The sequence below is a fragment of the Ananas comosus genome, linkage group 20, assembly GCF_001540865.1.
Source record: "Ananas comosus cultivar F153 linkage group 20, ASM154086v1, whole genome shotgun sequence".
Taxonomy (NCBI): Eukaryota; Viridiplantae; Streptophyta; class Magnoliopsida; order Poales; family Bromeliaceae; genus Ananas; species Ananas comosus.
In genome coordinates this window covers 6,982,281-7,126,459 of record NC_033640.1, presented here as the reverse complement: position 1 = coordinate 7,126,459, position 144,179 = coordinate 6,982,281, and the positions used below count along the sequence as shown (strand labels likewise).

General features: G+C 37.1%; 9 protein-coding genes and 1 long non-coding RNA gene across 23 annotated transcripts in view; 6 read left to right on the top strand and 4 right to left on the bottom strand.

The window, feature by feature from the left end:
- On the top strand, window positions 747-3,942 carry LOC109725971 (uncharacterized protein At4g06744-like). Its single transcript, XM_020255383.1, has 2 exons — window positions 747-1,916; window positions 2,943-3,942. The coding sequence occupies exons 1-2, from the start codon at window positions 1,200-1,202 to the stop codon at window positions 3,654-3,656; spliced, it is 1,431 nt and encodes a 476-aa protein (XP_020110972.1). The 5' UTR covers window positions 747-1,199; the 3' UTR covers window positions 3,657-3,942.
- Window positions 8,107-10,239, top strand: LOC109725378 (UPF0481 protein At3g47200-like). The gene has a single exon (XM_020254537.1). The coding sequence runs from the start codon at window positions 8,456-8,458 to the stop codon at window positions 10,052-10,054; it is 1,599 nt and encodes a 532-aa protein (XP_020110126.1). The 5' UTR covers window positions 8,107-8,455; the 3' UTR covers window positions 10,055-10,239.
- On the bottom strand, window positions 51,186-51,953 carry LOC109725383. The gene has a single exon (XM_020254543.1). The coding sequence runs from the start codon at window positions 51,691-51,693 to the stop codon at window positions 51,235-51,237; it is 459 nt and encodes a 152-aa protein (XP_020110132.1). The 5' UTR covers window positions 51,694-51,953; the 3' UTR covers window positions 51,186-51,234.
- LOC109725315 (nudix hydrolase 3-like) lies at window positions 64,136-70,315 on the top strand. 4 transcript variants are annotated; one of them, XR_002220234.1, is made up of 9 exons: window positions 64,146-64,829; window positions 66,195-66,276; window positions 67,088-67,174; window positions 67,341-67,447; window positions 67,578-67,749; window positions 69,006-69,083; window positions 69,159-69,254; window positions 69,631-69,714; window positions 70,167-70,260. XR_002220234.1 is itself a non-coding variant. In XM_020254455.1 (8 exons), the coding sequence occupies exons 2-8, from the start codon at window positions 66,208-66,210 to the stop codon at window positions 70,188-70,190; spliced, it is 633 nt and encodes a 210-aa protein (XP_020110044.1). In that variant the 5' UTR covers window positions 64,148-64,829; window positions 66,195-66,207; the 3' UTR covers window positions 70,191-70,315. The 4 variants fall into 4 exon arrangements, 3 of the variants coding, with proteins under 3 accessions (XP_020110046.1, XP_020110044.1, XP_020110045.1); XM_020254455.1 differs by lacking the exon at window positions 69,631-69,714 and having other exon boundaries at window positions 64,148-64,829; window positions 70,167-70,315; XM_020254456.1 differs by lacking the exons at window positions 64,146-64,829; window positions 69,631-69,714 and having other exon boundaries at window positions 64,843-66,276; window positions 70,167-70,315.
- Window positions 80,118-90,927, bottom strand: LOC109725834. Of its 5 annotated transcripts, none has more exons than XR_002220348.1 (5): window positions 90,163-90,901; window positions 88,199-89,316; window positions 87,993-88,052; window positions 87,856-87,916; window positions 80,118-80,354 (listed from the first exon to the last, which is right to left on the bottom strand). It is a non-coding gene; the product is annotated as an uncharacterized LOC109725834 (long non-coding RNA). The 5 variants fall into 5 exon arrangements; XR_002220347.1 differs by lacking the exon at window positions 80,118-80,354 and having other exon boundaries at window positions 84,497-87,916; window positions 90,163-90,395; window positions 90,793-90,927; XR_002220350.1 differs by lacking the exon at window positions 80,118-80,354 and having other exon boundaries at window positions 84,497-87,916; window positions 88,199-88,281; window positions 88,400-89,316.
- Window positions 93,877-96,547, top strand: LOC109725345 (probable carbohydrate esterase At4g34215). Its single transcript, XM_020254502.1, has 2 exons — window positions 93,877-94,611; window positions 96,247-96,547. Exons 1-2 carry the CDS (start codon window positions 93,988-93,990, stop codon window positions 96,451-96,453), a joined length of 831 nt encoding a protein of 276 aa, XP_020110091.1. The 5' UTR covers window positions 93,877-93,987; the 3' UTR covers window positions 96,454-96,547.
- LOC109725441 (xyloglucan endotransglucosylase/hydrolase protein 22-like) lies at window positions 99,967-102,233 on the bottom strand. The gene is made up of 3 exons (XM_020254629.1): window positions 101,768-102,233; window positions 100,941-101,134; window positions 99,967-100,539 (listed from the first exon to the last, which is right to left on the bottom strand). The coding sequence occupies exons 1-3, from the start codon at window positions 102,032-102,034 to the stop codon at window positions 100,155-100,157; spliced, it is 846 nt and encodes a 281-aa protein (XP_020110218.1). The 5' UTR covers window positions 102,035-102,233; the 3' UTR covers window positions 99,967-100,154.
- On the top strand, window positions 114,144-129,452 carry LOC109725787 (tRNA-dihydrouridine(20/20a) synthase-like). Of its 7 annotated transcripts, none has more exons than XM_020255141.1 (14): window positions 114,144-114,351; window positions 115,193-115,441; window positions 115,537-115,663; window positions 116,560-116,687; window positions 116,776-116,845; window positions 116,932-117,034; window positions 117,945-118,062; window positions 120,478-120,559; window positions 122,129-122,190; window positions 122,598-122,670; window positions 122,745-122,828; window positions 123,132-123,212; window positions 129,039-129,213; window positions 129,312-129,452. In XM_020255141.1, the coding sequence occupies exons 1-14, from the start codon at window positions 114,167-114,169 to the stop codon at window positions 129,317-129,319; spliced, it is 1,545 nt and encodes a 514-aa protein (XP_020110730.1). In that variant the 5' UTR covers window positions 114,144-114,166; the 3' UTR covers window positions 129,320-129,452. The 7 variants fall into 7 exon arrangements, with proteins under 7 accessions (XP_020110730.1, XP_020110729.1, XP_020110732.1 ...); XM_020255140.1 differs by having other exon boundaries at window positions 129,039-129,223; XM_020255145.1 differs by having other exon boundaries at window positions 114,205-114,341; window positions 129,039-129,223.
- On the top strand, window positions 136,639-138,048 carry LOC109725486. The gene has a single exon (XM_020254691.1). The coding sequence runs from the start codon at window positions 137,001-137,003 to the stop codon at window positions 137,592-137,594; it is 594 nt and encodes a 197-aa protein (XP_020110280.1). The 5' UTR covers window positions 136,639-137,000; the 3' UTR covers window positions 137,595-138,048.
- The window catches only part of LOC109725499 (benzyl alcohol O-benzoyltransferase-like), a 3,174-nt gene continuing 1,300 nt past the window's right edge, over window positions 142,306-144,179 (bottom strand). Inside the window, exon 2 of the mRNA XM_020254709.1 lies at window positions 142,306-143,508. Coding sequence (XP_020110298.1) covers window positions 142,582-143,508 — 927 coding nt within the window. The 3' untranslated portion in view covers window positions 142,306-142,581. The remainder of the gene's footprint in view (window positions 143,509-144,179) is intronic.

Here is a 144,179-nt window from a genome sequence, read left to right as displayed (position 1 = left end):
ACAACTAATAGCACTAATAGATTGGTGCTGTTGATAGTATTCCAGTCGTATTATATATATATATAATATATATATTATATAATATTATATATATATTAATATATATATATAATATTATAGTCCAGCTATGGTGCTTGTAAAAGCACAAAGTACTTGGTGCGTTGTAAATTTTTACCTTAGATTTACTCATCTGGATCATTTTCAACATTAGATTATACTATTCAACCAATCGCTCACTCAACCCTAGGAGGTCATATCATCCTAACCGCATGTCTCTTAATCTAATGGCTAAAAATTATAAATCAATAACTTAGTACTTTTAAAAACATAGAAACTCAATTATATATATATATATATATATATATATATATATATATATAGTATATATATATAATATATAACTATTTATATTTATAAAATGATTAATTAAAATCTACAAAATTATGCCCAGTGTCGGTAGCACTACTCCTCGTACTCTTCTGATTTCGCAGAGCGTAATTGCAGACGCTGGGGCCTACGCGCCGAGGAATTCTACACTGTCACACTTGCACCACGTCATCAATAACAAGCCAATCACATTCCTTCTTTTTAAACAAAAATACAATAAAAATATTTTTTTACAATCATGATGGGACATATATTTTTAAAAGGATTAATTTGATTGGTTTGTTACACCACGTCACTAATATACCCGTTGCATTCTAGAATTTTTCCTACGCGCCTTCCCCTTTAAAAAAAAAAAAAAAAACATACAAACACTCACACAGACACACTGAGCTTCCAAACGAGTAAAACGCGGCACGTGGTCTATGTACAGTACAAAGTGGCGAGTCAAGCCATCGGCCTAACTGAGATGGCTCAGCTTCATCCTCCGCCCTCCGATACAGCACATCAACGGCTAAAAACTAATCTTTAAAACTTATAATTCTTTTTCTCGTTTGCATCTCTCGTCAGATCAATAAGAACACGTACGGCGACGAAGAAAGCAAAAGTGGCGATCGATAATGCCATCGCAACCACCAGTGTGAACGGCGTCTTCTTCCATTTTTTTGTCCCTGGGGGGCATTTTACAGCTACTTTGCTACTTATATCTCAGTCCGAATCAGTGGCTCAACGCCTCACGGATCCTCCCCCAATTGTTTTCTATACATCATCATAAGCAGTTGCTCAATCGACGCTTCAATCGTTTTCCCACGCCGATGGCTTTCCATCTCGTTTGTTTCTTCCTGCAACTGCTTCTTCTGACGACATTTCTGAATTTCAGCTTTGGACGTCATTTCAACGTCACGAGTAGCCGCAAGGCGATCGAAATCGGAATAGGAATCGGAATTGGCGGGGGCGGGGGCGGCGGCGGGGGAGGCAGCCCGTCCCCTCCCGGATCGGGCTGTCCCTGTACCCCTCCCCCGCCTCCCCCCTGCACTCCCAACGGGCCGATAACACAGGCCTGCTTTCCGAACGTTCTGCTGTACAACGCCTACCTCGTAATCCAGCGATTCAGGGGAACCATCACCTCCGACCCACAGGGCATCACCAATACGTGGGCGGGCACCGACATCTGCAGTAAGACTTCCTATCTCGGATTCTTCTGCGAGACGCCGCCGAACCGCGTAAACACGCCGACGGTCGCCTCCGTCGACTTCAACGGATACCGGCTCGGCGCCCCCACCGTCTGCGGATTCGTCGACCAGTTGCCCGACCTCGCGCTCTTCCACGCCAACTCCAACAACTTCGGGGGCACGGTGCCCGACCTCAGCGGCCTGCGATTCTTCTACGAGCTCGACGTCAGCAACAACAAGCTCACTGGCGCCTTCCCCGCCGACGTCCTCTGCCTCAACAACGCCACCTTCCTCGACCTCCGCTTCAACGGTTACGTCGGCGCCGTCCCCCCGCAGGTCTTCGTGCTCAGCATGTTACAGGTGCGGTAACATTCCATTTCTCTTAAAAGCTTAAACATATATGCAAAGAGTAAAATGACTTTGCATCTGTATACTTAAAATATATTTCATATTAACTTTATTAATTTCTTTAATAATAGTTATTTAAATCTTTAAATAGACATGCGTAACAACTATGCTTTACTTTTCGATATAAAGCAAAGCATTTTGTTACTTTATGTAAAGGTTAAAAATGTATGATGGCCCACTCAACTGTAGGACATTCTATTCCGCAGAATCCGGTGCCAATTCCAAAAGGAAAAAATAAAAGAAAAAAAATCAGTTCGCTATTTCGATCCAAAACAAAGAAAACAGAAAAAAATTAGGTGGCGCCAATCCAAAACAAGGAAAAGAGGAAAAGATTCGACAGGCAATTCCGGAATGAACTGTATTGACTGGTCTCCATACAGTTTTATCTTATAGAATAATTGCCTATGCTTTTCTATAAAAATATTAAATAATAAATATATATTCTTACAAAATTTTTGTTTTCAGATTTATTCCTTCAAAATTCTTTACGTTTGTAAACATATCTTTATGTTAATAAAATCTAGATAACTATAAGTTAACTAATTTTCTTATTCTTTATATATATAATATGTATTTTAATATTGAGTCCCGTTATCGATTGTCCCTAGTATAAGTAGCAAAAGATTTAGTAGTTGGTACCCGAGGTTTCAAATTCGAATTTTAGTTGATTCATATTTCTAGCTAAATTTACTTTCCGTCATCTTTTTTATCCTCTCCTCTTTTTTCATGGCGATGACGTGTTGCGGTGAATACTATAAGAACAAAATAGTCACTATTTATGCTATCCGTTTTATTTATTTTTTAAAAAATAAATTTAGTTAAAAATATAGATTAATTAAGATTTAAATTTAAAATCTCAAATATTAATTATTAAATTTTTTATCACTTGCGTGGCCGGTTGTGAAGGAATTGTTTGTTTTCCAAATGTTAAACTAACGGACGAGAAAGTTTAAATATTTTCTAATCAACAATGCGCAGGTCCTTTTCCTGAACAACAACAACTTCACGGGGCAGCTCCCCGCGGACCTCGGCCTCACCCCGGCGCAGTACCTCACTCTCGCCAACAACAAGTTCACTGGGCCGATTCCCAGTTCGATCGGCCAGGCGGCCAACACGCTCCTTGAAGTGCTCTTCCTAAACAACCTGCTCTCTGGCTGCCTCCCCTACGAGATCGGCCTCCTGAAGAAGGCGACGGTGTTCGACGCGGGGACGAACCTGCTGACCGGCCCGATCCCGCTCTCCTTCGGGTGCCTAAAGAAGATCGAGCAGCTCAACCTGGCGGACAACAAGCTCTACGGCGAGGTGCCTGACGTGCTGTGCAGACTGGGGAGCCCCGGGGTTGGCAACCTGATGAACTTATCGCTGTCTGACAACTACTTTACGTCGTTGGGGCCCAGCTGCTGGGCTTTGTTAAAGAAAGGGATGCTGGACGTGCGCAAGAATTGTATTCCGGGAGTTCCGGACCAGAGGTTGCCGGAGGAGTGCAAGTTGTTCCTATGGCAGAAAAAGTACTGTCCGCTGAACACGTACGTACCCTGTCAGTCCCCGTGGCCGGAGGGTGCGGATCAGCTCAATTCCAAGGGGACGGCGGCGGCGCCGGAGACAATGCCGGTGGCGGACGGGGGCCGCGATCGGAGCCGGGCGTCGGGGTACACTACTTACTCTGCGCTGCACCAGAATCCAAAGCCATGAGAAAGAAGAGGATTGGTTCGATGTGGCTATGCGTGTCAAGTTTAATTCCAAGTGCATATGCATTTGTGTGTCCATTTGGCCGTGGTCTGAGTTTCATTGCTCGTACGTTTCTCACTTCCACTACAATTATCCTCTGCTTTATCTGCCTTGTCACTGTTTTTGCATCATTGTCTTGGTCTTCTTTCTTTCTTTTATTGTCTCTGTTGTCTAATTTGTCTGTCGAAATTAATGTGACAAATGAATAAATCTTAGTGTTCCCAAGATACTGAAATATCTTTGGAAGAAATTGTTTGTGTGTGGCTGTTCAGATGGAAGGATACTGAAGAAGCATTCTGAGTGCTTGTACTCCTAGTTAAGTTTGAAATTAATTGGCGAATTTTTAAATTCGGCAGTTAAGAATCTGAACTTTCGGAGCTGTTTAATTTTATCGAAAATAAATAATTGCCTGCACTTGGTTCTGTTAAAGAAATAAAAAAAAACTTCAAATACCTCCCACCGTGGTTTCGCACTTTCTTACTTTAGTTCCTTGTGGTTTAAAGTATCAAGTTAGTAACATGTGGTTTCGCACTTTCTCACTTTAGCACCTTGTGGTTTAAAGTGTATCAAGTTAGTACTTTGTGGTTGCATTTTCGTATCAAGTTAGTATCCTGTGGTTTTATTTTTCTCTTTTTATTATTCATTTTGGGATATTTTTTTCGTTAAATCAGTAATAAAGTTAAAACTAAAGGATATTAAAATAAATATTCGATAAAACTAGATAGGGTATCTGAAGTTTTTTATATATAATTTAAAGAAATATTAAACCATAGGATACTAAAGTGAGAAAGTACAAAATCACATGGTACTAATTCAATACACTTTAAATCAAAGGGTACTAAAAGTGAGAAAGTACGAAACCATAGTGTACTAACTTGATACACTTTAAATCATAGGGTACTAAAGTGAGAAAGTGCGAAACTACAAAGAAGGTATTTTGAAGTTTTCTCAAGAAATAAATCAATTTATGATCAAATCAAATGATGTTAATTCTATCTGATGCTATCTCAATATTTACTTTATATAATTGAATGTATTACTTGTTGAAAAAATTCTCTCAATTTTTTTAGTAAAATTTTTATATCTTTTAAAAAATATTTTGAAACGTAGAGATTAAATAAGTATTTTAAAACACATACAAAAATTAAGAACTAAATATTATAAGGAAGTAAAGAACATACGAGGCCTGTGAGTCGAGATGTGCTATGCATTATTTTAGAAGTAAGATTGCCCCTCCACATACGAGGCTCCGACAATCATTTCTAAAAATACAATGACCACTGTCCATTCTATCAGCACGTCTTCAGGGTGGTACAATACGAACCCAATAAATTTTCAGAGATCCAACGAAGTATAAAAAAAAGGGTAAAGCTCAATGTAACAAAGAGAAAGAAGAAGCATTTTGCAAATTTCAGGTAACCCCTTAATACTCCAAGCGTATGCATCCTCTCCTCTTCTATATACAAATAGGAGCCCAACGGTAGGGTCCAACAGCTCTCTCTTGGGTAAGCAATTGGACCGTACCAAGTTGCAAGATACGGAACCTTATCGATGTAGGGTAAGATTTGGCAAAGAGACCTTACTGAGGTAAGGAGCATCTAAGTAGTTGACTTGTTTCAATGAGTATGGGGTGGACAATATTCTCCCCATAATATATTTTAAAGATACTTAGGAAACTAATATACTTGGGTACGAAGGCACTTCATTTCAAAGATGAGTATGTCCCCTTCTCTTTTTAGCAGCCCTAAGAATATCAACATTCTTAGCTATTCTTTCTTTTGACAATTGGAAAGAAAATGTGCCATAAGTAACATACATAAAGATAAGTTCAATGTTAATATCTTTGTAAATTAAACCAGTGGGGTAATCTCAAAATGAAGCCGAAGTTTCGATGGCGAGAGGCACGTGGCTCCACGGGGGCTTTCGATCATGAGCGGCTGAAGTGCTGATCGAGCGTAAAAGGGTGCGAGAGACCGCCGTACGAGCATCCCAAAAATTACCATCCCCTTTTTTTTTTTTGGGTGAATAATACGGGGCTTGGTGGTAAAGAGCTTGGTGGGTGAAACCTGAGACCCAAGTTCGAATCCTAGTTGATTCACATTTTCAGGTTGCGTGCTATTTATCTCTCTCAAAAAAAAAAAGAAAGAATAATATGGGGGTCGCTGATTATTCATTTACTTCGAATTTTTGGGAAAAAAAAAGGTATATAGGCCGTTTAATTCGGTTATCCAATAGTTCGCGAATTAACTAACTAAGATTCACATGGTCATTGAAGAAACATGATATTATAGCTCTCTTGATAGCAGAAGTATATGGTGGCATCAACAAATGCTACACAAGTAATTTGACTTAAAAGAGTTTTTGAAGAATTTGGTGAAGAACAAGAGGCACCTACAAAAATATTTTATGATAATAGCTTGGCTATAGCAATCGTAAAAAATTTAGTTTTTCGTAAAACATATAATTACTTTGAAGTCCGTTATCATTATGTTCAAGAATTTGTGAGGAAGAATGAGATTGAGCTACTCTTTTGCAGAAGCGAGAATCAAGTTGCTGATATACTTAGGAAGTCGTTGACATCAGAAAATTTTATAAAACTACGAAAGCTACTCGGAATGCAAGAAAGAATCAAGTTGCTGATATACTTATGAAGCCGTTGACATCGGATAATTTTATGAAACTACGAAAGCTACTCGGAATGCAAGAAATTGGGTTAAGGGAGGATGATGATAAATAACCCAATATTTTTGATAAGTTTAGATTTATTTTCATTATATTTATCTTTTAATATTTAGTTGGTTAGATATAACAGATAATTAAATCTTGTTCAATATATTGCTATTAGAATTTTTGCTTTATCTCTCTCTCTCTCTCTCTCTCTCTCTCTCTCTCTCTATATATATATATATATATATAACTAGGCTACTATGCTATTAATAGCACCAAGTCATTGGTGCTATCAAGTTTTTGGCCATTGGATTAAGAGATGTGCGGTTAGGATGATGTGGGCCCCTTAGGGTTGAGTGAGTGGTTGGTTGAATAATATGATCTAACGGGTGAAAATGATCAAAAGGATAGATCTAACGGCGGAAAACTTGGTAGCACCAAGTGCTTCGTGCTATTAATAGCATAGCAGCCGGACTCTATATATATATATATATATGTTATTGTAGATGAGTGAAAAATGATCCACCATCCAAATTTAGTAAGTATAATTAATAAAGTTTTTAGTTTAGTTCGGTGCAATACTCCTCTCCAATCAACACGGCATCCTCCAGCCCAGTCCAGGCCGTGGGTCGTGCTCGGCCACAGCCCCAAGAAACATGGCCCGAATTCGAATCCCAGCCGGGTCGGGCTGGGCCATTCGTTGCAAGAATTAGTCTAAAAATTCTTGAACGTGTTGGTCCAACACAGCCCAAAGTGCATCCTTAGACACGGCTTGAGAACAAGTTATAAAAATAATAAAATAAAAAATAATTATTTTTAGTTATTCACATTTTTAGCTAATATATGAATAACTAAAATTCTCGTAAATGAAAATTATACATCCAAATTATGAAAGGGCTTGATATTAGAAAATCGAGGATGTCAAATATTTTGAAGACACAAAATCAAATTTATTATTTCTAATTATAGAAGAAAATTTTATATTCAATAAGCTATTGTTGGATATCATATTCGAGCATCTAAGCATACTTTGGGCCTAAGGTTTCTGTTTAGATACATGAACATCTTATTCGACATACTTTTTGGTTTACTAAAAAAATTTATACTATTTAGTAGACGAGATGTATTATCAAATATTTAAAATTGATTAAAATAAAATAAATTATTTTATATGTGCAATATATCATCCAATTACATCATGCGTGTCAGAATCTTTTAATGGAAAATTTTTATACCGAGGCTTAGTAGTTGGTATCTGAGTTCACAAGTCCGAATCTTTATTCATATTTCTAGCTATTTAGCTGGTAGTATGCTACCTTTCTCTCTCGAAAAATAAAAGTTCAAATTTTACATATTACAAAATTTTCATATCGGATAAGATGTTTGAGTGGAAATAGGATTTACTCTATATCAACAATTCTTGCTAGGAAATCGGCGGTAATTCTCGGTGTTAAGTTTCTCAGGGTGATTGATTCGAATAAATTTTATTTTTTATTTGTTTTTAAGCTGTTACTAAGTGAGGACTTAGCGTTTTGAGTGGGCGAGTCGAACTCTCCCGGCATCTGGGAATCTCAAAAAGTGAAGAAGAAGAAGGCCCGAGGCCTACAATTCTATTATTCAATTTGTGCTGTACCCATCATGGAGTGGACAACCCGGCCATCATCAAAGCACGAAGAGCCACCATCAGTAGACTCGCACATATTCTCTCCTCTTTTAATTTTCGATTGAGAAAGCCTTCTAAATATAATAATACTCTTCTTCAGTTATCATCATCATTATCGCCTGCAGCACCACCTGTTTAATTTATACTGTAGCAGCCAGAATGAGGCGATCATCAACCCGGCCGGTCCCAGGCATGAAACGAAATACCATCACATGATTGAGTCGCACAGTTCGCACCTTCCCTCTCCCGATCCAAACCCCGTCGAGCCTTCCCCTCAAAGCAGCTGCTGCTGACGACTTTCCGATGTCCATCATCCGCATTAAACTCGCCAACTAATTATTATTATTATTATTATTAGCGGCAGCAGCACGCAATAGTATAGCAATCGGAGACGAAAAAGGAGAGCGAGAGCCCCAAAATTAACAAGCGCCAAATGGTGGCCGTGTTCAACAAGGAGCTCCTGAGCTGGTACCTCATCACCCTCAAGCTCAAGGAGACCGTCGAGGCCAATTTGTCCAAATCCAGCGCTCCCGCCACCCCGACCTCGGATCTCGGCGCTCGCCCCCAACCCCTCCTGCTCACGCAGGGGGAGGAGGGCGGCGAAGAGCGATCCCCGTCGGCCCGGATCGCCCGATCCCCAACTCCTGGCCCCGACGCGGAATGGGTGATCTCGATCCGGGAGAAGCTGGAGCAGGCGCGGCAGGTGGACTCGGCCTGCCCCTGGGCGAAGCTGTCCATCTACCGCGTCCCCAAGTCGCTCCGCGAGGGCGACGAGAGGTCCTACGTCCCCCAGGTCGTCTCCCTCGGCCCCTTCCACCACGGCCGCCGCCGCCTCCGCGACATGGAGCCGCACAAGTGGCGCGCCCTCCACTGCGTCCTCGGGCGCACCGGCCACGACGTCCGCGCCTACCTCGACGCCGTCCGCCCCCTCGAGGACCGCGTCCGCGCCTGCTACGAGGGCGGCGCCCGCGGCCTCCCCTCCAACGAGCTCGTGCTGTCGCTGGTGCTCGACGGGACCTTCGCCCTCGAGCTCTTCCGCGGCGCCGCCGCGGGCGAGGAGGGCGGGTTCGCCGCGCTCGGCTACTCGCGGCGCGACCCCGTGTTCGCGATGCGCGGGGCCATGCACTCCGTGCAGCGCGACATGATCATGCTGGAGAACCAGATCCCGCTCTTCGTCCTCGACCGCCTGCTCGGCGTCCAGGCCGGCCGCCCCGACCAGACCGGCCACGTCGCCCCGCTCGCCGTCCGCTTCCTCGACCCCCTCATGCCGACCGACGAGCCCCTCCTACGGACCGACCGCACCCGGATGGCCGCCGCCGCCGAATTCGACCCGCTGTCCGGGTCGGGCCTCCACTGCCTGGACGTGTTCCGGCAGAGCCTCCTCCGCGCGGGGCCGCAGCCGGCCCCGCCGCGCCCCTGGCACAAGCGCTGGTCGCAGACGCGCCGCGTCGCCGACCGGCGCCGGCAGCAGCTGATCCACTGCGTGTCGGAGCTCCGCGAGGCCGGCATCCGGTGCCGCCGGCGCAAGACGGACCGGTTCTGGGACATCGCCTTCGAGGACGGCGTGCTCCGCATCCCGCGCATCCTGATCCACGACGGCACCAAGTCCCTCTTCCTCAACCTGATCGCCTTCGAGCAGTGCCACATGGACACCACCAACAACATCACCTCCTACGTGATCTTCATGGACAACCTCATCAACTCCGAGGACGACGTGCGCTACCTCCACGACCGCGGCATCATCGAGCACTGGCTGGGCAACGAGCGCGAGGTCGCCGACCTCTTCAACCGCCTCTGCCAGGAGGTGGTGTTCGACATCAACGACAGCTACCTCTCGGGCCTCTCCGAGCAGGTCAACCGCTACTACAACCACAAGTGGAGCACCTGGACCGCCACCTTGAAGCACAACTACTTCGGCAACCCCTGGGCCATCATCTCCCTCGTCGCCGCCGTCGTCCTCCTGCTCCTCACCTTCACGCAGACCTTCTACAGCGTCTACGGCTACTACGAGCCTCTGCAGCAACAACATTAATTAATTAATTAAAACTCGCCAGCCTAGTTCCATCGATTTGCATAAAAATAGAACCGATTGATTTATTCGATTTTTCCCTTCCTCTTTTATTTCATTTTAATTTTGTCGTGTGCGTGTGGATTGCTTACTGTTGTCGGATGTTCTGTTGAAGAGTTCACTGAAGAGAAAAATGGAAATTTTGTGTATAGAGAACATGTATAGATACCGATCGACGAGAGTGCAACAAATAATTTTACCTCCTCCCATGGTGATAGTGGTCCCCTGTTCATCTTTCTCAGTTCTCCGAGCGGACGAGAGACAGGCTCATGACCGATCTGACAATCTCTCGTATAAAATGACAATTATAACCTTCACAGATGTGAATGGTATGGTTGGGTTTTAGACACGGACCGTTTCTAGAGCAGTTGGTTGGTACCCGAGATCCAAATTCGAATCCTAGTTGATTCATATTTCTAGCTAAGTTTATTTCTAAATAAAATAAACGAAACGGGTAGCGTGTTACCTATCTCTCTCAAAAAAAAAAAAAATGATTGGATTTTAGACCAAGTAACCTTGTAAACAAGTTTCACCATTTGTCCTAGCACAAGTAGAAAATGGTTTGATGATTGGTATCGAAGTTTCAAGCTAGAATTCTAATTAATTCATATTTTTGGTTAAATTTATTTTTAAAAAATAAACGAAATGGGTAGTATATTATATTTCTCTTTAAAAAAAAAAACCCTTCTACACAAGTTATCGACTTAGATTAGCCAACAGAAAATAATAATAATAATAATAGTAATAATAATAACATATACCAAATTTATTAGTTCCACATAAATTTCAAATTTTTTATTTAATTTATTATTTACTAAATTAAATAACGCCCCATCTATTAACTGTCTAACTAAAAAAGAATATTAAATTTAAATCTGATTTTTGAATTCGGTATTGTAATGCATGTAGAATTTTGATCTTAAAACTTAAAATCAACTTTTACATTTGAATCTAAATTATACTTTTAATATTAAAATCAAATTTTAATTTTTGATTTAAATTGAATTTTGATTTTGAACTGAAAGTTTTATTTTGAATTTATATTTTATATTTAAGAAAAAAATGAATTTAATTCAAAACTGAGATTCATATTTTGTTTTGAAGCTAAATTGGCAGTTTGAATGTAATATGAATTTCAATTATAGTTGTAGGTATTTCGAGAGTCCATAAAACCTTTAGTTGGATACGATCAGCTATGGTTNTTTTTTTTTTTTTTTTTTTTTTTCTAGAGTCATATTACATCTTAATTACCTCTTTTTTTTTTCTTTTTTTTTTTTAAATAAGCCGCCAGAATTTACATGGTATATCAAAGTATGATTCTTAATTGTAAGGATAAACTTCAGATATCATCCCTGTGGTTTCGTACTTTCTCACTTTAATACCATGTGGTTTAGAGTGTTTCAAGTTAGTGTCATGTGGTGTCATTTTTATCTTTTTGTCAGCTTCTCCATTAAAATTTTATTAAATTATATACAAAAAACATCAAATACTCCACCTAGCTTTATCGAATATTCACTTTAATATCCTTTAGTTTTAACTTTGTCACTGATTAACGAAAAAATTTAGTGGAATCAATAATAAAAAGATAAAAATGAAACCACATGATACTAAATTGATACATTTTAAATCATAGGGTAGTAAAGTGAGAACGTGTGAAACCATAAGGGTGGTTTTTGAAGTTTTCCCTAATTTTAATATAGATGTTAATTTTTAGTTTAATTGCAAGTAAGCTCAACAATAAAGGACTTTCTTATTTTTCAAAAATTGTTGGACCGTGAGCGCTAATCCCAAAGCTCGATCGGTTAGAAAGGGAGCAATAAATTCACTTAAAGTGAATAGGTACACGGCGTGAGTAAGTTTCGATCATGACTCAATCCAATCCAATCTCTGCCGTGAAACAAGATGCTAAAGGATGCTAGCCTTGTTAAGTCAACAATCCCCTACCTTCCAAGCTATTTGTATAAATTTATAGCATATAAGAATCAAACCTATGCTCTTACTTTGATACTACCATTGGATTGTCAATGCTAACCACAATTTCAAAAACTCGAACTATTAATAACTAGACAACTAATCCACTTAAAGTTGGCAGACATATAAGCCTATAGGTTACGAGTGTAACTCAGCTAAATCCGTCCTCCACTACGAGAGAGGATGCTAATCCTTTTAAGCCAACAAAACCAACAAAATTGTATTGATATTCAAAATTTGTGGGCATTTCATTTTTTTTTCCAAAACCTAATTATATTCTTTTGAGATTTGTCTCGTCAATCACATTGTATAGTTATAATTTATCAATATTTAACAAAATTTATCATTTTATTGAAAATCGCAACATTATATTTTAGAATCTTACTTAGAAAGGCATTGAGATAATATTGGCAACTAATATCAACAAGACAATATATAGGAACATCCAAGTTAAGAAATTCATAAGTGCTCACACAATACCTCGAAATAACTTTGTTCATAGCATCACAATACTAAAGCTCAAGTTTTTGCCTAACGACAATAACACCAGCAATATTATTGGGACTTAACAACCTCTAGGGGGTAAGATTTAATAGGCTAAAGTTTAGATATTTAGGATAAATAATATATCCTTAATTAATATTGCCACGATAAGTAAAATAAGTCTAAAATTTGAACTAAAATAAAATATTAGCAGAGTTGTCTTATCCCCTCAAGGTTGTACTAAAAGCTTTCAATCACTTTTCTGCTCTCCCTTGGTTGACTTTCCTGTCGACGATTTTCTGTAAAACAAAGCATATTTTATGTCAGCAACCAAATAAAAATATATGCATAGTTTTTATTACTATAACATTTTAAAATAAATAGGCCGTAATTCCTTTCTGAATGCACTCGTTTGATTATATTAGTTGACAATGCTAATATATAAAATAATTTTTGGTTAAGAGTTGTTCATTTCATATTATACTTAGCTAATTCCATATCAAAATTTACAGTGCGATCACTTTATTTGTGCGGCACATTTGAGAACAAGATTAACTTTAAAACTTATTTTTTTAATAGTAAAAATATCTTATTTTTTATTGCAAAGCAAATTAATTAATATTTGTGACATAACTCTGAATCTATGTACATGCATTTATACGTACATATGTACTTGCACACAAACAAGCATGGACAGCTATTTTTGTACATTTAAATTATTAAATTAACCATTGTAACTATTGTAGTTTAAGATAAGAGTATATATAACAATCCCTCTTGGTTCTCTCTTTCACATACATCCACTTGTGTGATAACACATTCTCTCTTTCTTATACGCACGGTTGCACAAATATATAGACATGCATGCATACCAAAAATATATATATAAGTAAGAGAATAAATTATGGTATAATGAATGAGAATTTACAATTTTGGAATAATATACAAGATATAATAAACTAGTAGAAATTTATAGATCAATATTAATATTACAATTAAATTAAAATACAAAGGCATGCTATTCAGAAGATTATCAACAAATTCACATTGAGATATCATGAACCTTTAATCTTTCTTTTATCTTATCAAATAATGGATTATATATTATGCGAGGAGACTAACAACAACCAATACTTTTCATGCTAGCTAGTTGAGAAAATTATCATGAGATTATAATAAAAGGCCTATATAATTTTAATACCACAAGTTAGCGATATAATTTTGTACAGTGATAACTACATTAAGTACTAGACAAGCATTGAAACAAGAAGATGTTATTCTTACTTTCTTTTTGGGTTCTTTTCCTCTGACTAGCCCTGTATTAAGAAATACTTCAACTTCTGGTCGAGATCTAAATGTATAGCCAAATTCAGGATCAATGTAAAACTGTAAAAAAAAAGGTATTCCATGTTAGTAAAATATTTGTAAACTCAATCAAACTTTAGTAAAAGTGAAAAAGATTTCAAATAATCTATACTTACAAAATAGTATAGCCTAAAAAAGAAAATTTTTAAAGAAATCTTTCATCTATTTCTATGATTGAATATATAGTGTTACATCATATTAGTCAAAATGTCAACAATATATTGATCTATATATAGAAATATTTTTATTTAGTAGAGCTTTATAGAAAGGCATGTCGATCATTGAAAATATCATTGTATATATTATATCATAATTTTTCAAACTCGATTCAGTTTCAAGCAGTGTCAAATTTTGGAACTTGATAAACAGGTTCCGAACTTGACTATGAGAAATAGAGGCCAGGAGCTCCTGGTTTTGCGAAATCTCTGCTGAGAATCTACATCCCAAGGGTGTTTTGCAAATTGAAGGCTAGGTTTTAGAACCCTAACACTAGCCTAATGCATGGGTTTGGGGAAAGGAGATCAAAATATGGACTATGGAGATGTTCGGTTGCAACCCTACTGTTAGAAATGTCTCGAATTATGGAATCACAACATTTTCTAATCCTATTCTATTTTGATTATCTTATTAAGTTAAGTTTAGATTATATCTAATCTAATTAAGATATCCATAGTCTTAGTGGATTTGTATTCCTAATCGTGTTAGGATTTAACTGCTATTATAAATATACCCTTTATTCTATTAATTTTGATGCGGTAGATGAGAGAAAGTATGATATATTCTTAGGAATAGAGTTTTGCAAGAGAGGCATATTTTGTACACCACTTTGATTATAACACTACAACAAAAACAGTGTATAGCGACACTTTTAAATGTCGGTACAGGTAAAAAAAATGCTGCTGGCTAAATTACCGACACTTTTAAAAGTGTTGCTATATGTGGGGTCGCTATAGGTAGGGCCGCCTTGATATTTGGCACCCACTCCTTCAGCGACCTGTGGCGGAGGAATATGTGGCGATCTTAGCCCTCTACGTTCCTTGTGAGATCCTCGTGGCCGAACTCTAATTGCTGGAATCCTACCTCGTTGGCTACGGCGACAGAGGAGGAGAAAGAAAGATGGTGATCAATTTTTCTTTTTTTTTTCTTTTTTATTTGTAATCGGGTTGAGGAGGCTCAGTGTGGTTAGTTAAATAGAGAAGCTTTTTATTTTTGATTAGATTGAGCTTTATATTTAGTCCTTAATAGATTGTTTTAAAAAAATTTGGCATAAATGGGACACTTATATAAAAGTATCCCAAAAATGTGTCCCTATAACATAATTCTGTTGTAGTGTAATAAAAATCTTGGCTCCATCTTTGCTCATGGATGTAGGCCAGTGGCCAAACTACATAAATATTGTGTGTTTTATTTTTCTTTTTTCTTTCTCTGATCTCTTTTTGGTATTTTGTATCCGACAAACTAGATCTTCTCCACTTTTGTTCTAACAAACTGGTATCAAAGCCGGATTGTTTGTTTGGGTGTTTAAGACATCGATGAAATTTGAGATCGAGAAGTTGATCACTCTAGCAGTTTCGTTCTATGACACGTTGTCGTTCTAATGCAATAGAGGTTGCGAAAGGCGTTATTGGAGATGAAAAGATTGGCAGTTTAGATAACTCCATGGATTTGCTCATTATGTTTTTCGGTGATCAAGTTCAAGTATTCCATAAACTTTGTTCGCATGTGCAACAACACTTCAGGAGCTTTTGGGGGTTTTGGTGAAGAATACAGAGAATTCAAGTCAAGGTGAAGATTGTTAGATTTGTCTTGAATTCTGGAATTACAACGTTTTCTAAATCTATTTTGTTTTGATTATCCTATTAAGTTAAGTTTAGATTATGCATAATCTAATTAAGATATTCCTAGTCGTAATAGATTTGTATTTTTAGTCGTATTAGAATTTAGCCATTATTCTAGATATACCCTTTATTCTATTAATTTTGGTACGGTTGATAGGAATGAGTATGGGTGTATTTTTGGGATTAGGGGTTTTGCGAGAGAGACATATTTTGTACATCACTTTGATTATACTAGAAGTCTCGGCTCCATCTTCGCCTGTGGATATAGGCTAGTGGTCAAACCATGCAAATATTGTGTGTTTTATTTTTTCTCTCTTTTTCGGATCTCTTTTTGGTATTTTTGCACTCGACGTTGAACTAGATCTTTTTCGCTTTAGTTCTAACACCTACCTCTCTCTCTCTCTCTTTACTTTCTTTCTCCCCAAGAACTAGAAGAACTCTCTTTTGCTCCCTCTTTCTTACTCTCACACTCCCATTCAGCCTCTCCTTCATTTCTTTAAAGTATATCGAGACTCTTCCTCAAGGTCCACAATAGGAAGGTAGAACCTCGGGTAAATGTCACTAAATCCATACTTGTTTTTGTTGCTTCTAAATATTTCTTGGATTTTGATCCTTTTGTGGATATTTTATGGAGTTTTGGGAAGTTTAGGATGGATTCTAGCCGAAACAGTGTTGCAACTTCGCGAATGCTACGTAGGGCTTTCAACTCCTAATATCTCAAAAAAAAGTATTATCCATTCCTAAATTTGTTCAAGATAACTCATGTTTCTTTGAACTGCATCTGCATCATTTTTTCATTAAGGATCTTCACACACGATAGGAGCTGTTGTGCAGCACACTTAAGGATGGACTCTACTGCTTAAAACCTAGGGATGGATACCTCTCCGTACCTCAAGCCTTCCTGACCATGTCTCAATCAAGTGTTCTTTGGCATCAATGATTAGGTCACCCTACTTTTCCTATTATTTAGCACATTTTAGAGTGTTCCTTCAATAAAAATCATGCTCCTTATGTTTGTGCTTCTTGTCAGTTGGGTAAAATTGTTCAATTTTCTTTTCCACTTACTCACAGTAAAATATCTGTTCCTTTGGCTCTTATTCATACTGATGTTTGGGGACCTGCGCTAGTTACATCTCATATAGGGCATCACTACTACATCATTTTCTTGATGATTATAACAAATATTCATGGTTTTTTGTCTTAAAGTCTCGCTAGGATATTCCTCGCATTTTTCATGCTTACAAGTAGAAAATATGTTTGGACATAAAATTAAAGCTATTCAATATGATGGTGCCAAAGAATTCATGTCCAATGCCTTTCAAAATGAGTTGCAACAAATTGGAATCTCACACCGTATATTCTGCCTACATACACCTCAACAGAATTGTTCTGCTGAACGAAAACATAGGCACATTGTTGTTATGGGTCCTAGTCTTCTCGCTCACTCATATTTGCCCTCCAAATTTTGGGACAATGCCTTTGAAACTGCATTATTTCCAATTAATTGTTTCCTACTAAGTCACTAAACTACAAAACTCCTTTTCCAGTTTTACACGATCAACCCTCTAATTACAAAATTTTGTGCACTTTTTGGTGTTTATGTTTCCCATATCTACAACCTTACACTCACAATAAACTTGATTTGCACTCTTGACCATGTGTTTTTCTTGGCTATCCATCTAATTATCATGGCTATCGTCGTTAAGATCTAAGTACTGGTTGCATTTTCATTTCTTGCACAATTGTGTTTGACTAGGAGTTATTTTCTTTTAATTTTTCTAAGGTGTCTACCCTGGCTGAGCATAAGATGTTCCCTGTGGGGCCCTTACTTCCTCTAATCTTTACCCCAGTTATAACCACAACTTCATCCATACCTTCTTCTTCCAATGCCTTGAACTTACCTATTACTAACCCAACCGTTGAATGTAACACACTGGACCTCTGCAAATTGCGAGGTTCGAGTGCTTGGATGTATTTCGAGCTTTACCACACTGGGTGGAGGGTTGTAGAATGTTTTTCGACCTAAAAAGTTCGAAAACTGGAATTCTGGACAAGTCCTGAGAGTTTTTACTCTCGGGGACCGGTCCTTGGAAGGAGAGACCGGTGCCCCAGTGAGCAGTGTTGCGGCAGCCTTGAGGCAACCGGTCCCTGGCAGGCGAGACCGGTCCCCGAGCGCGTCTACGCAGTGAGAGACCGGTCCTGCGTGGAGAGAGACCGGTTCCCGAACGTTGATTTTTCGGGTTCGCAGCGAGAGACCGGTCTCTGCTGGGGAGAGACCGGTCCCTCTGGGCGAAAACTGCCCAGTTCGGGCTGATGCAATTTTGGATTTTTGGAGGACCTAGCTGGATTTTGTTACAATAAATGGTCTATATGACCCATCCACCCTCTCTTCTCCTCATTTTTCCTCCTCACACTCTCCCCACATCCTTGCTAGAGAGAGAAGAAGGAGAAGAAGAGGAAGGAGAAGAAGAGGAGAAGGATCTAGCTTGGGTTTGGAGCATCCCTTTGCCTTTCTTCCTCTTCCCACCTTGTTGGTGCTTGAAGGCTTGGACTTGGAGCTTGCAAAGGAGAAGATCTTCACCCTTTGAGCTTGGATTGGAGCTTCTTAGAGGTTGGTAGCCCTTTCTATCCATCTAGACTTTGGATTTAAGGTTTTATTGTATTGGAACCCTAGAATGAGGTTTTAGGGTTGATTTTGGGGCCTTTTGATCTAGGGCTTTTGAGGCTAGATTGATTGAATTAGAACCTTCCTTGAGCTTGGATTGGAAGGGTTCTAGCTCTCTTTTAGAGCTTTGGAAGAGATTTCTTCTCTTGAGGTGAGTTTTAGCCCTTTTGTTAGGTTGTTAAAGTTTGACCTTATAGATTGATCGTAATGCCCGTGTATCTCTTCGCTCAATACTTCTAGGGTATTTCGAGACTCGGGGACAACTTTGTTCGGCGAAACGGGGCACTACGCGACGGTTCGGTGGGTTTGACCTAGCCTACCTATGAGAAATTCTCATATATGGTTATATATGTTCCGTAAATTGAAAAAGCATGCATATTCATACTAAATGTATTTATTATGATTTTTAGAATGCTTAAAATGCATATGTTATATATGATGAAATTTTGGACTTCTATGTAGTAGAGAGTTGCTTGGGAGATCTATAGTTGCATTTAGCATTCTTTATGAAACTTGATTTCATGCTTCTATAGTGTAAATGAGTTCGGGTTCATGCATTTAAACTTAAGTTTACTTGTGACATGAAAGATGACAAGATTGCCATTTAGAAGGTATGTGAACTAAAGAGCTAATGTCATCAAGCGGCATTGAGCTCGGGACATGTGTGAACCTAGTGGATAGGGCCATTGAGGAATGTGGAACATGCTTAAACATTAAATGTCTATGTGTCATAAAGGGGCACTTGACCTAGAGAATGTTGGAACTTCATTTGGGACTTAGAACTAGATCTTCGAGATGCTAGTGACTATACTATGTTAGAGACATGAGGGTTGGATACTTGAGCCATTAACTACGCTTGTTTGCCATTTGTGCTCATTCGCACATGCTTGTGAGGGTCACTCCCTACAAGCCGGCACTCCGGAGTTAGCCTACGCGACTTATGTTCGCTCGTGCGGTATTGAGAAGCCTACGGGATCGAGTGGGACAGACATATTCCAAGAGTAGGGATGTCGGGCTACCACAGGCACTTAGGCGGCACAAGCGGGACTACCCTTGGTAGGTCCTTAATTAGAAATGGAAATCGACACGGGGTGAGTTTGCTATAATCACTACTAAATGGAGAGTGGTAGTTGGATTACTCGGACTTGCTTCTTGCATAGATTTGGATTTTGGGTATACATACATACATGTAGTATGCTAGGAGACATTGCTTAATTGCATTCATATAAACAATGTTGCTATGATAAGGGATAATCCTCATAATTTCATTTAAGCAAACCATGACATTATTTATGGCTAAGTAGAGACATACTCTTCATGATAGGATAATTGTGCATTACATAAATGCCATGTTTAATCGCAAGTAATATTTTAGCATTTCATTATGCTTTCATAGATGCAAATTACTCGTTATTGCTATCGCTTTTGACTTACCCTTTTCTTTTGGGCCTAGTGGTGCAATGAGCTGAGGTCAGTAATTGTCCACTGGGAACTATAAATTATAGTTTTCACGCCCTCTGTTTTATGTTTTCTTTCAGAGCCTTCCACGCCGGGAGAGGCTAGGGACCGTGGGAAGGGCGTCGCTTCGAGTTAGCCCTTCAGCAAGAGACGAGTTTAGGTGGTCTACCTCTCGATATTTTATTTTGTGAGAGGTTGAGAGTTGTACCCGTATATGTATAGAGACCACCTTTCTTTTGGATCTTGGTATTTCTTTTGAGGAGTTAGTTTTGTATCACCTTATATTTTTCTTTCTTCGTCTTGGTATATTCCCTTTACTCTGGTTTATATGATAGAATTTTGCTCGCTCTGATATCGTTAGTTGTTACTATTCTATTTGTTTTATTTCTTGCTTTTACTTCCGTTTTTATTGTAGACGCCTTATATGTGTAGACATATGGCGGGTCTGGCCACGCTACTGGGAGGGCCTCCGCCGGTCCCGGGGCGTGACATTGAAACAACACCTACCTTGCCTCCCAGTTTAGTCAATGATTCGACGTCATAGGTTGGTCCTGTTAGTGACCCGTCGCATGCGCTCGACGTCGTACATCAACTTGTCGATCCATCGACAATAGCATCTTATTTTATGTCTACACCACCGAGTGTCATCTCAAATTCCCTTACAAATGATAGTCGGCTACAGTGCACTAACAAGATCACAAGATGGCTCACTTTGACCATCGTGGTTTACTATTGCTAAAAAACATCTAGTTGCATTCATTGTTTTTGCTAATTTACAAACGCCATCGTCATTTTCTAAGGCACAGAAGGATCCGCTATGGTGTGCTACTACGCAAGATGAATATTTGGTCTTATCAATAATTGTACTTGGGATCTCGTCCTACCTCCTTCTTCGCATCATGTCATTGGATGCAAATGGGTGTACAAGATCAAATAGAAAGCCGATTGATCTATTGATCATTACAAAGCTCGCTTCGTTGCCAAAGGATTCAACCAGCATGAAGGAATTGATTACAACGAAATATAAGTCCAATTATCAAACCAGTCACCATTCGAACCATCTTGGCTATTGCTACCTCCTTTCAGTGTTCTATCTGACAACTTGACGTGAAAAATGCCTTTTTACATTGCTATCTTGATGAGGAAGTTTACATATAACAACCTCCTAGTTTTGTTGATCCCACATGGGCTCACTACGTTTGCCGCCTGTGACGTTCTCTCTATGGGTTTAAACAAGCTCCTCAGGCGTGGTTTCTACATTTAAGTGCATTTATTTAGTGACTTGGCTTTTGTAGATCCTATGTTGATCCTTCTTTGTTCATTCTTAACAGCTCTTCATATTCAGTATTTCTTTTGATCTATGTTGATGACATTATTCTTATTGGAACACCAAATGTACCTTTCAACTACTCTCTACTCTCCTCGCTTCATCGGGAGTTTGCTATGAAAGATTTAGGACGACTGCATTTCTTTCTTGGCACCGAAGCCCGCTTCGACCCGGACAGACTATATTTACTCCCTCTAAATATATTCATGACATTCTCAGTCGAAACTCAATGCTAGATTGAAAACCAATTGCTTCTCTGGTAACATCGAGCTCTCGCCTTTCTCTCAATGATAGTGATCCACATGATAATCCCTCTCTATATTGTAGTGTGGTTGGTTGTCTTCAGTATCTAACTTTGGCTCGACCAGACATTGCTTATTCTACGAATCAGGTGTGTCAGTTTATGCATTGACCTAGCACAATCCACTGGATGGCAGTTAAACGGATTCTCTGATATTTGAAGGGTACTATTACTTATTGTCTTCTTCTTCGGCTAGGTGCCCCTTACACTCTTCATGGTTTCTTGGATGCTAATTGGGCAGGCAATCCTAATGATCGACTCTTTGTTAGTGGGTTTTGCCATCTTTCTTAGTCCTAAATTAATCTCGTGGAGTTCCAAAAGCAACGCATTGTGGCACGCTCAAGCACGGAGTCTGAATACAAGAGCTTAGCTTATATTAATTACCACCGAGTTGATCTGGATACAGTCTCTTTTAGGTGAGTTAGGACTCCGACTTCGACAGCCTCCGATCTTATAGTGTGATAATATCTCGGGAATACACCTTATTGCCCATCCGGTCTTTTATGCCCAGACAAAGCACATAGAAATTGATTATGACTTTGTTTGGGAGAGTCTTTAGTAACTAGCTGCTTGTTCGCTTCCTTAGCTCCTTAGATCAAATTGCGGGTGCTCTCACCAAAGCATTGTCCTCTCTACGCTTTTCTACCAATCGTGTCAAGCTCAACGTTGGTTCTCTCCCATTGCACTTAAGGGGGAGTAATACCCAAGGATAACCATTACACCTAGAATAAAATATTTGAACTGCTATCCAGCTGCAATTAGTTGTATTACCTATAATTAGTTGTAACTGATTGTATCGTATATTACATATAGAAATGAACTCCTCTCTAATCAAGGTGGCTACAATTAATTCTTCTTCACCTACTCTCTCTCGTTCTATTACTTTGCATCACAAATTTGACTATTTTGCCACAACTATCAAAGAATCAAAATATCTAGAAGCTAGATGAACTATGGGGTCGTTGCTATCACATGAGTAGCAAATCAATAAGAGAACGAATGAGCTGACAGATTAAGCACTTCAAAACAAACATTAAAGAAAGGCCCAAAAGTGCTGCAACTATCGAGGACGAGGCTATGGTCGAGATCGTGGCAAAGGCTTCGAATGTCGACAAGGATGCAGAAGAGAAGGACATTGAAATATGATATCCATGTCCACTATGACCCTAACAGTCCTTATGAAAGAGGAGCTTAATTAGAGGAACAAATCAATACAATTGGAAAAAAAAAGGGGGTCATTTTGCCACTGAATGTTATTACAACAAAGATAATCAAGTAGAGAAAATTGCTAACTATGTTAAAAGGAAAAAAGAAGATTTGTTGTTATTAACCTCTAAAGGAGGTGAGGTGAAACTGCAAAGAATGAGAGTTTGCATTTGGATAGTAGACCAAGCAACTACATTAGCGGAAATAAGAAAATGTTCATAGACCTAAATGAATTGGTTGAAGGTTGTGTTCGCTTTGGTGATTCTTCAAAAGTTTCCTTAAAAGGAAAAGGCAAATTCTAATCCGTCTAAAAGATGATAGCCATCAATTTATTTTTGAAGTATATTATGCACTGGATATGAAGACCGGCATTTTAAGTTTGCGACAATTACTTGAGAAAAGCTATGACATTCATGTGAAAAATAAAAAGTTCTCTATAAAAAATAATTTTAATGATTTAATTGTTCAAGTTGAGATGTCGAAAACAAGGATGTTTGTTCTTGACATTAAGAATTGTTAGATATGTTTAGGATTCTGGAACAGCAAGGTTTTGTAACCTTATTCAGTTTTATTTATCCATTAAGTTAAGTTTAGATTATGCTTAATCTAAGTGAGATTATTCATAGTTTTAGTGGACTTTTATTTCTAATTATATTAGAATTTAGTTACTATTATAAATATATCCTTTATTCCATTAATTTGGTGCGGATGAGGAGTATCGATATAATTTTTGGGACCAGAGTTTTGTAAGAGAGGCAAATTTTGTACAACACTTTGATTATAATGAAAATCTTCACTGCATCTTCGTCCGTGAATGTAGGTCAGTGGCCGAACCATATAAATATTTGGATTAAACGCATATAGGTCCCTACAAACATAGTGAATTGCAAATATATCCCTTCAAAGTTCAACTTTTATATGTTATCCTTACAAAAGTTCTAATATTTTCAAATTTATCCCTTTGATTTGTTACCATAGAACTGTTTATATTTTAAATGAAATGTCAATTTTGCCATCACAAATATGTCCCTCCAAAAGTTGTAACAATATAATATAAGAGAGGCATAAATGTCAAGTTATCTCATAAACTAACCAGGATTAAGTATTTAACCTATGGTTAACTAAAGTTTTCTAATGGATTCTAACGACAGGGACATATTGGAAAATATTAGGACTTTTGCAGCGACAATATATAAAAGTTGAACTTTGTAGAGATATATTTATAATTTACTATATTTACAGGGACCTGTATGAAATTAACCCTAAATATTTATTTGTTTTATTTTTCTTCTCTCTTCCTCATTACTCTTTTGGTATTTTTGCGCCTGACGAACTAGATTTTTTTTGCTTTTGTTATAAGAAATTGGTATCAGAGAAAATATGGTATCAATATAAGTGGTGGATTTCTAACAAATTGGTATTAGAGCCAGATTGTTTGTTTGGGTGTTTAAGACGTCAACGAAGTTTGAGGTCGAGAAGTTTGATTGCCTTAGAAGTTTCTCTCTATGACAAGTTGTCGTTTTGATGCAATAGAGTTGCGAAAGGCATATCTAGAGAAAAAGAAGATTCACACTTTAGAGAATTTTGTGGATTTGTTTATTAAGGTTTTTTCGGTGATCAAGTTCAAGTATTCCATAAACTTGGTTCGCACATGCACAACACTTCAGGAGCTTTTGGGGTTTTGGTGGAGAAGACATAGAATTAATTCAAGTTAAAGAGGAGATTATTAGATATGTCTCAAATTCTGAAGCTACAAAGTTTTCTAACTCTTCAATTTTGGTTATCCTATTAAGTTAAGTTTAGATTATGCCTAATCTAATTGAGATTATTTCTAGTTTTAATAGGTTTGTATTCCTAATTATGTTAGGATTTAGCCACTATTGTAAATATATATATCCTTTATTCCATTAATTTGGTGTGGTAGGTAAGGAGAAATATGAGTATATTATTTAATATTAGGGTTTCGTGAGAGAGACATATTGTGTACATTATTTTGATAATAATGAAAATCTTCACAGCGTCTTCCATCGTGGATATAGGCTAGTGGCGGAACCACGTAGATATTTGTGTGCTTTATTTTTCTTCTCTCTTTCTCGATTCTCATTTGGTATTTTTACACCCATCGAACTAGATCTTTTTTGCTTTTGTTATAACAAATTGGTGTTGGAGAAAATATGGTATAAGTGTAATTTCTAACAAGAATGATGTGACAAGATGCTTAAAGGCATGTGTGAAAGATCCTTTATGGGTTTGGCATCTAAGATAGGGACATGTCAATTTTGGTGATCTCAATGCTCTGTCAACCCAAAATATAGTTTATGGCTTCCCTTCAATTAATCATTCTAATGAACCTGGTAAGGGATGCATTTTCGGCAATCAACCTAGGAGAACTTTCCCTCATGAAGCAACTTATTGAGCTAAGAAACTGATGTGACTCATTCAAACAAATGTTTGCAGGCCCAGAGTCCCTACATTCTTTGGTAAGCACTCGTATTTTCTTTCATTTTCTGACAATTTCTCTTGAAAGACTTGACTATATATTTTTAAAGAGTAGTCAAAAGTGTTTGACAAATTCAAGAAATTTAAAGCTATGGTGGATAATAAGAACGACTACCTTATTAAAGTCGTTCGATCTGACTGGGGTGGTGAATTCACATCAAAATAATTTGAAGACCTTTTATGCAAAGAGAACAAGATCCAGCATTAGTTAACTACTCCGTACTCTCGTTAACAAAATAAAGTAGCAAAAGGAAAGAACCACACCATCATCAACATGCATGCTACGAAGCATGTTGAAGACAAAGAACCTGCAAGAGGAATTCTAGGCCGAGGCAGCAGTTTGCACCGTCAACATTCTAAATTGTTGTTTGACTGCTAGTTTGAAGATGAAGAATTCACAAAAGTCATGGACCAGGTGGAAGCGTAATATCTCTCACATGAAGGTCTTCTCATGCATTGGACACGTGCATATTTCGGAGCAACGAAGAATGAAACAGGATGACAAAGGCATAATGTTTATTTTTATCGAGTATTCTTCTAAATCAAAATACTATAAACTTTATGATCCTAACAATTCCAAAATTATTATCAGTAGAGAAGTGGAGTTTGATAAAGAAGGTACATAGATCTGGCACAAAGTTGGAAAATTTGAAGAAAAAGTACAAGCAAATATAGAAGTCTGAAAGACTACACCAACTTCAACACCATCACCTTCAGTACCATCTTCACCATCATCATTTACATCCTCAGAGCTATCTTCGGAAGGACTCCAAAAGACAAATAGCCTACATGAACTCTATGAGGTAACAAACGAACTGCATCTTGTTTGTTTACTGACTAATTATGAACCTCTCGAGTTTCAAGACGCGGTTGAAGAGAAAAGGTGGAGAGATGCGATGAAAGAAGAGAAGAAAGCAATACCAAAGAATGATACTTGGGAGTTGACAACATTCCCTAAAGGATAGAAGATCATTGGAGTAAAGTGAATCTATGGAGCATAGAAGAATACACAAAGGGTAGTGGAGGAGTACAAAGCCATATTGATTGCTAAAGGATACAAACAAAAGGCCTTGAATGACTATGATGAGGCATTTGTCCCTGTTATTCGTTAGATTGATTATTTCTATTGCTGTACAAAATAGATAGCCTATGTTTCAAGTGGGTGTAAACTTTGCTTTCTTAAATGGTTTTATCGATAAGGAAATATGTGTTGAGAAACCTATGGGATTTGTCGTAAGGATGCATGGAGAGAACATATAAAAATTAAAGAAAGCACGTTATGTTAAACAAGCACCGTGGGGTTGGAATGCAAGGATCGACAATACTTCAAATAATAGAATGTCTATATTCAGTGTCCGTACACTACAACAAAATTAGGTTATAGCGACACATATTTGGAACACTTTTGTGTAAGTGTTCCATTTATGCCAACACTTTTAAAGAAATCTATTAAGATCTAAATATAAAGCCTAATCCAACCAAAAATAAAAGGTTATTCTACTTAACCCACCACACCCAACCCATTCGGCCTAATTACAAACAGAAAAGAAAAAAAAAAAGAAAAATCAATCACCATCTCCCCTTCTCCTCTCACTCAATCCACTGAAATCCTAGACGAAGAGCTCCTCGCTCTCCTCCTGCTTCGCCGCCACGGCCGATGAGGTAGGGTTCCAACGGTTGTTAAATACTTAAATAACTGTTGGTAAATTAGCAGCATTTTTTTTAGGTTATACCGACACTCTTAAAATTTCACTATATACCTAGCGACCCCACATATAGCAACACTTTTTAAAAGTGCCGGTAATTTAGCCAATAGCACCTTTTGACTTATACCGATATTTAAAGTGTCGCTATACACCGTTTTTGTTGTAGTGGTATGAGAGTGCCTTGTATATGAAAATAAATAATGGTTACATCTTATGTATTTGCTTGCACATAGATGATCTTATTTCTACAAGCAACAATCCAGCTTTGTTTGAAGACTTTAAAAGAACGATGGTCTATGAATTCGAGATGACGGACACTGGTCTTGTGTCCTATTTCCTTGGGATCAAAGTGAAAGCAAGCCCATGAAGGGATTTTCATCTCACAGGAAGCTTATGCAACTTAAATCCTCAAGAAATTAAAGATGGAAGATTGCAAGCCTATTAGCACACCAATGGCATGTGGCACCAAATTATCTAGGTACAAAAATAGAGAATTGGTCGATGCAAAATTTTTCAAAAGCCTAATTATGAGTCCAATATATTTGACATGCGTGAGGCTGGATATCCTATAAGAAGTTGGGTTCGTAGGCTGATAGGTGGAGGAGCTTAAATCTACAATCTCAAAGTTGCTAAATGAATTCTCCGTTACATCAAAAGTGCTATATTTTATGGTTTGTTTTACTCTTCTAATGAGTTTTGGCTATTTGGCTATTGTGATGTTGATTGGGGTGGAATCTTGGAGATAGAAAGAGCACTATCGGCTTCACTTTGTTCATCGACAACACAACCTTCACATAGTTCTCAAAGAATCAATCGATTGTGGTGCTCTCTTCATATGAAGCAGTATATGTTGCGACATCATCATGTGAAGGCCATACAATATGGCCTAGAAACTTGCTAAAAGGAGCTAGTTTCCTAAGATGCTAATTATGTTATCCTTAGCCTTCTACTGATGTTTGTATTTCTCATCCCTTTGTTCACTTTGACTTTGTAAATGACTTTCTTTTAATACAGCAGTGTCTAGGTCAACCTTCTCGATTGATCGACACTTTTTCAAACAAAAAAGTTTATCTTTTTCTAACACCCCCTTTTAAAATTAATTTTCCTTCCCTGAATCATGCCGAGTAATGTCTTCAATTTGTTGAAAGTATCGAAGCTGAGAGGCCTCGTTAAAATGTCCACAACTTGATTTCTAGTCTTCACATACTCCAATTGGACCTCCTTTTTTCTGTACTTGATCTCGAATAAAATGGAACCACATGTCGACATGTTTGCTCGTCTCATAGAAAACTAGGTTCTCCACAAATGCAATTGTCGATCTATTACCTACTAGTATCTTTATCACTTCATGTTGAGGATGATGCACCTCCATTGGAGTGTGATATTTAGATTTCGAAAAGCAAGCTAAGAATACAGTGACTTGTAGCAATACAATCGTAGCAAGTGTCGTAAAAAATACAGCTATTGCACTCCAATTAGGTGCACCATGCAAAGCAACTAAAAATGGTGTTCCACTTTTTTCAACATTGTTTCATTAGTTTTATCTACTAATCTATCCATGAGTCGGCAATTCTGAGAGTTGATTTTTGCGATAGGGGAGAGAAAGGTTAAGACTGGACCACACCAGCTTGGAATACAAGCATTAAAGGAAGAGGCGAGTGACATCTTCGCAAGCACTGAGATTTTGATCTTTGAAGATCAGCCATGTAAAGAATTTGATTCGAGGTGGGGCGAGTTAATGCCAGACTGTGTCTATTGATCTGTCGCGCAAAGAACCTTCAAAGAAAAAGGTATATACTGAGGCAATGGAGAAGATCCCATTGGATTTCCACTTCCAGATGTATAAATCAGGTATCGAGGTAAGTTGAACAGTTGATGTTCTATAGCAAAGGAGTATTTGCCTTAATGGGGGGATAGGCTATAATTGGTAAAATGATAGGACTTCCGCGCAACATATCAGACACAAAAACAAAATTACTAGCAGCAAAAGAGGATAGAGTTGAAAATTGAACCTTGAGAGGCACTCCAAGCCAGGTGGATAACCAAAAACGAGATATAAAGTCTCAGTTAATCTTAACTGAGTATGATATGTAGAAGATAAGCTTAAGTTAATTAGTTTACTGGAAGTAAATTTGTAAAGTTTATCTATTGATGAATCTAAAAAGATACACTTGCACCATTTTCGGTTAGTTTGATTTTTAATAGATAAACTCGAAACAATATCTTTCGTTAGCCGGTTGTGCAAAGGGTCTATAAATAAAGGCTTTCTCGCTTTGGGTTGAGTACCCACTGAGAAATTCCTCTTAACTATTTACGTACATTACATTATAGTATACAAATACTATATACCATGTTGTATTTGTTGATTGATATAATGTATTATATCTATCCTTTTTTCAAATTTTAATTTTTTTATAATGCAGTAGTTACTCTTATTGAAATTTCATTGTGTTAAAGAAAAAAGGCTTATAAATGTAATAATGTCTCTATGATGAACCAAATGTTATTCCCTTCAACGTAAAGCAACCAATGCATTGGCTTCTAAAAATATTCAAGCAACCAAATAGCTTTAGTCAAAGATTTAATTTTCATGCACATGCATTGGTAAATAATGCAAGCCTATACTAGAGAGTTGGTTGATCTCTCTGACCTATGTGAGATCTCAGGATTTGGAATTAGTTCTATATATAAGGTATGATATATTAAACCTCCTAAATCCACTATAGCATTTTGAGTGGTGGTTAGGCTCAAGAAGTTAAGAGAGTTAAGCATGCTAGGCTAAAGTAGTTCTAGGATAAGTGAACCCCAGTGAAGTTAGGCTTCACAGTTGGTATCAAAGTCAATCACCAGTTAGAAATGTAAGATGAGTCTCAGCTGAGTCAGATTATACAGTGGGCAGAGCGAGGCTCTCTAGCTTATGATTGTTGCAGGTGAAGTGCCGTTCTCCACAAAGTCGGTGAAGGATGGCGGTACGAGTCTCACATCGCCTGAAACTTGTGAGTGTGCTTGAGCCTAACGAGGACATCGAGGCTTAAAAGGGAAGAGAATGTGAAACCTCACAATTTAGAATAATTTTATATATATGGTATAATAGGACTAAATCTTTCAATCTGGTTATAGCATTTTGGATGGTAGTTAGGCCCAAGAGATTAAGAGAGTTAAGCATACTAGGGCTAGAGTAGTCCTAGAATGGATGACCACCTGGGAAGCGGGGTGTCACAAGCTCCCTAGCATTGAGATGGTAGACAGGTCGACTATAAAAGCTATGTAATCTAGTTGATAGATTTTAACACTTTGGTGTTTAATTATTAGTTGTGAAAAAAATTATTGACAATTAGATAGTTATTAAATTATTTTTTGCAAATAAAATATTAGCCTTCAAGGAGTGTCTCTATAAGGAAAAAAATTTGCCTCTATTGAACCCCCATATGAGGAAGATATGCCTTAAAAGCAATGCTGATATCTCTGCCCAAACCAAACCTGACTATTTAGATCCTCCTTAATCAAAACAAAGGGAGAATTTGCATGACTTAGATTGCATCATAGATTATTAAGATACCATTTGTCGATTCTGTTTAATTTGGAGGTGTAATTTGATCACTTTTAACGGTTCTAGATGAAGTGCTCTATCAAACATGCCTAAACATTTTAGGATAGATGAAAATTGCTTGCTATATAGAAATCCTTATTATGTTTCTACCTCAGACACTCTATCCCTAGTGGACTCAATTTTGTGATTGCCTGCTCTAGAAGTTATTTTTGCAACCTTTTCTTCTATTTGGAATGTTCTTGACCTTTAAGTTATGTGTAGACTTGTTATCGTGTTTGCACTATTTGCCACTTTTAGCTTATTGTACCACTTAATAGTTCAATAAAGTGGAGCTCATTAAACCCAAGATCTCAATATATGTTGTACACTAGACTTTAACCTTATTGGCAAAGTGGAAATATAACACTACACGACATGGTTAGGATGGTTTTGGAGACATATAAGGTGTGTTAGAAGTGATTTGGGGATAAACCGAAACAAAAAATGGAAGTTTTGAAAATATTTCAAAAGATCCCAAAAATGTCAGGCTCTAGAGCCCCATGACTGTGTTCCAAAACCTGGACAGCCCAACAATAACTGAATTTCTCTCTTTATGTGGAAGCCAATTGGAGATTTTGGAAACTCGTAGGTTTTGAAACCGAGGGGGCACATTTCTGCACCTACAGTTCTGAACAATGCGATTGTAGTGTGGGTGAAAATTAAATTGTGTATACTGGGGGAATTAAGGGCACACGTTAACATCTATAAAAAAAAGGACCCCTTAGCAAGCTGTATCCAATCCTTATTTTTCTTCTTCCTTAGAGCATATTTTCCACTCCCTTACACTCCACATTGTTGGCTTAAAAGAGTCAGCATCGTATTATGTGACGGGAGGCCATGTTGTACTAAGTCACGTTCGAAACAGTAGTAGGCTAGATTAGGCCGAGTCATGTTCAAACTGGCGTGAGGCTGGTTGGGCCGAGTCACAATCGAGACCCGTTGGCACTGTGTCTATACGTTTTAAGTGAATTAGTTGCTTATTTCTAACAATTTGAGGTTTTGGGATTAGTGGTTAGCACCAATGATCCAACAAGTGGTATAGAAACCAGAGGTTACAGGTTTGATTCCCATATGCTGCGAATTTGTGCAGGTGCTTAAGGGAGTATTGTCGGCTTAAAGGGGCCAGCATCCTGCCATGGTGAGAGGCCAGGTTGGGCTGAGGCAAGTTCAAAATGATGGGAGGTATGGTTGGCCAAGTCATATTTGAAGTGGCGTGAGGCTGGTTGGACCGAGTCAAAATCAAAACCTATGAGCGCTATGTTTGTATGCTTCAAGTGAATTGGTTACGTATTTCTAATAGCTCGAGCTTTTGAGATTAATAGTTAGCCAACGATCCGACACACCTCCCAACTCTACTTCATGCGCTCTTTTGTTGTTGTTTAACACTGATTTCGTTCTGAGGAGGTTCCCTCAGCTGAGGATCGTTCCCTTCTTGGTGGTTTTTTGGGGTCATCTACGACGCTCCCTAACTTCTATGGGCTTCTTACCATTGATCATTGGGATCTAGCTATCCACCTTTTCCTACAATAGATTTAGGGGTATTATACTATGACTTTCTTGGAGATTTAGTGATTTTGAACTTTGGGAAGCCAAAATAGGATTTTCTAAGTTGGTTTCATAAAGAGTAATTGGAGATTTTTGGAGATCTAGTCTTGGGAAGTGAAATCTTTGGAATTTTATTAAAGTTTTTTGTGAACTCCCTGGATTCTTGGAAAATCTTAAGCTTTATAGGCAATTTATTGGAGTTTTAAAGTCAATTTTGCAAGATTCAGCTTCAGTTGAGACTTAGCAAATTGAGAGTCATGTTCTGAAACCTAAGAATCACGTTTTGGAGCTTGACAATGAAAATAGTGTGAAAGTAGTTCTACTTCTGTAGAACCTAGATTCACACTCCAGAACCTACGAGGAGTATCGTGAGGTACTGACTTTATATTTGCCTTCTGAAGTGTCGAGGAGGATTGAGGTGACAAAAAGATATCGTAGATCTCGGAAACATGTTCTAATGTGTGTTAAACCTTCCGGTAGTAGTTGGATTGCTCCCTTTTTTAAAGTTACTTTCTTTCTATCATTCTAATTCTTGATTTGTCATAGTTGTTCCTCCATACTTATAATATTGATTCTTTGGAATTGTTTGAGATGTGTGAGTAATACTTGTTGATACTATTACAGATTCTTGGAAATGCTTGTGATAGCATGCTATAGTGTCGATCTACGATCACTTTCTTATCTTGAGACAAGTATGCTTGAAAGTAATTAATGACATGCATGAGTACCGGTTGTTGATGGAACCATGCATACTTGGTAACCCTTGCAATAGCAAGCTATGTCGTTATTGTACGTAATTCCTTGTTCATTGAGGTAAGCATGCGAAGAGATAGCGAACTTACTTTCTGACGATCTTGGCTATCAAAATGCTAACATTTCTTGCATGTAGAGAACATGGAATGAATTAAATGATTCTTAAGACAATTTTATGGCTGGATTCTATATATTTGAGCATAGACATGTGACCAATCTTGTGGAAAACCACGTAAGAGCTCAACAAGCGTTACTCGTGGAAGTCATGACTTCACGGTATGGCTTTTTGGATGTGTAGTTGGGTAAGGGGCCAATCATTTGACTTACTTATGCTACGTTATATCAATGTAGGTAAGGGTCCCATCATTCGACTCGCTCATCCAACGGCAATGTCGGTTCTGATCATTTGACTCACATGTAGTGGTTAGTGCTAAAATGGTGGAGGATTTGATCTTTCGACTCCCTATAAGGCTGCTGAACTGGTGGACCCCATGAGGTTAGGATTGATAATTTAGGACTAGCCCCAAGGTCGGTCATGTAAATTAGTTAAAAAGGTACTTAACGCATACGCTCATTGTGTTGGCTAGGTTGGTTGTGATATCTAGCACTTTCATGGAAAGTCGATGCATATGTTAGTTTTGTTGGAAACATTGTTAGTGTCATTCATTATGTCATGGATATTATGATGAGAACTTGATGCACGAGTTGGTTAGGTTGATCCGTATGCATAGTAGTTTATCGTTATTTGATCGTGCATCGTCATTTGTTATTTAGCCATTATTTATTATAGTTATCTGCTACTATTATGCCTCATTTAGACGTAGTGTGGGCAAATCACCTCTCTCGACAATTGTACCCACTAAAAACTTGTTCAATGTTCTCATTGTTTTTAGTATTATTCATATCCAACCTTACCAAGAAAGGTGCGTGATTGCAGGAAAGGCATCGTGAGCTTGATAGCTAGTCTCCAGCCATTGTTAGCAAGTTTTTGAGTAGTGAAGCAATGTATTAGATCATATTTTAGGAATACTATGTAATAGAAAATTGATAAAAATGATGAAAAACTTGAAAATGTTCAAAGTTAAATGACTAGCTTTCTTGCTTTTGATGCCCACCAAATTCATATGAAATCGTATATACGTTTCAATTGGAAATTGAATATAGGTTTGTGTGTTGACGCTTCGTACTCACGGAGGAAACCCTATCTATACGATAGGCCTATGCATATGTCAGGTGAGTTTCTGCATCAGGGCATGATAATGTATCTGAGTGCTACATATATCATCCTTTAGGCTCTTCAAACATGAGCATTTATGTGTTTGTGTGTGTGTGCATGCGAGAGAGAGAGAGAGAGAGAGAGAGAGAGAGAGAGAGAGAGAGAGTTCTTTTGAGGCTTTCTCTCAGGATGACACTTTTTTCTTTGTCATACGATAGTATTTCATTTAGCCATGAGGCATAAGATGGTACAGTTTGCATGTTACCATCTTTGTACTCTTCATTTTTTATACTAAATTTTGTTTGCATGTATGGACTCGTGGTTCTTCCTTTTATTGATTCTCTATGTATCTTAGTCTGTTGATTTACATTTTAATCTTGCACCTTTTTTTTATCCTTTCTCTCTCTGATTAAATTGTATCTCCTAAAAGACTACTTGGACTTAGAATTCTATGTGATTCGGCCAACTTTAGCAAAATCACAAATTAATTAGCTTCTCCCTACGTATATTAGTTGGTATATTATTTAAGGGTTTTTATGCCATATCAGACATGGTAAGAGTTATTTGATTTATTTTTTATCCAACTAGATACTTCCTGATTTTACTCAATGACTTAAAAAACGTACTACAACTTTATGTTGACATCTCATATCCCTGGCTTGATTGGATCTTTATTAACTAATGCATCTTATATAGCACAAATTAAGTGAAATAGCCATCCTTTGAACTAGGAAATATTTTGAAAAATAGGAAAGTTAAATTCATGTTTATCTTTTCTTGAGTTTAAGGTTTGAGTTTGTAAATTTAGACTTTTTCATAATTATGAATGTTATTTGTAATGAAAAATGCTATTCTAGAGAATTGTCAATTCACACTTTTCTTCTCTTCTAGCACAAGGGTAAAATGATGCTACTCATGTAGTTATTGTTGGGAATCCGATACTCGCCCTGATACCAGATGTTGAGAATCCGCAACCAGCTCTGATACTAGTTTTCAATGAATCTGTAACTTACTCTGATACCAAATTTAGTCAATAAATCTGTAACATACTCTGATACCAAATTTAGTCAATATGTTTGCTACGATACCGACTACTATAAATTTGGTATTCGCTCCGGTACCAGTAATTTGGATTCCACAATGAAAGTATCCAATTGGATTTTTACTGTAAACGCATCTCCTCAGCAAAAGTTGATACAACCACAAGAAAGAAACACATCAAATGGATAGGTAAAATAAGATTCACTACTAAAGAGAAGAATTATACTTGACTCTTCTTCTATGCCGTCTTTCCAAATCTCTCTTACTCCTCTCTCATTTTCTATAAGTTCAAAGAAGGCTTCTCTTTACATGCACCCGTGCACGAAGTGAATCCAAACATGGCCAAGACTCTTTTTCTTTCTTTCTTTCTCTCTTTCTCTCTCTCGCCTTGAAGCTTCACACACGAGAGTGCTCTATACAACATGGCCAGTATGATGCTTATAGAATGCATTCACTAGAATGTACCCAATTCTAGTTCAATTAGATTTTTACTCTAATTAATATTTAAATTCTAGTAAATTTATCTCCAATAGATTTAAATATTTATTCTAATCCAACTAGAATTCAACTACAAATCTAACCAAATTCTAACAATCTCCACCTTGGTGTGATTTATAGTCTTCAATCGCCGCATTGAGCTTATCATGCTAGCTCCATCATAAACTTGTCTTCTCCACTCAATGATGTTGTATTCACTGCTCCACCTTGAGCAGCTGCACCTTCGTGAATTTTTTGAACCCAAGTTGTCTTTGCTTATGTTTTGACTGTGCTTTCATTCAGAACACATAAAGTTTCCTCACTTGTTCGCTTCGCACACTATCCGATCTCACTTTCGGATCCTCATAGCTCTAACCTGAAGATGAAAATTTATAACCTTTTGAGTCCAACGCATTTAATGAGATCAAATTTTGCTTCAAACTAGGAATGTGACTCCAATGCACCTGACGAGATCAAATTCCGCTTCAAACTAGGAATGTGACTCCAATGCACCTAACGAGATCGATCAAATTCTGCTTCAAACAAGGAATGTTTCACATACCTGTCAGTGTCCTCACAACTCTATTGTGCATCCAGATTTTTACAGTGCTAACTCCTAAAACTTTGCATGCTGTTGCATTCCACCTTTAATCGTCTTATAGATAGCAAAAGACTCTTTCTCTGGGCAAACGTGAAAGGAACATGCTGAAACACATCATTCGAAATTTTAGCACTGTTGTTGCCATATACAACGCATTAGATTCGTCACCTCCGATTCTGCCACTAACACCATCGCTGATGTCTCCTTGTTCTAGTCTACAATAGTTTTCTCCTTCTGCTATTTCAACTTCTTCAGATCACCTTTAAACTTATGATAGTTACGCTTATAGTGACCTTTTCTGTGACAGTAGAAGTACTTCACCTTAGATAGTGACTTTTTCTACCTATTTCCGGTCGCTGATACTTTCACCATTGTCTTTGCTCTTACCATCAGAGCTATATCCTGGCTCTATATGCCAGACTCTTGAGCCATCTTTTCCATCCCGTTCGAGAAAAGCGCCACCGTGATCGCCTCCATGCTTATGGTCTCCTTGCCATAAACCAGCGTGGTCACCAGATACCCATATGCTGCTGGTAATGAAGATAACAAAATCAGCACCTTATCTTCATGATTGACTCTGATACCGGTCAACTGGGCCACCACTCTGTTGGACTCGTTCAGATGTTCATATAGGTTCGTTGCTTTTTGCATCCACAAGGTAAACAACTGCTGCTTCAAGTACATCCTGATTGTCAGGAATTTGGTCATGTACAGATCTTCCAATTTCGTCCACAATTTCACCGATGTCGCCTCTCCAGCTACGTTGTAAAGAACCTCATATGCTAATAATAGGTATGGCATACTCAAAGCTTTCCACTCTGTCTTTTCCCATGCCACATCCTTCACCTCTGCCTCTTTCACAAAAATAAAATCAAATATAAACTACATGTGAAATAAGATTCACTACATGAGAGACGAATTACACATGATTCCTTTCCCGTGCCCCTTTCTAAATCTCTCTCACTCCTCTCTCGTCTTCTATAAATTTGAAGAAGACTTCTTCTTGCATTAATTGCACCTATGCACTAGGTGCATCCAAACATGGCCAAGACTCTCTCTCTCTCCACTTGGTACAGACACCAAGGCACGGCCATACGCCACCTAGAAGCTGCATGCACCAAGAGCACTCTACAACTTGGCAATTATGATACTTATATAATGCATGAACTAGAACGTACCCAATTCTAATTCAATTAGATTTCTACTCTAATTAGTATTTAAATTTTAATAAATAGATTAAATATTTATTCAAATCTAACTAAAATTTAACTACAAATCTAACTAAATTCTAACAATTATGTGATGCAAATATCCATACTGTACTCTCAAGTGAGAAAAATGTGTGGTTTCTTTGTTTTTTCTTTAATGGTACATATAGAATTGTCCATCATGTATTATATTACGCTATACACCTAATCAGCACATAGCTGCATCATAAGCTGCACGTTGGCATTAATTAGTATCATTTAACCTGGGTTGTTATTGCCTTTTCCTTTAACCACGTTCAGTGCAGTATTTGGCTAATAAAAAAGTTTAAGCCTCTTTTGTCATGGAAAGCAGAATTTAAGGTCAAAAATCGGAAGCGCCAATTTGGGAAACTGTTGCTTCTATTGCAAAGTAAAATAATTGAGAGAAAAAAAAGGTAATTGGTGCCTCCTCTAGTAGAACTATCAAACAACACTTCATTTAATAGCATTCAACGTTATAGAATACACTGAAACGTCAGCAACTTGTTATAGATTTTAAATAATCATGTCTTAGTAAAATTTTGTTACAGCTTGTCTTTTTTTGTAAGATTTGTTTATATAGATAAGTAGGGAATACTTACCTTAATTGAATATATTATGATGAATGGGAAAAAAGATAGTCATATTTATCTTTCCATTCGAATTTAGATTTTGTGTTACTCATAGGATAGTTGTATTCTCATTGCGTGAAGGTATTTGATGTCGAAGTTGTTTATAAATCATATCAAAAAACCCTTTTATTGACTGCTAGTCTGAGCCTAAAGCTTTCCATATCAATGTGAGGATAAGAGTTCGTTGTCAATATCAGGTGAACCAACCGTGTGGTACTGTCGTAGCCTTTTGGTGTAATAAAACTATCGAAGGTCTTACTCGAGGCTAATTGCAAGTAACATGAAGATTTTCTTGAGTTCATCAACAACGAAAATTCGCAGCAGATGCCCAAAAAATCTTGTGATTTTATCAAAACCCTTTCCCCCCGTAGGAGTAACAATATAAAACATAAGAGAATAACAAACACAATGAATATATAAAAACATGTTGGCGCTTGACTTCTCTTCTTCCCAAACAGTTCCAACGCCAAGCCCTTTTTAAGCCTCTCTCAAACCTCTTCTTATTCTTTTCTCTCCTCTATAATAATTTCCAATTCCCTTTGTCCAAAGTCTATCTTACAGCAAGAATTAAAATTCTTTACTAATTCTATTAAAGACCACACCCTTATTTGAGCCATAATAAGAGGTAAATTAACTAGTGTAATATACTAATATACTAATTTTCAGTATAACGCACTGTAACAATCCGACCCGCTAGCAATAATAACTCATTAGACTAAAATCACCGGCCCAAAATACTTAAGTCTAGTTATTATTGTTAGGGTACATGGTCTTTTATATTCGCAATATAAGGTCACCTAGGGTTTTGCACCATGCAAACCCTAACCTTAGCCCCCAGCTGACCTAGCCACCCCTACTCCCCCTCACCTCGTGCACCGTGCGCTTCCCGGCCACTGCCAACTGAGCCCCTGCCGGCCAGCCGCAGCCGCAGCCGCAGCCGCAGCCGCAGCCACCTTTTCTCCCTCTCCCTCCATTTTTCCACCATCTTCTTCACCATCCTTCAACCCGAGTTAAGGGAGGACTCGAACCCTCCTCCCTCGGCCGCCCCGACCTCCCATCGGACGTTGGAGGTCACCCTCCGTTGAACCCGAGCTTCCTCGACCGCCGCCGCCACTATTATAGCCACTGCTGCCACCTCGGGAGGATCTTGGCCAAGCTGACTTGCAACCTCTCCCCTCGCGCCGCCGCCGACTGAGGCCACCCCTGCCGCCTCCCCCAGAACCCCGGCGACCCTTCCCACCGGTCGCCGCCGTCCCTGCAGGCCGCCGTCGCTGCCTCTGACAGCCAGCGACCGCCCCAGATCTGCTCGGGCCGAGGGTGAAGCCAAGCCTCCCCCTCGTGCCACCGCCACCTGGGATTGGCTGCGCCGCTTCCCTCTAGCCTTCGGCAGTCCACTGCCGTCGTCCATTGAGCTCCCTGCCGGCCGCCATGGCCGCAGCTGCTCCTGGACCCAAGCCTTAGCACGTACGGGCTCGGGTTGCTCCGCCGCCGCCGCCACCTCCCGCCGCTGGACGGCGCGAGCCCCGGCCTCCCTACGTCGTCGGCTGCCGGCGCGCTCGTCGACGAGCCATCGCCGGCTGTGCCCTAGCTCCCACTGCCCGGTAAGTCTTTGCAGTGCTGTTTTTGGCTGGTGTTCTGGGTTTGCGCTTGTTGTTTCGGCAATCCAAGGCTATCCCGATGCCTCCGACGGTAAGCATAGTGATCACTGATCAGTGCTGATCACAGTGCTCACCTCACTTTGGATCAACGGTTTCTGAATCGGCTGTTTTGGCGTGGTTTTCCCCGAGTGCGCGTTGTTCGCTGAATATTCGGGTGCTCTCGCGCCTCCCACAGTGAGCCGTTGTGCTTCGGATCATGAACACAGCCTCCGACACGTCGAGACCTATCAGTATGTGTCTCAGCAGACCTCGGAAGTCCTCGGTTTGCGTTAACGAGCCACAAAATCACCTTATTTATATAAAATAATAGGATTTTATGTAAATGTAGGGACTTTTAAGCAATTATGCATCTTGTGGCTACTGTGGGCAGTACGTTTGTGTATATGGTAACTTCTAGACTGATTGTCCAAGATCCGTTAGCCTTTACGAAAATCGATTGTCGATTTCGGTATGTTTTTCGGCGAAATTCGCCGGCAGAATGCTGTTTCGGTTCGGATTTCATCCGATGGTGTTTGTTTGCCTTGAGAGTTGTCGCTGAGCCTTGTCGGCTAGTCATCATCATCATATCGTGGGTTCGGAGATGACGGGTGAGCGACGGTGGGTTCCGGTGTCGAAATTGACACTTTCGGGAACCCGAATCCGAACAATTATCCGGCGATAATTGTTTAGTTGTGTAATCTTGTGTTTGCTGCCAAGATGTCAAAATCATTGTGTTTTGTTGCAGTGGGTGACTCGTGCCACAAGTCGGTGAGTTTCGGGACACTTAGTGGGTCCCGACAGCGTCTCGGTGTGATTTTCGGGACTTCTGGTGAGTTACGGTGAACGGTTTTAGGAAACTGATTTTGGGTAATTGTGTGGGGTTTGTGAGTTGGGTATTTTGGATTGGTGGGTTGGTTACTGACCTGGTGGATCTTCGTAGGTCGGGTTAACTTGTTGCGCACCCAGATTCCGACGCGGTTGTGACAGGTGGGTGCTTCGAGCTGGTAGTCGGTAAGATCGTTTTACTTTTCTCTGTTCTTCTATATCGGTATCGTAGTCTCTACATATCGGTTGCTTTGGTTTATCATTCGTTCATCTATATCTTGTTGCTTGCATGATAATAGTTGTTGATAGACATGTAGAGCAGGCTTGCATATATTGTATATCTGTGGACTTTGGATCCAGGCAACACATCGACTCCTTTGTCGTGTCTTTTGACCTAGTTGATCGTGGTTCGGCGTTGTATGCCCTTATATCTGGCTTCGGCCAAGGCACCGGCTTCCTGTCGGTTTTTGCATTGAGCATATCAGCATGATCTAGTCACAGCACTTGGGTGTATTCATTGACACCAGGTCGGTTTGGCCACCAACCGGAGGTGTACTTATCTGGATGGGTCGTTCAGTGGACGGATGAACCAAGTCGATGCAAGCAATGTGACAGGCAACGCTTAAGGTCTGCGGACCAATATAGCAAGCACCAGATTGGGTACAATTTTGGTTTGATTACCTTGAGGCATACTCAGTATTGTATTCCTTACAGTAGTAGTTTTATTACTCGCTCCCTATTATACCTGTTGTTATAGCTACTGTAGTCGTTCTTCATATCTTTACACATATATCTGTTGTTCTATCTCCTTTATTTTTCAGTGAATACGATATGCCTTCGTGGCTCTATCATACCCACTGGGAAACCTTGATTGTAGTTTCTCACTCCCCATTTTTCCAGGTGGCTCGGGTAAGGAGTTTGTTCTTGGTGCGACAGGAGAACGTACTAGCTAGACTGCAGTTGCGACCGTCACCCTGGTTATATTTTATTTCCGCATTTAGTAATTTAAATAATTAAATGGTTCAGTTAGATGATCACTACGAATGTTTGAGTATTTGTGAACTGGTTTGACTTGATGCTTTCCTATGATGCTTGCAGTTGGAGATTTATGAAAAATTGATTCTTCGATATATGCATTTACGCATTGTGGTTTTCTACTCCTCGAGGTAGTCGGTTTTTAAAATGAAGTTTCTGAATGGGAAACAGTTTTAAAAAGGTTTCGAACGGTTTTATGGATGATTATATAGAGTTTAAAAACAAAGCTTCCGGGTGTGGAGCACTATTAAATAGGATGACTGTTGTACTGTGCATCGCATTATCCAGCTCCTAAGAAGTGTTTAGAGACATGCATCATCCCTAAGGATCGCTAGCTGTATGGAAATGCATCACATGAATTGTTTGTGGATTGGTGAATGATATTATAGTTGTGATCCAGATGTAGCTGTTGGTACGTCGTGCAAATACAAAGGAGACTCTGTCCGAGTGGACAGAAAAATTTTGTATTTGTGGCGAGTCTGTACGTCATGTGGGCCAGGTTAAAAAAAAAAGGGCACCTTTTCCGTAACTCTGATTTCAAAAACGGTATTCATTATAAAAAAGCTTTTAAAATCGGCCCCGGGACGTGACACGCAATCACAATCTCGTTCTCATCCGAAATGGGGCTATTGGGGTATTACAGACTCCCCTGTTTAGACCATGACGTCATTGTCAGCCCTATCATATGTACAACTCAAGATCACTAAGCGATATGAGGCTCACCTCACACTTCCGACTGGTGAACTAGTTTTCATACCAAATGTAACGACCCAACCTTTGGGCATAAACCGCCGGCCTAAAATGCTTAAGCCCAATTAATATTACTCAGGTATATGGTCTCATATATATTTTTCAATCACTATTCCTTTCCTATCCAATATAGGACTATTAGGGTGCCACATCTGAACTTTAGCCAAATTGGACAAAGTGCAAATAAAATAGTACATGACACTATTTGAGAGGATTTGAAGACGTTTTGAGCAAGTTGGAATTGAGTTAGGATCAAAGCGACATAAAAATATAGTTTTGAGATCAAAATCTGTTAGACTCCCAGAACATCAGGATTCAGGCTCTTGTGAGGAAGTCTGGAACTTGAAATCTACTCCGTGGCCCTAAATGTCAAAGTATAAATCTAGATGTGGTAGTCCAGACTTTTAGCTTTGCTGAATGAGCAAAAAAACCTTTGGGTTCCAAATTTTGTTTAGGAAGTGTCAACCCCAGTTGCACAGAAGTGAAGGTTTTGAGTTCTAGATCTCCCTCAAGGACTCTGGACCTCAGTCAGCAGAGCGTAGTGTCACAGACTTAAGCTAAATCGCTTGGCTAGCCCATGCGGCACTCGCTTTCCTTTCTGAAGTGAGCAAGCCTACTCTCTACTTGCTGAGTTAGGACCTACTTGCCATAGACTAAGTACAAGAGAGAGTATGAAGAAAGCTCTTCTATTACTTGAAGTGGAGGATTACAAGTAAGGATTCTGAGTTGGGGGGGGGGTGGAGGCCATATCTATTTAAAAGCCACTCGTCGGCCATAAGGCAAAGAAAAGGTGCCAAGTGGCGCAAAGTTACAAGGCAAAAAGGAGGCTACAAGCTTTCAAGAGTCCTAATAAATACATCTTCTAGAAACCTAAATACTTTAAGAGTCTCTTGACTCTTTGGCACCCACGCCATCAATTACGAGATCCGCAGAGATGCTTATAGAAGATTAGGGCAAAACCTCCGACAGATATCCACTTTGAAGTTTGAGCAATTTGCAAAGTGAATTCTTGGAGAAAATTTTTAAGTCTTAACAACCTCCCCCACCTAATGTGCAAACGTCCTCATCGCGCGCTAGTGTTGGAAGTCATCGATTAGCTTCTAATACTTCCAAAGAGTGTTAGCCTACTCCTAGCTTGCTTTGTCGTGCGGGAGGTTCTTCCACTTGACAAGGTTTTCGATGTTTGGTAGGACGCCAAAACAACGAATTGTGCCAGTGTCCAGTTAGGCTTCGACCTCATTGTCGATGGCATGGTGGTCATAGTGGCAGAAGCGAGCTGCGACGCACCCCAGCTCGGGTCCTCTATATTTTCATGGTAGGGCCGCAGGCAGCTAGCATAAAAAACATGATTGATTTTCAGGTTGGCGGGGAGTTGCAGTAGGTTGCCTCGCCTGCTGGCTTCACAATGGTGAAAGGCCCCTCGTACATCCACAGTAGTGAGTGTTGCACTTTGCAAAAGGCCTTGAATTATTGGGGTTCCAACTTGACCAAGACTCTGCCTTTTTCGGCAAACTCCAAGGGTCGTCGCTTTGCATCAACCTATTTTTTCATTCGGCGGACTGCCTTTTCAAGATAAGCCCTTGCGATGTCCCTTCTCCTAAAGATGTCAGGTAAGTTTGAGGGCCATACGACTACAGCCCTGCTCGTCCATAGCAGTAGAATATGGAATGAGAGGCTGCCTTCTTATCACCAGCTCATACGAGCTAAGGTTTGTTCACTTGCTTCGTCACAAATTGTAGAAAAATTGGCTATATCCAAGTGATGCACCCAGTCCTTCTGGTTGACACTGACATAGTGCTGCGAATACTCCTCAAGCAAGACATTCACCTGCTTCATCTGACCATCCGTCTGCGAGTGAAAGCTAGTGGAAAAGAGGAACTCCGACCCCAAAATCCGGAAGACCTAGGTCCAAAACTTGCCTGTGAATAGTGTCGCGGTCACTCACAATGCTTTCGGGGATCCCCCAAAGTTTCACCACATTGCTGACAAAGTGCAATGCCATTTTCTCTACTGTGCAATCCATTGGCACCACTATAAAGGTCTCATACATGAAGAATTGGTCCACCACCACGAGAATGGACCCCAACGCCCCCTCTTTAGGCAAAGTAGAGATGAAGTCCATAGAGACACTCTTCCATAGATGCGTCGGTGTCGGCAAGGGCTCGAGGAGGCCCCCGGGCTTCTGGGTCTCTACCTTGTCTTGTTGGCACACAAGGCAGGTCTGCACGTACGCCTTCACATTGTCGTGCATGCGAGGCCAATAGTAGGTAGCCTTGAGTAGCGCCATGGTCCGCTAGCTTCTGCCCCGAATGTCTGGTCCACTTGGAATTATGACACTCCTTCATGAGCTTGTGATGAAGATTGCACCACCTGGGAACATAGATGCGATGCCCCTTGGTGAGAAACAGCCTATCGCTAAGTCAAAACCGCTGCACTTTGCTTTCCTTGACGAGTTGCATGAGTCCTTGGGCCACAGGGTCCTCGCAGATCCTTCCGCGGATTTGCTCCCTGGTTGCGGCTTGTAGCTAGCATGCTACCGCCAACTTCGACTTCTGGCTGAGTGCGTCAACCACATGGTTCTTCTTCCCAAGTTTGTGTATGAGCTCTATTTCAAATTCTGCCAGGAAGTCCTGCCACTTCGCCTACTTGGGTGACAGCTTCTTTCAGGTAAAAAAGTAGCTCGTTGCGACATTGTCCATCTGCACAATGAACTGCTTCCAGGAAGAAAGTACCACCAAGTCCTGAGGTAGTGCACCACGACAGTCATCTCCTTCTCCTGCAACGTGTACCACCACTTAGTGTCGTTGAGTTTGTGGCTCTCATAAAAGATGGGGTGCCTGTCTTGCACGTGGACACTGCCAATAGCAAAGTCTGAGGCGTCAGTATACACTTCAAATAAGTGGCCGTAGTGAGAAAAACATAGCACTGGATTCTTCGTTACCACCTACTTCAAGTTCTTGAATGCCTCCGTGCACTAAGAGGTTTGGTCCTATGACTGGGTTTTCTTCAGCAAAGCCATCACGGGGGTGCTCAAGCGGAGTAGCCCTCGATGAAGCGGTGATAATAGTTGATGAGATCGAGAAAGGATCGCAACTCGAATATCATCGTGGGTGCCTCCTACTCATAGATCGCCCACACTTTGTGCTGGTCCATGCGGAGCTACCCTCATCCTATCCAGTGGTCAAGGAAGTGCACCTCCTCCTTTGCAAAGGAACACTTCTCCCGCTTGACATAGAGTTGGTTCTCCCGCAGCACTTGGTAGACCGTCTGCAAGTGCTCAGCGTGTTTCTCCAGAGTGTTGTTGTACACGACAATGTCGTCGAGGTATACTACCACGAAGTGATCGAGGTAGCAGTGGAATAGCTTGTTCATTATGGTACAGAAGGTCCCTGGTGCATTCGTCAGGCCGACTGGCATGACGAGGAACTCGTAAACTCCATACCTCGTCACACATGCTATCTTCTCCTCATCGCTTTCCGCGATCGTGATTTATTAGTACCCCGAGCAAAGGTCCAGTGGAATAAGGTACTTGTTCTTTACCATCACCTTATTGAGCGCCTTATAGTCAATACAAAGCCGCAGGCTTTTGTTGCTCTTCCTTTCTTTCTTTGGAATAAGACTGGTGTTCCATAGGTTGCTTTTGACGACCTGATGAAGCTCGCATCGAGGTGGCTCTTCAACTAGTGTTGTAACTCTATGAGCACTGGTGGGGCCATGCGGTATGGTGCCTTTGCTGGTGGCTTTGCTCCTAGCTCGAGCTCGTTCACATGGTCCACCTCTTGCCTGGGTGGAAGTCACTTAGGCAACTCTTGGGACATGACGTCCTTGAACTCCCCGAGGATTGCAACGATCGATCTCCGCTCCACTCACCTCGCAAATGGCTGCAAGGTAAGTGACTTCTTTGCGCTTCACCACCTTCCACAATTAGACAACGGAGAGGGTGTAGGTTACCACCGGCTCACTGCAGCTAGCCAAGATCATTTACTGGGCCTCCTTCTCCATAATGCTTAAGGCCTCAAGATGCGGCATCGGAACTTCCTTCGACGAAGCGAGGAAGTTGATGCCAAGGATGACTTTGAAGTTGTCGATGGCCACGGTGGTGAAGTTTGTTGTCCGTCTAGGGTCCTATAGCGATCGTCATCCTTTTCCCTACCTCCCCAACAGGCTGTGCCACCGACTTGATAGCCTTGATTTTTCTCATGTCCTTCTCGAGTTTGGGGCCAACTGCTTGGTCTCTGCTTCAGTGACAAAGTTTTGGGTCGCTTCAGTGACAAAGTTTTGTGTCACTCCAGTGTCCACGAGCGCCCAAGTGGCCCATGTGTTGAGGGTCACATCCATGAACAAGAGCTCTTTCTTGAGCGGCCTACTGCTACTCGCTTGCTCTAGGATCGCGCTGACGAGCCACAGCATACCTATTTTTGTCTCCGCTTCACCTGGCCCTCCTTGGCTTGCATGGTATTAACAGTCTTCTTCTTTGGGCAATCTCGTACCCAATGGTTAGCTCCACAGATATAGCAAGAGATCTTCTTCTGTGGAGGGCTCTTTCACTGTTGGCCCTTATGGTCTCCCCCACTTTTGGCCTTGCCCATCTTAGATGGCTTGCCATGAGTAAAGTTCGGCTTCTCGTATTTCGATAGCTTCTCCACCAAGGCAATAACGAAGCTCACATCCTTTATGTCCCTCACTGCGAGCTCCTTTTTAGCCTATGGTTGGAGATCGTCGAGGAAGAAGAATAGCCTGTCCTCCTAAACTATGCTAGTGATGGCAAGCATTAGCTTGGAGTACTCGTTGACGTACTTCTTGAGGACCTCGTATGCTTCAGTCGTTGAAGCTGCCTTCATGCCAGGTACTCGACATGCTCAGGATAGAACTGTTTCTTTAGCTCGCACACGAAGTCCTCCTAAGTTTTTAGGTCACATTGGCCCTTCGCGACCTCTGCGGAATACCGCCACTACCAGAGCATCGCGTCGTCAGTGAGATACATAGAAGCGGTTTGGACCTTATCATCCTCGCTCTCCAACCGTAGCGCCTTAAGGTAGCATTCTATGTACCATAAAAAGCTGTCTATCTCCTTCTCATCATGCGTGCCCTTGAAGCATTAGGGTTCAAGGACGCGAATCTTTGGGGTGTACCCTTTTACATATCAATACCACGAGCCACCGCTTTTCAAGGATTGCCACCCTCATCTTGAGTTCATCAACCTCGTCACTGCAGGCGACAATCTCCTTAATCACTGCCTTCTTGTCACCATCACGACGAGAAAAGTCGTGGCTCGAGCTGCTTATGAAACTTGTCATGGCAGCTGCAATGCTATCCTCCATGACATATAATTCATCCTCTATCGTTGCCACATAGCTTATGCAGTCTTTAAGCGAGGCGAATTCTCTCGCTAGAGTCTGCAGCTCCGTGCTCTTGCCGCGCTTGCCTCCTCTTGGTTCAATCACAAAGTCAACAGCAGCAGAGGCATCCGATGTAGACATGGCTTACCAGCTCCAAACTCGCTCTAATATCAACTGTTACAGACTTAAGCTAAATCACTTGTCTAGCCCGTGCGGCGCTCGCCTTTCCTTCATGAATTGAACAAGCCTACCACTCTACTTGCTAGGTTAGGACCTATTCGCCCTAGACTAAGTACAAGAGAGAGAGAGTTTGAAGAAAACTCTTCTATTACTTGAAGTAGACGATTACAAGTGAGGATTCTGAGTTGCGGGGGTAGAGGCCACATCTATTTAAAGGCCACTCCCGCCCATAAGGTAAATGAAAAGGCGCCAAGGAACCCAAAGCTACAAAACAAAAGGGGAGACTATGAGCTCCGGAGAGTCCTAACAAATACATATTCTAGAAACCTAGAAACTCTAAGAGTCTCTTGACTCTTCGGCACCCACGCCATTATTCTCAAGATTCACAGCGATGCTTCTAAAAAGTCAGGGCAAAACCTCCAACAGATATCTACTTTGGAGTTTGAGCGATTTGCAAAGAAAAATCTTGGAGAAAATTTCTAAGTCCTGACAGTAGGTACACTTTAGATTTCACTTCCATTGGGAAATTTAGATCTTTAGCAGGCGAGAAGCCTTGATATTGCAAGTTTTCTCTTATTGATGGCTATTGTGCAGTTATTTGGGTCTATAAATAGAACCCATTTACTCTATCTTTTTTCTTATTTACTCCTAACCAAAGAGAATTGCATTTCTCTCTTTCTTTCTTTTGAACTCTAACCTCCTCTCCCTCTCTCCTAGCAACACATCCATCAAGATTGAGGATCTTGGAGCAAAATCAAGTAGATCAGCTTATCTAGGAGGTAGAGCAAGATCAAGGCTTTGAGGAGCTACCTTAACAAGAAGTTTGAGGTGAGTTTCTTGTAATTTCTTGCTAGGGTTTAGGGTAAACATGAAAAAAAAAAAATACAATTTTGAAAATTCTAGGAGAATCTATAGTTGATGTTTGGGAGATTCACAATTTCTTGAGGATTTCTTGAGGATATAGAAACCTAGGTTAAAATTGGAGGTTTCATTCCTAGAGGGTTTTAAAACAATCTAACTTGTGTAAACTATAATTGAGGGTTGATTAACATGCCAAACAACAAAAATGATGAAACTACGATGTTTCAACCTCCGATTGCTAACCAAAGTGATTTTGGTGGCGTTTTGTAAGATTTGGAACGTAGACTTTGATGATTGTGCGTAGAATATAATTCTCTTAGTAGTGAGCATTGAGGTGGGTTGAGCTATCCAAGTGGTGGACTACTGTTCATGTCTAAAGAACCAAGTTCTTGGTTGAACTTCTCATGTGTAGTGTGATAACCTTTGGTGCAAACATGCTTATATTAGTATTCATGCGATTGCCACTTTTCTCATGGTCAAAGTAGCTACTATGACATGTAAGATTCTTACATTGTTATGACATAGATGATTGTATTTTTTTTAAAACCTATGCTATGTACTCTTCAGCTAGCATGACATTCTCTAAATTAGATTAAAGAACTTGACATGAAAACTGTTTGAAACGTAGAGCCATCTAACATAAGTTGGGAACAAAGATTTATTAGGTCAATACTTGGGCTGGTGTTACAAAACCTAATATGACTGAGACTATTGATTGATCGAATCAATCCTTGGACAAGAGTGTAGTTATCGAACCATAACACTTTGAACACGTGCATGTGACCGATAGTCATAGAAGCCATTAGCTCACTAAGCTTTGCTTGCTCAAGGTTGCGACCCTCAACGCTACTCACCGTCAATCACTAAGATATGGGAGAAGGAAATGACAAGCTCGGCCCAGGCGAGCTTTTCTTGGAAGAGAGGAAAAGCTTGTGATTGACAGTGAGTAGCCCTGGGGCTCTTAATCCTCACTGTTGGTCATTATCGATTTCATGATTTTGAGATTTTTGGAGTTGATTTGGAATTTTTTTTGTGTTGTAGGACATGATGTTGACATCATGTTGGAAAACCTAGGGTTTTCTTGAGAATGGTTGGAGAATGACCCAAATTGGTGGGATTTTTGTTGTGAAAAATCCAAGCCCAATATATGGTATAAATGTGTATTTTGAGGGTTCAAGTTTTGAAGCCTTGAGGCCTTATGGTTGGGTATTAAAAAGAATATATTGTGTATTTGGAATCCTAAAAAAGTTTTTGATGTTTTTGTATTTCTCCTTAGGACCAAGTGAAGGTCAAAAAGCCGATGACGCACGGTAGACGTTGAGCTTGTGATTTAAGGTAAGTACTTAGCCGGAATGGTCGATCCTGCTCCATTATTTGGTTTGCCCATTGCTATCCTTCTCTCTTATCTACCATTTATATAGAAGTGACACTTATTGTACATCCTTGCATGATGATAGTAGAGATGTTGCATCGCAGTGGTTTAACTAGCATGCCTAGTGCTGATTTGATACTTATTGTACTTGATCACCTTGTAAAGGCACTTGATATGCAAAATTTAAACTTAGCTTTCTAGGGGCAACCATACTCAAGATTCAAACTCGCCTTGTAGAAGCAAATATGATTGACATATATAGTTTTTCTTTATTTTCATTTGCTATAAATTAGGTTAATCCGGATTCCTCACTCGGCGCCTAGTGGTATTTGGTAGTAATTGCTTAATTAATCCCCAAAATTCCAAACTGGTGCTCTAATCAATAATTTGTTGCATTCCGAACTTATTCCAAGAGTCTTTCCAATTAAAGTAGTTGTGAAACAAATGAATGCCGGTTCAATTAACCCGACAATTCAAATTTTTATCATCCAAGATCCTTTCAACAGTAGATTCTTATTAATACTTAAAAATTTTCAATCCAACTTATACAGGCCGGATATCCTAGTTTAAGTTAATAGTTATTGAATTTCTTTTATTCTATTATCTTGTCATCAAAAGCCTAGAGATATAATAAGAACGAAGAAAATTTACTATCCATTTTAGTACTTCATGCTACTGAGTAATTGCGCATTAATCCTACTCTTTCTATGTACATATAGTATATCGGATGCATATTTCCTTTCACATAAATACGTATTAATTGGTCCTAAGCATGCATCTTTTTGTTATGTTCATGTATATCAATTGTTGACATCTATGATGCAGATTCATTTTCACGTAAATACAGATTTAATAGGTCCTGTGCATGCATCTATTTACTATGCCCATGCATGCAGATGATGATTATGTACAAATAACTTTTTGCCATATATGAAAACAGGCTCTTCAAATTAAACTCATGATTGTTGCCCTAACAAGTTTTGACAAGGCATGCATCTGCACCATTTATTTACTAAAAATAAAACCTAAAAAAGCAAACGATCATTTGGTCCTGATTCAGATCTTGGTAAATCCAACAATCTAAATATTGAAGAGTATCTTTTTGTGCCATGAGGTGGTGGTACTAAAACAAATAAAAACGAAGGCAGAAAAAAGAGAAGCTACATAGAGCATATTCTAAACATATATTGTCTTTTCTTGGAGAAACTCTAGAATGTGCAAAGAAAATGTCTAGTTTTTGTATAAACTAAATAAAAAGATATGAAATGCAAGAGATAGAAATTCCAGAAGAGCCACAAACCCGGTCTTTGTTTCCTCTCGAGCTTCCGCTCTGTCGCACTCGAACAACTGATTTCCACCCTTCTTTATATGATGGATGATCTACCAACCACTTTGGCAAAGGCACTTCCTTCTCTCCGAAGTCCACCATGTTTAATGGCACTGCTGCTAATGGCGGTGATGCAAATTCTTTTTCTCCACCAATCTTGATATCTTCAGATGTAGTAATCGGCACAGCCACGAGATCCTTCTCATCAGCATCAGCTTTTATGTTCGAAGTGGCCTCATCTTTGTCATCGAGCATGGAATCGATAAGACCCTTAATATCACTGATGGTGGCCTCTGAGTCTACCTCGGGGTCGGAAGGGACACCAGAAAGGTGACCCGACAAGGCCGCAAATTCGTCTTTCGGAATGGAGTTCGGCATAGTCCTATATTTTTTTTCTCTTGCAAAGAGGTGGGGGAGGTTGAAATAGCAAAATGGTGTGGAAGCAATTGGGGCTATAGATGGTTTCTTCTTTCTTTTCGTCTATTTATGTTGCGCGAGGTCGAATATCACGAGGAAGGAGCCGATAGCCAGCCAATAGAATGCAACGAAAAGTTGCGAAAAGCGGTAAGTGGTAAATGGTGAGAACCGTTACTGACAAATTTTGGCTGTACTCTCCCCCATGCAAGTAATTTGGCAGTGCACTTGCCTGTAAAATTGAGATGAGATAATCAGGTAAATTAAGACCTATGATAAGGTTACAAAATAAGCAAGTTTTCAAAATTTTTGTAGTACATTGCATAATACACATATATCCTCTTAGTTCCTTAATTACGAGACAATGTATTTGTCAAATATACTCACACGTATCTACTTTTCTTCTCCAAGTTCATCAAATAATATCAAAGATTTACTACAGATAAAGTTTAATTAAATACATCCCCTTGAACTTACTTGCCTTACGTCCATAAAATTTTCTTAAATACTAGCCTCAATACCTTCCTATTTTCCACTTGATATACCCATCCACAATCCTTGTAAAGATATAGTATTAGATACCTTCCATTATTTGTTTTTCTTCTGAAAAGTACTTTCGATACACCTTCTGGGTACCTCCTATTACAGTTAATTTGTTGACCTGCAGTGCACAACCAATCTAAGGGAAGTTTAACAACACTCTTATGCGTGTGTGCGTGTGTGTTGCAAAGCACAAAAAAATGGCTCTACAATGTAATAAAAAAAAATTATCTCAATAAAGAAAAATAAAATTGACAGGTGAAATGTTAGACTTTTATTTATATGAGCCTGCATTTAGCCCTATACAACATGCGATGAAAAGAAATCGTATTATAGCATTTATAAATCGACTAAAAGCATTTATAATAGCATTATAAACTATGAGCCTGCATTGAGCCTGCATTTGGTCGCTCCATAACATGCGTCGTGATTCTTCAAGGGATCACGCTGTTCCCAATGATAACATTAGCACTACTCTTGTAATTATTTTACCATTAATAAACTATTAGAAGTTTATTAATTCTCACAGCAATGTATAAAAGCCATCCATTTTAAGTCTACTCATTCACAAGGCAAATAAAGTAAAAAAATATATATGAAATTTGACTTTTAGATGTTTCCAACAATGTTAATTATGTGTAGCGGAGCTGATTGCTGAATCGAATATACAAAGCTAGGTTACTATACTTTCGAAAGTATAGAAACATCCATACTTTCAAGTTGTTTTCAATATGGGATATTCAATTCGACAATCGGCTCTATTAGACATGATCTACAGTTTTTGAACTATCTATAAAACCAAATTTCATAATTTTTTTAACTTCGTTTGCTTGGTGAACGAGTAGCCTCAAAATGAACAACTGAAAATAAAAATTTATAAAAAGTAGTAATAAAAGACTCAATTTTCAAATCGAAAATATTGATCTTCGTATTGATGGTAAGAAGAATTTTCTATTAAAGTTTTGCCTAGTTTGATGTGTTCTATATCGTTGAACTTGCAAATGAGCCACATCAACCATTACAACAGCCACTTTTTAGACTCTTTGATTATTTGGCAAATAATGTCAAAAAATTTTAAAATTTGGTTTTTAAATAATTCTAATAGCATAAATTATGTCAAATAGGACCAATTAATTATTGAATAGGATATCCCATTATCAAAAATAACTTAAAAGTACGGAGAGCTTCGTGCCTTTGAAAGTACAAGAGACGTACTCTCTCATAAACCCTAAACCCTAAACTTCTACTCCCTTATATTGCTACACAGAGCACATTTCGTTGAGTGAGGTTGTTCTTTCTCAAGCATCCAAAAAGTGATTGGAGCGACCTCATGTAGATTGCACATGAAGGATAAGCTTGTGAGCTATCAATCCAAAACCAAGAATCATTAGAGTGTTGACATAGAGATGCATTTTAGCTTAAGTTTTGATTATTCTAGTTATGAAAAAGTCCTAATTAATTCATTCCAGACAGTGACCTTCTGCTTGATGATATTGCAGTTTGTATTTCGAAAGAGATCCGCTAGCATGCAACTTTATCATTAATTTTTGGTTAACTGACTAAGTTAGAATAGGGAAAGTTGGATCGCTGAACCATAGCTCTTTTGCAAACAAAAGCCTTAATGACGCTGGTGTTAGATGTAAGCCCTAGAAGCCAACCAGGCCTACACATATATTCTTTTTAGGACATAAATTTGTATTTGACTTTTAAATATTATGAATAACTTTGGATTTTTATTTTCATTCATGTTGTGTATGTGTCCATGAATGTCACGCCCGGGTACCAGCGGAAGCATATCCGGTTGCGTGCACAGACCCGCTGTATATACCACAACTCAAGTATACACAAGGCGTCTACAAACCATAGTAAAAGCATATAATTCTAACCAGGTAATCAGAGCACGACTTTTAAGTTTAACTCATACAATCCAAACCTTAATACAGGAAATAAGAACAAAGTATACTTTTACAAAAACTTCTTATACATCTCTGTACTAAACTATATAAACTGCTGGAGGTGATCTAATTGTAACACCCCATACGTATGTTTCCTTTATTTTGACTCCTATTCTTTTGAAACTTGGACCTTTTTGTAAATATTAGAAGTTTAGGGGCTTGGCGGCATATTGTTTAATTAAATCCCTAATTCCTAATATCTTCTCTTGATCGTATCACCCAGCCACCTCATCTCTAATTCTCTCTTTCTCCCTTCACGACTCGTGCCCCCTCTAGCGCCGTACGGACTCTCCCGCTCCGCTTATGCGCACGACGCCACTCGATCAACGTCGTCGTCATCGTCATCCGTGGCTGCCGCCGCCGCACATCTTATCGACATTTTGTTGTTCGTCGTCGACGGCACTCCATCGTCGTCGTTATCGTCTTTGAGAAGGTTTTCCTTTTTTTAATTTTCGTCTCTATACCAAATCGTGAGATCATCCAACCTTTTTGTTCATTATTATATTACTATTTGAATACTTATCTCTTGATGATTGGAATTTGAAATCATTAAAATCTGATTTCGATTGACCTTAATTAATGTTGGTCGTATCCTTAATTTCTTGATCCTGCATTCTCCATATGATTTAGTTCTGTAAACTTCGCATATTCTACATACTTTGGAATGCCCGCTACATGTTCGATAAAATGCCTAAGAGAAGGCATATATTGTTTTTGTTCCCATCTTGATTCTATCTAATTATTGATTTGCATATTAATGTTTCAACATTTGAAAACCCTCTTTTTGAACCTTTGATCTTTCGTTTATTATCTAAAATTTCGTTCATGTTATTGTGTTTATTTAAATAGTTTAATTTTTGAAACGCTCAATTCTTTTGATTGTTAATTCAGTTTCTTCGAGTTTATTATTCAAAGTCTCTTTCGTGCTCCATCTTGCCCTTTTTGCATGCATTTGTAGCCGACTTCATCGACCCATGTGAGCCTATCCAAATTTAAATTTTGTGTATGCATGCCTTCTAAATGTAATTATATCCTCCTCGTAAGTTCATTTTGGTTAGCTTATAGAGAATTGCATGTCTCTATTTTAGGTTCCGACGATTGATTTTCTGCGCAGTTTCAACCGGATAATTCCTTATTTTTTTAAGGCTGCGTTAAAGGTAAGCGACCGAACACCCGTTAGTTTTTGTAAAATAATTTAGGAAAATATTTTGATTATATGAAAATCTTATTTTGTAGAATTTAAAATTAAGGGTTAAGCATATTATTAAATATTTCTGTAAATTGAGCTTCAACTGTGATTGACAAGTTCTTTTAGCAAAATAAATTTTTGAAACTTGATAATCTATTCTGTAAATTAGTGACTGGATAATTTTTAAAGTATGATGTCTCTTGGTATTCTGCTATGCTAATGTTGGCCATGTCGACATGTACTTTGTTATAGAAGCGAGCTTCGTCTTTGTATTGCGCCTTCGGGTGCCTGCGCCTATCCGCGCCTCTGTTTTGTTTGCGCCTTCGGGTGCCTCTGTTTTGTACATGCACTTTTGGGTGCCTCTGTTCTGTTTGCACCTTCGGGTGCTTCTGCTTTGTTTGCACCTTCGGGTGCCTCTGGATCTCACCAACGGATCATATGATATAGTTAGTTGCCGGAGACTTAATATTTATTTCGTTATTTGCTTAAAGAAAAATGCTTTGTAAAGTTATAGTTCCAATTTGATTGGAATTTTAAGTTTGATAAATTCTTGTTTTCTAAATTTTGCAAATTAAAGACCAGTCGCTTGAATTAATTTTTGTATTCATTTATTTATTTGTATTGTATGCTTAATCCGACTAATGTGGTGTATGGTTGCTTACCCAGGTACCGAGACTGATTTGCCGGGCGGGGCTGAGACTGAGTGAACGTTAGACGTAGCTAGTTTTGATTTTAGTCCCTTTTGTTTTTACATCTAGTATTTTCGAATTATCTATGATCGTTTGTTATTTATTTTGTTTCGTTATATCTTCGTACCCACTTTTGTCACTTATGGTATTTCCGAACCTCTCTTGTGATTCGTAGTAAGCTTTAGTTCTATAGATGTTAGAATTTCATTTGATTTTAGTTAAAATTCAATTTCTTAGTCTCATCCTATGATTCTTTGGATTTAGTGGAAAATTTGGTAATCATCTTTTTGCTAGCTTCCGTCTGATTCTGTAGCCTTGCATATTTGCTAGTTTAGCAAATATGCGGCGTCTGTTACACCTCGGGTTCGGGGCGTGACACTAATACACGTCCAAAAAGGCGCTAGCTAGCCGTTGACCCCTCGCCAGGAACCCTAGCCTTTCCCGCTGTGGAAGGCTCTGTAAAAACAACAACAAAGAGGGCGTGAGAACTATTAAACAATAGTTCCCAGTGGGTAAGCCGCCGAGAGTGGCGAAGTACACCACTAGGTCAACTGTGGCATGAATAGATAGGAATAAGTAAGCAAGTAAAAGCAATAAGCAAATGTAAAAGTAAACTACCCATGCTATTTGCTTAACAATCAATAAATATCGATAGACTGCAGGTATCAATTATCCCGATGAATTCTATCAATCATATTACTTGACGATTTAACCACACATATACCAAATTGCAAGCAAGATAATTCATTATTACCGGAATTACAGATAATATCATGTAATTGCTTTCTACATTAGTAAGAATGAAACATTCTTTATGTCGCTAACCAATCATGATGTCAACTTCTAGGTTATTCAGCATTAAGCTCACTTTAGATGTCAACTTCCTAATCTGCTCCTCAATAAGTTCGCTTAACCCAAGACATATAGTAACTTTACTACTATGTCCAGCTGAGGTTAAAGTACTTGACATAACCCAATTTCCAACGAACTTACACAAAGTAAGTTCAAGCCGCGCCGTGCCTAATGGCCCCGTGGTAGTCAACATCCCTATTCTAGGAATGAGCCTCCCCCACAGCATTCCATTTCGGCGCTCACTTCGTACATTGCGAGCATCTGTCGCTAAGCTGTTCGGGAGTGCTAGCTTGGGGGGGAGCGACCCCGCAAGCGTGTGCAAACGCGCACAATGGCATGCAAGCCGTAGTCCACAGTACCAGTCTCACAACAACATCATGTCTATGAGCATGATCTCAACTCAGCCACTTTTTTCCGAACAAGCGGGGGCTTGGGGTCGCAGCGGCCGCAAGCATTACGAAAGAGCATAAATGGCATGCTAGCTAATCATCCAGGTAAAATATCTCAACCAATCAGTCTTTCTGAACATGGAATCTCAACCGACCCAGGTCGGCACTGTGTATCAATCATAATCACTAATCTACAAACTTTGAAAACTACAGTGTTAATAAAACCTATGACTTGACAAGATTAAAGCTTTTACATCACATATGATCTATCACTATACCTGGTCATCACTAACAATCTCTCGCTACTTCCTTACACATAAGAAGTGTTACTAAGTTTGTTCATAACTCATGGCACACTACCTGCATCAATATAAACTTCTATTACTTAAGCAAACAAATATGAAAACAAATCACTCTACTTGACTATATCAATAAGTCATCATATTATTAATCTATATATCTACTAGATTAATTTATTTATATAAATCCATTCAATTATTCCTCATTAAAACTCTATTACTTACTATAATATGCAACTCCAACATAATCATCATGGAATAAAGCTAACAGTATACTACATATGCAAAATATAAATGATAAAAAGAATACTTTCACATACCTCCATGCCATTCATTCTACAATTAGAATCATATGCAAAACACATACATTACCTGATTACTTTCAGAGATTTAGCCATTATACTTGTATAATAACATTGCATATCCAATCTAAATCATCTGTCTCTTCTGTTGTATCAAGTAGAACTAATTGTTCCATTATCACACTTGAGCTTACCATTCATCCTCGTGATAAAATCAAGCCAATACATATAGTAAGCTACTATGTCTTGTATCATGATCCAAGATCTAACAGGTACCAATTGTAAAGGACGAATTATAACTATTCATACCATTTAAAGATCTATCATTTCCGAATACTATACTGAGTGATCAGTGCCATCTCAAATGCCTTAAACTATAACATTAATCCATAAAAAATAACTTCAACTCAATTCAAAGGAACAAGAGTGAATCACAAGTCCATTTCGAACGTCGATCCACATCCTATTCACAAGCTCATCCAGCAGAAGATAGTTCCGAACTGATCAGCGTTCTAACACGGATCCCAACCTGCGAAAACAACACGAAAACGCATCAAAACTAAACGGCCGAAAGTTCCAATCGCTACAATTGCACTTATACAAGGTAATAACTTAATCCCATTTTGGTCGTTTAGTACCCTCTATTTAAGCTAATTGCACAATACTCACCAGAGATAATTAAGTCAACCGAGCCTCGCTGCGAACATTCCGTTCAAAACGACATCAAAATAATGTATACTTGGTAATATTCGGGGAATCTTACTTAATCCAATTCCTTAACTGAAATTTCAATACCCCAAGTTTTGAACTATCCTTCTATAACCTCCAACAAGTCATCAATTCAGCTCAAATAATTGAAACTAACTGTTAGCAAACAATCAAAATCGCATCATTATCACATAATAATCTCTTTCATCATCGAAAAGAAGGAAAACTCATTAATCTAACTAGCTCGAAGCTTTAACCTGGACTTTGAATGGAAAATTACAGCAAAACCACTCCTCAAATTGTTGATAAATCACTTAAAACCACTGGACAAGAATCGAGAACCACATCAAACCCACATAAACACTACACTAATCTCAAACTATAATAGAAACCAGCTTGTTACCTCACTAACTTCAATTCACTCCTGAGAGTTGGAGCCCTGCAAAATACCTCCATGCCGAGTCCTTACCACCACTAGAGCTGCTCCAGAAGTCCACAAACCACTAACTGCAACGAACCGAGAAAATAGGCGCAAATCGGATCCGATTTCCTACTCGAAGAAGAGAAACCCTAGAGAAAAAAGTGGGTAATGCAAAACCCTTCCTCGAGCTCTACACAACTCACAAGCATTTCCCTGGTCGTGCTGGAACTGATAATTAATATAAGCAAAAAGGTGAAATGACCAAAGACTCTGCCTCTTCTGCAGTCTTTACCGAAAGTGATGGCTGTACCGAACATGGCAAGCAGAAAAAATCTGATTTCTCCATATCAAATGCATTTCTGCTTTTAACACCTCCAATCAGTCCTAACTTGTCCAAAAACTGTCTAAGGCCTTGAATGTAGGTATCCACTTACCATTTCCCGTGATCTAACTCGCATGACCAATCGACCAACGCCATGAATTGATAATCATTTACATCAATTTCCAATCATTACTATTCTTACTTCTAACGTGTCAAAAACGCTTCTAAGTCTATCAATACGCGTAGATCATTCCAAAACATCCAACCTTGAACTTAGTCCATACCCAAGATTCAATATACAATAAATCATTCCAACAAATAATATATGATACATATATCTCAAGTGGAGAATATGAACATGTGCATATGTTAATTTCAAATGCTGCTCCGGATCAATAATATCACGAGAGTGATTGATCCGTGAGATTGGTCATAGTCCTTCCTTTTGGGTAAACCGAGTCTCGAGTCGAAGTGTGGAGACAACTGAACGAATATCATGTTTGATAGAGAACAAGGGTAACCTGAGCGGCCAAACGCGAGATCATCAACTGGATTCTACTCACCATCGTCAGTGACTTACTCATTGTTGCAGTATGTACTATTCTTTACACGCGTGTTTCGCTATTCCAATGAGTACTTGTAATTTGACATGTACATACACTTGGGTCCCTAACCATTCGATCCTTGCGTGCATTGGCGCATAGTCATATGAGAATAGGTCGCACTTAAGATGGAATCCTATCTCCCATTGTAATTAGGGTGTTACTATATGATTTATGAGACCCGGTATAGAAAACCTTGGTCAGGTCAAATAAATATCGAAAGGGTTTTCCCGATATTAAACTCGAGTCGAATAAACTTAGTACAATGAACAGACGGATGGAGTTGACGATTATTCCATAACATCTGTCTAGTCGGGGACTCATGATAGAAGGATATATATATACTGTAACTGCACCAAAGTTCACATATTCTATCCGGAATCCACTAACATAGCTGCTAGTCTTCACTGTGATTAGACTCTGAGAATATCTAGATCATCGTAATCTCATTGGGGCATGAGTTGAGTAATTGTCTACGATGCTCACTCTGAATAGATTCAGTGAATTATTTGTTGATAGTGATCAAAATTATTTCACTACCAGATAAGAAAGAACCTATGGGGTCACACATATAAGAGGTTGTGATTGATCGGATAGCTAGATCGTGATTATTGAATCGTCGGAGGACCTAATTGTCAATATGTTGATAATTGGACTAATTTGTAATTGTTACAAATTAGTGGTATTAAAGTGTAAATGTTACAAGAGAGGACTTACTAATAGTTAGTAAATTATAAGAGGACTTATGTGCAATTGTTGCATTATTAATTTGATAAAATCAAATTAATATAAAATTCAAGTCGAATCAAATTAGTATTTGATCGATCTAACCAATTAAGGAAAGGATAAATTTAAATCTACATTTATACTTATCTTTAATTGTCATTATATTCTTAGGAATAGGATTATATTCCTATATATAATATATGAGAGTTTTTAGAAAACCCTAGCCGTCATCTATCCTCTCTTCTCTTTTCTATCTTATAGCAAGAAAGACGTCTTTTTGCAAGGGAGCTAGCACCCCCGGTGAGGACATCGATCAAATCAAGATCCTCGTGTGGATACCTATAGAGGCCGGACACGTGTGCGGCTTCAAGAGAACCGAATTACACGATCATCATATTGAGGGGAAGATCTATCCGCGAAAAAGGTAAAGATTCGATCTTGTTTTTCTTCTTTAATCTTAAAGATATGAGGGATCCTAATTGCGTAGTTTTTGAGATTGGATCTCGAGAGTTTTCAAAAATCAAATTTGTTTGATTTCCTTTTCCGCTGCGTTTTTACCGTACGCAATTTTCTAACAGCTGGAACTTAGAGGGGACGCGGATATAGAACAAACATGATCCGGTAAACACTAACTCAGCCCGCTGTAGAATCCACCATGTCGAACTCGAGCACACTCACCATTGCGCGGAATCCACCAATGCAATGGTTGAGCAATATTCTTCTTTCATAGGAAATCCATCTAGAAGATAGGTGTAAGAAAAAAGAAATCCTTCTTCTCAAATGAAAGTAGGAATTCAACTCAATTCATCTTATCTTTTTCAACGTAAGATTGTTGCATATTTATAGGCTCTCAAAAGACCTTTTAACTTCTCTATACATTAATTCACTCCTTAATTTTATAAAAAAATTAAAAGACACATTTAGGAATACTAAAAGACACGTTAAGTGTTTTAGAACACCAAAATTCTTTTTTTTTCCGAGAGAAGGAAAAGACTTATAGAAAAACAAAATGGCACACTAATAACTATTAGGTAATTAAATATTTTATTTTATCAATCTCAAGATCGTTGCAATAACTTTCAATTTCGACAATCAGATCACCCAAACTTTATTAAATAGTTCAATCAACATGCCCCTCTTCTCAAATATACTTATTAATTATACAGTCATTTTGATCCGGGTACATAGAGTTCCCATTATGATCCACCTTGAATGGACATTAAGTTAAGGCCAAAAATATGAGGAAAAAAAAAACCTACTTGAATTTGCCCCGATCCGCTAAGAAAATAGAGCGAGATGCAGGAGACCGATTCCTTACCTTTGTCTGCTCTGATCAGTCAAAATTATGCCAAAAGCCTAATGCCCTGACCCGCCCTGAATAGAGTAGTAATTGGAAGAAATATGTAGGATAAAAATCAACATATTCAGTGTCAACATTGACCTGCCAAAGAAATTTGGGCAGAAGGTCTGGACCTTTCCGGCCCTCAACTGTCCGGTTTGCATTCCTAAATGTGTTACATGGAGTGATGACATCCAAACAACAAATCTGTAGCTATGAGATATGTAATATACCGACTTCTTGATATAAAAGTAAGTATAAATAAAAATAGTATGAGATACTATTTTTATTGGACTTAAAAAAGTAAAATATAAGTCAGAAATGACTTGTGTTGAAATTGGAATGGACACAGAAGATTTAGAATTTTCTATAAGAAGCGGGGATGATATTTTAGCAGAAAATTCACAGTGTCAGAAAATTATGAAAACTTGAAAATATGTCGGAATTATTTTTATGAGGCTAGATTTAAAGTTTCATGTCATTCCGACACCCGAAAAGTAAAAAATAAAATCTGACTGCTATCTGCTAGAGACTTTAGTCGGTAGAGTTTTCGGTGATAAAAAATGGTCCAAACTGAAAAGTTAAGATATATTTTTTTTTATTAGCTTAAACCGAGCCTGACTGTCAAATTTGGACACAAAACGGACATTCAGAAGGGCTCCGGCGAAAAGGAACAGATTCTGAGCTGCTAAACTAAAATTATATTAATGTTGTGGAAGTTGACTATAAAAAGGGGCTTCTTCTCCCCTTTCTTCTTCTTCCCAGCCAACACACACACACGTATGGAGTGGGAGAGAGAAACCCCCCCTTTCTCTCTCTAGAATACTCCCCACTCCCTCTAGATCTCTCCCTCAAATTTGCGGTGTTGGCGGAGATCAGCAAACTTGGGAACGCGTTGGGAGCGTCGGATCGAGTCTTCGGGCGCCCGGTGGAGCAGCGTGCTTCTGACTCGAAGTTTGCATTTTGGTAAGCTTTTGGGATTTGGTTTAATCCTTAATGCTTAGTGTTCTAGTAGCCTCTAAAGTATTTTTAGCATGTTTTCTCCATGAGATTTTGGGTTAATTCGAGATTATATCATGCTAGGGCTTAGAATGGGGGGTTTTTGGGGTTTATGGGTTTGATCTATTATAACCCTATTGTTCTCTAATTGAAGGTTAGAGGAAGGCCCTTAATGACTCTATGTTGTGAATCGGCGAGTGTTCATTTGCCGATTTCGAGTTCGGGTTGAATCGGGCTGCGTGCGCCGCGCGAGGCCGATTGCAAGTGACTACAAGCAATCAGAGAGCAATGTTAGGTGGGTTGTGCTCTACCGGCGATTAGGTCGCTTCTATGCGAAAGTGAAGTATAAATATTGTTGATGCATGTAAAGTTGGTAGGTTGTACATGATAATATGAATGTGTAAATCATATTATGCTTGACGTTGTTATCTACCATGAGATGCTATATGAATGCATGAAGTAGAAGCTAATCAAGAACGCATGAGATAGATGCTAATAGTGAACACATGAGATGTATGCTAAGTAAATGCATGAGACATATGCTAAATAACATGAGCTAGATGCTAAACGAATGTATGAGATAGGTGCTATATAAATGCATGATTTAGATATGAATGCATGATTGAGATGCTAATAGAGAATGTATAAAATGTATGCTAAGTGAATGTATGAGCTAAATGCTAAATGAATACATGAGTTAGATGTTAAGTGAATGTAAGAGCTGAATGCTAAATGAATGCATATAGTATATGCTAAGTGAATGTATAAGATATATGCTAATTGGGTATGCATGATGTATGCTAAATGAATGCATAGAATATATGCTAAGTGAATGTATAGGATATATCACTACAAGAAAACTGAATTTTAGTGGCATTTATTTAGCGGTGATTATCAAACGGCCACTATTACTATTATTTTATTATCCTTTTAGCGGCAATTCTTTTCAAATATATATATTTAACACACTAATATTTATATATTAATTAAATAAACATAATAATCCTTAACTCAAACTCAACCCTAATCCAACCCACCCGATCGAACCCCACATCCCCCTCCCCCCTCCCCCTAAGTCGATCACCTCAGCTCGCGCCCTTTCTCTATCGCGATCCCCACCCCCGCACCCCACATTCCCCCACTCCCCCTCCCCTCTCCCTCTCCCTCCCCTCTCGATCCAAGCTGCGTCGCGGCGTTCTCTAAGCTCGGATCCGGGGGAGGAGCTCTCCGCGGCGGAGGAGCTCTCGGCGGCGGCGGCGGCGTCGTCTCCGGCGGAGGAGCTCTCGGCGGCGGAGGAGTGGCTGAGGAATTAAGCTCTCGGCGGCGGCATCTAGGGTTCCGGCGGAGCTGCGACGATTGCACCGTGTGGCTCGCCTAGAATCCCCTCTAGCACGCCCAGCTCTCCCTCGACGTCACCGACCTCTACATCAGCTCTCGGCGTACGTTAAGGGCGCCGGGGATCTCCTTTCGGCACGTAAGGTGTTCGACGAAATGCCCGAGAGGAAGTCGGTTTGTTGTTGGACTTGTTTGGTTTCTGGGTACGCTCAATTTGGATTGGTGGAGGATGCCCTGAGGTTGTTTGCGAGAATGGTTGAGGAAAATCTGCGGCCGGAGGATGACACCATGGTCGGGGTCAATCAATTTAGAGAAGCAGTATTCCTCATGCTCTGTTTTTGTTTGTTCTCAGATCGTAGAACCCTTTACAGCTCACTACGTGTTTGCGTTGGGAGTAGCTAGATTTTTGAGTTGCGCACATTGGGTTCTTCAGGTCAGAGTGTCGAAAATTTTCTTTTGTCTTTCTGCATTTATTCGATAAGCTTCCATTAATCTTAATGTTATTTATATTATCGTGCATGGTTGTATCAGTATAGTGTATCTATATGAGTATAGTTTTTTGTTATCTATGTTATTGACCTTATGTTATTAATTGGGTCCAGCCGTCAGGCGTTATTACATTTTTCTATGGGAGAAACGGTGTGGCAGTTGACTCCACTCCCACATCATCTCTTGAAGAGGATACGGCATCTGATTCATCGTAGCCTTGGAGATGATGTAATTTAGCTTAGACTTGAGCATAATTGAAAACGAAGTTCAACGCATCAATCGCAAGGATTTGAAGTTTGGTGACCTATTTTATGATTTGTTTAGTGGTTAATCATTAGTTTATACTATTTTGTTTTTAAATTGTGAACGAAAATATGCCTATAGTTTTCTAACTGCAACTAAATAAGTCGGCTATTTAGTGCTACTATGTTTCCTAGCGCAACTATGTACAACCTAGCGAAAAATACGCCAAGTTGTAGTGTTGAAGCTTGCGGACAGCTTTCTTTGCATGGTGGTGGCTTCAGTGCTGGTATAGAAACTGCTAAGGTTAGCAAACACATGCCCTGAAGCAGAAAACTTGTTAGTATCGAGCGTTTAACGTAGAAACTTTATAAGTACTCTTGAGTCAACTTTGGAGGACAAAATATACTTGAGAATTTTATCAGATTGACGTAGAAAGTTTATAAGAATGAGAAAAATCGTGATTTATATAGTTAAATTTTGAAGGTATAATTAATTAAATGTTGAAGGCAGTTACAAATACTATTGATTATGTTTAATTTTGACTCTTGGATTGGTATCTAAGGTATACACAATTTCACTTTGGTTCTTAAGAGATATGTGACTCAAAAGTACGTGCTAAGAGTAAATCAAATTCTAAGCATCTTAAAACCAGAACTTACACCATTCAATAGACAATGCTAAAGTAGCTTGATGTAATGTGGAAGTCTCGGACAGACACAGATTTTTGGCCAGGCAAAACTAGATGTTTGGGTTTCGAATCTCTTGAGTTGGCAAAGTTACTATGGTCAAAGAAACTGAGAAAATACTTTCGGAAAATATTAATCTTGCATTGTACTTTAGTCATACTAGAGATTTACTTAATAGAGTTGTGATATTTTAGTTCTACATACCTAAAGCTACTTCCTAATCTCCTTACTGTTTTCAAGAAATGGAAGTATTATACTGGTATTCATAATCTTGACTTCCCTATTTCTGCATAGTGAGTATTAAATCTGGTGACCTCTGTCATAGTCATATGCTTAGTTCCTGGTGCATTCTTACGATGAATTGCATGTATGTGACACAGGTATAAAGAGAATATGGAGTCACAAAGTCTAGCTTTGCAAAAGCAGCTTAGTCAATATGCTCCCCTCAAATTGGATCCGGAGGTAATTCGCATTACCTTTACTTCTGGCCTATCTTAATATTATCCGCTAATCTTTACGCTGTGGTGAGTTAGAAATGTCATGAGTTCATGATTTAAGTGGCGACTTAGAACAGCCATATTGATTATGTGGAGAATATATGGTAAGATTCATTTATGAGCTTAGGAGGAGATTGCTAGAGGATACACAGGGGTTGGATTGACAGATGGGACTGTGAGAAATTATCTTTGATACTTTAAACCCTTCTAAATGATAGATTGGAAGGATTCCAATATTGGAACTTAGAAGATGATAAAAATATCAGAAAAAACATGACCTTCTGAAACTGCTTCAGTGGAGGAATGGAAAATCAACTGAAAGAACAATGGTCGTATCATGTAGTTGAAAGAATGCGTCACAGACAAATATTTAACAGTTGTGTTAGATTTAGTGATAGTCATTATTTCGGCATTTCATTCTAAATAAAAAACATGATAATTCTATTATTGGGGCTGGGTGGTTGGTTGAAAGGGCAGATTTTATTTTTATATGAGACTTTTTGAAGTGTGGTTGGCTATCAATATCACATGGATGTTCAGGGGTGTCTGGCATAACTTTTCTTTTCTTATTATTTTACTGGTAAGGTGATGCAGTCAGTTTATAGTTCTGCTTGTTATCTTGCTACCATTTGATGCAACAGAATACCTCCAATATACTTTTTTAAGTGGTTAAATAGTTGATTCTGGAAGTAGCAGATCTTCTAAATCTTTATTCAGTCACCTAGCTATCATCTTAGAGTGTGAAGTATGACACTGTTTCCTCTGTCCTGATGCAGTTAACTGGTCTTTCAGAAGCAGACAAGGAAGCCTTGCTCTACATACTTAAGGCATCAACGGTTATTGATGACATTTTTTATGAGCAGGTTACTTTTTCCCTTTCATCTTACATATTGACCTTATGATAGTGGATTGATATTATCGTGTGTTAGTCACCATCATTTGCATTTATTCTTGAATGAGTTAAATATATATGACCAACCATGCTAGGAAATTAATGGATTTTTTACTATTCTTCTTTTCCGCTTTTAGGTTTGGTATGGCAATAGTGCGTTGAGAGATTGGCTTCAGGAGCACTCCAATTCTTCTTATCTAGATCAAGTGAAATGGATGTATTTTTCTATCAATAAGGGTCCATGGTAATTACTTTTGTATAATTGGGTACTTTTGTCTTAGTAAACTTATTGATCTTATGTATCTCTCAAAAAAAAACTTATTGATCTTATGGTTAAAAAAAAAAAAATCATAGTAGTTATATTTCAATAACAGGTCATGCCTTGATGAAAACAAGGCATTTTTGACAACAGCAGATTCTGCTGTGAAGTTGCTCAGAGATTCCACCAAGCCTGTTTCTGGTTGGAAGGGAATTGAATATAGAGTGGCCTTTCCTGTGGTGAAGCCTCCCGGTGCAAGTTTCTACCCTCCTGATATGGACAAAATGGTATGATGACATGCACCTGTTATCATCTTTCTAGTTCTAGGATTGCCTGAACAATAAGAATTTCTCTTTCCAGTACTCTGTGATCTGCTACAAGCAGGAAATCAAATTGAACCAAATTAGCCAATTTTGACTCATTTGATTTTTGGCGGTTTGATTTTGAAAATCAACAAATTTTCAGTTTTCAGTTTAGGTTTGGTTGCGAAAAATACCAAATTCAAGCAACTGGCAGTAACATAAAACACCTGTACACGATGTGTGGTACGTTCATTGTGTAAAATTGTAATAGATAAATATTGTTCTAATATATATGATTAATACTATGTAATGACAGATCTCCATTTCACTCAAATATATAACTCAGAAGGGAATCCCAAATAAAAATGTTTAAATCAAACTAAAACAATTTAGATTCGGATCAGTTCAATTCGGTTCAATAGTATATTGCCTTGGCTCATATTCATGATTTAAGGTGAACATTTCAACTCGTTTGAAATGAAGCTGAATAGATTAACTACCTATTATCGATGCTCACGCTCACGTAGAAATATCTCGTATTTCATTTAAGTTACTGGTTAAATGATATACTGAAATTATGAGGCCATTTAGATACATATGTATATAACTTTATCCTATTCTCTTTCTGTTGCCAATAGGAATTCAAATTGTGGAAGAACACTCTAAGTAGTAGTGAGCAAAAAGCTGCAACAGGGTACTTTAGCGTCATTAGACGCCATGGTGATTCTTTACCACTTACAACATCTCATAACATCGATCAGCTTGACTCTGAGAAACCCTTGAAATCAGATGATCTTTGTATATGTTGATACTTGTATATGTTGATTATCAGAGTTAAATTACTACAAACGGAAGCATCGACACTTTGTCAGAAATATTTAAGGGTTGTTCAGACTTCGGAGTTGATTATTCTCCATATGCTTCATCACTGATGTTATTAAGAAGTTTAACTGGAATTCACATAAGATAGATTATGTAGTTTAACTCTTCCTCTTATTTTCACTGGTTGTATTGCCAATGTTAGTCTGTTGGTAATTGTTCATCTTGTTTTTCTTTTTCCTTGTTTTTTTCTTTTTGGGTTGGCGTGCCATATTAAGCATTAAAATTCCTAACATTTACTCATGTTATAGATCTTTACAACTCAGATCAAGTAAAGCGCATTTTGAGATAATATTTCTTTTATTTTTCTTTTTTCTTAAATTTTTGCCTGTTATTAATTAGTTTTATTAAATATCATGAAGGCAACATCTGAATCATTTGTTGGAATACGAGATGACATAGCAACTTTTCAAGTTAAACTCTTTGGGGACCACCTACAGGTATCTTTAGTCAATGTCGTATCGTATTAACTCTCTATACCTTAAATTTGTGCTGACTGTAAGGATCTAACTCAGGACTTGGAGCGGAATCTTCCATTAGATGATATGTACAAATCAGAAAGTGTAGTTGCTGCTCCTATCCGTGTGATTCAGCTTCTTTACAATGCAGGGGTGAGTTTTTAGCTTTAAAAATCTTAGCCCGTTTCTTTCACTATGAGTTTTATATGTGATCATTTACTCTGTTGTTTTGCTCATAGTTGCTAACATATTTCCATCAACGGCAACATATATTATATGTTGAGGTTTAATTTTGGTAGTTGTTTCGGCCTTGAACCCATCTGGTTCTTCCTTGGTTCCTTATAAACTTGAATGCTTGAAAATTTGCTGAAGTTTCGAAAATGTAAATAGGAGTAAATGAGTGGATCTGAAATTGCTTTTAGTATAACCGTTGAGATGTCACCAAACTAGGAACAAATTGATTTATTAAAAGGTCGCTTTCGTGGCTGGCACATGTACAATAAACTGTTTGCTAATGTTGTTTTGACAGAATGATTGATTGCATTATTGCATTTACGTTGAAGGGGGCACATCTGAGAAGTTCAGAATGTTGTTTGCCAAAACATAAAAAGATGTGGGTTATGCTGCTTTAACTTTGTTCTTTTGTATCTTGATACATTTTCTTTTGAGTAGCTTTTCTACCTTTGTTTAATGATCTTCTTCTTTTTTTTTTTGTTTAATGCATTTTGTAGTGCAGATACCAATTTTCACTTTGTTGGGTGGCAAACTTTTACTGAACTCTTAATTCAACTTAGGTCACATTGTCTATATATTTTATTAGGTAACTTCATAATTTTTTGAATCAAGTCTAGATTTAGCCTATGGCCTGAAATCTTTTTTGCTGTTTTCATGTTCATTTTCATATGTGCTTGTCTACTTAATTAAAGTGCTATTATTACAAAATGAAAAGAAAAGATAGACCAAATCAGTACAACCTAGCTTTTATATTTTTCAGAAATTTGATATGATGATTTTTATTTGGTAATTTCGGACACTGATTTTATGACTTTTTTTTTGTTGATTCAGAACAGCTGGAGCTGCGGAAATTGAAGTGGGAAGCAAGAATTTCAAACATGCGGTGTTTGTTATTTTTTTGCTACATTTTGAACAAGTATTTTTTGTTAGAACTTATGTTTGAAATTTAATTTGAATTCTGAAATTGTAATTTGAGAGTTGAGACTATTTGTTATACAAATTATTAATGCTTTTTGGTTACTAATATTTTTTAATATTTCAATTCATTGTAGTATTTAGTTGTTAATCAAGTATTTTAATATTAATTTAATTGCCTCTATAAGCTTTATTAATCAATCATTTAGTATATTTTTTGCGGCAACTATAATTAATTATAGCGGCATTTATAATAGTTGTTATTGTATATTATTTAGCGGCATTTATAATAGTTGTTATTGCATACTATTTAGCGGCATTTATAATAGTCGTTATTATATAATATTTAGCGGCATTTATTTGAATTTTTACCAACCGCCGGAATAAATGCCGCTAAAACTTTTAGCGACCCCGCCAATAGCGGCAATTGTTAAAATTGCCACAAAATATTTTAGCGGCAATTGTAATTGCCGCTAATTTAAAAAATAATCGCCGCTAAAAAGTAATTTTGTTGTAGTGTATGCTAATTGGCTATGCATGATGTATGCTAAATGAAAGTATAGAGTATTTGCTAAGTGAATGTATAGGATATATGCTAATTGGATATGCATGATGTATGCTAAATGAATACATAGAGTATATGCTAAGTGAATGCATAAGATATATGCTAATTGGGTATGCATGATGTATGCTAAGTGAATACATGAGGTATATGCTAATAAACGAATGCATGAGATGGATGCTAGATTCATGTAAACTACATCCTAGGTATGGATAACTAGGAAAATAAGAACATTGAATGCCATGTCAATTAAGAATCCTAAGTGTGAATTAACTAGGATGACAAGAATCATGAGTGGCATTGAAACCTAGTGTCATTGAACATAGGTGAATCATGAGTGGCATTAAACCTAGTGTTATGGAACATAGGTTGAGAATTAAATCTAGAGTCAAGAAAACCTAGGTTATGGAATGTGTGGCATTAAACCTAGAGTCGAGTGGACCTAGGCTGGAAAGGATAATGGACCTAGTGTTGAGCAGACCTAGGCTATGAGGCATAGTGGTAGAGAGACCACTAGGATTTGAGAATACGAACCTAGAAAGGTTGACATACGGTGAGACCAACCCTTAAGACATGAAAAGTGGATTCTGGAATCCCGGCTGCGAGTGCAGCGGCTGCTAGTGCAGCATATGAGATCGACAGTTCTTGGCCGCGAGTCTGTGTGGCACATTCCCTTCCCACTGGAAGAACTTCGAGGATAGGCTTATGGATGATTCTTGGCCGCGGGGACTGTGTGGCATATTCCCCTCCCACCGGAAGAATCTTGGATCGCTACGGTGCGTGTGGCATATTCCCCTCCCTATCAGGGGTCTTGGGCCGCAGGTGCGTGTTGCATATTCTCCTCCCGCCGAAAAGATCCTTGACCACGGGTGTACGCAGTTCTGGGCGACCCGTTGGGCGATGTGGTTTGTGAACTTAAGGCTGAGGTGCATATGAGACGTCCTTCGCCTCGAGCTTTACAGAGCGTGGATTATCCGCAGTTGATTGACTCAAGATCGAATCGAGTGGCATAGTTGGCTAAGGTAAAAGTAACCTTAGGAAAGAATGGCAAATAAGCATAGTGTGACTAAGAATAAAGAATAAAGAATGGCTAATGCTTAAGAATAGCAAGAATAAAGAATGGCTAATAGCTAAGATTAAAGAACGAACAATAATAAAGAATGACAAATGATAAAGAGTATAATCAATTAATCTACTTGCATAAGTTGCATGATTTGCATAGTTGCATGTTGTGAGATATGAACATGAATTATATGATGTTATATATATCTGTTGGACTAACATGTTTGCAGTGCCTGCTTTGGACCTAGTGGATCGAGTTCTTCCCTTGGGTGGCCGTACCCACTGGGAACTATGGACAATAGTTCTCACCCCACGTTGTTTTGGGGGATTTCATGTTCACACGCGAGTGGCGCGTCGGCGCGAGGAAAGGGCATAGCTCCGTAGTTAGCGCCCTACCACTGAGACCAGAGATAGCAGTACCCTGAGTCGGCTTAACTTAGGGAAGTGAAAAAGGAAAGAACAAAGCTGTAATGAGTTGTAATAACTAGATTGGAACCTCACACATTGTAATATGTGAAATGTATGTTAGTTGAATGCTTGTAATAGCATAGTATTTATGTTTTTGATACTTTCCTTATGCAATCTTTGTTGAATGCTGTTCCTGGTTGGAACCTCACACATTGTATGGATTGTGACGCCTTAGACGTACAGGCGAGACTCTATCTGCGGTACAGGAAACACCATGTCCGTTCGGCGGTCTGTTGGCGTGCCCGAATCGACCAAATAGGCGGGCTCGAGGCGTGACAAGATACCTCGTAATTCATAGAAGGCTAGCCAAATTTCAAATTTGTGATGCATTGTAGCTCCACAGGCCAAACAGGGTCTTGCCCTCTTGATCAATGGAACAGTAAAATAAAAAAAAATTGATATAATAAAATATGTCATGCTCCAAACCATTCGGCTGCAATACGTCGCACAACTATAGAATTGAGCTCTATTTGGGCACAATTATGCATGGCAAAGTAGATACACAATTTCAAAAGCATCAATATTAGTACTAGATACGGTAACAAGTCTGTCAACAAAAAAGTTATCAAAAGAATACAGCCATTGTTAAGGTGTGGAAGCTAGAAAAACAAAAATAGGTACAGACAAATATGGAAGTACAAAACTTTTAATCGTAACAGCTGCAAATCTACTATTGAAAGTAATAAGTCTTCGTGTTAGTCCTTGTAGCACTCAAGGTAAAGGCCAACCAAATATGGATCTACAAACTCCTCATAACTGGAAAAGTTCGAAGGTATTTTAGTTACACACATTTGAAATTTAAAAGTCTAAGCACATAATCATATAGTTAGAAGTAAATTCCAAAAAATTAATAATTAAATAATTAATTATTTAATTTCAAGTGACTTATCAAAAAGAAAACTTCACAAACTGTCACCAAATTGTAAATTAAAGTAAAAAAATGTCCAATCACAAGAAAATCATTAATCATAATACATATAAGACCATCCAATACTGAGCAGGTCTACAAAGAAACAGAAATGTTGTCGAGTCTCATATACTTTTACTAGTAAAGCTTTGCCAATCCAAGATCATCGCTTGAAGCCTATTTTCACCTCCGCATTCCTATTGCAGCTCCCACAACAATACCAATTGTTCTTAATGGCAAAGAGACGATCTGCTCTTTAAGAGAGGAGGCGTTACGGGAGACCGATAAAAAGAAATGAGTAAAAGATGAGTGGGGGGGGAGAGAGAGAGAGAGAGAGAGAGAAAGAGAGAGAGAGATGTACTTGAGAAAAGGTGGAGGTTGGAAAGAATAAAAATAGGGAAGAAGAAAAAAACATATGATGGAGGAGGAGAAGGAGAAGAGGGAGAAAGTGTATCGGGTAGAGGAGGAAAGAGTAAAGAAAGAGAGAACAAACTGAAAGTGAGTGAGTGTGTAATATACCGAATTTTAATATAAAAGTAAATATAAATAAAAATAGTGTGAGATACTATTTTTATTAGATTTAAAGAAGTAAAACATAAGTTGGAAATGACTTGTGCTGAAATCGGAATGAAAACAGAAGATTTAAAATTTTCTGTGAGAAACGGGGCTGATATTTTAGCAGAAAATGCACAGTGTCAGAAAATTATGAAAACTGGAGAATATATCAGAATTATTTTTATGAGGCTAGATTTAAAGTTTTATGTCATTCTGACACCCGAAAGGTGGAAAATAAAATCCGACTGCTATCTATTAGAAATTTCAGTTCGGTAGAGCTTTCAGTGACCAAAAATGATCGAAACTGAGAAATTAAGATATATTCCGTTTATTTAGCAAAAACCGAGCCTAGCCGTCAAATTTGAGCGGAAACGAACATTCAGAAGGGCCGATGAAAAGTATCTGATCCTGAGCTGCTAAACTGAAAGTAAATTGTATTTAGTTGAGGGGGCTAGTTGTGTAACGAAAGGGCTTTTCCCTTTGTTTTGTTCAACCCTAGAGAGATAGAGAGCTCTTTCTCTCTTGCTCTTTAGCCCACTCCTCACATTTCTCTCTCCCCTAGCTTTCTCTCTCTAGCAAGTTTCTCCATTTAATATGAAGTTGGAGAAGATGAAGTTGGAGAAGATGAAGTTGGAGATGAAGTTGGAGATGAAGCTTGGAGCTCTCCAATGGTGAAGCAAGCTCTTTAATGGTTGAAAGCAATGTAGCCATGGTGAGTTTTGTGATTTAAGCTAGGGTTTGGATTAAATCTTTTGTAAATGATGTTTAGGATCTCTAGATGATTCTAAACTAGCTTGGTTAAAGTTTAACCATGAGATTTGGTGTTCTTGAAGATTCATGAAACCCTAGGCTTAGAAAATGGGGGTTATGGGTAAACGAGGGTTTTGATCTCATTTAACCCTATTGTTCTCTAATTGAAGGTTAGAGATGAACCTTTGATGACCCTACGTTGCGGATTGTTGGGCGTTCGGCAATCAATCGCGAGTTGGAGCTGAACCGGATCACATGTGCCGCGGGAGCCCGATTGCAAGTGACTATAAACAATCGGAGAGAGTTACGAGGTGGGTTGTGCTCACCGAAGCGATTAGATCGCTTCCATGCCAAAGCATCGTGTGTTTCATCGTTGATGCATGTAATGCTAGTTGATTGCAAGGCTAATGAATGCATATGTATACTAAATACATATGAATGAGAAGGCATAATAGAGATGCTAATAGTGAATGAAAATGCATGAGTTAGATTCTAATTGTAAATGCATAGGATGTATGCTAGTAAAAGCTAATTGGGTATGCATAATGTNCAATAAATAAATCGTATATGAGATACGTAAGTAAATAATCGGATATAGAATATGTTAGTAAATCGTATGTAGTACGTATGGGTTAATCGTGTAGAGTTAGTACGTAAGGAAAATGTCGTATGTAGAATACGTAAATGACAGTGCGGGGTTAGGGGTGGTTAAACCAGCCCAAGCCCAGTGCAGTTGTCTGCGGCTTGCCTGTATGAGCTAGATGCTAATGAATGTATAGAGTATATGTTGAGAGAATGCATGAATAAATGCTAAATGAATGTATAAGCCGTATGCTAATCAAGTATGCATGAGACATATGTTAGAAAAATGCATGAACTAGATGCTAAATAACATGCATGACATAGATGTTATACAAATGCACGTGAGATGATTGTAAACTAGTGAGAACATGTAAAATCCCTATGTATGCATGAATGATGAAAAGAACCTAGAAAAGGTAGAGAATCTAGTGACATTGAGAACAAATAACATTATGACATCAAAAGAAGAGTGGCATCAATGAGTTTTGAATGCTTGTGTTACAATAGTGACATTAATGGGTCAAGAATGCTTAGTGTACAAATGTGGCATTAATGAGTATTGAATGCTAGAAAGAACACTTAGTGTGTGAGGCATCATGAATATTAAAGAAATGCAAGTAAGTGAAATTGATGACATAATGATATAGTAACCTTATAGTTAAGGGTCATATGAGCATTGCTTCCTTATAGTTAAGGAATGGATTGAACTTGGAATCCTTATAGTTAAGGATTGGATCATACTCGCCTATAAGTCCTTGCTCGGAGGGTGGTAGCTCCCCCTCGAGCGATGAGCTCCGGAGTCGTCATCACTAGGTCGTAGTAGTCTCCCCAGAGGACAGTCCCATCGGGTCGTAGTAGTCTCCCCGATATTTGGGATTATGAGCTGGTGAGCCTATTGAAGGCGAAACTTACGGGTTAGCCGAGAGGATTGACTATTGATAGTGGCAATTGCCATGCATCATGAGCAGTATATATGTTGGTCCATTGAGCTTGAGCAACTTGCGGTTTGGGGTTGACGGTATATCCTCACCCTATAGTAGACCTATAGTCATGGTCCGGGTGTGCAGGTATTTTCCTCGCCCGTTGGTAGACCGAGTCGAGTGGCATAGTTAGCTAAGTTAAAGTGACCCTAGGAAAGAATGGTAAATGAGCATAATATGGCCAAGGTGTAAATACCCTTAGTAAAGAATAAATAATAGCTAAGAATAAAGAATGGCTAAGAATAGAGTGTGGCTACTAATAAAGAATGTCAAAGAATAAAGAATTGCAAGTAGTAAAGAATGATAAATGATAAAGAATTGCTAATAACATAATGAATGTCAAATGATAGAGAATAGAACCAATTAATCTACTTGCATGAGTTGCATGATTTGCATATTGCATATTGTGAGGCATGAATATGATAGTTGTTAGTTGGATATTTGTTGGACTAACATATTTGCTGTAATATACCGAAAATTCGGAAAATAAATATCGAACTTTAGTCAAATTGACCAAAGTACGAGGACGGTACACTTCGGAAAGTCCGAAGGTGTTAAAACGATTAAAAGTGAGTTACGGGAGGTTTTCGAGAGCTAAAGTTGTGAAATCTGCATTCTGCAGGTTTTCAGCTCTCGGGGACCGGTCCCTGAAGGGAGAGACCGGTCCCCGAACGCGTATGAAATGAGACAGTNCATTAATGAGTATTGAATGCTAGAAAGAACACTTAGTGTGTGAGGCATCATGAATATTAAAGAAATGCAAGTAAGTGAAATTGATGACATAATGACATAGTAACTTTATAGTTAAGGGTCATATGAGTATTGCTTCCTTATAGTTAAGGAATGAATTAAATTTGGAATCCTTATAGTTAAGGATTGGATCATACTCGCCTATAAGTCCTTGCTCGGAGGGTGGTAGCTCTCCCTCAAGCGATGAGCTCCGGAGTTGTCATCACTGGGTCGTAGTAGTCTCCCCAGAGGACGGTCCCATCGGGTCATAATAGTCTCCCCAATATTTGGGATTATGAGTTGGTGAGTCTATTGAGGGCGAAACCTACGGGTTAGCCAAGAGGATTGACTTTTGATAGTGGCAATTGTCATGCACCATGAGCAGTATATATGTTGGTCCATTGAGCTTGAGCGACTTGCGGTCCGGAGTTGACGGTATATCCTCACCCTGTAGTAGGCCTATAGTCATGGTCCGAGTGTGCAGGTATTTTCCTCGCCCGTTGGTAGACCGAGTCGAGTGGCATAGTTAGCTAAGGTAAAGTAACATTAGGAAAGAATGGTAAATGAGTATAATATGGCTAAGGTGTAAATACCCTTAGTAAAGAATAAAGAATAGCTAAGAATAAAGAATGACTAAGAATAGAGTGTGGCTAATAATAAAGAAGGTCAAAGAATAAAGAATTGCAAGTAGTGAAGAATGACAAGTGATAAAGAATTGCTAATAACATAATGAATGACAAATGATAGAGAGTAAAACCAATTAATCTACTTGCATGAGTTGCATGATTTGTATATTGCATATTGTAAGGCATGAACATGATAATTGTTAGTTGCATAAATTATATATATCTGTGGATATTTGTTGGACTAATATGTTTGTAATGCCTCCTTTGGACCTGGTGGGTCGAGCTTTTTCCTTGGGTGGCCATACCTACTGGGAACTATGGACAATAGTTCTCACCCCCATGTTGTTTTTGGGGATAGAGGTTCATACGTGAGCGGCGCGGCAGCGCGAGGAAAGGGCGTAGCTCCGTAGTTAGCGCCCTACCATCGAGACCAGAGATAGCAGTACCCTAAGTCGGCTACTTAGGGATGTAAAAGAAAGGAAAAGAACAATGTTGTAATAAACATGTTAAATCAGATTGTATTTGGAAGCTAAAACGAGTTAAAGAATGCAAAATGTGTATGTTAAATGTAATGTGAGACAAATGCTTGTAATAGCATAGATGTATTTATGTTTTCGATACCTTCCTTATGCAATCTTTGTTGTATGCTATTCTTGGTTGTAACCTCACGCATTGTATGGATTGTGACGCCTTGGACGTACAGGGGAGACTTTGTCCGCAGTACATCCGTTCGGCGGTCTGTTGGCGTGACCGAATCCGACCAAAGAGGCGAGCTCGGGGCGTGATAGAGTGGGTTATTTATAGGCTAGGAAAACACGATGACGTCGCCTTTTCTATCTGAATGCGATAAGGAAATGAGGAAAAGAGGAAGAAAAAGTAAGTATGGATAGGGAGGTGAAAATAGCAACCATGGTCAGTTGATTGATAGGTCCAATGCAGTTGACTATGTAGTGGCTGAGACTGACCCAAATAAATCTACTCACTAAATTGCAAAAATTTAACAAGAAAAATCTAAATAATATATATAAGTTTATATAAAAGAGGGTTTAAAAATTTTATATCTTTTTTTGAAAAAATGGTAGCACATTATTTACTTTGTCATTAGGAAAATGAACTTAGCTACAAGATATAAGGCAGCTAAGCCTCAGGGCACAAAAAGGATAAGAAAAAGGTTAAAAAAAAGGTGATAGATACCAGATAAATAGGAAAGGTACATAATCAACTGACTTAGCAACAACAACCCTTATCCTATAATCTCACCAAAACCTTAACATTCCTAGTAGCCTCCAATGGATCGAAGCTAAGATTTCTAAAATTTACGTTATTCCTTTCCCTCCAAACCGCCTACCAAATTGCTGCCAGTGTGTTGACCTCTTTTGCTACCATCTGAACGTCTCCCTTTCCTAGAGGCCTCTAACATCATCGTCGATCTTGAAATCCAATTTCTTGTCAAGTCTTGTCAATAAAAGGAAAAGACTAAACACACATCTCATGAAAAGATAATCAATTGTCTCATTGGCTGATTCCAACATCCACTCTTTATTGAGTATGTTATCCAATGTGTAAATTCTTTCCTTAAGCACAAGCCAAATTAAGGCCTTCACTTTCAATGGTATACACAACCTCCAAATCATAGGAGACAAAGTGTCTCTATCCACCATGGAAAGTCCTATTAGACAACGGCAATCCCAGGTACTTGATTAGAAACCTTTAAGTCTTGAAATCCAAAATATACGCTTGCTTTCACGCCCTATCACCCTATTTTTTTTCTCCCCATATAGAGAACCTCCAATTTTGCATTGTTGTTCCTAACCCCAAAAGCTCACTAAAAAATGCTCTACATGAATTTGAAGTTTTTAATGTATTTTTTATTGGTTTCACAAAAGAAAATCATTTCATTTGCATACTAAATGAGTGTCACCTGGCAATCTCTTGTAGGACCAATTCTCTTAAGAAGATAGCCACTAGATATTCTGCCACCAATAAGAAAAGAAAGAGAGACAAGGAGACTCCTTGTTGAACCCCTCTTAACTTTCATTTCTTGATTGATCCACCTCGTGGCTTTTCCATTAACAAGCTCAGCAACCTTTGCATTACAGATACACTATTTTACTCATCTACACTATTTCTTGCCAAATTCCTATTATTCCATAATCTTAAATAAAAAGTTCCAACTGACTTTATCATAAGCCTTCTTGATGTCAACTTTTGCCTCGACCCCTTCCACTACTACTTGCTACTGTACATGACTAATTTAGTAGCTGTCACAAATGAATTTAAAAGCAATCTCCCTTTCAAAAATGCTGATTGGATTTGGATATAAGTACATGCATAACTCCTTTCGGCCTATTAGTTAGGACCTTGAAGATTATCTTCTGAATACTATTGATTAGGCAAATGAGCAAAAAGTCATTAGTTAGAGCACCTCCCTCTTTTTTTGGAATGAAGCAATTAAGGGAATAATCAATAGATTTTATGAAGAGCTTTTCCTTATGCGTGTTCTAAAAAATAGTTCTGTCGCGTTCTAGCCCATAGCGGAAGCGCTCGGATACACCAATAGACATGCCATATGCACCAAGGCGCACCCCGTACATATGAAGCGTCTATCACTAACCTGTTCAAAAACATATGCAAACGAAGTGTATATACAGACATGTATCAGAATCTAAATATATCTACAGAAATATAGCTACTACTGTACATACATCATTCAAACAATCCAAATTAAATAAACACAACTTTGCTGCCTCCCAGCTAAAGATGTACAATCTGCTAAACAAATATATACAACTGGTGGTCCTACTCTAGCACACATCTGGGTAGGAGATGCTATCTAGCTATCTCGTGATCCCCTTACCTTGATCAAACATCAACACTGAGGCTCTGAAATAAAAACAATAGTAAGAGGGCATGAAAACTATTAACAAATAGCTTCTAGTGGAACAGTCGACTACGATGACAACCTACACCACCAGGTCTACTAAAGGTATAAATAGTAAAATGAGCTAAATGAATAATAAGATGTACCAAACTGAAAGTAAACAACAACTGTCATATCTCAACACTAAATACTGAAAATAGTAAATCAGATATTATATGCATCAATTAGGATAACTGTTAAAATAAATGTTGTGTCACCAATCACACTGACCGACTCACAAGTTCAGCCAAGTCTGCGCTGCCTCCTGTCTAGCCCCTACGTATGTAGGCTATTGTCTCAACTATCTCATCACTAGGCTAGCCTCTGAAAGGACTCTCGTGAGGCGCAACCCCAATGGAGTATCATTTCAATATCACTGTCAAGCTCAATTTGGCATTTGCAAGCTATAGTCGAATGCGATAATAAAAAAGATCACAATCATACTATCAGTTGCCCTCTGAAGCTATCGTACTATGTCTCACAATCTATCGCTGTTTATTTGCCCATTGGCCTTTTTTCAATTTTTCATATATCATGTGCCTCCTTGCATCTTTTACATGTTTCACATATCATGTGCCTCATGACATCTTTTATGTGTTTCACTTATTGCAATACATAATTATGATACAAGAAAATGGTCTTAAATAATATAGATATTAACATCTATATAGGTATAGCTCAACATATTGACTGTGTATTCAACTTAATAGGAGTCTCCTCATCAAGATCAAATAGATGTCAACATAATATTATCATCATAATAATCTGAACAGATCATCTCCAACTTACAAAATCATGCATATATAGACATAGAGATTGGTTTGTCAATTTTCGCGATAAGATACCCATCTGGATGAGCTCCAAGGACAGTAGGAAAAGTATGCTCAACACCTCAACACTAACACCAACACCAACACCAACAAGAACCTCAACACTCTCAGCCCCTCAAACATAATCATGATCCTCAAAATCATTCACTGTGTCATGTAAACTTAATTAAAATTCTACTTTCAATTTTTAATGCATCTATTACTTTCCTCTAATCCAACCAAGATGGAAAAAATAATCACCCAAAGTTCTCCTCCTCTCTCTACAATTGCACTCCTTATCTACGATGAATCCCATATCACCAAGAAGTAAAAAATTAGCTTTTGGGCCCAAGATGAGCCATAAATTTTGTCAGGAAGGAATGGATCAAGGAAGGAAGGGAAGAAGGAAAAGTTCTACTGAGCCAAAACGAGAAAAAGGACCTGTTGAAGGAATTAGCCTAATTGTAGGTTGGTAACAATAGTGAAAAAGCCCTCACACAAATCATATATCACCCTCAGTTCAGAACTCAATTTAGGCAACTGAAACCACAGTCAGGCATCCAAAACATCATGTTTCGGGCATTCCCAATTTGCACTTGATCGCCCGAAACCATCATACCTGTGCCCACTTGATTTTTGGGCACTCGGACCACTCCCTTATTGTCACAGCCCGCGACCACCCGCCTATTTGGCCGAGGTCCCGGCGCCGCCGACATCGCCGAATGGACAGGGTTTCCCCTGTACTACGGACAGAGTCTCCCCTGTACATTCAAGGCATCGCAATCAATACAATTCACGAAGGTTCCAACCAGGAACAGATATCAATCAAGATTGTAAGTGGAAGGTATCATACAACATAAACACATCCTAAGTTATTACATTCATTCACTTTCATAGTTTTTACATCACAGTTTCCATTCTTTTTCATCCAAATGCAATCTAAGTTATTACAACATTTACTTACTACAAGTTTGATACATTGTATTCTTTTCATTTTCTTTACCCCTAAGCTATATAGACGGGGTACTGCTAGCTCTGGTCTCTGGGGTAGGGCGCTATCTGCAGAACTACGCCCTCGCCTTGCGCCGCCGCGCCGCACACGTGTGTACCTGTACCCCCAAAACAGCAACACGGGGGTGAGACTATTGTCCATAGTCCTCAGTGGGTTTAGCCACCCAAGAGAACCAGCTCAACCAACAGGTCTAACGAGGCACTGCAACATGTTAGTTCAACAATATACAACAGATATATATATTCAATTGAAATACATGTCATGCCTCACGAAATGCAATATGCAATACCTGTAATCATGCAAGTAGGTTACTTTAACGCTACTTATATTCTTAATCATTCTTTACTCTTGTCATTTAATGTTTACTTTTAGCTCTTAGCTATTCTTTACTTGTAACCTTTCTTTACTTATCAGCTATTCTTATTCCTTAGCCGATCTTTATTCTTTACTTATTCTTTATTCTTTACACTTTGTCGCACTTTTCCACTGGCCATTCTTTCCTAAGGTTTCTCTTACCTTAGTTCTCTATGCCACCCGACTTGGTCTTGAGTCAATCAATCGTGGATAGTCCGCGCACTGTCTAGCTCGAGGTGAAGGAACTCTCTCATGCACCTCGGCTGGCAACAGCTCACCGTACTCCTGTCCTAGCCGTCTGGCGGCGAACAAATCGCACCTCACCCAACAACGGCCTAGGTCCATGACTTAGCCACCCGGCGGCGAAATCGTCGCACAAACGCCACGACAGTGGTTCAGTCAACAGGCGGTAGGATCCGCAAACTGGTTAACCATCCGGCGGTAAAATTGTCGCACACACGCCACGACAATGGTTTTCTAGCTCCTGGGCGGCGAAATCGTCGGACACACCCGACACCACTTTGGGTGTATCATCAAGCTTTGGGATTCCGGAATCCATATCACATTTACCAAGGTTGGTCTTAACCCTATGGAACTGACCTCTCTAGGTTTAAGCCTTTACTCAACCTAAATTAACCCATTAGGTTTAGTGCTTTCACATTCTTAACCTAGGTTTATTACACTAGGAGCATTATTCTTTCCAACCTAGGTTCACTTGACTCTAGGTTAAACACCTTTCATTTCACGACCTATGTTCTTTACAGTAGGTTTAACATCATTCTTATTTAACCTATGTTTAAAACTCTAGGTTAAATGCCACTTGATCTATAGGTTTATTCATGTCCACCTATATATATTCCTTACTTAGCATTCTCAACATGTACTTGCATTTACTGTTTTCGCATCATGCTTATCATGTAATTATGTAGCATTATATAACTTGTTCATCATGCATTCTATATCTCATTTTAACTTATGTCATCAATATGCATTTCATTCTATGCATTATGCTTACATGCATTCACATAATTATCTAGCTTTATTCAATATGCTCATAATGCATTCTATTTAGCATTTACATCACATTATCAACATGCATTATTTAGCTACATGCATCATTTACATGCTTCATTTGCATTTATATGCATCAACATGGATTCTTAGTTTCTTAGACATAAAGGCGACCTAGTCGCTTCGGTAAACCAACCCACTTTAACTCGTGCTCCGATTGCTTGTAGTCACTTGCAATCGGCCTCCCGCGGCAACCGTTGCCCGGTTTGGCCCGAACTCTTGCGCGACTTCCAAACGACCTCCAAATCACGTTCCGTCTTTTCCTGTGCTTATTCCTCGACTCCAAGGTACTCCGGTTCCGATCTCACGATTTTTAGGCGTCTATTCCGCGTGCTGCGGCCATCTGTACGACAAAACACTATTTTGTCAATAACTTCGCGTACACTCGACGAATGGTTAAACCGACTTCGCCAACGCGTTTGTTAGGTCCCCAATTAGGTTTCCAAGGGGTCAAAATAGATCAAAACCCCACATGAGCAAAACCCCTCTTTGGGATGCCCTAATATGACATATGCTTAATACTCCGGATTTGATCTATAAAACAAGCAAAAGAGAGCTTGTTTATCATCTAGAAGCTCAGCTAGGAGCATTCAAACCATTTCTAGGGTGTTTAGAACAAACCCTAGAAATCCACCATTAGAGCACCTTGAAGAACATCATGGATTTCATGTGTTCTTGGTCTCTACATGGTTCTAAACACATTAGAAGCTCCAAATCTCCAAGTATTAGGGTTTAAAAACCAAACCCTAACTCTAATCCCACCATGAGAGGAGACAAATGGTTTACCTCTCAAGCTCCTCCAAGCATGAGGAAGATGAAGATGGAGGTAAGCTTCTTCTTCTCCATCATTTTCTTCTCCTTCCTTCTCTTTTCTTTTTCCTTCTCTTTTCTTCTTTTCCTTCTCCTTTTCTTGCAACCGGTTGAGAGGGAGAGGGAGAGACACGAGAGGGAGAGAGGGAGAGAGATCTGCTGTGAGGGAGAGGGGTTTAGGGCTATTACATTAGGTAACAATTGCAAATAAACCCCTCCAATCAATTATAATTGCAGCAGACCAAATCTTTGCCATTCTGCCAAAGTGTACCGGTACACTTTCCCGTGTCACCGGTTTAACAGCCTTTTTCACTCAAACCCGAGAGTTGCCATTCTTCGGGTCGCTTGTTGTACCGGTACAACCATCAACTTGTACCGGTACACAATGCTCCAGACTTGATTTTTAGCTTATTTTCGACTCTATTTCGCGCCGGACAACGCTAAAACCTTTCTAACTCTTTTAGAACTCATCTTAACCCTTCCAACCTTGATGGAATGTTAACTGGAACTCGTCCATTCATCTTATTCGCATGTTTTAGCCAATTTGGCTAAAGTTCAATAATTCCTTCTGGGTTCCAATATGCTACATTCTCCCAAACATGTTTTCGAACATGTCTCCATCATCTTTTCATCCACGCTAATGCCGAACTTAGCTCACGGCCCAACATAGCCTTTCGGGTTCCGTTTTCGCGCCTACGCGCACCGAAACGCCCGAAAGCTTCCGAACTTCACCGAACCTCACCGGAACCATTCAAATAGTTTTCCAGCCCAACATACACCGTGACTTCATAACTTTAGAAGTCCGGTATGTTACACTTATCATCCGAATCCCAAAGAGTGACTACCTATTCACTACTTGCCACTCTTCACAACCTTATACTCAGACTTACGGGTTGCTATTGTAACTCTAGGCGCCCACAACATTGCATGAGTAGTGACTTTCCTCTTTCTGATCAATCTACGACATAACTAGGCATATGAAAATCCCACTTGAAACTTTTGGGCTTTTGGTCCATCATCTAGATCCTCCGAAACCACACCATTCCTCAGCTAAGCACTTCCTAGGCCCACTACACTTTCCAAGTGTTCAAAACTACCCTGAAACACAAGTTTCAGCTAATTTCACTTTTTCGAGTCCATTTTCGCATCCATTTCATGTCATAATAGCTCTAACTCAGTCTACCACTCTTCAAAAGTGCCAACCATTATCTCATACTACAAACTTACACATATGCAAAGGTCCAATACATTACAATTCCATATGTCCTCCTTGAGTAGATCCCAGAAAGTATGATAGAAGCTTATTGGGAATCCATTTGGCCCTAGTGCTTTATCTCTTCCCAGTTGAAAAATAGCAATCCTAATCTCCTTCATTTTGAAGGGGCTAGTTAATTATTCTAGATTTGTAATTCCTTTGACATGGAGCAGGCTTCTCTAGTCCCCACGCATCACTGGTCGTTGCTCTTCGGATGCAAACATTTCTTTAAAGGATCTCCAAAAGTATTGTTTCTTCTTCTCAGTATTGAAGAATTTTTTGTACACTATGCTCAATCACAGTTATCTCGTTCGTATGTTTCCTACCACTAGTTATAGCATAAAAGAATTTTGAGTTTCCATTACCTTCTCGCAGCCACCGTTGTTTGGCGCTAGTTTTTCACAACACTTCTTCATTGTCTAGAACCTGTATTTTTTCTTTCAGCTCCCTTCTCTAACTCATTAACTCCTATGTCAAATCGCATCCTTCCCAGTCATCGTCTAGCACCCCTCTTTCTAATTAAATTTCAAGTATTACCGTTTCTAAAATGTCAAGAGAGGCCACATACTATATCACTAGTTAAGAACTCGCGCTTCACTGCAGATTTCTTTTTTTTTTTTGGTTATAAACTTGAATCATATATTATGCCATACATAAGAAACTGGGAAGAAAAAGAAACTAATAGGGAGAAGTGAAGAAAAAAGAAAAAAAAAAAAGAAAAAAGAAAACCGAAGAAGGTGTGAGAATGCATAAAGAATTGAAAAAAAATAAATTAATATAAACAAATGCTAATACCGAATAAATAATTGAGTCAATAAGAAGAAACTTCAGTTAACTATAAAATTGATTGGAATTCCTATTCTTTCTTTCTTTTTTATCATCATTGCCTCGAATATATAATTTAGAAATTTATAAAAATAAGTCCACACTACATTCGTAATTTGTACAAATCTTCAAAAATACGTTTAGTCTACAGCATGCATACAAAGGAAAGCCACATGCTCCGTTGATTAGACAGTAGGGTTTCAATTCATTGCAAGTATATTATTATGCAAATTTATAGGTTTAACAATTCAAAGGTCTAGTTCTATGTCATGGTGTAAAAGTTTAACCGTTTACTAAATCCAATGCCACTTTATGACATTATGGTTTACTATATCAAGTATAAATCACTAGTTCCTAAGCACATAACTCTTGTCATTATCCTATCTAGGGTAATTCACTAAGGTTTAAGTTTCCATGAGAGCTTACACATATACTATTCCACAATAGCTAGGGAAAAATCACTTTCTTATACCATATGCATAGGTATTTACAATGTCCATGGTGCATGTCATGCATTTACATTACTAACAAGGCCTCCACTACATGGAGTAGTAAATTATCATGCAAGTGATTTCATTCAATTAATGCCACATGCAAATATCCAACTTGTCATTCGCCCAAGGGCGTTCCAATCATTATCCTCATGTCTACTACATGGAATGCTATTACCGATCCCTACATTGTATGCAATATCACTATATCATATACTAGTTGTTCAACTACATTAGATTTATCAAAACTAGCTTCATGTAGACCCTAACATGCACTTATGTCCCACTGTCAAATTTACCTTGTCTATTCAAGTATATCTCAACAAGCAACTAATTGCTAAGTCTCATTCATTTCACATGTCAAAGTCATGTAGTTATGCTATCGATCTCAAAGTCAATACATTGTCATAATATCAAGCCCTAGGCATCCCACTAGGTTAAAATACAACATGCTTAGCTTCATGTCTAGCCTTATTATTCACTAGGTCGCAATGTCACATGTCCTTGTCGTCACAAGTATATTGTTCATCATGTGAGATAATCACTTTGCTAAGCCATTCACTAGATACCCCCTAAGAGTCATACCATCATTCATACTCTAACATGCTTTCTATGGTTGCATAAGAGAGAATGCATCAAATAGTGCTAGTTCGTGCACAAGTTCACATATAAGCCTCTACTACATAGAGCATCAAATTTGACTATACATAACATGTATGTATTATGTTTTCATAAATTCTAGCATGTCATATTAAGCATGGATAAGTATATAAATATGTCTTAAACCATAAGGAAGACATAGGGGGAGTTCATCCATTTCGATGAGGTCAAACCCACCGGAAGCACTTCGAACCCTTTCGTTCCTTCGAATGAAGTTGTCCTCCAAACTTCTAACACCCTAAGAGAAATTCTAAAGGGTTCAAAGCTATAAAATGACTACTTCAAAAATTACACATAAAAAAGTGTAAAAATACCTTGGGTCAAGAAGAACTTGATCAAAGCCCAAATCGAAGCTAAAAAGCTTCAAATCCAACCTATAAGAGTATTCTACACCCATCAATTTCAACTCAAAAGCCTCAAATCAAGAAACCCCAAATAAAACCCTAGATTCTCATTTCTAGGTTTTCATCTCCGAAAAACTACCAAAATATGAATCAAATGGAAGATCGAAGCTACTAACCTCTCTAGAAGCTCCAAACCAAGCCAGAAGTGAGCTAGGGTTAGAAATCTTTCCTCCAAAAGGTTCCAATCCAAGCTCCAAAGCTTCACCAATGGTGGAAAGGTCACCAAGATGCAAAAAGGAAGCAAGTGGAGAGATCAATCCTCAAATCCAAAGCAAAAGAGAGGGGAAAATCCAAGTAAAATGGAAGAGGAACCCTACCTCTTCTCCTCTCTGGTTGCAGCACAAGAGACCCCAGCCAAAAGGTGTGGGGTATATAAAGTGTTGCAACAATTGCAAGGAGAACCCTAAAAAACATGCAGACTGCACGCAGCACTGCGTACCGGTACGCGGGCAAGAGTACCGGTACTAGGCAGCAGCTCGCCCAAACCCGAGCCTCGGGTAAGCTAGAAAATACACTGCATACCGGTACCATCGCGATGAAGTACCGGTACCAGGTCTAGTACCGGTACCAAGCCGATGCAGTACCGGTACTCTGCCCTGCTGAGTCAACCCAAGAGCAGCCCAAATCCTTCTTTTTAGAGGTTTTGGTGCTAGATTTTCATCCTCACTCCTCGGGAATCATAGGTCGGAACACAGTCGACGACCATACAGAAAACCCAAAAAGGCTCAGTTCATAAATCAAACACTCGAACCTCGCAAATTTGCTAAAGTTCAGTGTGTTACACTGTCGATAATCCGATAATGTTTAGCTATATCTCTTCTAATGCCACTAATAGAATTTGCAAATACTATATAATTTGAAGCGCAATATTTACAAAACTTTTAATTGGAATTAGGCCAATGGAAAATCATGCTATTTTTGTGAGGTGGAGAATGTGCCTAGTTCTTAGATTACAAAGATAGGTACATCTGCATGTCAATTAAAGCAAGCACACTTTTTTGACATCTATTATTTAGGGAACAATCTGCATGCGAGAAAATATGATAACTATTGAAACACATTATAGGTTGTAAAATCACATTTAAGCAACGGAGGTCATGCTCTCTGCAGCAACTACAGCAAACAATATTAGCAAACACAATTGTGTGAGTTAATTAGATACTCAACTTGTGGTAAGAAAATCCCATTGCAAAGCCATTGATGAAACGCCTCTTTTGAAAAAAAGGCTGCACACCTATGAAAAAAAGTGTATGTCATTAGTGTATGTCATGTGTCTAATTAAGTAGAGCATATGAAAATTATTAAAATTTCGGTACCATTTTAACTATGATGTTAATGAGCTTCACCTATAATGTCGATCTATCAGTTTACTCTCAAAGCTGACCACAAGACAGAAAACACTAAAACAGCTCTATAAATTACAGCAAAAAAAAGCTTTTCATAATTTAAAACCTCCTATTTGATATCAAATGTATAAATGCTATTAGTGTTTTATTCAACTTTAGTTATTGCAGGAGCTTCTTAGTAAATCAAACATTGTGGTATGATTGGTGATCAATTGAGCTATTTGATTATGATTGACTGCAAATTTTGACACGACGTGTGAGGACATGATTTATCCGAACTCGTTCAAATCTGATCATGACTGCAACTAAATCATGCAATTGCTACCTTCCTTATTGTCTACTTCAAATCTTTTTTAAAAAAATTAAAGTACTTACAAAACTGATGAAGTTCTGATGGAAGCTAACTTTTCGCTGTTATTGTGAAATTATAGATATTTAAGTTGCTAGCTAATCATGTCTCATTAAGTGACCTGATTAAATAGGTCAAATATATGTTCATGGAACCAAATATATAAATGTCCAACCAAGACAAATCAATAACCGTAATGCATTTTCAATTTTTAGTTTTAACTAACTTCAACTAGTCTTATAGTTTTCTCCAAATTAAAACCGTTAATTTTAAATAATTATTCACATAATGCAGAGATTAAAAATAAAAAAGGAGATAAATTAGCAAAATGATGAGGCAAATAATGAAAAGTAACAGGAGAAAAAGAAAAAAGATTCTCATGAACCTCAGAGGCGATGAGTTGCTTGAGCTGAGACCTCCACATGGCGCTCCCGCAGAAGCAATTGACGGCCTCCTTCACCACCTTCACCAATTCGAACGGCCCCGACAAGTTGATCTCCACTCCCCTCATTCACTGAAATTCCTCCACCGCCATCGCTAGGGTTTCGGTCGTTGACGGCGCGCCGTACATTCTCCTCTGTCGCTTGGAGCAAGAGTCTGTTCGCCTTATCTTCTTCTCTGCCAAAAGTATGTATTGAGAGGGTTTATGGGGGATTAGGAATTAGGAATAAGGATGGAAAACCCTAGAGAGAGATGTAGGAGAGGTTGGAGAGGTAGAGAGCATGGAGCGGTGGGATTTGTGTGTGGCAGTTGAATTTGTGATGGGACGGACGGTGCAAAATCTCCAGCGATATTTCTAGTCGATATTGCTGGATTTGAGAGTCGGAGGACAATGGGATCCGGCCGATATTGCGGGATTTGAAAGTAGGACAACAAGGTCCATGGGATCGCGAGATCTGATGAGATGGGCGGCAGCACGGATCATGATAGATTGATACGACGGAGAGAGAGCGAGAGCGAGAGCGAAAGAGAGAGTAAAGGCCTCGAGGGGCATATCGCCCCGTACAGTGCTCACGTGATCGAGGCGCAGGTGGCGCGTAGGAGGCGGTGGCGGCGCATACGAGGTGGAGGCATATGAAAATCTTTGAGGGCTCGCAAGAGAGAAGAGAAAAAGAGGAAGAGAGAAAGAGGAGAGGAGAATAAGTGAGAGTAGAAAGAGAGGAGGGGAATGAAAAGGGACTACAGACAAAAAAAATTAGTGATCTGTGGGACCCTGCTCTGTGGGACCTACTAATCCAAAAATGCAGAGAGGAGGTTGAGGATTCTCCTTTAATGTATTTGTATTTGTATTGATGATTGATTGATTCGACAAATTATAATCAAGTAATATCAATAACGTAAACGTACAAAGCAATATGAATAATATAAATGTCAAGTACAAGTTAAGTCTTCCAATATGAGTCCTATTAACAATATATCAAGTACTAGTCATAAAAAATTTAGCATAGCAATTTCAAATTATGCATTTTAATTAGGCTAAATTACAGAAAACCTCCCTGTAATAATCCGCTTTTTCACTTTTTCCCTCTGACATTTAAAAACCTACGCTTTGCTCCCTTGTAAAATGAAAAATGTGCACTTCACCCCCTACCGTTAGGGTTCCGTTAGAGTTCCGTTATAAAATATTTTTTTATGCCGAAAATACCCCTCCGCCCTCTTCCTTGTTGCTTCGCCTCCCTCCGGCTCACCGCCTTGCCGCCTCGCCGTCCTCCACTACCTCGCCCTCGCCCACATCCCCTTCGCCCTCCTCCGTCGCCTCGCCTTCGCCCTCATTGCCCTTGCCTACCTCTGCATCAACACCTTCCTCGATTTCCTCCCTACTATCGTCGAAATCGAGAGGCGGCAAGGGTGCAAGAGGAGAAGGGGAGAAGGAAATGGAGAGAAATCGCGGCCGATTGAGGTGGGAATCGCGGCCGATCGAAGGGGCGGCTGAGGAAGATGAGGAAGAAGACGAAAATGGCAAGAGGCAAAATGGTCATTTTACACACCGTAACCCCCCTGTGAACATTTTTCATTTTATAAGGGGACAAAGTGTAGGTTTTTAAATGTTAAGGGGAAAAAGTCAAAAAGCGGGTTATTGCAGGGGGTTTTTTATAATTTAGCCTTTTAATTAATGAATACACATAGTAAGAAAAGTTTCATTTATCCATAAAATCATGATGGAGAATATAGCATTTGATAAAATAGGTAGAATATCACAAAGTAGTAACCATAACTACTAAGGAAGCAATTTGTATTGGAGATATGAGTCAACAACAAGAGTGTTACGAAAAATTAAAATAATGAACTTTATTTAATTGAGTAACTCATGGGATAGAATCCTTCACATTTCAATCACACAAACTGAAAACTCAAGGAGAAGATGAAGAATGCCCGATCGGTAAACCTAAAATAAATCCAGAATATTTAATCAGGATAATATCTAATATATTCCAAACTTTTGAAATATTTTATATACCCTTTTTCAAATATACCCCTCATATATTTCTCCGTTATTCAAAAATAATCCAGCTATTAGTATTTGTTAAATCATGTCAGGTTAAATCCATATTAAATTTCTATTAGAATTTAAAAAAAAAAAGTCAAAATACCTCTTTTGTCCCTAACTTAAGGGCAAATAAGAAAAGTTGGCGACAGTAAAAGAGCATATTTGAAAAGGCAAAAAGTCATAATACTTTATTTTTTCCTGACTTAAGGGCAAATATAAAAAGTTGGTATATTTGAAAGGGGAAATAGTAATTTTATAGAGATAACAGTTGTTCCTAACAGTTAATAAACAAAATTTAACTCTAGAAATACATTTGAAATAACTTAGAACATTAAAAGAATATTTTTAATAAGGTTAATTGAATACAATTCTCTGTCATGTTTGACGAATTATAAATATATCCCTACAAAGCTCAACTTTCTTATGTTATCTTCACAAAAGTCCAGTAATATTCATATTTGTTCCTCTAGTTTGTTACCGTTAGAGAATTGTTTAGTTTTTAACAGTAGATAAGTGAAATGTCAATTTTGTCATCACCAATATATATCTCTCCAGAGGCCTCAACTGCTATAATCGTACAGAAATGTCCCCCTAAAAATTTCCGATAGTCGTCTTCCTTAATTATCTTCTTCTTTTTAAAAAACTAACTTAATCCACTATTGTTGTAACTTTTTCTCTCTCCCTTTCTCCTAAACTGTTTTTTTGAGCAAAATAAGAAAAAATTATAGAAAAAATTGAATGGAGAAGCAACAGGCATTCGGCATGGGCGCCGAAGCAACACACGTAGTGGATGAATAGGGACGAAGATGTTCTAATTACTGGTTGGAGACTAACATATATGAAGGAGAGAGAGGAAGAGAAAGAGAAAAAAGAAGAAGAAGAAGAAGAGTTCTCATTTCTAGGATTTTGATTGAGAGATGAAGGTAGAATATAAAAGGGATAAAAATATCAATTTATCTCATTGATTAATCTAGATTAAATATTTTACCAATGACTAACTAAATTTTTCTAATGAATCCTGATGGTAGGGCATATTTGAAAACATTAGAATTTTTGCAGGAATAAAATAAGAAAGTTAAACTTTATAGGAATATATTTTCAACTCGCTATATTTACAGAGAGTTGTATGTAATTAATCCTTTTCAATATTAGCCTTCTAAGAGAGGTAAACAAGAAAGTCGAAAATATTTTAAAAATACATAAACAATTATCCTATTTAATTAATATATATTTTAAATATCTCCTAAAGTGTTTTTAAAAAAATATCAAAGAAATCCACCAAAATGAAGCCTAAAACCAAACTTCAAGGTGCTTAGCAGCCAAGGTTACTGGGAATTTTTAAGGATGTTCTAATTAAGTTGGTTAGGATAATTTATTTAAATATCTGCCTTTCCATTTTTCTCTTCGACTTTTAAAAATTACATGTTGTTTCCTTAAAATTTTAAAAAATTTTCAGAAAAAAATCGCGTTAATGGAGATGGCAAAATAATGAAATATAAAATATTAAAAGGATAAAATATAAAATTTTAAAAATTAAAGAAAACATTAAAAAAACCAATGTTCATAATTAGTTTTCAGGTAATTTAGCCTTTCCTAACAAACAAAAATCTATAATTTATCTTTCCTTTGACTCTGCTGAGTGGGCAAAGCATCTCTTCCTCTGTTCCTGCGCAAATGAAAGCATTTCGCTCTTGAGTCTTGAATCAGATTCAGCGACGGCAAATGGAGACGAGCAACGGAGGCGGCAGCGGCGACGAATCGGCGCACGTCCCGCCACCACTCGCATCGGACCCTGCTCCTCGGCCGGCGGCGATGGCGACGATCGAGAAGAAGAAGCACATCTTCGTGCTGTCGGGGCAGAGCAACATGTCCGGGCGGGGCGGCGTGCGGGCGCGCCGCTGGGACGGCGTCGTGCCGTCGGCGTGCGGGCCCGCGCCCTCCGCCGTCCTCCGCCTGTCGGCCGGCGCCCGCTGGGAGGACGCGCGCGAGCCCCTCCACGCCGACATCGACACCGCCAAGACCTGCGGCGTCGGCCCCGGCATGGCCTTCGCCAACGCCCTCCTCCCCCGCCTCCCCGTCTCCTCCTCGTCCGCGATCGGCCTCGTCCCCTGCGCCGTCGGCGGCACCGCCATCCGGGAGTGGGAGCCGGGGACCCACCTCTACGCCCAGATGGTGCGGAGGGCGAAGGAGGCCGTCGCCGGCGGCGGCGAGCTCCGGGCGGTGCTGTGGTACCAGGGCGAGAGCGACGCCACCGAGCACGCCGCGCCCAAGTATCGATCCAACATGGAGAAGCTGATCAAACATGTGCGATCCGATCTCAATTCCCCCGATCTACCATTCATCCAGGTCATTCTCATCCCTTTCAAAAAAAAAAAAAAAAAAAAAAAATTTTTTTTTCCGTCCCTTAAACATTCTAGACTTGTATAAATATTTCGTCCATAATTTGTATAAGATATGGTAGCAAATGGCTTGCAGGTTTTACATATTTGCGTTTTACTATTGTTCTAGAGGTCGTAGCAAAATGTGATAATTGAAGTGAAGGGACATATGGGAATTACTTGGTGAATTATTGTCCTAGGATTTCTAAATTGAGATGAATATTCTTCTCTTTTTTTTGGTATCTACGAGGAGAAGTATGCCATCTTGATGTACAGATTGCTGCCGGTGGCATGATCTCTGCCATCTTTGCTTCCATTGATAGAAATATTGGGTCGATTGTCGCAATTCGTACTTTGTTTACCGCATTCCACTGTGGATGTGGGAGAGTCTCACATATGCTGCAGAGGCATACCGTCGCCATCTGCTGTGACTGCTAAGTTAATGTATGGTTTCTTTGTAAACGAAGTATTAAGCGCTCTAGCAGATGAACTTCATCATCTCCTGATAAAATCATTGACTTTTAAGTGTAGCTTAAGTTTCACCTCGTGAAATTTTCTTAGCTGTAAGATTTTTAGCTAAAGCACTATGTATCAATGAGAATAGGGTAGACCCGGTCATGGACATTGGTCCCATTCTATTAAGATGTGGATCGCTGCAAGTGATGGGGCTGAACTCGAGTTTGGATGAAGTGATCAAGTTCGGATGTTTGGTTTGATTTAGGTGGAAGATGATTGAACCGGACTTACTCCAATCGAACCCAATCCGCTGAACCCGGGTTAGTTAATCTAACTCTTGCGAAAAGCAATGCAGTTAATTGGTAACGCTATACTGCTGGCATGAAGACTAATCGGCGCCATCATTTATCTCATTCGTAAAGCCATCTAGTTAGACTGAACTAGCGCGCTCTTTAGTCACTATCGGCAAGCCCTTTAGCTGGTGATTCCTGAACCATCTTTTATTTTTATCCTTTACTAGCAATTATTTGAGATAATGTCCTAGACCTTGCAAAAACTTGTTTTCTTTCTCCCTCTTGTTGTACATATTAAAATTATGTCAGTCACCGAGCTCTTCCTCATTGAGCATAGAATTGCATCTTGTCACCAATCACAATTCCTTAATATAGGACTTGTAGTTCCGACCCCCTATGTACTTTGTTACTTCATGGACTAAATGAAACGACATCAGATCCGTAGTTCTTCGGAAGGGTCCTTTCCTTGTACTTTATGATAGGTTTGAGCAGGCACAAGTAGGCTTTTAAGAAGACAATAAACAACTACTGTTCGTCGAAGGCGCATATACTAGAATGAACAGTTTCTTTTTCTTAAGACTTTCCTTTGAAGTTCCATCATTCTAGCTATATGGAATATCTGCTATAATGTTCCAAGTTGGCAGTATAATTTGCGGCTTTGTATATTCTTCTCTTCCCTATCAAGTTACCTTTTTATTTAAGTCCATAACCAACACAACTGAATTTCACATGTAATTTCATTTTACTTACTCTCAAATGGCTTCTCATTCATAATTAACTTCACTTTTAGGTTGTAATTTCTTTAAAGGCGTATGGTCTGGATCCAGTTTATAATTTTTGTTAAAACTATGCAGGTTGCTATTGCTTCAGGGGATAAGCAGTATATAGAGGAGGTGAGAAAGGCTCAACTGGGAATTGATATGCCCAATGTTGTCTGTGTAGATGCTAAGGGATTACAACTAAATGAAGATAACTTGCATCTCTCAACTGAAGCTCAAGTGGAGCTCGGCAATATGCTCGCGCAGGCCTATATCAAGCATTTTTTGACATGCAATTTGTAGATGAGAAACCATGAGTAGATAAATATTTGCTTAATTTTTGTTTTATTGTCATTAACGCGTTGTTTGTTAATAAAGAATGTATTATTCCATTAAATTTGGATGTGTGTGTCTTTGGGCTCTATTGTGGATAACTGTTTTTCATAGTGCATAAAATGCTTACATCTTTCGTAATTAGATCTATCAATTTGTCCTCAAGTCAATTTAACTTTGATCATCTAACGTTGTCTCCGATTCAATTCCTAAAGCAGATATGTAGGTGTGACTGCCATGGTGTTGCTGCGTTTTTTATAGGAAGTCTTTTGTCCCAGGAAAGGTACAAAGTGCTGCAGTCTTTGGAAACCTTCTGAATCCATTTTCTGAAGGTATTTGAATATGAAAGTGATTTCAAAAAGTAATTCCTCTATCCATCTAAAGCTGTCTCTTTTACCACTTTTACTTGCATTTATACTATCAGACTGGACAATTTGAACATAGGACTAGTCGTTGTAAGCAGCATGTCATGCCCCAGAAATGAAGAACTTCAGTCTCTAGCATTGTCCTCTGCAGTTTTGTTTGGTCATGAAATCTTGGGAACAGTTCTATCTTTCATAATATAGCTGTCCGCCCTTGACAGTCACACAAACTTAAAAAAAGGTCATAATTTTGGAGATTAATTAGAATCTTTCTAGATATTATTGTTGAGTGTTATATTATTGACGTGGATGCTAAGGAGTCATGAACTACCACAGAGTTTAGAAAGTGTAGTCTGAGGAGAGATGGTAGGTGGTAGTTGCCTCCCCTCTTGGCTTGTATGTAAGCACTATGTGGTGCATAGTAAATGGAATCTTATTTATAGTGTCAAGCAGGCTACGAGGGTGTTTGGCCTAGCTTCTCACAAATGATTCTTAGCCCAAAATCACTTTTGAGCTCAGTAGAGTGTTTGAGAATGATAGATAAAAATTTTGATTTTACTTTTCAGAATCAGAAAACTGATTTTGAAGGATCCAAAATTAGAAACAGAAAAAAATTGCTTTTCCAAAACTGAATCTAATTTTGGACTCAACTTTAAATTTTTATTTTTATTTTAGATTCAATGTATAAATTTAACATTAAATTTAAATTTTAAAATTTTAAATTCATGTTTGAATTTTTAAATCTAAACTTTCAAATTTAAAATTTAGAATTTAGATTATAAATTTTAAATTTTTAAAATTCAAAATTTTAAATTTTAAATTTAAGATAAACTTTAAATTTTGACGTTTCAGATTTTAAAACTTAAATTTAGAAATTTGAAAATTTAAAATTTAAAATTACAAGTTTTAATTTTCAAATTACAAAATTCAAATTTTAAATTTTAATTTTAAATTTCAAAATTCAAAATTTAAAATTTTAAATTTCAAATTTCAAATTTTACATTTTAATTTTAAATTTTAATTTTTAAAATTTCAAATTTTATGTAATTCAATTTCAAATTTACAATATCAAAATCAAAATTTCAAATTCATAATTTAGATTTTATAAATTTCAATTTTAAAATTTTTAAATTTCAAATTTTTAATTTCAATATTTAAATTTTAATTCAAATTTCAAATTAAAATTTAAATTTTTTAATTTTAAATTGAAAATTCAACAATAAAATTTAAAATTAAATGTAAAGGTGAAATTTAAATTTATGTTTGAAATTAAATTTTTAAATTTAATTGAATTTAAATTTCAAATCTTAAATTTGAATTTTAAAATTTTAGATTTTAAATTTGAAATTAAAAATTTAAATTAGATTAATTGAAATTTAAATTTAGATTTAAAATTCAAATTTTAAATCTTTACATTTAATGTTCAATTTATTTTTAATACAAATTGAAATTTAAAAATTACACTTTTAATTCAAATTTTAAATTATTTTAAAATAAAATTTAGTAAAAATATTAATATATGCAACCATCAAAAATTTTTTGCCAAATAGTTTTAAAAAAGTATTTTAGAAAAAATTATTTTTATCTAAACTAAGTCAAACGCTCTATAGTTTTTCATCAAAATCATTTAAACCAAAATTTTCTTCTGCAGAAATTATTTTTTCAGAAGCCAGACCAAACATGCCCTGTATCAGGGGGAAAGGACAGCCCCATCCTCTTCAAGCCCTTCAACCCCGACTTATTTGTAATCCTCTCTCGCCAATCAATATAATCTAATTCCGATTCACTCAATAATAGTCTCTCTCTTTCTTTTTCTTGCGATTCCCGAGGCACTACAGGAAGTGCGTGCTAGAGGCATTACATGTCATGGATTTTGCAAGCAAAAAACTTAGGTCCTTGATACTTTTCTTTATGCAATGGGGCAGGTACAGGAAGTGCATGTCATACCTTCAACCTGCTCCAATATTGCTATCACATGCATACACGATCTAATTGATCACAAGCTTCCACGATGACCTTAAAACTATAGTAATTATTGCCATTTCATCATTCAGCAAAGCTTCTTGTTTCACTGTCCATGACTCCTCTCTTTCCTAATTAGATGCCCTTGACCCACTACTATTAGAATTAAACGCGCGTACGTCTTCTTGAGTGTCTTCTTGCTTATTTAATTATCCTTCACTGCATGCCCTTCAAGACTTGTTTCAGATCAGATGAATTTTATTTATAAATAATTACTAACTGACATATTTTTACTTGATCATATCATTATTGTCCTATATAGATTATAGAGGCCAAACATATCAGTTGTTTTTTCGACCTGTGCAACAACTGTCGTCCATTATTTTCTGCTAAATGCACTGGATTCTTCTTTGTCATCTTCTAGAAAGAATAGTTATGCATGCTTTAGCAATATATTCCCCTGCTTAAGCATTTTAGTATCTATCTATGCATCTGGGTTCTTGCATTAACTCGATGCTTAACCAGAATATATCCCCCTTTGAGCTCCAAGCTTTCACAGATGGGTTTATAATTAATGATCGCAAAGAAAGATATTTAGTAACAAATTGACATCGACTTGATTTTTCAGTTAACGAAATAAATTTATAATATTCACTTGGAAGGCTAGCTAGGCTTTTAGTTTGAGCGATCAAATGATGTGACTTTAGTTGCAACTTTCTTTTCTAACTCTTAAAACAGTTCTTAGTACAGATCTGCATGCGCAATCCTTGTAACCTCATCTAGGACATTTGAAATTAATCCGTTAACTCATAAGGCCATCATGACTTGTACATTATTTTAGATGATCCTTAAGGCTTGTTTGGATAATGCGTCAACATGATGTTCAGTTCAAAAGGGCATGTGGTCAAGATTGAGTGGAAGTATTACAAGATGTTCACTATCACATAGCATGTGCAGCAATTAATCGAGCCCATTTTTCTGAGATGACGAAGGTTCGAGAGAAACAGAGATCCATGCATGTCAGACAATGGTCTACCTACCTACATGCTATAATTCAATTTCTATCATGATTAGCAGTCAAAAAATACATATGTGCATTCGTGTGGTAATAATTCGTCTGAGACAATTTCTGCAGTTTGGTAGGAGGAGATATCAAAGGTAAAGAATTATTAGATACTTATTTCTGCACATTTTATTGAAATAAAGCTTGTAGGTAAATACTGCGTGACAACTTTTCTTATCTTACTGCAGCTTGATGATCCAGTTTATTTTATTCTTATTATTTTCACTCTCGTGAAATACAAGGGAATTAAAGCACGCACTTGTGGTCCATATATATATATATATTTACTGTTCTAAAGTGCACTCAGGAGGCAACCCTTGTGGAAAGCGTTTTGCATCCTCGCAGTAGTTATAGATCATGTAGTTACTCCTAACCCACTCGAGTCTCTGTTCCTCACTGGCATTGAGCTCCTGGTCCCACCATGTCCCTTTAGAAGCCGGGCACAACGACGTTCCGCCCGTCGACACGCACGCGTCTGCGCTGAAGCTCTTGTACGACGCCACGAAAGGAGCTTGACTCCAATCAGTCTTCACGAGCCCACCCCTGGTGGCCCAGTCGTCTCCATCCCACAAGCTGGAGTAGAGGCGCATCGGCTGGTTCTTAGGGTAGGCCACTCCCATCTTCTCGCTGTTCCTAAAAGCTCTGATCGGTGTAGCATCCACGTAGAAGCTGCATTAAATCAACCAAGAAATTTACGTCATATTTAGATGTTGAATTATGGAAGTTTTCTGTTGTGATTGCAATCTGGAAGTTTGATTTAGTTCATTGCGACGTCCTCGTTGTCATTGATTTTTCATGACACTGCATATATAACACCTACCAGATGATACTATCATATCCCAAGCATCATGAATCAGAGACCACGTAAAACTACGTACTAGTAAACATATGTTTGTCCGTCCCACCATCTGATTGCCACATAAACTGGGCCTTTTATTTGATGGTGTGGAGAGCTTATTTACTATTATAACCAGCTAGAATTAATAGAGTGGTGTAGAAAGCTAGTTTACTGTTCTAATGTAGAAATAGTGCATGGTATATATAAATATCTAAGGAGGAGGGTGCTTAACACTATCTGGTGGGGGTTCCAGAGGATAGAGTAGTTGTGGAAGGACACCCTGGGATCAAACCATAGATAGAACTGCTGCTCCCTGTCGCCCTTCCCTTCCGCATACACATTGGTGTGAAGTACGTATGGCTCTCCGCTGATGTTCCCAAGAAACTCAAAGTCGATCTCATCATGCGTTGGCCCTTGCGATGATAGCTGTGAGCGTACAATCAGATTAAAGGACATCATTCACTTAATCACTACTAGCTACCATTTGGCAGATCATTAATATTTCAAAGTAGTGGCAGTAGCCTAATCTACATATGTTTTAGCTCTAACAGTCGCTAGGGATTTCGGTGTGCATGCCCCTCCAAGTTACACGTATTTCTGCAATTTCTGCTCTTGCCATTTGAAATAGCTGTATTTGTACATATATCCATCAAAAATTTGCAATTTAATACATAAATGAAAATATGCAGAAATACGTATCTCTCTGCATATTTGTACGTACAAATAAACATACATACAAATACATATATTTTTATATGCATATATTTCTACGTATCGCCGTATTTCTACTATTCTTGCTTCTATTTGCACATATTCACATTGAAGCAGTGGGGCATAAATTTAAAATCTAGCTTATTTCGATCGATGTTTATTGGTATCTAAAAGTTTCAAAGGGTGTACATACGCAACATATATTGTAACTTTAGAAAGGTGTGCACACCTATACATTGTAACTTTAGAAAGGTGTGCACACCTATACGTGTATCTTGAAGGGTATATATAATATACATGCAGAAATCGCAATTTACCATTACTTTCACAGAGATATGTGTATCTTACATAAAAGGTGGTGACGGTCCCGGCCGAATTCCCAGGCACGAGCTTGATCGGCATGTCGAGCCTACCGAACAAGTACTCATTCTTGGATTGGAAACCCGACCCCGAAGCCTCATCCATGGTGAGCTCCAGGAGTTGACCGTTGTCGAGTATCTTGGCCCTGCTGTCGCCCCATGTTATGTCGACATCGGTGACAAAGTTAGCCGAAGCAGCCACCGCAACGAGGGTTGCTCCGAGAACGCAAACCTGGGCCAGGTACGAAACAGTCATTCTTCACAACTGTTTTATGTAAAGCTCAACAAATTATATATCCGCGGCGATTGTTTAAAGATTTTGTGTACTTAAGGATGAGTGTGAGGCTCTTATTAAGGCTCTGAGACAAGCATGAATAGATGCATGCATGGGGTTTATATATATATATTTATATTTGTTGGGTGAGATGATATGTTTCTGCTTTTTGAGGAAGTGGCTAGTTGGCATTTGGAGTTGATCTCAATTAATGACTATTAGATTTAGATGATTGATGGCATAGAGGTGGGCCAAAAAATATGGAGTGGTTGATTAGCACTCCCTTTCTTCGTTAATTTGCCTGTTCCCATTCCTTGCTTCTTTTCTCTGCTTTATGGAATCTGTACAGCAAATGAAAGGATTGCTTCGTTTCTCTACTTTGTCAATTCTGTACAGCATATGAAAGGAGAAAGGATTTATTGCAGTGCCTCCTTTTTGGTCTTTACATTATGATTCCTCTTTTTTTTTTTTCACTTTCGGAGCAGTTTAGTTGGATGTAATTATAACTGTGGTATAGCCGAAGTTATTTGTAAATGAAAATTAATGCAGTAGTTATAATTACATACATTTATTTTGTAGGATATAATAAAAAGTGCTGTAACTATAAATATTATATTTGGGTGAATGTGGTTGAACAATACATTTATAAAATTTTATTTTTTTTTTATACAAGGACCGGTGAGATTACATTCTATGTAGAAAATAAATTAGGAAGGTAAGCTTACTTTTTTTTTTAATTATTTTCTTCAACTATTATAGTAAAAATTGTAGCTAGTTTGGGCATAGTTATCTGATGCAGTGAACCTCCTCGTGCTGTTCAAATTGTAGCAATTGAATTTAAATGTTTCGAATCAATATTAAATTTGGATTTGCATGCAGTATAATTATAATTGTGTACGACCAATTAAGAAAAAATCATAGAAGAGCGAAGTGTTATATTTAAACGGGATTGGACTGAACTGCAAACGCGTTGTACCATGAGGAGCTTTATGATGTTTTTCTTTGAGCAATGATATTGGTACTAGGGGTGTCAACAATTTGCATTGTACCACGAGGAGCTTTATGATGTTTTTCTTTGAGCAATGATATTGGCACCAGGGAACCTCTATAGTGCAAGTGGCAAAAAGGTTTGGTCGTTGGTATCTAAGACCTAAGTTTGAATCCTAGTTGATTCACATTTCCAGCTAAGTTTATTTCTAAATGAAATAAACGAAACGGGTAGCATGTTATCTTTCTTTCAAAAAAAAAAAAGATATTGGCACTAGGGATGTCAATGGACAGATTCGGAGCAAATTTTCAAAACTCCGAAGCTGAACCAAACTACCAAATCCATAATCTGAACTCCGAACCAAACTACCAAATCCATAATCCAAACCCCAAAGTCGAATTTGACATATTTTCAAAATTCAGATTCAAATTCAAAGCCGAAAATCCGAACCTAAAATATTATTTCTTTTTACCATATTTCAGAACAAATTATATTTAAGCTAAATTTTTGAAAATATAAATTCAAGTATAACATTAAATATTTTTATATACATTATATAATATAAAATCAATTCGTTCGGGTCGGCTTCGGGTTCGGGTTCGAGTTGAGTACGGACAAAATCCATCCCAAATTCAAAACCTCGGTTTTTTTTTTATATTCGTATTCATAATTATATCCGTTAAATATCAAATAAATTTACTTTATTCGAGTTCAGATTTGAATAAAATTATGAGTATCCGTATCTCCTAATTGACACATCAAAAAGAGAGTGTAAATCTTACATTCATTTTATTCAAGAACACATATTTAGGTGTTTAGTTTTTCAAAATTATTTTTTGGCTAAATTATAAAAAAAATTTTTAATAAATATCTATTTTTTGACTTTTCCTCCAGGACTTTCAAAATTATATATTTTGTTCCCTTAAAATTTTAGAAATATTTTCAGGGAGGTACGGCATTAATTGAAAGAACAAAATGATCAAATTACTTTTATTTCTTCCATAGAAAAAAAATATTTTTTAAATATATTTATATTATTTTGAAGGATATTTTCTATATAAATTATAAAAAAGGATGAAATAGTGATAGAACTCTTTGCGGAGGGAAACTAAATGCGATAATTTGGAATGTTGAGGGAGTAAAGTGAAGGGTAAAATGACCAAATTGTCCTTTCTTTTTCTATAGAAAAATATATTTTTAATATATTTATATTATTTTGAAAAATATTTTTTTTATAAATTATAAGAAATGGACAAACGGAAGGAAGCTAAATGCAATAATTTGAAATGTTGAAAGAGTAAAATATAGTTTTTTTGAAAATTAAGAAGAAAAAGTGAAAAAATGAATATTTATAAAGGGGTTTTCTAAAATTTAGTTCTATTTTTTTAATATTGGATATCTAAGAGTTTTTAAACCCGAGAAAGAGGAGACGTAAGATTTACACTTTTTTGTGCGTATCAGTAGTATTTATTTTTCATTTTGAAAATTTTCACTAGTAAACTTCAAAAGAAACTCTAATTTTATTAATGCCCTATAAATCTAAGAATATCATTAATACCCTAGTAAAAATTAAAAATAATCACAAATACCCTTTAAGTTTAAGAGGCCCATTGAAAAATCATCCAATATTTTTTTACATACTATTTTTACCCCTAATACTAAACTTAAGTCTAAGAATTTAAGGTTAATTTAGTATAAACATTTAAATTATACATATTTGATATATAACTGTTGATATTAGTGTTCAATGTAACCTCAAGATATAATTATTTTTTAATATCATTTAAACAAATCACATATCTCATAGGAAAATATTTTGATCATCGAAGTTCTTGATGTAGAGTATTTCTCATGTGATTTATGCGCAAAAATCCTACAGTTAAAAAGGTAAAAATGTGAAGACCCCTTCACCTATAGCCTGTTATGAAATTGGCTCCCTTTAACTTTAATTTCTTTTTATTTACAGTCTCCCAACTTAATTTTTTTTTTTTTTTTCTTTTGAGCAGTTGACTGACTAAATTAAAATTTTACTAAATTCATGAGTTAGGGATCTCAATCAAAAATATTTTTACTAAGCGCAGATCAAATAAAAGAAACTAACAGTTCAAGGGATCAAATGAAAAAAATATTCGTTTGCAAAATGACCTATAGGTGAGGGGTCTTCCTACAATTTTACCAACTAATAATTTATGGTAGAAATATTATTTTACTATAGTTTCATATTAGAAAAATTAACAGAAGCTAAAGAGAGGGACAATCCAGATAATTTATGAGATCTGAAAGGATATTAATATTGAGAAGAATTTACAATATTTTTAAATTTAAATAGGTATTCAAAAAATGTAAAAAAAGTACATAATTTATTTGAACTATACATCATTTTGAATCAACTACTTAATCTTTCAAAATTTTAATTCAATTATCTAACCTCCACTTTGTTTGATTTGAATCGGTCAATATTATTTTGATTTTCAAACCTTGAATATATTGTTTATCTTTACAGATTTAGTTAGTATATTTCATATAAATTTTGAAGTCAAACAATTGTAAACTGACTCAGGTTAAATAAGTTAAAAAGATTGGACGGTAAAATTAAAATTTTGAATAATTAGATAATCAGGGATTGTTCAAAAAAAACTTTCTGTACAATTTTACCTTAATAAATTTGTCCCCTCTTTTTCTTTTCTTTTTTTTTTCTTTTTTTTAACACTTTTCCATTTTGTCCGTCCTATAAACGCCTTTCAATGTTGTCCTTCTTCTCCTCTTGGACGGACTGATGTCCGACGAGGTCCTTACGAGGTTGCAAGCCCTCCGAGGGCGTTTGGAATCTTTGGATCTTCTAAATTTGAAGAAAACTTTCCGGGAAAAAAAAAAAAAGGCAAAGTTACATAAAATTTTTCTGTCAATATCTACTTTTTTATTTAAAAATCTATACTTTGTTCACTTAAAAAATAAAAAATATTCATAGAAAAATACGATGTGACAAAATAATTAAATTATCCTTATCTTTTTCTTCTCCTCCTTCCCAATTTTGCTCATCCCGGCGGCAAAAGAGGGCGAGAGTGTGTGTCTGGACATGGACAGAGGGGTGGGCGAGGCGAGGCGGCGGCCGAGGATATATGTGTGGGCGTGGATGAGTATTTCAAAAATATTTTGGGTATAAAAAATAAGATATAATGAAACACTAACCGCGGAGATCAAAGTGAACACTTTTTATTTTTTAATGATGTAAAATATAAGTTTTTTAATGACAGAAGGGAAAAGTAAAAAAAAATGTATTGACAGAGAGTTTTCTCTAACTTAGTCAAAAAAATTATAGAAAATATTTTTCTATAATTTAATTTTTTGAATAAAAAAATTTAGAAAGCAAAATGGGATATTTCAATAATAATCAAAGAATTTTTAAATTTTTGAATAGAAATGTTGTATCTATACTCTTCTTTTAGATTAATCACTAGTATTTGTTTAATTAAATAGCCTACGAATATATTTCTTTGTTTTTTTTAGCCAAAGGTAGCATACTACGTGCTTCGTCTATTTCTTTAAAAAATAAATTTAGCTGAATACGTGAATCAATTAAAATTCAAATTTGAAATCTCGGTATCAACCATCAAATTTATTGTCATTTGCGATATGGACGGTCGGTAGGTACGTGTGCTTCTAAAAAATGATAAGCCCCTTCTATATTTGGAAAACTGTTGCCTGGATCTGCTGTACACACATCTCATGCACCGAACCTAAATTTTAGCTATCAATATCTTATAATCAAACCCAATCCAATAGATGTGTGGTTATACATTTTCTAAAGAATCTGTATGTACAAAATCATAAAGATTAAAGAGCCACTATTTAAGAATCAAGTAGTCTCAATAATTATTTATTCCGTGGATGTTTAAAATATTTATTTTGAGATAAATATAGCATGCTATCCGCTTTATTCATTCGGTAAAAATAAATTTAACTATAGAAATTGAGGCATCAGGATCACGAAAAAGTTAAAGGCGACGGATGAAGAAAAAAAAAATAAAAAAAAAATAGAAATAAAATGCAGCGAGATTACAATTCAAAATCAAATCTGTCACTTGGTTCGTTAAAATTCAACATATTTCTTTCCCACATCTTACACTTGTATAACAGGCCCTAAAGGGTCGAAAGATTACTTTCTAAAAATTATATTGTTTCTTTTCTATCAAATCGTCCACTAATATACAGCAACTAAAATTAGATCCTTTACTGCTGCTATTTTTTGCTTTGTTTCCGAATAGAAGCTTCCATACACCCCTGACCTCTGTTATAGAACCCAAAATATATCTATTTTTTAGGATGTTGACTGTTAAAAATCTACTAAGTACGCATCCCACCAGTAAATGATCGACAGTCTCAACTTCGCAACTATACATAATCATTGTTGATTTCTAAACCAACCTCGTTTTGCTGTAGACAGGCGTTTTCTAAGAACTAACCAAATAAAGATTTTAACTTTATACGGTAATTTTAAATCCCAGAATTTTCGCAGAAGATTATCCTGGACACCCCCATCTCTGATCAAATTGTACACAGACTTAACGGTAAAATATAGCTTCGCATTTCATCTCCGGCGGATTTTTAAAATGTTAAAGAACACATTCAGCAAGTTAGATTTTGATTTGGAAACACCCTATTACAGAGATGTGGAAACTTATACACCAAGTGTGGAAAAAAATTTCTCTTATATAGATTTGGAATGCATGACTCCTCCCAATTATGGGATGGAACTGGTTCTTTTGCTCTATCCAAAAAGTAGACCATACAACTGGTTGAAATAAATATAAATTTAGAAGGGGGCCGGGTTGGCTGCAGGCCACCGTTGATGATCTGCTGGGTTGTCATCCTTGTCTCCTATCTTTATCAGTTTAATACTGTTAGGATCGAGCATTGCCACTAATGTAACATAATACCTACTGCATTTATATATTGGTGGGTGCTTGGGGCTGGCCTTCTTTTATTGAGGTAAAAATGTTTGAAGACCCCCTCAATTATAAGCTCTTTTCAATGACACCCTTTTACGCCGCGTTAGGTATTATTTATGTGTCACGAACACTTCTATAAATCTCGCGTGTTCATGTCAGACACGCGCGTGTCCATGCTAGACTCGTGTCTGACGTGGACACGCCTTGAACGCATGTTTGGTACGGATTCATAGTGCATCTCATTGAAAAAAAAATATTTATGTTTATTTTGCTTTCTTTTATTCATATCTAATAAAAGATGATAAATATTTTAATTTTTTTATGAATGCGTATTATTCTTTGAATAATATAAGTAAATTATGTATGATGGAGAATTGCTTTTCTTTAAAATGTATGGACTATCAATAAGAATTTAATTAATTTTTATTATTTTAACAAAATTAATACTTTATATAAAATAAATATATATATACTATTATGTTAATAATATTTTTATTTTATTAGCGGTGTCCATGTTGTATTCGTATCCTAATTTTTTGAAAACTACCGAATCGCCATGTCCGAGTGGTGCCGTGTCCTGTATCGTGTGTCCGTGTCCGTGATGCCTAGAATATTATTATTGATTTGTATAAAAAAGTATAGAAGTAGATGATTCGATTGTTTGTGATTTTTACATTCAAAATATTTGTTTAGCAACAAAAAAAAAAAAAAGACATGAGCAACTCTTTTGCTTTTTTTTTTTTTTTTTTTTTTTTNTTTGAAAACGTTGTCATATGTTTTTGAGCTAAGGTACATTGCAAAGTAATCAACCATTGCAGCAAAAAAGCGTATTTCCATCAAAATATCAAGTTATACAGGTTAGTGTTTTAAATATAGAAAAAAAGTATTAATGCCAACCAACGCCTTTAGTTTTTTTTATTTTATTTTAGGTTTTATTTGAGAATCTTGTAAAAGTGGATTATTTATTCAAAACAAGGTAATTTGGATTAGTATTATATATTTTTTTCGAGAACAGTTGTTTGGATAGTTTTTACGGAAAAATATAATTCAACAAAACAACCCTAATCCTATGTTATTTTGGGGTAAAATGAAAAATAGCTTAAGACCCTGTTTGAGAACCTTGTAAAGTGGATTTGTTTTTTCCCCCAAACAAGGCATTTTGATTAGTACTTGTATCTTTTATCTAGAAGTACCGGTCAGATAACTTCTATAAAAATATGTGAAGTCCCGACTTCCCAGGGGGTCACCCATCCTAGGACTACTCCCGTCCTAACACGCTTAACTCTCTTAACCTCTTGGGCCTTACCACCACTCAAAATACTTAAGCCGGGTTAAGAGTTTAGCCCTATTATATCTTATATATAGAACTATCTGGGGTCTCACAATCTCCCCTCCTTTAAGCCCTGACGTACTCGTCAGGCTCAGACTCACAAGTACCAGGCGATGTGAGACTCGTCTCGCTAGCCTTGTCATCCAGACCCTGGCTCAGCCGAGACTCATCTCACACTTCCGGCTGGTAATTGGCTCTGATACCAACTGTGACGCCCCGACTTCCCAGGGGGTCACCCATCCTAGGACTACTCCCGTCCTAACACGCTTAACTCTCTTAACCTCTTGGGCCTTGCCACCATCCAAAATGCTTAAGCCGGGTTAAAAGTTTAGCCCTATTATATCTTATATATAAGACTATCTAGGGTCTCACAAAATACAAAATGTAACTGAATAATTTCATTCCTACATAATTTTAGAATAAATAATGAATAGAAGCTACCAAACGTCTTTTGCACAGATGTCAAAGAGTTTGATGATTGGTATTCAAATTCTCAATTTTCGAAGCCTAATTGTTTTACATTTTCAGTAAAGTTTATTTATATAAAAATGAACAAAATAAGCAATATACTACTTTTCTCTCAAAAGAAAAAATAAAAAAAGAAAAAGGAGTCAAATCTCTGAAATTTTTAGAGTAAAGTGGGGAGAAAGCATCTTTAGTCATTCACTCCTGCTCTCTCTAATTCTCTCTCTTTCTCTCTCTCTCTCTCTCTCTCTCTCTAAAGATGAGATATCTTTTTGTAAAGAAATGTCTAAAATGTAGAGTTTTTTTGTTTGAAGTAGTGTTGTTTTTTGTGCAAGTTCTAAGTTCACGCAAGTTTGAATTAGAGGAACTTATCTTGACCATTTATCTCTAATTCTCTCTTTGCAAAGATGACGTTTTTTTTTACAAAAAAAAAAGCTCAGAGAAATTTAAAGTGACTCCAAATCTTTGAATTCAAACTTTTTTTTAATTTAAGTACTGTTGTTTGAGCAAGTCTTCCACCACTAAAAAAAAAACTCTGAATTAAATTCCAGAGTTTCCAAACAGGTCTAAATTAAATGATTTTAATCAAATAAATTTATAATGATTCTATCAAATTTAGTGGTTTCATTATTTTTTATCTAATAAAATTTAAATATCGATATCTAATACACAATAAATTATTAATTTTAACAATATTTTTAAATTTACTTGAATAAAAAATATATAAGAAACTAGCGACATGTCAAGAAACAAAGTTTAGAGGCCTACTCCAAAGTGGCCTATAGTTGAGAGTTCTCATTGTTTAACCGGGTATTTGGCTTAGCTTTTAGAAGTGATTTTATGACGAAAAATAAGTTTTTCTTCAATAGAATGTTTAGTAATTTTTTTTATTGAAATTTGATTTGATTTTTTGAATCAAATTTCTAATTTTAGAGACTCCAAAAATTGATTTAAAATTTAATTGATAATTTAGTTTTCGAACTAAATGCAGCCTTGATAGCATTGGACTGGATGGTAGACTTCACGGGCCAATCGGTTTAATGTGCCAATTTAGTTTGATTTTTAGAATGGATAGCTTCTTTATTCCTGTCTAGCCTAGGGATGCAAATGGATCCAGGTTGATGAAGCTTTTGCTCCGAGCTATTCCAAGTGGAGCGGTAAATTGAGGCTAAAAAAAAAAAAAAGAAAGAACCCGCACTGATCTGTTAAGCAAGTAAACCAGGAGGTGAGAAATCCTTTTGCTCTCTTGATTTGTCACAATTTACGCACAATGTGCAAAAGCACCCTTCTGCCATGACTTGTCTCGATTAGAGCTGTAAGTACGGACAAAAAATAAAATAAGAGAATAAGAGTCAACTACCTGTAGGGCTGGCAAACGAGCGAGCCGGCTCACGTTCGACTCGTGTTCGGCTCGATATTCGGCTCGCTCGAGCTCAACTCGAAATTGAATGAGCCGAGCTTGAACAAAATAAAAGACTCGAAATTCATTTCAAGCCGAGCTTGAGTATTACTCGGCTCATTCGAATTAAGCTCGAAAAGCTCGAAAAAAAATATATATATATATATATATATATATATATATATATATATATATATATATATATATATATATATATAATGTATTTTAATAATATATAGGCTTTAATTTAATTTGGGCCATTATTGTTGGCCCATAAAATAAACCCAACAAGTACAACCGTGTAATTGAGCCCAATTCTAAATTACATAACACACTCTCTCTTTCAGACTTTTACTGTTGCACGTAATCCTAAAACATGATAACATTCAAATTTTCAAATCCCTAATTTTTTTTCCCCTCTCTCTCTCTCTCTCTCTCTATCACTCTGACCCTCACCCAGTTAGACAGTCACCCTAGCTCACATTTCTTACAATTATTTTGTATTTTGAACTATTGAACATGTTGCATCAAATTATAGGTAATATTCTATAAAAATTAAACTATTGATTATATAATGTCTAGAATTTCAATCGGCTCATTTAGAGCTCGAGCTCGGCTTGACTCGAAATTAGGCTCACTCGAGCTCGGCTCGAATTAATTTCAAGCCGAGCTTGAGCCTAGATTTAGGCTCGAAATTAATTTCAAGCCGAATTTGAGCTGACATAAGCTCGCTCGAGCTCGGCTCGTTTCCACCCCTAACTACCTGAATCCGTGCGTATCCGCCAACAAAAATGGGGCAGGAGGTGGGGCACACTTGCAGCCTCCAAATCCCTTTTATAGTTCACATCCTTTGGCTAAATAATATCTAGATGAGAATATACATATATTTCCTTAGTCTAGCTTCTAACGTAATTATAGTTATGAAGGGGATCTCTGAACAAACATATTTTTAAAAATTCAAACAAAAGAATAACTTTCTTTCTGTATTGTAAATTTTAGACTTGCATGACTTAGCCAAACAATTTTGAAAGATGTTTGCCGGTAACATGAAAATCTTTGAGGGCATGTTTGGTTCGCTCCTTTTTCACTATAAAATCGGAATTGGAATGGACGAATTCGTTTGTCTGTGTTTGATATACAGGATTCTCATTTCGATTTTGATTCCGAGGTGAACGGGAATCCCCCAATTACCCATTTTTCCAATCCGGCCTAGAAGGCCGGATTGGAAATTGAATTAGGGCGGAATGGATTTATTCGAATTAAATTTAATTTTTTAAAACTTATTTTTTAATTAAAATATAAGTTTAAGTTTAACAATTATATTTATAAATTTAAATTTTAATTTGAACTTAAATTAAAAATTAAAATTCAATCAAGCATTTCGAATCTAATTTATAAATTTGAATTTAAATTTNAAATTTAATTTAAAATCTAAAGTTTTATTCAAATTTTAATCAAATTTTAGTTTTGTATTTTGAATTATCCATTAAATTTCAAATTTTATTTTCTTAATAAAAATATATTTAAAATTTTGACATTATTTGAAAATTTTGACGTAAATTTTTAATATTTAATTTTCAGTTTGAATTTAAACTAATATATTATAAAGATAAAATTGACATAATAATTTGATTACGTTTCAGATATCTATTTGAACTAAATACCGACAATGGGAATAATTCATTCTGATTCCAATTTAGGTGGCAAACCAAACAAAATGAAGTAATGAATTATTCCGATTCTGTTTCTAGCTTATTTTCATTCCGATTTCAATACCGGCTCCGACTTCGAACCAAACACACCCTGAATGTGTCCCAAATTCGAAGCGTCCCCTAATGCAAGTGACAAAAGATTTGATGGTTGGTATCCGAAGCCTCAAATTTGAAGCCACATTTTCAGCTAAACTTATTTCTAAAAAAATTAACGAACAGAGTAACATACTACCTCTCTCTCTCTCTCCTCTCTCTCTTTCTCTCTCTGTCAAAAAAAAAGAAAAAAGAAGAGGAAATCTTTGAATGTGTCAAGTACATAATCGCATGAGCATGCCAAGGGCATCGAAAAATTCTAGAATGCAATGGGTATATAAATGACGTGGCGTAACAAACCAATCAAATTAATCTTTTTAAGAATATATGTCCCATCATGATTGTAAAAAAGTATTTTTATTGTACTTTTGTTTGAAAAGAAGGAATGTGATTGACTTGTTATTAATGACGTGGTGCAAGTGTGACAGTGTAGAATTCCTCGCATCAAAAAATTCTAGAATGCAACTCAGCCACCAGTAGAAAATCTTTGTGTACGGCTCAAAACATTTCCTACTTAACTATAATTCCTTTTTGGATAATAACATCACTTGAAAAATCCTTTTTGTGCATGGCCAAAAGATGTGAGACCTTTATTTGGTTCAAATCTTACACCTACCTTTTAAAAGGCTATAATTTTTTCACTTGCTTTATTAATTATTCTTTGATTAATAAACATTTTAATTTTTTTAAATTCTTGTATTATGAGACGTAAGGTATGCTTTTTATAACAAAATGTTGGGGCAGATAGAGATGTCGACGGGTTGAATTAGAAGTGGATTTTTAAAAATTCAAATCCGAATCAGGCTATCAAACTTGAAACCCGAATCTGAACCCGAATCTGAAAATCTGAAGCCGAAACAATTATTTCTCTTTACAATATTTCACAACATATTATACTAAATCTATTTTTTTAAAATACAAATTCAAATATAATATCAAACATTTAGAAATACTATATAATGCAAAATCAATTCGGTTCGGGTCAGTTACAGTTAAAATTCATATCCGAATCCAAATTTGTTGAATTTTTGTTTATGATATCTATATCCGTTTAGTATAAGATAAATCCGTTTTGTTCGGATTTAGATTCAGATAAAATTTCCGATATACCTATCGACATCTCTACATGGAGAGCATTTTTCTAGCGAAATTCGACCAAGGCCAGATTGCAGCCTGGCATGCTATTGAGCTGGCGTTTTGGGCCTGCCAGCCAAGGCCGACCAAATCCCGAGCCCAAATCCTGCTTACCTTTCTGCTCCACGGATATTACAGCCGCCCTCCGCAGCTGTAGTGATGGACTTTCACTAGGATTAGCAGGGGGCAGCCGGCAGCGGGCTCGTCTTCCATTTACGAGTACTGAGCAGTACCTAACTAACATCAAGCCCTTGTTTTAATTTTAATTTTTTTTTCACATTTTTTTTTTTTATGTCCCTCATTCTTTCCCCGTTCTTTCGTAGTCTTGTGTCAGAAACTCAGATCAATTTGAACTGAGAACCCTCAAATTGTTTGCTGGTTGAGTTGTTGAGTTTTGCGAAGAACCTTGGGATAATTTTGGTTCTGGATGTATTTCGCCATTGGTCATTGAACTTATGATGAAATTTCATTTAGGTCATTGCGCTTCTGTTTGCTCGAATTAGGAAGTAAAACTTTAATCCTTGTTTCATTTGGGCCGTATTTCAAATTCATTATAAATGACAAGGACTTGGTTCAGCTCTTCTACGTTGTCTCAAGACTATTTATTATTTAATTATCACATCTTACATAGAACTACTTTGACAGCTAAATCAGCAGTTGCGGCGTATTTAGGAGATTAAATAAAGCCATGCCATCTTCACGATAAGTTGAGGCTCAGTGCCTTAATCGAAACAATTATAGTTGAAACTACCATATATTTAGAGACAATAGTGTGTATTTGCGCTCCTGATGCCTAGTTTTGCTTTATTGAATTTATCTAATTGTTTATCTTTACTTCAACTTTATGTCCAACATGCTTGTATAGTAGAATTACATCTACCTCTATGTTCTCTTCGAAGTTTCGTTAAGAATAATTATCTTATTCTTAATCTTGTTTCTGGTTAATGACTATAATGGTTCAAGCTGCAACAAATGATGTGATTGTACGTTGGCTAAATAGCATACTAACTTTATAGGTTCTCTTTACTTAATATACTCGTTGACAAGTTTTTGTCATGTGATTGATGCAGGTTTGACACGAGAGATGTTGAGATTAATGAATCGAACAGAGTGATGAAGTCCACTCTGTGTAGCCTTAGCTTGGTTTCTACAGTGGCTCCTCTTCATTTCAAAAGCTTCAGTAATTATTGCAACAAATCCTATACAGGTTTCAATGGATTTTGTCTTCGGTTTAAAAGATTTTGTTCACTTGGTTGCAAAAATCAAAGGCAATCAGAAAAACGTTTTACAGCTGCAGAGTATCTTCCTCCTTGGTTCAGGTGCAAACGACGCACATCAGTATTAAAATTGTTGGGATATGAGCATTTTGTGATGTTGTTGGCTTGATTAGAATGCTTGTTATCCTACTTTGCAGTGTGGCGCCTATGATGGATTGGACAGATAATCATTTCAGAACTCTTGCACGACTGATATCAAAACATGCTTGGCTATACACGGAGATGGTCGTTGCAGAAACCATTGTTCATCAGAAAGATAACTTGGTAAAAGCAACTACTACAACTTAATACTGTGATTTTTCATATGGTTGATTATACTCCTACGCCCAAGTTATACTGAATTCTCTGATAGTATTCACAGTGTTTGTCTGTTGTTTTTAATTATGACATCTTATTGAAAAAGCTTTTGAAGTCAAATTTAACTGTGCAATGTATTATCGACTGTTAAGTAAGCCTAATCTGCCCTATGAAATCACAGGAGTTCAAATTTCTTTAACATTTGGACGAGGTAAGCATAATTTGTAAGTCTCAAGTCTTAGCCTACTAATATGGGGAGACCTACTAACCATCTTTGGCTTGGCGATTAGATTGATTACTGGGATTTGCAAAATGTTTGGAGGCATTATGCCTCCCTTGGGGTCAGGGTTGGGATAGAGTTTGGTGTGGGTAGGGATGCGTGTGCGCGCACACACGCATGCGCAAAAATCTTGATTATTTCTCAACTAAAAAGAAATCTTGATTATTTCTCAACTAAAAAAAAATCTTGATTATTTCTCAACTACTGATCCATGATAAACCCATGTCATGACTAAAATTAGGAGTATATTTATCAAGTGGATACGCAAAATGTTTATGCTGCCATTCATCAAATTAAAGAAAATGGAAAGAGTGTGAGCACACTATGCTTAGAAGTGCTTATTCTCATGCCTACATGTTTAACTAACTTATGAAACAAAATATTTTCTATTTTTTATCAAAGTTCTAACATATGTGATAGATAGACTTTCTGGAGCCATGAGATGGGTTACTTGGCCTTGCTAGTAGTGGTATGGTGTGTTCTGTTTGAGGCTGGTAAAAGAATTATGGTTATACTGTATGCAAACCCAGTGTTTCGCCATTATAATAATTTCTCCACTAATCTATTTTTGTAACATATACAGGATAGATTCCTAGCATTCCCTCCAGAACATCACCCCATTGTTCTACAAATTGGTGGTAGTAATTTGGAGAACTTGGCAAAGGCAACAGAACTTGCTAGCACTTATTCTTACGATGAGATCAATTTAAAGTTTGTATCAAACTTCTCACCTTTTGTATGTTGTTGATATATTACTTTTTCTTTTCTATGATCCTTAGTTTTTGTTGATTTGTTTCAGCTGTGGGTGCCCCAGCGGGAAAGTTGCTGGTCATGGTTGCTTTGGAGCGCGTCTAATGTTTGACCCCGAGGTTTTTTGATGATTGTAAGCAGAGCTGAATGCCAGTAAACGAGACATTTTATGATTGATAACCTTATTTCATATGGTTTCCTATAGTTTGTTGGGGATGCTATGTCAGCTATTGCTGCCAATTGTGATGTACCTGTCAGTGTAAAATGCAGAATAGGAGTGGATGACCGGGACTCATATGAAGAACTTTGTGAGGCTTCCTTAACTCTCCCATTTTTTCAGTATGATGTTGAGGAAATACTTTCCTTTTAGCACCATCTTGGATATAAACTTCTTTTATTTGTTCTCTCTTCTGTTTGTTCTATTTGTAGGATAATTCTTAAAAGATGCGAGAACTATATATTAAAATTCTTTTAAGCGTAACAATCTACTAACATATTAAAGAGGGTGAATATGTGTAATCTGCTAAGTAAAACCAAACATTAGCCAAACCTAACAATTAAGGTTGCAGGTAATGTAATGCCTCAATAGTTCAATATCAGATGGAAAAATGATTCTGATTAGAATATATGAGACCTACACGCTAGTAATAATAACTGGGTTTAAGCATTTTGAGCCGGTGGTTTTGGCCCAACGAGTTATTATTGCTAGCGGGTCGGATCGTTATATTTAGTATCAGAGGTGAATACCAGCTAGAAGTGTGAGAGCTAAGTGCTATGCGGGGCAAAGTGCTACACCAACGGATTTAGTGGGAGCTACCTTTTGAACCCGTAGGAGCCACCTCTAAAATCTCACATCGCTTGGTAATTCTAATCTGTATCTGTGATTTGATTTGGACACGACAAGGACGTCAGGGTCTAAACAGGGAAAGTTTGTAATGCCCCCATAGTCCCATATCGGATGAAAAAATGATTCTGATTAGAATATATAAGGCCTATACACTAGTAATAATAACTGGGTTTAAGCATTTTGGGCCGGTGGTTTTGGCCCAACGAGTTATTATTGCTAGCAGGTCGGGTCGTTACAGGTAAATCCTAGAATTTCAATTAATAGGTAAGTTGCGAAAGTTATTACATGTTTATATATCTGTAAAAGCCCTCATAACTTCATTCTTATGTCTGTTTGTTGGTAAAAAAATTCTTATGATATTCTTTTCCCAGGTGAGTTTGTACACACAGTGGTTTCTAGATCATCGACTAGGCATTTTATCATACATGCGCGGAAGGCATTGCTCAATGGCCTAAGTCCTGCTCAGAATCGCCAAGTTCCACCTTTGAAGTATGTTTCCGCTTTTGATGCCTTGGGTATCTTTTGATGTTTATGCCCTATTTTATTTAATAGATATGTTCATTAGCAGATCAAGCGGAAGTCGTATACTACCCGCTAAGTTGAAAAATACTTTTTGTTTTACGTAGCAATTCTCCCCGGGAGGTATTACAATGAAGTTTTCCATAGGAAGCATTGCAAATGAACATACATTTACGCATTTTACTCTCTGCTTTATTGTATTCAATGGCTGGTCATGTTTATTGACTCGCTTTACTTGTCATTACCATTCTTTACATCTACACTATATATATTCCTATGTCACATATCCTACTAAACATTTCAAAGAGTAAACAGTTAACTAAGGACAATTTAGTTGATGATTAGCTGTGTTGTCTTTGCTTGGAAGACATTAAACGATGAACTAATAAGAACTTGGTTTCCCCACCCTTATTGGCAAGTGCTTGAGTTTGTAGATGTAATGGGTTCATCGGAAATGAATAGTATGTTTGCATAAAAAGCAATAATGATTAGCTGTGCTGGTTTTTGCCCCTTTAGCACCAAGTGCTGGTGACCACGGATTCTCCCTCTTCCCAAATCTCCAGTCCTTCAAAATCATTTTGCATATTACTCTTGTCAAATTTCACCATGGCAGTTAACTTCATGAATTTATATGCCCATTTTGCCCATAGGTTTCTTCCTCTTCCCAAAATCTTTGGCTCTTCAAAATCTCCTCCAATTAATCCATTTTTCCTCCTTTTCTATACTCTCTAATCCATCTATGTGCGAGGATCTATTTAAGAAATACAATGCTTCAAACTTTGACTTTGACGCTAGTTAATTTCTGCATTTAATTTTGAGTACTAGTTAGTTGAATGTTGACCATGTTCAAGTGTCTCTTGAAGGGTGAATCTAAAAGGAGTAAGAGAGGTGCAATTGTGCAAGTGCTTGAGATTTTCAGCTTATGTTTGAATAGCATCATTTCATAAATGTGAGAGAGTTTTAAAGGTATAAATATCTAAATGGTGATTTTGTGTTAAAAACTAGCACTGTTAAGTAAAACTTTATGGAATATCCATCAAACATGCTATTAGAGATAAACTAAGTTCAAATATGCACATCTCATAATGATTTGAGGGACTAGTAGTCAAATAGCAAGTCCTTCATGAAATTATATGCAATATTGAAAGATTTTTGGGATTATGCAAGAAATTCAAACTTTTTTAAGGACAAAAGTTCTTAACACTTTTGTGATTACACCTCCAATATGATTACTAGATCAAATCGGACAAGAACTTCGGGGAATAGATGGATGAACTAATTCAAATATTACTTGCAAGAGAAAATTTAAAACGTAGGTTCAGATTCAATGGTCACATGAAAAAAGAAAGAGAAGGTTATGATGGAATGCATGAAGGCCTCGCATGTTAACAAAAGAATGAAATAGGGGACAGGGAGTGAATCTTGCTTTCTGGCTATGATCTTCTGAGTGCAAAATTATTGCTTTTAAGAGATGAGATGATCATTAGTCAGAAATGTATTGATTGTAACCAAATAGGCTATTTTGTATACTAGATAAATAAATAATTGATATGTAAAGATTGTAAAGTTGTACTGGGAGCTTAATTACGCAATGTAGGTAAGTGTTATCATACATTTACTTAGTACCATGAAAGAAAAAGACTAAGATATACTGGTATGATGTTGGATGATTAGATAGTAAAACGGGACATAGTTGTCGAAATTACTAATGAAGTAATGAAAGTGAAAATTTGGGATCAACAAAACAACTTGTAAATTATGATGACTAATCGTATTCAAAGAATAGCGGAAGATCTTGGCAAGGATGGTATATTCCGATTGTGCCAGTTCATGTTGACTAGCACGTACCTTGCCGCTAGGGTTATGCAGCACTAGCATGTTCTTTATATCAAGGCACATCCACGATCTTGGTAAATTGTAAAAGTATACTCAAAGGACGTAGAGATCATGGTAAAACAGAGTTTCCCCTTTGATTTACATGAATTATTCCTTGATTTTAGCATGATTGATCTTAGGATGAATAATTAGTTTTTATAAAGAAGTCCCCCGTCTTCCTAGGTAATTCAAAATTTTGAAAAAGGAAAATTTTATTTTTGTCCATCGTGAATTTAATAATCATATATCTCTATGTCATGGTCAAGTGACACCACATCAATTTGCAAGAAATATATGCTCAGAAACATGACAGTTTGTAACATAGTAAATATGCTACTTGATATGTGTTGTGATTAATCACATTTTGTTCTATTTACTTATTTATAGCAATTAGAATGCATTGGGAGCATGAAAAAGTTGGAAGAGAATCCTAAAAGTGTTAGGGCTACCATTTCAATTTAGATTAATTTCTTAGAATTTTTAATTTAACATCATTGGAACATTTTACAGATATGAGTACTATTTTGCTCTATTGCGTGACTTTCCAGATGTGCAATTTACTCTGAATGGAGGCATAACTTGTACTAATCAGGTAAATTTTCATTCTAGCAAAGTCGTGAAGTAGAGAATCACAATAACTTTGGAGGAGGTTTTAGCATTCTAATATGTTGCACAAATATGGATACGACACGATACGGATACGGTGATACGTCAATTCCTAAAACTTCTAGGTTGCGATACGTGGGGTATACTTGAATAAATTATTATTTTAAATATATTTAAATATATGTTGATGATATGTAATAATATATTGAGGACAATCAAGATATTTGGATTATATTAAGGAGTATATGTTGATATACATTAACTTGTGTAATTGTTCTATATCTGTTCATAAAAAAAGATAATCAATTGCATGAAATAATAATTCAAAAAGTATAAACCAACTATCAGCATACCAATAGATATTTAGTCGCGTAAACTAGATAATTAGCCGATCATCATATATGTCTATTTTATTAGGTTCTATTATATAAAATAATAATAAAAGAAAATATGGTCTTTGTTGATTAGCGCTAGGTTGACAAATTAGATGAAAGGAAGTGAAAGAGAAGTGGTAAACGACTGAATTATAGCTTAATGCTATGCGGAGATAGAATGAGAGAGAGAGCTCCTTCAACCATTCAAGATCAAAAAGATAGAAGATTTGATAATTGAAGAAGGATTGACATTTTCCTCTCTCTTTTCCTTATTTCCAATGGTTTGGATGTGGGCTTTTCGAAAATTTTGAGTTTCGATCATTTTAGACCAAAAAAGAACCCGGCCGTATTACCCTCGTATCCCCTTGTATTCCTCCCGTATCCAAGCCGTATCTAATATTTTTTTAATTTTTTAAAAATTCTGGATACTTCATTCCTGTATTGGACACGTATCGGGCACATACCAGTATTGGATACGTGTCTGATACGGGTATGGCATGGAATTTAAAGTATTTGTGCTTCATAGGTATTCTAAGATAAGATTTTTTTTAATTGTTGTCATTTAAATATTCAAAACACTTGCAGTTTGAAGGGTATTTTGTTGATTCTTTGCAACAGTTTTAATTGCGTATGCTAGAAGAGAGAACGTGTTGAGTGTTATATGCTAAACTCAGTATGCACCCATTAGGTGTTACACTCTGAAACTAGGGCAATGACTTCGTCAATGGAGCTGCACAATCGTGAGACAAGTGTCATGTAGGGCATCGCATAAGCACATCTATTACCGTAAACTAGCATGAGCCTATTAAAGAAGAGGGACTCAATTAAAGTTAAATACCTTATTTCCTGAAATGTAACTAAATGAGTTTTAAGTTATTATCTTTACTATGTAATTCACATTCTACATTTTTGTCGTAGCAGTATTAGTTAACAATGATTGAAACTTCTGGCCAAGATGTAAAGGAAATAGAATTGGGTATAAGAAATGGAATTGTATATTTTAATTGCACTAAAGCTTTGAACAAAATGTCTGTTTCTTTATGCAGATTCATGCTAATTTTCCTCCTATCTTTTCGGAAACTTATTGCCGTTCAGTATCATTTTACACTTGCTTGTCGAAGAGCATGTCCTCATATCACTACCACTCTCAAATTAATGATAGCTTTTTGGTCAAATGATAGGTTAATGCAGCCAAAAGGCAGGGAGCTCATGGGGTCATGGTTGGTCGTGCTTCTTACAATAAGTATTAGCTGTGAATTTTTTGGTCTCATAAGTTATAGAAGTATTATCAATGGATATCTTCTTACATAGTCTTCTGATTGAACTTGTGCATGATTCTCCTGGCTATGTTTGGAACAATATAGAAGAGCTGATGATTCTACCATTTGAATTACTTCAATTAATGAGCAATTTCAATATTGTAGTTTGTTATTGCTATGATCATGACCTATGAGAAATTTCTTAGTAAACCACTTAAGCATAGAAATGCCCCACATAATCGTTTTACTTATAGTGTACAAGATAGTTCTAATAATGAAAAATAAATGTGTCAATCATACTAAAACTATGACGAGGACTTAAAAAGTGTAGAAATTTAATTCTTATGCTGTTTTGTTTTGATGCTTTCACTGACAATGCCAGTTCTTGCAGTCCATGGTTTACCCTAGGACATGTGGACAAAGAAGTATATGGTGTACCAAGTACTAATCTTACACGCCGCCGAGTCAGTAATTATCTGGATGGTTTTCAATCTAAACGTTTCCTATTGCTTCTTCTAATAGCAATCTACATTTTTAGATCCTTGGAGATTATCAGATATATGGTGACTCTATAATAGGGAAATATGGACCCAACAAACCGAATATCAGACAACTTGTGAAGGTTAGTTAAAACTTTCAGATAATATATACAAAACTAGTTTGTGTTTTCCTCTTCAGAGTGAATCTGTATGCTACTGCCATACTTGTTGGAGGCTATTACAAATAAAGTTTTTGTAACTATATTTGTTTAATAGGGATACGAATGTGAATTGAACATTCGATATGGTCATAATATATACTCCATTTAAGTAAACTTGAGTTAAAGCAGACTCCTGTTTATTGCCGTTCTAATGTCGTTTGTACACTTTGACAAACACTTTTCTCTTTTATGAGAACAAATGTTAATTGTTTCAACATGGTACAGCCATTGCTGAATCTATTCCATTCTGAACCTGGAAATGGCCTCTGGAAACGCAAGGCTGATGCTGCTTTGCGGCATTGCAAGGTATCGACCATGGTGTATGATATTGTTTTCTTGTTTCTTCATTACTTCAAATGGTTCCGTTTATTTTTCTCGGCTGATATAGAAAGTGCCTATTTTCTGAAGATTTGCTTACTTAGGTAACAACGACATAGAAGGAACCATCTTTGTAGAGCTTTCACATTTTACTGTCTTACAAAAAAAAAGGAAGTTGCTTCTCGGCCTTCTCAAAATCTGGTCCATATACTTGTGATTCGATCTATATTTTCATAATTAGAGATTTAATAACTCACAATCTAGATAACTTCTGGCTCAAACACTTCCCATTGCTAATCATTTGCCTTTCGTAGTCCATGGACAAGAAGATTTGGCCTTTCGATTAAAATGGAAACTATTTGAGATATCAAATTTATCTGAGATTATGTGTGGATGACAAGTTATATAGTTGGACTAGTCCATGGTTGACTGGGATTTTATTAAATAAATAATTGTCATTGCCAATTTATGTATTTGGCTTTTTGGTTATTTGGTAGAGTAAATGACCTTTGGGGTAGTTCTATATTCTATAGCACCATGGTTGTGTATAGTATGTAATCAAGTTTTCTCTATTTTTTGAAAGAGAAGCTTTCCATATCAAAAAAGAGAGATAAAGAGAAGTTTACTGTTGGAAATCTTTAACTAAAATCATTACCAACAGGCTGCCCAAAGACCTACTTGTGCTGCCACGAACAGCCCGACTTGCTGCATCTTGTTCTCGTTGAATGATCATTCATGGTATAGATCAAATTTGTTTAAATTGGAGTTTGAAATCAGATTTTGTAGGTTCATAGCTTCTAGCTGATTCAAGAATTTGCTGTTAATCATTCCACACTCATAGTGTTAAAAGGCACCCTCGATTAAAAGACCAAATTAAATGTTGACTAATATGAAGAGACTGAAGTATAAAAGGGAATTTTATTGATGTAATTTTGAAGAACACGGCTTAAGCAAAGGCATCCCCTCACTATACATGAATTTTATAAAAGTAAAATGCTCAAGTCAAGGATTTGCGTTCAATTGAAGTTTGGTTGCTTAGTTTAATAACATTGCTGTCGGTTAAAGTTGGGTTGCTCAGTTTAATGACATGACGGACGGTTAAATGTTGGGTTGCTTAGTTTAACGACTTGACGGTCAGTTGGAGTTGAGTTGCTTAGTTTAATAATATAGCAGTCAGTTGGAGTTGGGTTGTTTAATTTATCGACATGGTAGTCAGTTGGAGTTGGGTTTCTCAGTTTAATGGTTGGAGTTGAGTTGGTTTAGTTTAATGACTTGTGGTTATTTGAATTTGAATTGCTTAGTTTTTATGACATGGCGGTCATTTGGCTTGTTTCGTTTAGTGACTATACTGTTGTTTGAATTGGTCAATTTTATGATATTGTTGTTGGGTTGTATGTGAATTGTTTAGTTTAATGACATGACGGTTGATTGTAGTTGGGTTCATTTAGTTTAATGACTTCTCGGTCGGTTGATTTTAGCTTGTAAGCCGATTATTTTGATTTCAACTCAGTTTGAATCCTTGTTTTGCTTCAGTTCGGGCGAAGCCGGTTTGCTTGATTTGGATTGCTCCTGGAGTATGGTCTGATCCTTTTTTAAGGTCGGGTTTAGGTTGAAGTGGTTTGGACCTTTTTATATTAGATTTGGGTTGGGACGGCTTAGGCCTTTCTTGAATTGGTTTGGGTCAAATTCTTGTGCTTTGGTTTAGGACCTGTTGAGACTCGGTTTAAGTCAAACCGTTATAACTTGGTTCAAGTCAAACGACTCAAACCCTTATAACTTGGTTTGAGACCCCTTTGAATTTGATTTCGGCTGAGCCCTTATTAAAGTTCGGCTAACTTGGACCCTTTTATGGTTCAGTTTCGTTCGGGTCGAACCCTTATGGTTTGGTTCAAGACCACTTTTGAGTTTGATTTGGGTCAAGCCTCCGTGGTTTGGCTCAACTTGGACTTCTTGGGTTAAGTTTGGGTCGAACCCCTTGTGGTTAAGTTTGGTTGGGGTTTGAACACTTGTGGTTTGGTTCGAGACCCCTTGTGTTTGATTTGGGTTGAACCCTTATGGTTTGGTTAGAGATCTTTTGGGTTTGGTTTGGGTCAAACTCTGTGGTTCAATTCAAGACCCCCCTTGAGTTTGGTTCGGATCAGACTAGCTCAGGGTTCGGTATGGTTCGGATCCCTTATGGTTCAAATGCTCGGCGGTGTAAGATTACATTACAACTTCTCCAACAAACATGGACTAGGTGAAAATTTTATTCAAAGGAGTATAATGAAGATTATAATGATTTAGTTGAACTTATGTAGAATTTTAGCGTACAATTTTCAAATTGTGTAATATTAGTTAAGGAACCCGCGCGATGCGGTGGGTAGACATTATTATAATTAGTCGTTACGGAGTGTTGATTAATGTGGATTTTAATATTAAAATTTATATCAAAAAAATGATCTATAATACGTAATTATCGAAGAACATAAACCCACTTATCATATGTAGTTATCGTTAATTATGTGCATTAACATTTTTAAATATTACTTATCTCAGTATTGAAAAAAAATTAAAGAATGAACCTAAGTATATTGCTTTCTGAAAATATCTAAACCAAATAATTAAAATTAATAAACCAGTTGAAAATAAGAGAAAAGCTCACTGTAATATTAAAAAAGATGAGTAATATTTCTCTATTACCGTTAGCATAGAATTTACAAATAAAAAATATTAAAAAATTAATTGGAGCGAAAGCACTATGTTTGGTAGCCGTGGCAGTAGCATCCCTATTGCGTCGTCGACGATGAAAGGAAGCTCTTATTAACTTTTACTGTTATAAATACAACTAATAAAGTACTTGATTCCTAAATTTTCGATTAGAAAAAAATCAATAGGTAATTAAAAGAAGCACCAAAAAGTAAGACTAATCAAAAGGATTTGAAAATTGAAATAGATATTTTTTTATACTGCAAAAAAGTTAAACTACCAAAATAAATATTCTAATATTATATATAAGGAAAAAATAAATTCTCTAGCTCAAGATTAAGATTAATAGCATGCGAATTAGCAAAATATCAATCGCATTAACCAAAGAATATTATTTGACTGGAGAAAAAACTAATATCAAAAAAATCATCCAAAAAAAAGAAATCCAAAAGTTGAATTTTCTCATTTCATAACATCAATTTGTTAATTTCGAAAGAAATATAAAAAAACTATTCACATTATCAATCAAGCACCATTAATCAATAGTAACTATTTTAAGTCTTAATTCATATTTGAATGTCGTTTTTATGAATGAACACTTTGATGTACAAAACATAATTATATTGCTAGAGAACTTATCATAATTCTTATTAAAAGTAGAAGGATATATGTATTAAATGCACCTCGCTAGTGTCCCATTATCTTACATCTCCTCTTATAGAGAAAAACATCTGAGATGATTAAAAAAACAATAAATCAACTTGATAGCTCAAAGCTAGTTATTATAATTTGTCTAAATTTGAATACAAATTTAAATTATATATTTAAAATTAAAATTAAAATTTGAATGCAAATTCAAATATCAAAATCAAAATCAAAATAAAAAATTTAAGCTTAAAATAAAAAGTTAGATTCAATTTAAAATTCAAATTTAAAATTAATTCAAATTCAAATTTAAAATTTGAATTTCAATTCAAATTCAAACTTTAAATAAAAATTCAAAATTCTAGTCTTTGGTGAGTTTAAAATTTTAATTTTAATATTAATTCCAAATTTAAATTCGAAATTTTAAATTTTTATTTTTGGAGACTAAAGTGAAAAACATGCAAAGTTTAGGGGCCAAAATTGATGCACAAGAAAGCCAAGTAGGCACTGATATGACAATTTCGTTAATTTTTACATCTCTTTTGACTGTTGGGACATAATCACAATAAAATCAAGAGGTTGGAAACTTAATTGCAAAAAAAAAAAAATGTTAGGGATCAAAGTAAAAAATGGTGCAAAACTTAGGGACCAATGGTGCAATTGATCTTTAATAAAAATGTATTTGGGCCCCATTAATTTGTCTAAATTTAAATTCAAATTTAAATTATATATTAAAATTTAAAATTCAAATTCAAATTTTGAATGCAAATTCAAATATCAAAATCAAAATGAAAATAAAAAATTTAAGCTTGAAATCAAAAGTTAGATTCAATTTAAAATTGAAATTTAAAATTTTAATTTCAATTCAATTCAAACTTTAAATTTCAATTCAAAATTCTAATCTTTGGTGAGTTTAAAATTTTAATTTTAATATTAATTCCAAATTTAAATTCAAAAATTTAAATTTTTATTTTTGAGGACTAAAGTGAAAAACATACAAAGTTTAGGAGCCAAAATTGACATTCGAAAGAAAGCCAAGTAGACACTGACATGGCAATTTCGTTAATTTTAAGATCATCGCAATGAAATCTAGAGGTTGGAAACTTAATTGCAAAAAAAAAAGTTAGGGACCAAAGTGAAAAATGGTGCGCAAGGCTTGGAGACCAATGGTGCAATTGATCCTTAATAAAAATGTATATGGGCTGCACAATCTCCCCAAAATAAGGAGAGGGCTCCTTTAGGGTTGGGAATACATGTATTGTATAGATAGATGACAATTTCGTTAATTTTCACAATCTCTTTTGACGGTTGGGACATACTTGCAATGAAATCAAGAGGTTGGAAACTCAATTGCAAAAAAAAAAAAAATGTTAGGGAACAAAGTGAAAAATGGTGCAAAGCTTGGCCCCAAAATGCTTCTTTAGGGTTGAGAATTCATGTATTGTATAGATATAGATGTAGCAATATGCAAAGAAACAGGTCATGCACCTAGTGTCCAACACATGCTTACCAGACTCAACCATATATAGCTCAATCTGATGCATAACAACTATAGTTACACGCCAAATTAATTTGTACTCTGTTACTGTAGCAGAACATAAACATCACTAAAGTGAAAAATGGAAAAGATCAATGACCAGTAATTCCTAAGTTCAGATTTAACTCGAAGACGTTTAAGCACTTGAACGTTACCTTTTGTTTCAAATGTACATCTGTCAGATGACTCGTTGTTAGATTTGATTCTTGCAAGCTTCAGTGAGCCTTCATCTATAGACCTGTATCATCCGATATAAATGTGCTTAAACATCCACTCAGAATAAATTCCTTAGTAACAAATAATTATTCTTAATCATCAAAACAACATGAAACCTTGGAACCTTTGACTGAGAGGTCAGGATAGTGATTTTTCACTTCTAGTTTTGTTTGCTGTCGTTTGCTAGTTATTTGTAAGTGTCGATTTAAGAAACTATTCACATATTGATAATTTTTTGAGCAGTTACATTTTGTAGGAAAACCTTCCAAGACAACAAACCTTAAAGCATGCCGGCAGTCAGATTATCTAAGGGAAAATTCTAGGAATAGATTAAAAGGATAACAAGAAGTTACGAGAAACAAATAAGTGCTTGCAACACATGATGAATATCCTTTACTAGGTTTAAATTGATTTCTTTATTTCTTTATATCATCAAGTTGATATTGAATATCTACAATGTTTTTTCTTCATTGAATGATCTAATGTTTTTCGCTAAATGGTCTAATGTTCAACATATACAAGAAACACTAAGCATCTGTTTGTTCAACTCATAATCCCACTCTTACAGCTGAGCTTCATCATTCACCCTTGTGCCTCATTGTTTCCTCTAGACAAAGAAGTTCAACTGACATGAATCGACCGTTGTTAAACAGGAAACATCTGATGCCGTGTTTTCGTTATGTTTTGAGTACAAACTACTCCATTAATTATGTGATCTTTGAACACTGCAGACACTCAAAGCCTTTCTTGACGACACCCTTGATGCCATACCCGACTCCGTCCTCGACTCCAACCTTACAACAAGTCCGTCAAGTCGGGAAGGGGATTTTGCTGATATGGATCGTTTGCTACCTCCGACATATACGATGATAACCAAGGACGAGCTTGTGCCTCCGCTTTGTCTAAGTACATCATCGTGAGCTTCCGAAATTCTTCACGCTTGCATATGTTGTTATATGTTTATCCCGTATGTAACATTTGTTAAATTGTGCCCATGCCTACAGTTGGTTGAAGTAGTCGTCCCGCGATTTAGCTATCGAGTTTAACGTCAAAGTTGATAATAGCTTGTAGAAGATGCTGAGACTAATAGAAGATAAAACTTTTGTTTATGGATGATTTTACTTAATTCTTTAACTTGGATATCCTGAGATGTGACTTAATAGTGAATTTTCCTCCTATACCCTTGTACTTTTACGATAAGATGTGAACAAAACAGCGTAAGCATCATGTAAATAGTGGATTTGGAGTTTATACCAACTAAAAGTGTATGTGTCCAACCAAATGATCAATGGAATGGTTAATATATGTTCAGTTTGTAATGTTGATTTCACATTCCAACAGAAAAGATTTTTTTTTTTTTGAGAGAGAAATGTAGCATACCATCCGCTTCGTTTATTTTTTTAGAAATAAACTTAGTTGGAAAATATGAAACAACTAAACTTTGAACTTATGATCTCGGATACTAACTACTAAGTTGTTTGCCACTTACGCTAGAGGCTATCGGTAACAGAAAAGAACTTTTGAATAGTACATATATAGGAGCCGGAGCATTTGCATATCTTTGCTTCCATATTTTATTATCTAGAAGAAAGAATATCACATCTGACCGTTAAACTTCCATGGATAAAATAAACATTTTACCATGTAACTAGGTAATCCGGTTGCCATAATGAAAAGATCAATTTCTTTCTATTATTCACCTGCAAAAATTGTACGGAGACTCCTCAACAATAGATAATTTTGAAATCGTCCCCTACCTTAGCTTTTTCTTTTTTATGAGTACTCTCTTAACTTTTATATTTTTAGCGAAGTAATTTTAATCAAATAACTTAGATGTTTTGCTGATTTCTTAATAATTATATCAAGTTTAAGACTTTTTAATTAATTTTAGCGAACAAAATTAAAATAATTAAACTAATAGTTGATAAATCTATTCAATTTAACAAAATTTTACTATAATAATCAAAAAAAAAACTAGGAAGTTTCAATAAAAAATAAAAGTTATTATTTGACTTTCAATCCCACCTCATACTTATTAACATTTAAAAAAGTCTCAATTTGCTAGATAAATATAAATCCGTTGATCAAAAGTTAATCTATTAAATATAGTTCAAGCTATTTAGGCCTATGTATGAAAATTATAAATTTTTTATGCCTATATTTTTAGTATCAAACAATTTTTTGGTCTGTACAATAATTTTTTGAAGGGCTTTTTTTGCAAATGGCCCCCCTGAAAAAGTTTTATTTTAAAACTAGCTCTAACAAATTTATAATTGCAAAACGGGCCCTGCTCCTGCCACTCAGGCGTCACGCAAGCGCCACGTGGGCGGGTTGGGAGGGTGGTTGGCAAGTTGAACACAGTGAATCATTCACCGTGTTTCATATTTATATTCCTTTTCTTCTCTTTTAGGGATGTCAACGGGTCGGGTTTGGATCGAGTTTTCAAAAATCCGAACCCAAATCCGAAAATCAAATTAAAACCCGAATCCGAGCCCGGTGGGTTTTAAAAATCCGTACCCGTATAACTGTAATACATGGATATGGATATGGATTTTTAAAACCCGCCGGGTTCGAATTTGGGTTCGGATTTTAATTTGATTTTTGGATTCGGTTTCGGATTTTTGAAAACCAGATCCAAATCCGACCCGTTGACACTCCTAAAAGAGAAGAAAATGAATATAAATATGAAACACGGGTAATCATTCACCGCGTTTGAACACGGTGATTGATTCACCGTGTTCAACTTGCCAACCACCCTCCCAGCCCGCCCACATGGTCCTTGCGTGGCGCCTGCGTGGCAGGAGTAGGGTCATTTTTGTAATTATAAATTTGTTGGGGCTAGTTTTAAAATAAAATTTTTTGAGGGGGCCATTTGCAAAAAAAAGCTATTTTCTGAATTATTTCACAAGTAATTAATAGATTTTTTAAGGTTATGATTCATTATACAAAAGGTTTTAAATATTTTAGCTATCAAATTAAATTTTATTTCAAAATATTTAGCATAAAATATTGAGTTTGGTGTATGAGCTAAGGACACACTGGTGCAAAAATATATAAGTTTATAGTTCCTAGGGATGTCAATAGGTATGGATACCTAAAATATTATCCGAATCCGAATCCGAACCGGACAGGTTTACTCAAACTAAACGGATATGGATTCGGTTATAGGTATATAAAATAAAAATCCAACGAATATGCATACGGATATGGAATTTGTATTCACCCAACCCAAACCTGAATCCGAACCTGAATAAATTATATAATATTTTAATATCTAGAGATTGTATTAAATATTTAAATAATGTATTGTTGTCTTTAACTATTCGAATTTGTGCTTTTCTTATTCAGATATTGATATTGTATGGCATGAATGTTTTAATATTGTATTTGATTGAGTTCTGAAAATTCTGATTTTACTATAATATATTTTGAAATATGATAAAAAGAAATGATTATTTCGGGTTCAGGTTTTCGGGCTTGGGTTCAGGTTTCAGGTTTTTGGTCGGATTCGGATATGAGTATGGATTTTTAAAACCCGCCGGGTTCGGGTCCGAGTTCGTATTTTAATTTAGTTTTTGGGTTCGGGTTCGGTTTTTCGAAAACGCGACCTAAACCCGACCCGTTGACATCCCTAATAGTTCCTTCTCTTTCCTAGTCAGTTTTAAGTGAGAAGTTCCTCCATCCTATAAGAAGGCCTACGTCGGGTGCATTTGATGTTTACACACCTTCCATTTATTAATTCTGTATTTCATATTACATTTTAATCTAAGCCATCGAGATAATTTTGTAAATTTTTTTATTTAATTTTTGATGATTGGATCAAAGAATCAAGCAAATACATAAATGTTGGGTCTTCAACATTTGACATGTCGACTCCGTTGCTTCTATCACTATTTTGTATTTTTTCTATTGTTTTTGGTGTTTGCGTTTTTCAGTTTGTGCCATTTCGTGGTCACGAGCTCCGTTGGTTGCTCTTTCTCGCTTTCTCTCTAATTCACAAGATAAATGCCTCTTTACTTGTGTTTTGCACTGCGGGTGTGATCTCTGCAAGCTACTGAATCAATCTATCGAAGATCTCCCAATTAATGGCTGAGAGGCTTCAAAATCTGAGTTGCCAAAAACCAACATAGTAGCTCCTCCGACGCTTTGGTTCTGGTTTGTTTTCGTGATCTCGGACTGCGTGGGTTACTTTGCCGGCTATCCTCCATCTCTGATCTCTCTCTCCTTAAGAGAGGATGTGAAAACGAACCCCCTCCTCCCAACCCCTCCTCCCCCGACTTTAAAATTTTAGTTGCTAGAAGCCAACGTGGCAGCTCCTCCGACGCTTTGGTTCTAGTTTGCTTTTGTAATTTGGGGCTGTGATGGTTAATTTGCCGGCTATCCTCCCTCTCCGATCTCTCTCTCTCTCTCTCTTCTCAAGAGAGGGTATGAAAACAAACCCCCCCTTCTCAATAGGATTCCTAAGATTTAGAAATTCTGTCAGTCCTTCATCAATCTGTTGCGATCTGCGTTGCCGCACATCACATCCCTCCGATTTTGCAATCCCAAAATTTTGTTGACTATACTTGCAGATCCCGTGCTCGACGCTCCAGTTTTCGTTATCCCGCACTATCACTGTCACCACTACATTCTGCATCTTCAATTGCTGGTGAAGAATTTAAAATTTACAACTTATATTTAAAGAGTAAAAATATGCTAAGACTAGTGTATCAAAGTTATTCTTGATGGAATGTGATTGATTTAGTTTCTTGAGTTATTCCATAAAATTTACTTGGTTTAAGAACTTTTTATTAAATAAAATTAGAGTAATTATCGGCCAACAAGTAACAGAGCCAAAAAAACCTTAATAATATTTTGAACTTAACTAACTGGAATAACTACTAATAAGTTTGGTTGGAGTAAATCTTGTTAGTTAACTTGAGGGTACAGTTAAGGGCATTTTTAACAGTATCCTATACTTGAGGGGGCATTAATATATATTTTCAATCCAAAATATAAAAACTTAAAAGGAGAATAAAGTTCAGGGCTCTATTTTAAAAAAAAATAGTCAATACTAAAGAGTTCTTTATACATTTTCACAAATAGTGCTAGATTTTTAATATTTTAAAGAAAAGACGGCAACACATAGCTTTTATTAGATATAATTAGTAGTGTAAGATTTATATATTTTTAGGATATACAGATAGTATTATTCTTATTTTTTGAAAAAATATTAGTGTTACATATGGCCAATTTTCATAAAAAATCCACTAGTTTTGGATTTTTGCAAAACCGGGCCATATTTTTTATTTTTGCAGATTCGGTCCGCTTTTTCAAAAAGATAACCAAACTACCCTTCTTTCAAAATATATAAGAAGTATATGCATTAATTATCTTAAAAAATGCAGCTGACAAATCATTATTACAGTTACCTTTTTCTTGAAAAATGAAATTCTCATTAACATACAAATAAAAAACTTCAAATAATAAAAGTAAAAAAAAAGAATGGAATACACCTTAAATGGTGCAATATTGTTCCAGATTGTGCAATATTTCTTCCAAATAGTGTAATATTTGTATAAACAGTGCAATGTTTGCACAATTTATATAATGTTGCACAATTTTTTATACTAAATTACGAATAATATAGTATACTACGCGCAAATAATATAACGTATTACAATATATTATAAAAATCATGTATTATATGTATAAACGGTGAATATTTTGCACTATTTGTACAAATATTTACACCATTTATATAAATGTTATACTATTATGAGATAATGTTGCACCATTTAGATGTTATATTGCACTCTTTCTTTTTAAAAATTAAAGTGCATTGTATATTAATAAAGTGTTAAATTCCTTGGAAATAACAACTGCTAAGTCATAATTACATGTACCTTTCTCGAGAGACGAGAATCCTCATTTAATTAAGATAAAATAAAAAATAAAATATCATTAATACAATGAAAGAGTGCAACATCCTCTTAAAGAGTGCAACATAGTCTCAAATAGTGCAACATTCTCTTCCAAATAGTGCACTATTTATATAAATAGTGCAATATATGCATAGTTAATACACATATTGCATGATTTTTATACAAAATTACGAATAATATAATATATTACGTGAAAATAACACGAAAATAATATAACATATTAAAATATACTATAAAAATCATATATTATATGTATAAACGGTGAATATTTTGCACTATTTGTACAAAAATTTACACCATTTGCATAGATGTTGCACTATTATGAGATAATGTTGCATCATTTAGATGTTATGTTGTACTCTTTCTTTTTAAAAATTAAAGTGTATTGTATATTAAATAAAATTTTAAATTTCTTGAAAATGACAGCTGCTAAGTCATAATTATATGTACTTTTCTCGAAAGACGAAAATCCTCATTTATTTAAGATAAAATAAAAAATAAATTATTATTAATATAATAAAAAATTGCAACATTAGAATGAAATAGTGCAATATTCTCTCTAATGTTACACCATTTAAAAGGATGTTGCACTATTTGAGAGAATGTTGCACTCTTTCATCTTATTAACAATACTTTACTTTTTGTATTTTGTCTTAAATGAGCATTCTCGTCTCTCGAGAAAGGTACATGCAATTATTACTTAGCAGTTATCATTTCCAAGAAATTGCACTCTTTATTTAATAGATAAGCAGTTTAATTTTTAAAAAGAAAGAGTGCAACATACCATCTAAATGGTGTAACATTCTCTCATAATAGTGCAATATATATACAAATGGTGTAAATATTTATACAAATAGTGCAAAATATGTACCGTTTATAATATAATGTATGATTTTTATAGTATTTTGTAATAAGTTATATTATTTTCGTGTTATTTCCACGTAATATATTATATTATTCGTAATTTTGTATAAAAAATCATTCAATATGTGTATTAACGATACATATTTTGCACTATTTACATAAATATTGCACTCTTTCATTGTATTAATGATACTTTATTTTTTATTTTATCTTAATTAAATGAGGATTCTTATCTCTCGAGAAAGGTACATATAATTATGACTTAGCAGTTGTCATTTCCAAGAAATTTAACACTTTATTTAATATACAATGCACTTTAATTTTAAAAAAGAAAGAGTGCAACATAAGATCTAAATGATGCAACATTATTTCATAATAGTGCAACATCTATGCAAATAGTGTAAATTTTTGTACAAATAGTGCAAAATATTCACCGTTTATACATATAATGTATGATTTTTATAGTATATTTTAATATGTTATATTATTTTCGTATTATTTTCACGTAATATATTATATTATTCATAATTTTATATAAAAATCATGCAATATGTGTATTAACGATGCATATATTTCACTATTTACATAAATACTGCACTATTTGGAAGAGAATGTTGCACTATTTGAGACTATGTTGCACTCTTTAAGAAGATGTTGCACTCTTTCATTATATTAATGATATTTTATTTTTTATTTTATCTTAGTTAAATGAGGATTCTCGTTTCTCGAGAAAGTTACATATAATTATGACTTAACAGTTGTCATTTCCAAGAAATTTAACACTTTATTTAATATATAATATATTTTAATTTTTTTTAAAAAAGAGTGCAACATAATATCTAAATGGTGCAACATTCTCTCATAATAATACAACATCTATGCAAATGGTGTAAATATTTGTACAAATAGTGCAAAATATTCACCGTTTAAACATATAATACATGATTTTTATAGTATATTGTAATATGTTATATTATTTGCGCGTAGTATACTATGTTATTCGTAATTTAGTATAAAAAATTGTGCAACATTATATAAATTGTGCAAACATTGCACTGTTTACACAAATATTACACTATTTGGAAGAAATATTGCACAATTTGGAACGATGTTGCACCATTTAAGGTGTATTCCATTCTTTCTTTTTTGCTTTTATTATTTGAAATTTTTTATTTGTATGTTAATGAGAACTTCATTTTTCAAGAAAAAGGTAACTGTAATAATGACTTGTCAGCTGCATTTTTTAAGATAATTAATGCATGTACTTTTTATGCATTTTAAAAGAGGGATAGTTTGGTCATCTTTTTGAAAAAACAGACCGAATCTGCAAAAATGAAAAAGGTGACTCAATTTTGCAAAAGCCCAAAACTAGTGAATTTTTTATGCAAATTGGCCGTTACATATTAAATAAAAATGTATATTTTACATCCTCGATTCTAAAATTTATGCTGTCCAAAGAAGGTGAAAATTTTATAATATTTATTTCGAATGTACAGATGGCATTTATTTTTTTTATTATTATTTTCCGCCGGAGAGCGACGAGTGAAAAAAGTGCAGGAAGTGAGGAGGAGGGGGTAGAGAGCTAAGTATGGTATTTTTTGCTTCCCCTTTAAGCGAATGGTAAAGCTACACCGAGATTCCTAGAATGCTCTAACTAATAAGCTTTGCTCCATCAGAGGAAAGGAGATACCAAACCTTGCTCCTCATCCTCACCTACACCTCCCCTCCCCTTTATGCCCAACCCAAACCCAAACCCAAACCCAAACCCAACAAGGAGAAGAGGCCACCTCCTCCTCCCGCCTTAAGCTAAGCCTCCTGCAGCCAATCCCGGCCGGATGCGGTTGCCCCTGCCCGCAAAGCGATCCCAAGAAGAAGAGGAGAGCAGTCAGAGGGGGGGAGGGATCGATGCAACGGCGCAGCTCGGAGCGCGGCCGGCAGGGGCTGGTGTGGGCGGCGCTGATCGTCTGCTCCGTGCTGGCGGTGCTGGTCATCATCACGGGCGTGGTGGTGTTCGCCGTCTACCTGATCTACCAGCCCAAGATGCCCTACCTCCACGTGCCGGCGGCGCACCTGGGCCGGCTGGACTACGACCAGTCCGGCACGCTCGGCGTCGAGATGGTCCTCATCATGGTCGCCGAGAACGACAACCGCGCGGCCGCCGCGGGCTTCTCGGACGTGGCCTTCACGCTCAGCTTCCACGGGATCGACGTCGCGCTGCTGCGCGCCGGCCCGTTCGAGGTGCCGCGGAACAGCTCGTTGCCGCTGCAGTACGACGCGCGGGCGGGGCCGGTGCCGCTCGACGCCGACGCCATGGCGGCCATGGACGCCGCGCTCAAGGCCGGCCTCGTGCCGTTCGACCTCGCCGGCCAGGCCCGCACGCGCTGGCGGGTCGGCCTCTTCCTCTCCGTCCGCTTCTGGACCCACCTCTCCTGCCGGCTCTCCTTCTTCTGGCCCAACGGCACCGCCCTCCACCCCAACTGCACCTCCCGCGCGCACTGAGTTAGCCCAACCCACAATTTATTTCCCAATTTCTTCTCCTCTAAAGACTCCTTATTAATTAGATTCTTCTTTTTCCCTTCTTCTTCTTCTTATCATTTCTCTCTCTCTCTCTCTCTCTCTCTCTCTCTCTCTCTCTTTTTCTTTCCTTTTCCGGTCTATTATTATTGTTTTATTTTATTTTGGATACCGATAAACTGAAGTAAGTAATTGATTCTCGTGTACTGTAAAGATGGTAAGGTTGGGAAGAAGAACAAGAAACTATAGCGTACGTTAATGAGGTAGCAGAACAGGGGTCCCTCCTGCTTCATTCATATCTCGTCCTTACAATTCTTACTTCTACCGAATTTTTTTTCTTCTTCTTCTTTTTGTTATTATATTGTATTGTTATTGATGGGGTGGGGTGATAGATTAGAGTGATAGCAAATTAAGAAGGACCCTTTAATTTCTTCTTTTATCTGGCACTGGGCTTTGTTCTTTCCTTTTCTCCAAAGCAACGGCAGGGTAATGCATAACAGTAAAAGAAAAAAGAAATAAAATAGAAATCACTTTGGGGGAGTTCAAAAGCCTTGAAAAATTTGTATTCTTTCCTTTCTATCTTACCCAATAAAAAAGAGGCTAAAATCTGCAGTTTTTCTAGATCCTCAAATGGACTAATTGTCGCAGCAAAAACGTCTCAACTCCTCTGCTATTAAGCTCACTCTCGATCTGTTATTAACATAACCGCTACTCGGATTGCGTTGTATGATTGTTAGTTGTACGGAGGATTGAAGCGCCGATACCAAATGACAGTTTCACAGACCCTTTAAAACTATAGCTCCTGTAGCAATTGTTGCTTCTTTTACATCACCCAAAGCCACAGGATCTATAGATCTCCAGAGTCACCTACGAGCGAGGGATAAATGTCCGGTGAAAACTGCAAATAAACACAGGATACAGATCATTTACTAGAAACATAAAGTTCAGTAACCCAATGGGGAAGCTACTGATTAATTGCTGTTTCCAATTTTTAAAACAAATATGTTGTTCATTGATTGTCCTTGCACAAGCCAGTTATCATAACATGTTTGTGAACTTCGTTCACTCCTAGTGGGATGAGTTTAATTAAAGCGCTTAATTCAAATGAGAAAGCGCAAACTTAAATATCAATGATTTTTCCGAGTTCGGCTCGGATGATTGAACTTATTCGTTTGAATGGAGAGAAAAAAAGAGAAAATGAAGAAAAAAAAAGAAACAGTAATTTTATTTCAAGATGCTTGGATTAAGGAAAGAAAGATGCAAAAATCTTCCTTCATCTTGATCTTCGATCCAATTACTATTCGTATATCCAATCAATCTCAATTCTTTTGAAGTGACATAAGCTCTGAGTCTGTTGTTTCAAACTCATTTACTCTTATCATCTATCATATCCTTACTACATCTAGCGATTAATAAATTGTCCACCTATACACATATGATTAAAATTTCTCCTTTTTTTCTTTTTTATTTTTCTTGATGTATGTTGTATACTCGTAAGGGCATTTATGAAATCCAACCTTTTGAAAATAATTATCAAGATGAGTATTCTATACTCGTGGAGCCTGTCTTAAGCCACACAAAGCTTTATTCAATTAATAAACTTTATTTTTTGGACCTTTTATTCTATATCCAAAAAATTGTTCAATATAAACTTCTTTCTCAAAAAAGTCATTAACAAATGTCAATTTTACATCATTTGATGGACTTGCCAACCATGAAAAGTAGCTATTACAAGAATTAGTTGTATGGTATCAACTCAAGCTATAAGTGCAAATACTTCTTCATAATCTACTCCTTTTTCTTGTTTGTATCCCTTGTTAAATATAAAAATGTTTACATCTACTACTTTTTTTTGTTTGTATCCTTTTGGAACTAGCCATGTGCAACAACCCAACCCTACCTCCACCAGCGCAAAATGCTTAAACCCTAGTTATTATTAATTACTAGTGTCTAGGATCTGATATATAACCAATAAAAATCCCGTTCCAATCCGATGTGGGACTATTGAGGGTGTCACATACTTCCCCCATTTAGGCCTTGACGTTCTCGTCAACCCTGTCACACATACAATCAAAGATCATCAGGCGATGTAAGATTTTTCTCATTAGGCTTGTCATCCTGATCCTGGCTTAGCCTATCACCTTGTCATCCTAACCCTGACTTAGTCTGTCACCTTATTATTCTGATCCTGCTTCAGCCGAGACTGATCTCACACTTCCGGCCGGTGATTGGCTCTGATACCAAATGCAACAACCCGATCAGCTAGCAATAATAACTCGTTAGATCCAAACCACTGGCCCAAAATGCTTTAGCCTAGTTATTATTACTAGTGTCCATGGTCCCATATATACCCACTAACAATACTATTTCCATTCAATGTGGGACTATTAGGGGTGTCACACTGCGCCTTATATTGTATTATTTGTCCACCAATATTGTATTTGATCTTGTATATCCATCTTACTCCAATAGCGCTATATCCTTTAGGAAGTGAAGTTTCCACGCTTTATTCTGTTGTGGACTATATGCTATTGTAAATTATTGTTGGATAGCTTCTTTGCTACAGTATTCTTTAAAGTCATTTGAAGCGTATTCTTCTCTTTTATCTTATCTCAATATTTTTATTTTGTTTCTACTTACCCTTTCTACCAAAACTTTATATTTTTTGAAAGTAGGAAATATGAAAAAAAAAATTGGTAAAATAAATTCATATTTTTCTAGTGCAATCATACATAAAAATAATAAAATACTTATTTTTTCTATGAGACTCAGGAAAAGGATTACATATATATATATCTGTATGAACTAAATTTAGATACGTCGTTGCACACTTTATTTTGCTATTGATAAAAGAAAGTTTAGTTTGTTTTCCAATTATGCAACCTTTATATATTTATTTTGAGTTGTGTTTGATAACGAAAAGACCATCCACTATTTTTCTAGAGGATAACAACTTTAAAATATTATAATTTAAATGATCGTAACTCAAATATCATAATTTTAATTTTTTTTTAAATTTTGAGTGATAATACCTTTTAATTTCTGACTTTATATTAATACGAAATATTCGGTTTTTGGCATATGCACTTGCAATCATTTTTTTCGTTCTTATCCTTCAAAGTTAGGGTAGAACCCTCAAATGAATAATGTATCCTTTCTCCAGTAGTTGTTTGATTTTTAGTATGTTTCTCTTTAATTCTGGCCTATAATACACATTCAAGATGAATTCTTCTTGACCATTCTTCAATTAAAACATAACTTTTATTCTTTCTTTAACATGTATTTTTGATGAATCACCAAATTTCACATTGTGTAGTAAATGTAAAATTTAAACTCTGTAGAAAAATATTATATTTGTGGCAGATTTGTCTGTCTTACGAGCAAGGTGTTTATTTCAAAAAAAAAATTGAGCATTTTTCTACTATGTTTTCAAACTTATACCTTTTCCAAAAAAACTTTACAAAAGGCTTCGGAGCATGACAAATTGCCATCAACATTCTCGTCCATTTGAACAAATAGTCCCTTTCATTCACACGAATGATTCGAAGCATCTGAATTCAGAAATCATACGTTTTGTGTATTTTAAACTTCATCTTGGCATGTAAGCAGTAATAAAGTTATTGTAACTTCTTTTTCTATTGTACTGTTGATATAATAGTTTATTTTTTTAGTATTTTAATGCGAGCAATTTTTGCTATAGTGCCCATGTAAGTAGTAATAAACTTACTGTAACTTCTTTTTCTATTGTACTGTCGATGTAATAGTTCATTCTTTCAGTATTTTAATACTAGCAACTTTTGCTATAGTGACCATAATTTTTGCAATTATAATATTGGATATTTGATCTTGGCCCATTATAAGAACCTAGGCAACTATTATTACGTCTGCATCTTTTTGCCTATTTTCGTGTCGTGAATCCTGACCATTATTGTTGCTATTATGTTGGGCATTAATATATCTCTTTTAATTCTTATATTTATTATAATTATTTTCTCTATAATTTTTTGCCGTTTCACTTCATTTGGTTTACAATTACCAAAATGCGAGAAAGAAAGTCTGCCACACTTTCGGACTCCTTCACGCGGATTGCTTCATCTACTCGAAAGTTTTGTGGACGAATCTGTTTCACTTTGTCATCTTCTTTAAAGATGGCAGTAAGAACAACCCATGTTGTTTTGCTCGAAGTTTCTTTGACAATTTTCTTGAATGTCGGCAATGCTGGTTTGCTCGAAGTTGTTTCGGTAATTTTCTAGAACATCGACTACTTTACTATTTGGTACAGATAGAAAAGGCCTCTTTTGTTCTTTGTCTTTCGTTCTTGTATCATTCAACTCGTTTTAGCGAGTTACAGTTAATGCAGCTTCTTCTTGTTCTGTGTGTTCATGCCATCCAGTTTTAACTAACTCCCAATGGTCTTGAGAACCAAGAAGTGCTTTCATTAAATGCGCTAATTTTCGTAATTGTATTTTAATAATTATGAAATTTGGGTTTGGAGATGTTAATTGGCCTTTTTTTTGACAGAATTTTTTTCTAGCAACATAGTGCGTCCTCAGATACCAAATGTTGGTAGGCAAGAGCTAAATTAAAACAACTATAAAATACTTTAAATTAGAAATGTAAAATTTATTTACGTATGACTGAACATAAGTATGCATGAACTTAGTATAATTGCCATACAATTGGATTCTTACACAATAAATCACATGCCCTATATATAGAAGCATGAGAAGCTATAACTCTTCACAAAAAGAACATACCTACATTAGAGACATATGGCTAAACTAAAAAATACAATCATACAAAGAGGCATATTATTTCATAAGATACACATTCTTTCAAAAAATAAAATAATAAACAAGCTTAGAATCTAATAAATAGTGACCCCTTCATCACGTACTTATATTCTTTGCTTCCACCGTGAAATTATAAAAGTAGTTATGAAGCTCCCTATGTAGTGGTTGGTTGTGATCATTCATACATAGGGATCAAAAACTGGTTCGTGAGTGAGAGTATCAATCTCCATCTGGAACCTCTCCATAGCATAAGAAGGCAAGCACACGGCCACAAATATGCCCTCCTCCCCCTTGCCGTTCTTGGCCCGGGTGATGTAGTTCGCGACACCAAGAATCTCCCCCTCGCCGCCTTTTGCCGGCCCGCCATACACCCCCTCCCCCAACCCAAAGTCGACATCCTCGAACCCGGCCCTCGTCACGTCCGAAACAATGTACGTCTTCGCCACCGCGAAGTGCGGTCGGCCGTTTGAAACCAAGTAATCCACTGCCGACTGCATGAACTCGTCGGTCGCCTTCGCCTTCGCCTTCTTCACCAGCTCAAGGGCGTAGCCCAGCGGCTGCTCGCACAGCTTTGCCGCTGCAGACGACGCCACCGTGAACGCGAACGCGTTCCCGTAGAAGCCTGGAGGAAGAGGGGCCTGCGACCGCTTCCGGCCCCGCGCGTTCACGATGAACTGAACGCGAACTTCGTCTTCGGGGCCGTAGGCGAGGGCGGCGGTGCGGCTGCGCCAGATGGCTGCAGTGATCAATTCGAACCTGCTGGAGCTCATGCGGAGGTGTGCCGGCAGGTGATTCCGCAGAGCGGAGATTTCCTTGGGGCCGAAGAAGATGGGCCGGCGGACCATGTCTTTTGGGAGGACCGACGTCAGCTTGTCCTTGGCTATCTCTTCAGTCGAGAACTCGTACTCGGGGTGGTCGTGCGTGATGCATGGCGGAGAGCGGGCAGTGAGGAGGTCGCGGGCCCACACGGGTCTGACGGAGGGGGCGGCCGCGCCGCGCGCCAGCTCGCCGAGGGCCTTGAGGAACTGCATCACCCCCGGGGCGTCGGCAATGGTATGGTTGATCCTTAGGCCGAAGATGAAGCCTCCGCACTTGAGCCGCGTCACCTGCATGCAACGACATTATTATATTAATCTTCATTAATTGATAAGTAAAACATTAATTAACTACAATCAACAGTTAGTTAGTTTGCCGTTTATTTGAATCTTGCAATATATGACTAATGAGGACTGCTAGCACTATAACAGAATTAGGTTATAGGGACACATGTTTGGGACACTTTTGAGTAAGTGTCCCATTTACGCTAAAACTTAAAAACACATCTACTAATGCCTAAATATAAAGCCCAATCCAACCAAAAATAAAAGATTACTTTACTCAACCCACCACACCTAGTCCATTTGGCCCGATTACAAACAGAAAAGAAAAAAAAAAGAAAAATCAATTACCATCTTTTCTTCTCTCTTCACTCAATCTACTGAAATTCTAGACGAAAAGTCTTTACTGTCGTCCTCCTCCGCCACCGCAGCCAACGAGATGAGTTTCGGCGGTTGCTAAATGCTTAAATAAGTATTGGTAAATTAGCAGCACTCTTGTAGGTTATAGCGACACTCTTTAGCTGTCACTATATACCTAGCGACCCCACATATAGCAACACTTTTTAAAAGTGTCGATAATTTAGCTAACAGCACTTTTTTGACATGTACCTACATTTAAAAGTGTCGCTATAGACCGTTTTTGTTGTAGTGTAGCATTCAGAAATTATAGCGTCTTTATG

Excerpts from the sequence above, each read along its gene's own strand:
- LOC109725441 (XM_020254629.1), bottom strand. The coding sequence starts at position 102,034 with ATGACTGTTTCGTACCTGGCCCAGGTTTGCGTTCTCGGAGCAACCCTC. Across the intron at positions 101,135-101,767 it reads GGACCGTCACCACCTTTTAT|CTATCATCGCAAGGGCCAAC; the intron begins GTAAGATACACA and ends GTACGCTCACAG. Across the intron at positions 100,540-100,940 it reads TGGAACCCCCACCAGATAGT|CTTCTACGTGGATGCTACAC; the intron begins GTTAAGCACCCT and ends GATTTAATGCAG.
- LOC109725378 (XM_020254537.1), top strand. The coding sequence starts at position 8,456 with ATGGTGGCCGTGTTCAACAAGGAGCTCCTGAGCTGGTACCTCATCACC.
- LOC109725787 (XM_020255140.1), top strand. The coding sequence starts at position 114,167 with ATGCTATTGAGCTGGCGTTTTGGGCCTGCCAGCCAAGGCCGACCAAAT. Across the intron at positions 114,352-115,192 it reads CCATTTACGAGTACTGAGCA|GTTTGACACGAGAGATGTTG; the intron begins GTACCTAACTAA and ends TGATTGATGCAG. Across the intron at positions 123,213-129,038 it reads CTGCTTTGCGGCATTGCAAG|ACACTCAAAGCCTTTCTTGA; the intron begins GTATCGACCATG and ends TGAACACTGCAG.
- LOC109725486 (XM_020254691.1), top strand. The coding sequence starts at position 137,001 with ATGCAACGGCGCAGCTCGGAGCGCGGCCGGCAGGGGCTGGTGTGGGCG.
- LOC109725971 (XM_020255383.1), top strand. The coding sequence starts at position 1,200 with ATGGCTTTCCATCTCGTTTGTTTCTTCCTGCAACTGCTTCTTCTGACG. Across the intron at positions 1,917-2,942 it reads TCGTGCTCAGCATGTTACAG|GTCCTTTTCCTGAACAACAA; the intron begins GTGCGGTAACAT and ends AACAATGCGCAG.
- LOC109725345 (XM_020254502.1), top strand. The coding sequence starts at position 93,988 with ATGGAGACGAGCAACGGAGGCGGCAGCGGCGACGAATCGGCGCACGTC. Across the intron at positions 94,612-96,246 it reads CCGATCTACCATTCATCCAG|GTTGCTATTGCTTCAGGGGA; the intron begins GTCATTCTCATC and ends AAAACTATGCAG.
- LOC109725315 (XM_020254455.1), top strand. The coding sequence starts at position 66,208 with ATGGAGTCACAAAGTCTAGCTTTGCAAAAGCAGCTTAGTCAATATGCT. Across the intron at positions 69,084-69,158 it reads TCTTTGGGGACCACCTACAG|GACTTGGAGCGGAATCTTCC; the intron begins GTATCTTTAGTC and ends GATCTAACTCAG. Across the intron at positions 69,255-70,166 it reads AGCTTCTTTACAATGCAGGG|AACAGCTGGAGCTGCGGAAA; the intron begins GTGAGTTTTTAG and ends TTGTTGATTCAG.
- LOC109725383 (XM_020254543.1), bottom strand. The coding sequence starts at position 51,693 with ATGCCGAACTCCATTCCGAAAGACGAATTTGCGGCCTTGTCGGGTCAC.